Here is a 144,179-nt window from a genome sequence, read left to right as displayed (position 1 = left end):
TGCAAATCAATCTTAGTAAAAAAAAAAAAAATAGTCATCAGGAACTTTCGAGACTGGCCTGTATTTGGGTCCATACATCTTGCCCACAACCTTGACCAAGTTCCCTGTCCATGCTGATGAAAAGCATCCTGATGCTCCCACCACCTTGCTTCACTGTGGGGATGGTGTTCCCACCACTATGTGCCAACGTTTGCCTTGGACCTCCATGGTTGGGGGTTCAAATACCACGTCTGCCCTGTGAATTTGCATATTTTCCCCATGCTTCGAGGTTTTCCCCCGGGTATTCCTGTTTCCTCCCCCATTCCAAAGACATGCGTTGTAGGCTTGTTGGCATTTGAAAAAAAAAAAAAAAAGTCCACAATTCCCTGGGATAGGCCCCAGGCTCCCCTGTGTAGGGTAAGCGGTATGGATAATGGATGGATGGATTTATACAATGCTATTAAAAAAAAAATTAAAAAATCATATTTATTATTAACAAAATCTCACAAGAAGCATATGTTAGTTTATACCTTCCCTGGCTGGTACCTGTGGTCTGAAGAGTGAACTGCATAATGTGTGCAAATTGACAAATGACCAGTTAGTCTAGAAAATGCTAGAAATTTCTCTCACATGGTTAAAATGCAAACAACATTTAAACAATCATTTTTTTTACTGACAGCCAGCTATATACAAAGATCCTAAATGTCTGCAAAGTGTTTTTTTTTTGTTTGTTTGTTTTTCAAAACTGGAACAGTGTGTTTAGATTTCACAAATCCTGTGCATGTGGCCTCAGTTGCACTCAACGCAATTAATAATGAGGGTGTTTTTTTGTTGTTGTTGTTCTCAACAGTCTGGCATGCAGCCTTGGCGATCACTGACATCTCAAGGCCCATAAGCGCAGTGTTCTATAAACACTGGATTAAATCTGCAAACATTATTAGACTGATTAGACAGCCCTTAGAACTAAACTGTGTGTAAGACACCCAAGGCCACTCAATTTATTACAGCAGTAGGAGTTAGCATTTGCTCTAGCAATATGCCTGTTGCAAGATTTATGAGTATAGTTAGCTAAATAGCATCACTGTTTCTAAAGAGCTTTTCAAAGAGCCTAGCCAGACCAGCTTTCACGTCTGCTTTGGCTAAACGCAAACAATAGGGCAGTGTGTTTTCCTAAATGCCTTCTTAATGCCTTCTTAAGTGCAGAGAATAAACAACACATTCAAATATTGTGGGGTAGTGAGGAATCACACACACAATTACACAACCTGATTACCAAAATACTTGCAATTAGAATAGGGTAAAACACTGATAATCAGATTATAGTCACTTTATTATGAATTACACTTAGCTGATTAATTGCTGATGTCTACAGGAGTTTGAAGTTTTTTAAAGGGAGACTTTTTGTTTAAGTTCTATGGAGCTCTTGAAGCATTTCAAATAATGTTTACAACATACTGTGAATGGTCTGCATATTAAATAGGTTATTCTAACATATTATGTTATTTGGCATAATTCTTTGGTCATTTATACTACATGGAAAGAAAGACTTGCTCATTTGTCTTCGGTTTTCAAGTCGGGATATTACTGGTCGTTCATAGTGGCTCGGCAGACAAGCAGGTTCAACACCCTGACTAAGAAAAACAAAGCATACTTCATACTGACTTTGCCAAAACAAACTTCACAGGGAAACAACACACCTCAATATTATTATAGTGCATGCTTCTAAACTGCACCACCTGCTACGCTCTACACATCGACTAAGGTGTGATCTGGAACACGTAGGTACATGAAAACATGAAGATGAAATAACAGGGCAAAGCGGTCATACAACTAAAATAAAAAATGTTGATGTTAGCCAGACTTGAATAATATTTTTGCCAGCAGAAAACCACAAGTCAGAGCCAAAACCCTGCGTGCTACAGCAGAAAGCGTCGTCTGCTACCTTGTATGTTTCCCTTAGTCTGTATTAATGCACTTAACTAGCAAACTAGCTTGATATTCATTATTCATTACTTTTTAACCCTAGTTTACCCTAGGTTTCTGGGCATCCAAGACATTCTGGGCAACACGCTGGAGCTTTTACTTGACTTTCTTCAGTGATGCTCACTGGTCATCACCATACCTAGTGTGCTGTTGAATTAGACATGGAAAGGCATCGGTTCTTCCAGTTTGTCTATTATAACGCCAAAACATAAGGTTACCTGTTTCTCTGCTTCTTCAGCTCTCTGTTCTTTGTCACTTCTTGATCCCATGAGTCAGACCTTGCTGTCCTTCCTCTCCTAATCCTTCAAAGCACAGAAAATCCCTCCAGCATTCTGCAATAGACAGCATTCAAGCTGCCAATGCGGCTACAAAAACAGCTTTTCTCTTTTTTCCTTTACCTCTACACACTGACAGGCCTGAGAAAGGGATACTCACACAAAAATATGTGTGTGTATATAAGTACAAACAAAAATAAATAAAATAAAAACAGTTCCACCCAGATCTCTAATTATTAACGGTTATGAACTCCATTATTTCCAGGAGCACAGTGGTAATTCATATTTAATTCAGAAGTTTGGAAGGCGGGAAATTCGGAAGGAAAAAATTTCAAAAGAATGTTCCAAAGAAAGGAAGTTTGAAAGAAAGTTCGGAAGAAAGGACGTTCGGAAGGAAGAAAGGAATTTCGGAGGAAAGAAGTTTGAAAGAAAGTTCGGAAGAAAGGAAGTTCTGAAGGAAGGAAGAAAGGAATTTCAGAAGGAAGGAAGTTCGGAAGGAAGTAGGAAAGGAATTTCAGAAGGAAGGAAGTTCGGAAGGAAGTAAGAAAGGAATTTCAGAAGGAAGGAAGTTCGGAAGGAAGTAAGAAAGGAATTTCAGAAGGAAGGAAGTTCGGAAGGAACAAAGGAATTTCAGAAGGACGGAAGTTCGGAAGGAACAAAGGAATTTCAGAAGGAAGGAATTTCAGAAGGAAGGAATTTCAGAAGGAAGGAATTTCAGAAGGAAGGAAGTTCTGAAGGAAAGAAGAAAGGAATTTCAGAAGGAAGGAAGGCAATTCGAAAGGAAGGAAGTTCAAAAGGAAGAAAGTTTGAAAGGGAGGAATTATGAGAGTTTATATCCAAATACAGATACTTGGAGCATTAAACAAAGATAGCGTGGTGTTAAACCCCTAATAGAAAAAAAAAAGTAAGACTGAAAGAGAGAAAATAAAAAATTTAAAGAAACACCTTTCCCGTTTAGGCCACACCCCACTTGGTATTATTTTTTATTAACACTAGTATTAGAACTTCCATTAGCCTCATCCGGATTTCACTCAAACCCGAGATCCCTCTCTGTCATATTCCCATTAACTCGCTTATCGATCCCACGCTGCATTAGCGTTCTTTAGTGTGCAGCACAAGGGCCAGCACGATCAATGTGTTCTCCAGTATGAGAGCCATTAAGTGCTAAACACGTGGACGTAGTGTTTGATGGGAAGTGATGGGCTCGTGTGCATATGGCAGATTACTGCTGACGCTCTGCAGATCATTGTTTTGGTGACAGAGAGCAGTTGCTTTAGTCTTGGGCTTTAGACTTACAAGCACTGCTGTGATGTCTGTTTTAATCATTAAAAATAAGTGGTAGTGAATACAAATGCGGGAGGAAGATAGAGTGTGTGAAAATAAGACAGTCAGAGTGTAATAGTCCATCCATTTTCCATACCGCTAATCCTACACAGGGTCACGGAGAGAATAGAGCATATCCCAGGGAACTCTGGGCACACGGCAGGGGACACCCTGGACGGGGATCCAATCCATCACATTCATACACTACCGACAATTTGGAAATGCCAATAAGCCTATAATGCATGTCTTTGGACTGGGGGTTGGAAACTGGAATACCTGGAGGAAACCTCCAAGGCACGGCGAAAACATGCACACAGGGTGGAGGCAGGATTCAAGCCCCCAACCCCAGAGGTACGAGGCAGTTTCAGTAGTCATGTATAGGAGGAATGCCAGCAGATTGAAATTTTGAGCCCTGCTATTGACATTGACACTCACACTTTTTCAGGACGGCTAACAAGCTGCAATTTTTTTTTGTCTTATTATTGTTAATTCCGTCACAAAGTCTCAGCTGCTTTAGAAACTCTTTGTTATGCTCCTAATGCGATTTTTTAACTGTGTACTTCATGTATTTTTTAAATCAGTTACTTGATTTGTGCAGGTTAACCATGTGTCTCTTTTTTTGTTGTTGTTGTTGAAAGTTCTTTGGGGTTTCCTATGGCAATGGAAAACAAAACAATGGGACTACTATTGGTGTGCAACCTCATACTGATACCCCAGGGAAACATGATGTGTTTAAAGGCAACACCAAATTTCCTAAGCACAAACGAACAATAATATAAATCTTTCAAAGAATGACAATTTGTTCGTGTGCATATGCTTATATTTAACACTAACAGAATAAAGATATAGTTTCGCCTATTGAGTGGAAATTATGACTTATCGTATGTAATATTTATTCAACATAGTCACTTGTGCTCATTTTTTGAAGGGTGCTAATAATTCCAGAGGGAACTGTATACCATGATATTGGTATGCTCATGACATATTGTCTAGTCCTAGTGAGAACGTGTGTGTACTGAGGTTGACTGGATGGATAGGAGATTGATTGGTTAGAGATGTTTACATGTCAGGCTGAAATAACAGCATTCTATAAATGATGGACAAGAAGAGAAGGGAATTTAATTTCAGGCTTTGTTTCTGTGTATGTGTGTGAGCATGCATGTGAGTGTGTGCGAGTGTGTGTGTGTGTGTGTGTGTGTGTGTGTGTGGCCACTCACAAATGGAAAATGAGTTGTGGAGAGCGCAAAAGGTGTTACTGCGGATTGATTGTACTTTGCAGGATGGTGCCCTGGCTGGCCTTCACAGCATTTGAGAGCGTTTGAGCGTATGTGTTGAAAATAAATGAAATTTCAGTGCTGGGCATGTGTACGTTTGGAGATGAAATTTTCTTGTGTCTTTATGGTACACAATACAAAGATGTACTAAAAACAGAAATGTTTTTCCTTTGCGTTTTTCAAAAGTTTCGCGTACAGATGACAACGGTGTCGAAACTATCCCCGTTCACACGAATCCGCGAAAACGACTAAAAACGCTGTATTACGCATGCCAGGCCAGTAGTTGGCGATGTCACTTTGTAAAGAAAGACTACACGCCTGCGCACATAAGCATTCACGTCAACGTGTCTGCAATATTGATCCAGGCAAGACTGCCCTATAAACAAATAGAAGTAAACATGGGAGCTGAGGTTTTTCTGGATAAAAAGCACAATAACGTTTACATTTCTCAAATGATTTCAATTTCAAATGATCTATGTGGAGTGCAAAAAAGTTCCGTCTCCAGTTACTTTGAATCTCGATAGTTAGACTTGGAAAATTATTCACTGATATAAGGAGTGAAAACTCATGCTTGTCAAGCATAGATCTGGCTTATTGTTCTTGGTTAATAAACGCTGAGACGTCCCTAACGTAATACAATTTAATGTACATAAAGTTTTTTTCATTGTGGAAATGGATTTTTCTGTCTTCAACCCAATCTTTTAGCGTTTCTTGTGCTCCAGGTCAGCATTCTGTTGCATTCACAAAGCTCCTTCATTTTTAAAATTCATGAAAAAAATCTAAGTAGTACATCTTTAAGTACTAATAATTGACCATCACTGTACCAAAATGGAACAAAATCAGCAAATACAAATCAAATAGCGAGACACTGGCAGTCTGCTTTCTATATGTAATTAGCAATAAAGGGTACAGATATACTCCAAAACAGACAATTACAAAGATGATGATAAGATTTTGAATGCCCCTCGTCGGTGTAGACGGGGGTTAATAATGTGGCGTATGGAACAAATGCGTCTCCGCCGGTTGTAGTAGTGATGCAGTAAATCTACACTTTGGTTGTAGTAGTGATGCAGTAAATCTACACTTTGTCGGTTGTAGTAGTGATGCAGTCAATCTACACTTTGTCGGTTGTAGTAGTGATGCAATAAATCTACACTTTGTCGGTTGTAGTAGTGATGCAGTAAATCTACACTTTGTCGGTTGTAGTAGTGATGCAATAAATCTACACTTTGTCGGTTGTAGTAGTGATGCAGTAAATCTACACTTTGTAGGTTGTAGTAGTGATGCGGTAATTATACACTTTGTTGGTTGTAGTAGTGATGCAGTCAATCTACACTTTGTCGGTTGTAGTAGTGATGCAGTAAATCTACACTTTGTCGGTTGTAGTAGTGATGCAGTAAATCTACACTTTGTAGGTTGTAGTAGTGATGCGGTAATTATACACTTTGTTGGTTGTAGTAGTGATGCAGTCAATCTACACTTTGCTGGAGAAGCGTCAATAAACTCAAAATTTGAGCAGCACAAACAGTCCTGTAGTCCACCATTGTAGTTTGAAATGCCTTGCACGTTGTTTTGAAGTGTACTCGCACACATTCCTATAGACTGATCACGTAATATGCATGCGCATGATGTCATAATTTTCCCAGATTCTCGTTTTTGTATATTTACACGGAGACGATAACGGCATCGTTAAAAAAAGTTTTAAAAGTGTCGTGTAAATGGCCCCTGAGTGGATGTGCAGGCATTTTAGAAATTGTGTTTACAGATCAGGTAGTGCTGTAGGTAGGACTGTCTCTGTGCGTGTGTGTGTGTGTGTGTGTGTTTACATGTCCATCTCCTCGCAGATTACATTTGGATGCTGTAGGAAAGCGGACTTCCCAAGGGACACGTTAATATTTTATAGGCTGAATAAATAAACCAGTCTGAATGCAGGTTGTGAGAGAATGAGAACCTAAATCGAGGAAAAACATGTTTTGGTTTCGGTGAGAAAAAAATATGTTTTTTTCCCCGCTAAATAAATGTTTACCTGATGTTGTTAGGTTTAATGTTACTAGTCCATAATACATGAGAACTGTAAAACCTAAATCCCTTCAGATTTCCAGAGTAAGGCATAAACAACCCTTCCTTTTCCAAGCTAAGATTTTTAACCAAACAATAACAACAATAATAAAACATATATATATATATATATAAAAATTATATTATAATGTTTTTTATATATATAATGACAGAAGTTTGTAAAATTAATTTTAGAGTACTGTTTAATGATTTATTGCCTGTTTCTGATGCATTATCTTCAGCGAGATTGAGATATTTTGAAATATTTTTCCAGTGTTTTATTTGGATGTACTGTTTATGAAAAATGGGATGCGATTTTGTGATTTTGAAAATTAACCAACTTCAAGTTGTTAACTCTGCTTCACTGGCATAGACAGTTTTACTCCCTCGACTCCTGGCGATGGATGGCTGTGATACTGCCGGGATTCAAAATCCCCTTCTCCAGACGAATGATTTTCTATCGCGCAACTCAGAAGCCAAAAAATGAATTATTGTGTCTTTTTGGTTCAAATGGGAGTGCGACAAAGTGTACAGTATGTACATCTACTTTTGTTCCAGCTTTCTTTGGCAGTAACATGATTCATTTTATTTTCTGAACAGTCTTTAGGATATGCCAGATCCCAGTCGATTTTCTACATCCATGCAAAACAATTCTGCCAACTACTATACTGTATGTCTATTGGACGTTTAAGTATCAGGGAAATCTTTTTGTATCCATTGCCTTTTGGATGTAATGAAAATGTCTTCTCTTAACCCCCGAGAGAGCACCTTTTTCACTGCCGTGTTTGCACTCCTTTAAAAATGGATGGGAACCTGTGCAGAGGTGAGATTTGCATGTTTGTCACATCTGAAGCACATTAAGTGTCATTAGAGATTTCCTAAGGGCTTAAGCATGTTTCCACAAGATTTAGTGGCTCCACACTAAATCTTGCTGTTGATATTGAGCAAGGGTTGAATTTTAATGAGATAGCTGAACTACGGATGGATAATATGACAAAAAATAGCATTATACTTGGAGACATTTCTACGCTATATCACAATATACAGGGTTTCTAACAAACTGCCAGCAAAACACAGCAAAAAGCTATGAATTCACTCATACTATTATTTTTGTTTCTACATAAATATTTAATATATCGTATAGTCATATTTGACAGCCTTAGCCAAAATCAAATTAGCTGTTATGTTCATTTTGGCAAGGAAATTCTGTGAAATAGTATATACACATCATGCTAGTGTCAGCTTTGCTAACTATTATTCTCATCATTCATAGCTACTACACAAGTTGTCTTTTGTGTGAGAGAGAAAAAGGAAATCCACTAAAACGTAATTTAGTAGGAGTTCCCCCAACATCCCACATCAATACTAGCTAGCTAGATTTGAGTGTTTGCTTCCAAGTAAAGCTTGCTAGCTAACACAAGAGAACGTTCCCGGACTAAAGCTAGTTAGCCAAGCTGAAGAAATTCTCCACAACAAAGCTCACTAACAAATGTTAAGCAAACTGCTTGTACCATGATTTGCCACAAACTGTCGTGTACTGTAAAAAGTATTTGCCCCCACACTGATTTCTTCTGTTTTTGTGTACATCTCATACTAAAATAGTTTTATATCTTCAAACGAAATACAACATAAAACTAAGGCAAGCTGAGTAAACACACAATACAGTTTTTATTTATTTATTGAAGCAAAAAAAAAAAAAAGGTATCCAACACCTATCCCTGATGTGAAAAACTAAATGCCCCATAAACTTAAAAAATTGTTTGTGCCACCTTTAGTAGCAATAACTGAAACCGAATGCTACCGATAACTGGAGATCAGTCATTCGCTTACTTCTAGGACTAGGACTTGTTTCATAGATTTGGGCAATTTGTAATTACGGGGGCAAATACATTCTCACTCATGCCGAGCTGGTATTAATACATTTTTTTTGCTTCAATAAATAACATTAAACAGAAAATACAGTTTTTAAATGATACTCAGATTGCCTTTGTTTTAACACAGATTTCGTTTTTTAATTTCTGAAACAATTTACTATGATATATACACAGAACCAGAAGGAATCAGTATACTTTTTCACAGCACACTATAAGGTTGCCATAAAATGCAGTTTAATACTGTCTTAGGTGTAATACAAAAATATGGCCAGAGATCTATTTTTCATTTCATTATTTTTCATTTTCATATTTTTCATTTCATTCTATTTTTCAGCATTGCATCCTGTAGCGTGCTGAAATATGAGGACCGAGGCTTCTGTTTCTAGAAGCGGCTTCCGAGAGATGAAGGTCAACATAAGAGTTTGGTTTCAGAGGGTTGAGAATGTGAGGATGAGCGAAAGAGGAAAAACAGACCAAGTGATAAAGGAGCAGAGAAAAACAAGATGGAGAGATATGCAGAAGCCATCGAAAGGTCACATCTACAGGGCTGTACTGAGATGCATCCAAGTTCCAGTGTGCCCGTTGTTATTCTCGCTGACTCAATAATGGAGGTGAACAAGTTGCTGAAACGTTCTATATAAATAAAATGCATAAGTATTGCTATTATAAATAGAAATGGCTGCCCCCTCCTCAGCCTTCTTGCACGCAGTGAATCATCAGAAACAGGCCCAAGAGTGGAGAAATAACCGAGTGAGTCAGCCACAGGGAACAATTTAGCTTCCACTTTAGAAGAACTAGAATGGATTTTAATGCACTTGTTCCCGAGTTCACAACTTCACTTGGTTGGTTTAAGGGCAATGTTTTTAGAATCCTGTCATCTCGCTGTGGTTCCTATATAGCCATTCAACATTCTTGATCATTTTTAAGCCAGCAACTCACTGGACTGTACAGGAACATAGGCCACAACTCCTGTACTGTACTGGGCTGAACAGAAACATAGGCCACACCCCCTTCACTTGGCTTGGCAAACAAAATCCATGCCAATTTCATGGGTCTGGACGGGAACATAGGCCACACCTTCACTGAGCCTGTCAAGCACAAAGACCACACCTTTCTTTTCCTAAGATTTACAGACAGTGAGGCCACGCCTCCTTCACTCAGTTTGACAAACACAAAGGCCACACCTTCCTTCTCCTAAGACTGACTGGCCACACCTCACACAGCAGTTTGTCTCAGTGTTTGAGCTCTGAAAGGTAAGCTCCAAACGGGGTCAAATTTGCATTTGATTAAACTTTAATTTCAGCTGCGAGGCGTAAAAGCGCGAATGTTCTCTCTCCATAGAATAGCAGCGGTTTAGACGGTGAGATGATTTTGCTGTTCATCATCTGTATGCGACTAAACGTGTGAGGGTACGGCAAGGTGAGGAATATGATGACGCTCGCTGGCTGTGTTGAGTCGAAATATGAAGCGCATACGCACACACACACGGACTGCAGTGGATGAGGTTTGTTTTGTGGCGTTAGTTTAAATTTTCGTGTGTTTGTGCAGCAGTTTCAATAGTCAAATATAATTCGAATGATGCTTTGAAAGATATTAGTGATTTTGCCTGAAATGCACATATGTAGTGATTACAGTGTTTGTAAATAATAAAACATAATGGGGCATGACGTACTAGGGAAAAATATATACATCAACCACAAAGTGGCCCTTAGTTTATTATTTTCCAAAAACTATTCCAATTTTCATGCATTAAAGAATGAGATATTGTACATTTTTTATGCATTTATACATCCAACATTATACAAGATTGTGGAATATCCATGAAACGAGTTAGTTCCTGAAACAGTTGTTCCCTCATCATCCTCTCTTTTCCTCTTTCTTGAAGTTAATAAGACAAGGAAAGGAAAATACACATAAACATAAGCTCATCTGTCCTGAAGACTTTCCTGTGGTGGAAAACCTCCTGATTGCGACAATGCGCTGAGACTGGAGACTCCTTCCAAATATCCCAAATAAACGCCTCCTTACGGAAAACTTCACCACTTCAACAATTAGACACATGTTTAAATGCTTTATGTGGTTTGTCCACATATAGTTGTTACTATAGAAATGATAACATATTAGAAGGCACATTAATATACAAATCGTGCTTGAAAGTTTGTGAACCCTTTTCTAGAATTTTCTATATTTCTGCATAAATATGGCCTGAAACATCATTAGATTTTCACACAAGTCCTAAACGTAGAGAAAGAGAACCCGATTAAACAAATCAGACAAAAATAATATACTTGGTCATTTATTTATTGATTTAAATGATCCAAAATTACATATCTGTGAGCTGCAAATATATGTGTACTTTGGTTTTCAGTATCTAGTGTGACCCCTTTGTGCAGCAATAACTGCAACTAAACGTTCCTGGTAACTGTAGAGAAGTCCTGTACATCTAAATAATAAAAGTCGACATCTTCTGACCAATCAGGATCGAGAATTTCAACAGCACGGCGATATAATATAGTATTTATAAAACAGATGTTGAACACTGGATTTTATATCATATTGCTTTTGTCGCCATTTTCACGCTTTTGTTGCTGTCCTTTTAGCGTGACCAACCTGCAATCTTTTTGTCCAACCTGTGCCTCACAAATTAAAACAGATAAAAACAGATTCATCCTTAACGATTCCTCTCTAAGCACTTAACAGCTTGTCCTGTTGCGGGTGACCTCTCAAGGGAAGTAATGAGTTGAGTCGTCAGGGTAAGTGCTAGGTGTGAGAGATACTTAGAGGGCAGGAAAGGAGACGAAGACTAAAAGAGGTACGGAGGCATGGAGACAACCAAGCTGCTAAAAAAAAATCCCCCGCCTCGCTAAAAAAAATCACTCACCGGAGATTAGCGGGTGGCAAAACGCACTTCAGGCGTTGGATTAATGTGGAGAGGCCGAAAGATTTCCCCCAACACCTCCGCTCAGCCCTATCAGTGGATAATCTCGAGGATGACTCGGTGTGATTCAGACATGAGCTCAGCATGCACAAACTACAGTGTGTGTATAAAATATACAAATCTTAGACATCTGAGATTCTGTGAACAAACAGCCATACATAAAAAAAAAAAAAAAAAAAATCTATTTCAAAATATGAAGCATATGAAGGAGCTCTGTAGTGAGGTAAGGCAGCTGCGAGACACCTGACCTTTCTCAACTACTGAGCATCCCGTTCCACATCTTTCTGTTCTACTGCCATGGAAAAAAGAGCGCCGTTTTTTATGCAGGAACAACTTCCTAAATTGTGTTTGAAGGCAGCTTTTCATAGCCCGAGCTGGCTGCTCAACAAAGTTCTTTTCATGCGCTTCCTCGCTCCCTCCTGTTTCACAGGGCTGAGAAAAAGAAATGCTACAGTTCATCTCTTCACTTTGGTCTTACATAAAAGAGTGTGTATGAATCGATGGACCAGTACACTCATAGTCACAAAATGTGGCTTGCTCATACAGTGGGAGTGCAACAGAATCTGAACTGCGTTTTTTTTATTATTATTTATTTATTTTTTTATGTTAGGTTATGTATAGCTTCTAGGTGGTTTCTAGGTGAATTTTGAAGGTATTAGAAATACGTTAATCTGCAGCAAGGACATAAATTAAGAATGCATGGTCAAAGACGACAACTGACCGGCTGCTCAGACAATATGAAAGAGGTTGGAGGGAGAGGCGTGCATCCAGACTGGGGTCCCATGGGACCCAATAGAAGAGTTGCAGGAGTGGGTGGTTCTTACGTTCATAGAGTTATAAAATGGGATATTAAACTGGGAGTTAAAATGGGAGTTACTCTCTGTATGTAGCGTCAGCGCGTGTTCTCCTGTGTCCTTGTGGGTTTCCACCAGGTTCTTTGGTTTCCTCCAACGACTCGAACAATATTGGTTAAATAAATTGTGCATAAAGGAGTGCGTGAGTGAATGAGTATCGCATCCAGGGTGTATTCCTGACTCACACCCAATGTTCCCAGGATAGAATTCAGATCCTTCATGATCCTGGGATAAAGCACTTACTGTAGAAATGATTGAATGGATTGAATTCTGCCCCATACTAGTAAGACCATTCAGGCTAATTTTGCACAGGAAATCCACCCTAATTTAGTCAATGCCCTATTGCTATAAATCTATGTGTAAACGCTATGGAGAAGAGCAACAGAAACGCATTCAGCCTATCATCCACAGATTGCGAGCTTGAATCCCAACAATGCTACAGCCATTGGTGGCTGGGAGTCCAAAGGAGAAAAATTGGCCATACCCTCTCTCCTGTATTGGAGAAACTAGCCAATCATAGGCGTCTCTGAGCTCATGTATGTGGAAGAGGGCAGATAGCGCTTTCCTCTGAGAGTGTTACGCTGCGCTGTGACGCAGACGCGATTGGCTGTCTTCATGTATCTCAGAGGAAGCACATATTAGCTGTTCCCCTCCCTGATTGATAGCTGGCTTATAATACAGGAGAACTGACTGGTGACTGGGAAATGACAAAAATCAAATTAGGGAAAAATGGGTAAAACATTCTATATAACCAAGTTATATATTTCTTGTCAAGGGTATGCAAACTTATGTTCTCCCGGTGCTGCGGGGGTTTCCTCCGGGTGCTCCGGTTTCCTCCCCCAGTCCAAAGACATGCATGGTAGGCTGATTGGCATGTCTAACGTGTCCGTAGTGTACGAATGGGTGTGTGAGTGGGTATGCGATTGTGCCCTGCGATGGACCGGCACCCTGTCCAGGGTGTACCCCGCCTTGTGCCCGATGCTTCCTGGGATAGGCTCCAGGTTCCCCCGCGACCCTGAAAAGGAGTAAGCGGTTGAAGATGGATGGATGGATGGTATGCAAACTTTTGCACTCATCTGTAGCTCTAAACCAAGACATAGAAAAAGTCAAAGACATGGAAAGGGAAGAAGAAGGACTGATTGGAGGGGGAAATGCAGAACAACACTTTCATCAAAATCAACAAAGACTAAATAAAACTAGAGTAAGAACCATGTGATGCATTATTTGCTAATCATTATACTAGTACTGGACTTATTTGCAATACAGCAATAGGCAAATACTGTTGAATCCCGAGGAGTCCCAGACGCTCCAGATGAGAATTTCTGTATCTGTTCTAGTCATGGCACTCGCATGATGCAACAAACTGAAATCATTTTAGTCAAAGTAAAGCAGATTACAAATGCAACGTGTAGCGATATAGTCGGAATATGACATTTTGGCCTTACTTTCAGTCTTAAAGGCAAGATCTAAGCGGTCTTCAGATGCACAGCTGTTTTACAGACACTTTCCACAGGCAGGAATGTTTGATTCGGAACCTGAACCTGTTTACGCCCAGCCCATACAGATCTTAGCCACTGTGGCAAAAAAATAAATAAATCACACACACACGAAAAACGCCCCCTGAAGGAGTTATGTTACTACAGAAATACAGGCCTCTCAGTGAGGTCAGGAGAGTGTGCAGACATCTGTCTCCGTGATTTAATGCTGGAGAGGAGAAAATCCCTATTGTAAATCTCACATAGCGCAAAACAGTGGCGGCATTCAAATTCACACGCAGTCTGTAAACGAAATATCAGGGAAGTGTGTGTGTGTATGTGTGTGTGTGGGGAATAAGAGACAAAACAATCCTGCCAAATCAAGCAGACTGTGTGTGTGTGTGTGTGTGTGTGTGTGTGTGTGTGTGTGTGTGTGTGTGTGTGTACAAACTGCATTTGAATATTCACATTTGAAATTCGACACAAGCAGTGATCTACGGGGTCCAAGCACCCTTCGCAAGCAGCCCCCAGTGGACAGGTCATGCCAAGTTACATAAAGCAAAGAGACCATAGATGAACATACTACAAGTTTCTTTAGAGTAGTTCAGTACTAATCCTGTGAAAATCCTGCTGAAATCCAATTGGCTGATGGCAGACATTGCTAAAATTCTTTATAGAATGATTGTTTTATTATTATTTATTTTGAAATCTAAAGAGTATGTGCCAACCATGTACATCACTTTTAAGGCAGACACTTTTCATATTTATACAAAAACGACAAGTTATGCAATATGTAAAATGATCGACAATCATTTATTCACTACATAAACACAGTACAAGGGTCACGTAGCTAAAAAAATATTGGGAATGTATTTAAGGTCTGCCAAATATTGTTTGCATTTCAGTTATTTAAAACATCATTTGAATATGATTTAGGTATAAGACTGGTGTGAATTTATTTTGCCACATACGTATGTATATGCATAAACATATGTATTGCTAAATAAATAAATAAATAAATAAATAAATAAATAAACACACACACACACACACACACACACAGGGGGGGAAAACTGTGTTTATATGGCAAAACAGTTTCCACATGCTTTTCAGGTGTTCAGGAGTTATGCTACCACATTTATTACTTAATTTAATAGTTGTAACCTTAGAAAGTTTAGGCAATTTGGCAGCTGATATGCTTTCTCTCCCCTAGTAGAGACACTAGCCAATCGTAAGCATCTGTAAGCTCGTGTATGAGGAAGAGGGCAAATAGCGCTATACCCTATTCACAAGCCCTTTTTTCCTATGTCAAGCATTATCTTCCAAAGACGGTCATTAATAAAATCCGAACATGCAAACAGTACAGACTAGTGTCATGCAAAACAATACACGAGCACACGCTCGTACATTTCATGCTATCCCATTTGAATTCTTTGTCCTTTCAAATATCAATCCAGAGGTCCTGGTGGAAACTGAACCTGTGTTCAGCTCAGCAATATGAACATAAGACAGCTGTAAATTCATGCTCGGTTATAGAGAATTCCATAAAATCTGAGCCCAAACATGTGCCCTGCAGACTTTGTCTCTCTCAAAACACCCACACAGAAAAAAACCCCACATACCATGTCTCTAAACAACCACTAAACACTGCAGATCCACTGTTAGATCCTAATTATTCTGTCGGTGTTGCTCACACTCAGCGTGTTTTTACACTTAGCCCAACTGCATGAGAACCCAGGAGCGACTCTGGGCTTGTTGGAGGTTTGTGGGCAATTTTGTGCAATTCAAGCCGATCATTTTTATTTTACTTTGTGTATTATTTATTTAATAAGTGGTGAAGCCTTTCACCTGGCTTGCTTTATATAATATATATATAAATAAATAATCCATCCATCTTCTATACCGCTTTATCCTTTTCAGGGTCACGGGGAACCTGGAGCCTATCCCAGGAAGCCAATCCATTGCAGGGCACACTCACATACACACAAGCTTCAATTTTATTTGCTATTTTTTACCTCGACTATTTTGGCTATCCAGTGCCATCAGTCTGGCCCCGACACATTTTTATCAGAGCACAACTTTCATATCAGAGTTGCCAAATGAAAACTAGAGAGAGAACTTGTGCCAGAGATTTAGGAACAAATCAACAGCTCTAGCCGTTGTGAAAGTGACTGTAAGAGTGAAATCTTAAAAGCGCCCAAACATGTTCAGATACACCCTCATGAAAATTCATTATAGTTTACTATAATAAACTATTTGACAATGTTTATGTTTAAATCCCATTCGATAATTTACTTTAATACTTTAAGATGGTTTACTAAACTCCATGATGCTAGCATAATTCTACTGGGGAATAATTCATAAAACACTCCATCCATCCATCTTCTACCGCTTACTCCTTTTCAGGGTCACGGGGAAACCTGGAGCCTATCCCAGGGAGCATCGGGCACAAGGCGGGGTACACCCTGGACAGGGTGCCAGTCCATCGCAGGGCACAATCACATACACACTCACACACCCATTCATACACTACAGACACTTTGGACATGCCAATCAGCCTACCATGCAAGTCTTTGGACTGGGGGAGAAACTGGAGTACCCGGAGGAAACCCCCACAGCACCGGGAGAACATGCAAACTCGGCACACACAGGGCCACGGTGGGAATCAAACCCCTGACCCTGGAGGTGTGAGGCGAATGTGCTAACCACTAAGACATATATAATATTAGTTACACTGTACATAATTATTTGATTTTTTTCTTTATATTTCTCTTTGTTACTTGTGACAATGGAGAAACAAACGTCTGTGTAAACTAACCTACACTAAATGCCTTGTTGCTTAGAATAAGCAAGTTGTTCCCAAGTTCTTTGTCTTCTTTGTCTTTGCCTAAGGACGTGTGAGCTTTACAATCCTAGCTCCTAGTTACACAAGAATGAAATATTTTCATTGATGGACAATATCTATCTATCTATCTATCTATCTATCTATCTATCTATCTATCTATCTATCTATCTATCTATCTATCTCTCTCACTCTCTCTCACACACACACACACACACACACATACACACACTAAGTGAGTCAGTCTTGGCAACTCCTCCTCTTAGTGAAGGCATTTCTGTTAGAGTCACAGAAGCCTCCTGGGTGAAATGGCAAATTCTAGCCATAAAATCCACACACCCACACAACAAGCAGATAGATCCTGACACAGTGGGCTCTAAAATACAGTGAAAGTTTAAGGACCAGTTGAACCCGTTGGTACACCCTAAAAAAGGAGCATTTAAGAGCCAGTTAAACCTGTTGGCACACCCTCACTTCACTGACCCAATCCTCCAACATCACTGCTCTGTCTACATGCTAAATGATCTCTTGAAGCACAGTGTAGTTGAATTTTCCATTCTGATTGGTCAGATTCATTTTCTATAACAGCAGTTCTGACAATAGTGCAGCTGTAACCTACATCACAGAGTACTTGTTTGAATACATTCTCGTTTCTATAGTAACAGCTTATTCACACGGACTTGTATGGCAGACCATCTACATAATCGTTATCGAATAATAAAGAGATGTGGGGTTTTATTTTTTTTTTGTCTTAACTTATTACTTAGAAACTGGTTTTGTGGACAACATTAAATGCAACTCTAAATGGTTAACAAGTATGACAGTGCTACAGAAGGAACGCAATACTTCAGTGTTTTATTCCTTAAATGTAATTCACTCACTTCCCGTTATTCATCATTGTAAACGGGGAAGCGGTGACTCAGTGGTTATGTGTTAGTGATCACTAGATTGTCATTTCAAATCCCAGCACTACCAGAGATCCACAGTGCTTGAGCAAAAAAACAACTCTGAACGGCTCAACGGTGTCCTTAGATAAGTTTCAACCTGCTATAGCAAAATATACAGAAATACACGACCCCAGTGATCCTGACTCTTCGATACATACAGTAGAAGAGCTTCTAAATGTATTTCCCAGCATGTGGCTAAGCTTTCCTAACCCGCCAAGATGTCAGCCTGTATCCTCTTGTGAAGGTCACTGGAGGCTAACAAGCAGAGAAATGCGAGCTGGTAAATCCAGGCCAGTTTGAAAAGAGCTGGGAAGACACAGAATTTGCTGGCACAAAAAATAAATAATAAATAAATAAATAAATAAATAAATAAAATGCCACAGGAGTGAGGATGTAAACTTGAATGATGGAATGTTTGGGCTTCTCCATGCTCGGTTTGGAGTTAAAAGTTGCTTCCTGGTCTGGACTCTGAACAACGACTGGTTATGGAAGCGGTATGACCGGGAGAATAAGAGTGAATTATTTAATGGCCAAGTCTTCTTGCTATATTTGCTAATAAATTTAGACACAGACCAGGACTTCAAAAATATCCCCGTCTCCAGAATCTACAGTACTCAGCGATCTAAATGAACTCTTAGAAGGTATGTGTTTATATATGGGACATCGCAAACACAAACATACTCGTGTTGCAGAAAACAAGGCAGACTGCTGAACTTCTATATCTGTAACAAGCTAAATCAGTCTCTCGAACTGTAGCACAAAGCCTAAACGTGTATCTCGGGTGTACGGGTGTAGAACCGTATACAGTGTAGTAGCTTTAAAGGGACAAAAATAGAGGCTTTTGGTGGTTGTTGGTAAAATAAATGATAATATACGCTACACTAACTGCTATTACTAGACTTAAATCCCATTTGGCCAAAATCCTGGTCAGGGGGGACTGCAGGATTGAGCTCAAAATCTATGTAGAACTAGTATGAGATTGGTGAAGTTGGAAAAAGATTTAACAAATAGGGAGGAAGGGAATATTTATTCTTTCCCCTGCTGCACATTTTTTTATGTTTATTATTAGGCTTTGTTTATGTGGAGCGTAAAAAAATGTCTTATTAGAATGAGTGCATTAATATAGTTAATATAAACCTGTGATTTGTCTTTCAGCTGGAACTACTGGAACAGCTGCTGTTATAGAAAGGTAACACCTTCTGATCAATCAGAATTGAGAATTCAATAGGTCTCTGGCGTAACCGCAATTGAAGGTAGAATCAGTTTGGTTTTTTTTGTAATATTTGTATAAAATAGGAGAAAAAAGAAATGATGTTGTCCACCAACATTTAACCAATCAGGACGTAGAGATACCTCTACTCACCTGTCAATCATGTTAAAAGAAAACTGAGAAACCCCTTTCTCTTACACAAGCATTCGGACATTCTATTCTACTCACCATACATGCATGTGCACGTGGGTTGGGGGCATGGCTTTAATGGGAAGACTAAAGCCACGTCCACATTAATCCGGATAAAGTTGAAAATCACATAAATTTCTCTACGTCCACACTGAGACGGTGTTTTGGTCCAGCGGAAACGAAGCTTTTCGAGAACTCTCTCCCAAATAGATCACTTTGTTTGTGAAACATTGTTTTTATATTTAAAAACAATGACGTATTTTTAGTCATGGGACCCATTCAACTCACCATATGTAATAAATAAATAAATAAATAAATAAATAAATAAATAAATAAATTTCTCAGACAAGACACTTCAACAGAGGCCATTCAGACCACATGGCAGAACCAGAAGTCAAAAGTGCATTAAATGTTTACATTCAGTGGTCAGGATTGTATTATCCATCCATCCATCCATCCATCCATCCATCCATCCATCCATCCATCCATCCATCCATCTTCTATACAGTTTTATCCTTTTCAGGGTCATGGGGAAACCTGGAGCCTATCCCAGGGAGCATCGGGCACAAGGCGGGGTACACCCTAGACAGGGTGCCAATCCATCGCAGGGCACACAATCACACACACATTCACACACCCATTCATACACTACAGACACTTTAGACACGCCAATCAGCCTACAATGCATGTCTTTAGACTGGGGGAGGAAACCGGTGTACCTGGAGGAAACCCTCGCAGCACAGGGAGAACATGCAAACTCCGCGCGCACACAGGGCCACGACGGGAATCGAACCCCCGACCCTGGAGGTGTGAGGCGAACGAAACAGTAAAAATAAAAAATAAATAAAAATAAAAATAAACTATGCAAGTATGCTACTCATTGACACAATCCAGATAAAACATAAAGCAAAGGGACATGGGAGTGTGTGCTTTTTCAATTCCATGCAGAAATTTTCGAGACAATCCTCTGGAAAGCAAATAAAAGTAAAACCAGAAGAAAATATAAGAAAAGGTCAAAACAGCCTCGAAGAAAAGAGAAAACTTAACTTACCTCATAGCCACTGGACGGTTGTTGTTGTTTTTTTTAAACCAAAGAGAGCATCAACGCTTTCTGTACAGCCTCATATCCAGAGAAGAAAATGTCAAAGATTTGCATTTGCCATATAAAAACCCTCTGGGTGGGGGGTGGGGGTAGCACTTAATGGGTTTTCAATAAATAGCAAACATAAGTTACCATCAAGTCATGAAACAGGCTAATCCCTAAGAGAATTACAGATGTTAAATGAACACTGAATGGCAAATTGCTTTCAAATGCATGCCATGTAAGGCATAAAACACAACAAGGGGGAAAAATAAATAAATAAAGGACACAGTCGTGTGGAAAAGCGTTATTTTCCTACAACATTATGTCCTAAAGTGTTTCATCGTTCTTATTCCACTGAAATTGGCCAATGCTAACAATTTATTTATTTACTAAAGAACACCACATCGTATGTTTTATTCATTTGTTGCTACCTTTAATGTTGTCAAGTCAAGTATTCGCAAACCGAATTACGCCACATATTCAGATCGGTTCCTGCAGTCAAGGAGCGTGATGATGCACGACACTGACAATGAGTGTGATGCACCTTTAAAAATAAATAAATAAAAAGACATCTGGAACAGTTATACCAGTAGGATCATGCCAGATCAGTACACATGACATCATCTCAAGAGGTTAAATGGTGTCATCGAGTACACAAATCTTCACACAAACAAAATAAAGCTCACTTTGCCCAAACAGTGATTAATAGCAGCAAGATCCTTTTATCTGCTGTGCAACTGGCATCTTAATAAAGCACATGTGTTGAATATTCAAACTGGGGCTCTGCATGTTCAGGAGTGCCAACTGGCAGTTACATCTGGAGAGAAAAAAACAACAAAAAAAAACCCACACAAACACACATACACAGACACACACAGGAGTCATGGAGAGCAGCCAAGTAATCCATCAGGTCCCAGAAACAGGTGAAAGGGATTTGGGCTACACCACACACAAACGCACAAATGTACACAAGCACAAAAATTTAGAATGTGAAAAATATGGTCACCTTTTTTTTTCCCCCAAAGAAAATGTCAATTCTATGCAGTCTTGATAAACTAAAGAAGCAGCATAAGCAGGACAAGCAGGAATATCCAGCGTCATTGGATGTGAAATGTGGACTGGAGCATCATGATGAGACCACCCATGCAGTCAGAGGTTCATCGTTAATGGTAAACATGTCTTATGTTAGATATAATAATGCATATCTAAATTACCTTTCTTATAGGAATCATCAGACTGATTACTGGTGGAGAGGAAATACCATACAGAAGAGAGGTGGCAGGATTGATGGCCTGGTGATAATCTCTCCTTAAATGTATATAAGACCAAGGAGATGATTTTTGAGCCTAGGAGGAAGAGGAGGAGGAGGAGGAGGAGGAGGAGGAAGGAGCAGCAACCAATTTGCATCGGTGAGACAGAGGTGGAGAGGGTGAAAATCAGCGAGGATCTCACCTGGTCTATCAATACTCAGCAGCTCCTCAGGAAATCCCAACAGCGACTGTACTTCTAAAGAAGGCTGAGAAAATTTGGCATGGCAACTTTTACAGATGTTCAGTGCGGTATGTACTGTTCAGGATAGGAAAGCTCTCCAGCGTGTGATAAAAAAAAAACAGCACAGTTCATTTGCGGAGTAGCCTTCCCATCACTTCAGGAGATTTACAGCACCAGGGTCATCAGGAGGGCCCACAACATCATCAGGGACAATACACATCCACAACACAACCTCTTCACACTTCTGCCGTCTGGGAGATCTTACAGGAGTGTGAAATCAAGGACAAAAAGACTCACAGTTTTTCAGTTTTCATCCTCAAGCCATTAGACTCCTGAACAATATAATATATTAAACACTAACTACCTCACTCCACATTACCCTCACTAACTGTTACCCTGATTGTTGCACAACATATATATGCATATTTTGTAAATATGTGCAGATTTTTTGTATAATTTACATACATACATACATACATAATTGTATATTTTTGTGTAAGGACAATTGTGTGGTCTAAACCGTGGTGTTTTTACTGTGTACACGACAATAAATCTCATGATTCTTAAAGAAAATAATTCAGTGTTTCCGTAAATATGATAAAAACAACCGTGTGATTTTTAAACAAAACGGCAAATTATTAAAATTACTTCCACCAATCAGCCATGACATTAAAACCACTGACAGGTGAAGTGAATAACATTGATTATCTTGTTTCAGTGGCACCTGTCAAGAGGCGGGATATATTTGGCAATAAGTCAACAGTCAGTTCTCGAAGTCGATGTGCTGGAAGCAGGAAAAATGGGCAAGCGTAAGGATCTGAGTGACTTTGACAAGGGGTAAATTGTGATGGCTAGACGACTGGGTCAGAGCATCTCCAAAAACGAGAGGTCTTGACCTACCGAAAGTGGTCCGAGGAAAGACAACCGATGACCCAGCGACAGGGTCATGGGTGCGCAAGTCTCATTAATGCACGTGGGGAGAAAAGGCTAGGCTCCACAGAAGAGCTACCGTAGCACAAATGGGTGAAAACGTTAATGCTGGCTATAGTGGAAAGGTGTTAGAACACACGGTACATCACAGCTCCCTGCGTATGTGGCTGCGTAGCCGCAGACCGATCAGCGCGCCCATGCTGACTCCTGTCCACTGCTGAGAGTGTCTACAATGGGCACGTGAGCACCAGAACTGGATCATGGAGCAATAGAAGAAGGTGGCCCAGTCTGATGAATCACATTTTCTCTTACATCATGTGGACGGCCATGTGTGTGTGTGTGTGTGTGTTTGTGTGTGCTCGCGCATCGCTTACCAGGGGAAGAGATAATGCAGGAAAATACGCCCTGCTACACTGCAAAAAATGTTCAGGAATGGTTTGAGGAACATGTCAAAGAGCTCAAGGTGTTGACTCGGCCTCCAAATTCCCCAGATCTCAGTGGGATGTTCTGGACAAACAAGTCCGATCCATGGAGGCCCCACCTCACAACTTACAGGACTTAAAGGATCTGCTGTTAACGTTTTGGTTCCAGATACCACATCACAGCTTCAGAGGTCATGTGGAGTCCAGGCCTAGATGGGTCAGAGTTGTTTTGGTGGCACAAGGCGGACCTACACAATATTAGGCAGGTGGTTTTAATGTCATGGCTGATCAGTGTAAATGCTTTAAGTTCTGTATTAAGTTAATTATTCGTGTAAATATGCGGCTAAAACCAACATGTATATTTAACTTACTTTACCGGGTTAAATTTACTATTATTTTGCAAATAATCAAAAAACTAAAGAAAAAAAATTACTCATTATATTTGCATGTGTTCACAGAACTCACAATATTTTCTGTTTTGTGCTTTAAGGCCTAACTATTGTATTATAAAATGTTTTGAACGCTCAAGTGTTTCGGTAAAGTAATGATATCCTTTAGATGACTTGTATTTATTATTTATTTATTTATTTTTACAGAGTTAAGATGCTACTTAAATTTATTGTGATTTTTTTTTTTTTTTTTTTTTTTTTTTTTTAGTGTGGAAATCGTTACCACACTTTTCATGAGCGGATTTCACTGATGTTTTTTTCAGTATTTAAACAATAACCTGTATGACCGGCAGGAACCAACGGGTGTGTCCAAACAAGATCATTGTCTCAGGCTGTCCTTTTATTTGCTTTGACATGTCATCTTTCATGAGCTACGGGCACCAGAAGTAGTTATGACAGAAAACATTAGACAGCACCATTAAGTGAGAAGACCTAAATGTTTTTTTGGGGGGTGGGGGTGGCTTTTGGGGTTGAAATATTTGATAATTCCATCATAACCAAATACAAACAGATGAGCAGATACGAATACAGATACAAACAGGAAGTGCACTATTCGTTGCTTGAAAGGTTCACAGGACATCTGGTTAAGACTAGGTGTGTGCATCAGGACTGGGATCCTGCAGGTTGCAGCAAGAAAGAGGCTTTAACTTCCATACAGGGAGATATGAGTTTCTCAGGACTAATAAAGCCCTTGAACATGTGTGGTTGAATTAAAGCTGAAAGTCTATACACTTCAGTCACATCTTGATTGCTTCGTTTCAAAATCCATCATTTTGAAATAGGCATCATTACGTGTATCGATGTCCAAATATTTTCAGACCTGAGTGTAGGTATTTTGGAGCATTTCACCCAGAGCAAATGAATATAATGATTTTTTTGTGTTGTTTTTAAATAGGAAAATAGGATCTATGGAGTAAGTGTGTGGGGTGGCTTTTTAGCAATTGGTGTGAGACTGGGGCACATGGTGGCTTAGTGGACAGCACGGGGTCGGGGGTTTGATTCCCACCATGGCCCTGTGTGTGCGGAGTTTGCATGTTCTCCGGGTACTCCGGTTTCCTCTCCCAGTCCAAAGACATGCATGGTATGCTAATGGGTGTGTGAATGTGTATGTGATTGTGCCCTGCGATGGATTGACACCCTGTCCAGGGTGTACCCCGCCTTGTGACCGATGCTCCCTGGGATAGGTTCCCCCGTGACCCTGAAGAAGGATAAGCAGTATAGAAGCTGGATGAATTCATGCTTCATCTCTTTTTCCTTCTCATTTTTATTGTTCATATAAATAATTATACAATATCTCAAATTACCATCGTAAACACTATTCTATAAAACTGTGTCACATATATTGTACATAATATCTGTGCAATATCGAAAAAGTTTCACTCTCACTTTTACACACACACACACACACACACACACACACACACACACACACTTATAAAAGCCCTCTTTGTGTAAGCAGAGTAAAGGAAAAACCCAGGTGAGGAACACAAGCCTCCCACAGAACTCGTGAAGAAATCATGAAAAACAACCAAAAGCAGTGAAAACCGACTATGCATTTGCTTCTCTGTGCTGTTGATTTTCTTTGCTCAAACAGATATGTGAGCTGATCTTTAACGAAAAAAAGGAAAGAACGAAAATATGATGGGGAAGGAAAAAAAAGAGAGCATATTAGTGAATAAGAAAATGCGACTGTTGATTCCTTTATGTGCACAGACCTAGAAAAGAACAAAGCCTAATAGCCAGATTGGCACCCTCCATTTTTATCCAAGATACAGCAGGCATAATTACATGACATTATCCTTTATCTTTCAAACACTCTTCTCTCTGCTCTTTTGGGGTGATCTGATATGCTTGAAAGGAACACATCCTTCCCCATGGTGAGCCAAGCGAAGAGACACGCACTTATCGCTTTCCGCAGAAAGAGAAAAAAGACGGTTTCGATTGTGTATCGCATTTCATATAGGGATAAGAGCACCTTCTTCAAGGCAAATCACAGGTTATTAATGCTACTTACCCAAGGACTTGTACGGCAGATGACTGTGTGTCATCCTTTAAATGGAGACTCTTTCGGTAAGCGGATGTTTATTTACCAAATGGAAGGAGTCTCTAGTGTCAGAGCTTTGCAACAGTCAGCGGTATATTTAGCAGAACGATCATATGATTAAACACGTTTACACTTCCTTGTTATACATGTTATATTGAGCAGAATCAGTCCATCGCCACAAGGTTTGGGTTTGTGTCCAAGGAAGCAATATGTTAACAGCAAGGACATCTTATAAAGATAAAAATCTTCACTTTAGGTTTAGCTAGCTAGTGTTTAAAAAAATATCATTTGGGAACAAGTAGTCCAGAGCATCAGACCACCAAGAGACTGACTGTTCAAAAATACAAATAAAAACAAACCGAGAAAGCCGTAAGGAGCAGGTTCTGGTTCAGAGAAAAACATCACTGACGCTAGATCAGCAGTCGACTGAAGTCTCACAAGTCTACCAAGTGAATGGTGAATATAACATTAATAACTTACAATCTACTTGTCACAAGTCACTGCTCTGACCACCCCAATTCAACAAATGGAAATAAATTTCTCCCTAATAATGGAGGCCCGTATTCATATAAATGCAATTCATATCGCAAATCACAACCACAATATGGATCGATATAATTGCAGTGTGTTTTGTTCAAAACATACAGAGTTTAGTATTTACTCCAAACGAAGAGGTGGCTAAATAACAGAATGGAGAGAAGGACAGCGAAAAACATTAAAAGAGAGAAAAGCATTAAGAGAGGAATGAAGGAGGAGGACTGCCAGTTCAGTGGCAGCAGAACGCTCCATTAGCCCGCAGGTCAGAGCAACCTTGTCCTCCCCATTCCGGAGCCAAGTTGGCGGAACTAATCAAATTGGTCATGATCTGTCACATTCATCATCCGCTCCATGATACCGCATGCATGACCTGTGCTTAACGTTCCTGCTCGAAAGAATCTAGCACTTGCACACTTGAAGAAACAGAAACACGAAAAAAAAAAAATACTACTTTTTTTTTTTTTTTTTTTTTAAATCAAGCTCCCAGGCCACACGTCACAACTCGACGACTTCACAGGCACGTTTCGGACAAGTTCCAACAAAGAAGGTGCCAGAGATTAGCAGGAAGAAAAAAAAAAAGAGAAAAAAGAAGAAGAAGAAAAAAAAAAGGAGTTTCACGTCCCAGATCGATTCCTGATGCTGACAGAAGGTCTCAATGTCGAGTGAGTGTGTGTGCGTGCGCGCATGCGTGCGTGCAAGTGCACATTTAAACTCGGGTATGAGCTAAGTCAGTGTGACCCTTTGCAATGTCTAGTGCCAACAAAACGCCGAGTTAAATGGCCTGTACAAACAAACAACTCCGAGGGGTTTTATCAGTGCCACATATATTCCAAGGTCACAAAACTTAATATCACACAGTAAATAAATTTTAGGGCTGCAACTAATGATTGACTTGCAAATACAAAATAAAAAAACCTAAAGAACTCATTTATGACTGTGGGTTCTTATTCTGTCATATACCATCACATAATAAATGAAAAAAATAACGCTTGGAAGAAAGTACCAGAAATGATTGGTTCCTCTGAGACCTACAGTATGTAGACACACACACACACACACACGACTATTTCTGTTTCTTAACAGAATTAAAAATGAAAATGAATGCTGGACAGTGCACACCAAGTGACAACAGCAGCAGACATTGAACACACACGAGAGACAAAATACAAACAACACAACTGACTTGTGAGACACCAATGATCATAATTTACCATTTGCATCAAGATACTATAAATCCGGCCTCTCCTATCTTCACCAGATCATCTGGATTAGCTTTAGGGTTGGGCAATATGCCAATATAATAATGATAATATGACAAATGATGTCATAATACACTTTTCTGAGAGATCATGAATACCGTAATAGGTTTTTATGAAAGACATCGTCCATGTCATTGTGTATGTAATGTTCTTTCTTACATCTCGCTCTGCATCATTATATTCAACTGGCTTCCACAGTGGTGTCATTTGGCCTCTCTAAATCAAGGTGCACGCATGATGCATAGCAAAGCGCATGCCTCTAATTACAATTTGATCCCATGCCATTTCAGCTCGGATATAATCAGCACTGTGCAAATTACATTATTTATATGCAAATGGTGAACTTCCCCATGCCAATCTGGCATCAACACACCAGCGGCTTCACCGAATCTTCCATCCAATATTTTTTCTATTCATATCTGAAGTTTTTTTTTTTTTATTTTATTTTGAAGAGTCGCCAATGAACCGGGACGCCTTCCATAAGGTCCAGGAGTTTTGTTCCATCAGAAGCATTCCTGACTCACCACAATGCCAACGAAATATGGATTATAAAAACAGCAGGGGACACGGACACACACACACACTCACACACACTCACACACACTCACACACACTCACACACACTCACACACACTCACACACACTCACACACACTCACACACACACTCTCTTACTTTCTGCTTCTCACATACACCCACACACAAGCTCATATACATACTAACTAACCAGTGAGCCTAATTCTGTTATGGCCTCAGGCCATTGTGCATCACATCGCTGATTCTCCATGCAGCAGAAATATACAAAAAACACACACAGGCAAGCAAGGCCATTTAAAAGAGCTGCTTTATGGCAAATACAGTTGCAAACACAATTATTCAACAACCATTGCAAATCAGGTTCATTGTCAAAATTTACTTTCAGCTTTTTGCAACGAACAAATCAAACAAAAGCAATTGAAATAGCTCAACATAATGAATGCTTCAAGTGGTTTCCCCACGTTCAACTGAAAATGCAACTTATAATGATTTCTCCAGTTTCAGAATGATTCAACGCCTTCATGGCAAGCATCTTTAGTACTTAGTAGAGCATCCTTTTGTTGTTATGACCTGTTGCAAATGAGATGCATAGCCACACACCAGCTTCCTGAGGAATCTAAGCTCATTCTATATGAACAATGGCCTTCAGTTCAGTAATATTCTTGGCTTTGCGTGCTGCAACCGCTTTCTCCAAATCCTACCAGAGATTTTCTATGCGGTTCAAGTCAGATGACCGTGATGGCTCTGTAGAATCTTCCAGGATTTCTGCAAGCAAGCCTTGGTGGAATTTGAGGTATGCTTGGGATCTCTGTCCTGTTGGAAGGTGCAATGACGCAAAGCTTCAGCTTCTTCACAGACAGCATGACGTTTTCTCCTAGGATTTCCTGATACTTCAATGAATCCGTCTCGCCTTCCACACGCTGCAGGTTTCCAGTGCCAGAGGATGCAAAGCAGCCCCAGAGCATCACCGAGCCTCCACCATGCTTGACTGTGGATAGAGTGTTCTTTCTTCATTCTTCTTCCTCCAGACATAACGTTGATCCATTGTGCCGAAAAGTTCCAGTTTTGTTTCATCGCTCCACAGAACAGAATCCCAAAACTTCTGTGGCTTATTTATATGATTTTGAGCTGACTTTTCTTTTGTTTTTGGGTCAGTGGTTGTGTACGTCTTGGACTTCTGGCATGGAAACCGTCTGCGTTTAGTATGCGCCTGACTATGCTCACTGAAACCTCAGTGTCTGTTGTCACCAAGTCTTGCTGCAGGTCTTTTCTAGTCACTCGAGGGTTTTTCACAACCTGCCTTCTCAGAAAATCTGCTTGCAGCCATTGATAGCTTCCTTTTTCTGCCCCGTCCAGGTATTTCATAAATTTTCTGCCCCTAGCCAGTTCAGGTAATTCATGTGTTCCAGCTCAAGAACACCTGGTGCAACTAATGAAGCCCTTGATTAATTGTATCAGATGTGCTTAAGACAACACCAGTTTTACATATTTGTGCTGTTGTGAGGGATTCTATTCAGCGGGTTGAATCATTTTGAAACTGGAGAAATCATTACAAGTTGCATTTTCAGTTGAATTTGGGGAAACCACTTGAAGCATTCATTGTGCTGAACCATTTCAACTGCTTTTGCTTGATTTGTTCATTGCAAACAGCTGACAGTCAATAAACAGACAATAAACCTGATTTGCAATGGGGGTTGAATCATTTTGATTACAACTGTACTTTACAATTACACATGCAATTTTGTTTACTTCTGGCCAGCAATGCCATGTCCTTCTGTATGTTTGATCAAGTTAGGAATGCGCTAGGAGTGACGGCAGAGGAAGTAATGTAACTTGTTTACAATGACAGCGGGCTACAGAGCTAACAGGTTCGAGTGAGATAAGTGTCTAATCATACACCGTGACTGGCCGTGACACCGTAACGAATCTATTTTGCAGAAAGGTGTCAATTACAACATCAAGTGATGTACACAAGTAAACATGACGTCAGCCAGGACAGAAGGGGTTTAAGAGGAAAGCGTCAAACACAAAAGGACAGATGGATGCCATGAGATCCCTGCAAGGAAACCAACAATAGCTTCAATAATAGTATAGTACATTAGCTTTTTTTTTTTTTTATCCGGGAGACGTTTTTATGCAAAGCAACTAGTGAGATGAGCCAAGCCGGGCACAGAGCTCAGATTAAAAGAGCCGACATCGATGCAAATTTCCTCCAATTAATCAGAAAGAAATGCAACATGCCGTTGTTATAGGAAAAACACAGATTCTGCTAAATGCAAGGGTCGGAGTCAGCGTTAGAACTCAGGAGTGCACTCACAAGTAGAGAGAGAGAGAGAGAGAGAGAGAGAGAGAGAGAGAGAGAGGTTTCAGATCAAGCCATTGAGTATTCTCTTTGAGAAAGGATGAGATGGAAATCAGGTTACACAGGTAGATATAGAAAACGTTTGTATCTAATGTCACTTTACGGGATGTGCTCCAAATCAGTTGTTCTCAAAGTGGGGTCTGAGAAGCATAGCTATGGAGTTAAGCTTTTATTAATTTATTTATTTTATTTATTTTATTAGTCACAGCAGTGGACTGGCGTTTGACTGGAGTCAACTTGAACCCTGTGTGTTCTGTTGGTGAAGGATCTAGGAATAAAAAAAAAACTCGATGGTGCCAATAAATTAGCCAAAATATTATTGTAGACATTTAAACAATCCCTTTTTTTTTTTTTGCTTCAATAAAATAAATAAATAAAAACTGTATTGTGTGCTTACTCAGGTTGACTTTGTTTTATGTTGTATTTCGTTTGAAGACCGAAAACTAATAAGTACGAGATATACACAAAAACAGACGAAATCAGACAAATGCTTTTTCACAGCACTGTACCGACAAACATCACTGTGAAAGACCGCGCAAAACAATTTCATGCAATTGTGCAAAAATGCACCAAAAAAAAAACCTCGGAGATTTTGAAAAGTGCCGCAGCAAAATCGAGCTTTTTTGGACGCGACGATCACAAAAAAAAAATCTCTTCTGCATGGACTGATATTTGATTTGAGAAAATACATCATATAAAATTTCCAAATTTCACCACATGAAGGGTTTTCCCAGGTCACCACACACATATCTCTGGGCATTATAGAGCAAAATAACACACAGGAGTAAGCTTGAGAAATAGCTTTCTGGGTGCATCACTCAAAGTAGCATAAGTCACTAACAAGGCCAAAGTGTCAGCCTCCCATAACTGATCGCTATAGCCATTATAATCCGATCAATCCGTTGGGCAAAAGTTTACATGAATTAACTTTTAAACACGGTTATCTTTGCTTTCGTCTGTGTGTTTGATGAGCACAAGATCTGAAGCTTGGAGCATGAGTATTCATTTGAACAATCACTAAGGCCTGGTTTATTTTCAAGTCATGTCATACTCCACTTCAATGGATACATGATGGTAAGTATTTCTATTCTGCTTTTTCAAAACCATGACTAACTGCAGTGCATCTTATAGATTAGATACGCAAGGCTGCAACACGCAAATAAACCCTCAAGAGTGAATGTTTTACCGCTGTTGTTTTTTTTAGTTTTCATTATTATACCCTGTGGTCATTGTCACCGATCTCACACACTCAGACACCAGATGAGCATAATGAGAGAATTTCATGAATCAAAGAATTCATATGATCCACGAAATCTAAATCGTTTGTCAAAATATCATCAATGTTTAACCATGAATATAGAAGAACCACCAGGGTGGTTTTATTATTACTCTTGCATGACTATATTATTATTATACTAATGCATTATAACTGAAATGTATTCATAATGTTGTCTTTTATTCCTATCTTGCAGGCGTACTAGTATTGCTTAAAAGTGACCAATAAAATTATCTCATTTTGATTACCAGGTGCTCTAGGACTACTTTAAAAAAAAAAAAAAAAAATTTGTTCCTCTGGGGGAAATTCTTTCCTCCAGGTGGATCCTCTTCATCATAGGGCACCATGCACACACACGTTCACACACACTCATTCAGACCTAATTCAGAGTCACCAATCTACCTACCAGCATGTGTTCGGGAATGAGACGAAACTAGAGAACCCAGAGGAAACCCACGAGGACACAAAGCAACCTGAGCACAGGATCAAACCGAGGACCCTGGAGTTCAGGGTTTTATGGAGAATTTTGCAACAGAGCGTTTCCCTATCAGAGTGTAAAAAAAAAAGAGCTTTTCTGTGAAGCAAAAAACGGTACTTTTTCCAAAGAACCACTGAGAAACCTTTTATATCCAAGAGTGTAGGGCTCGTAATATTTGTATTATAACTGAACAAACATTTCAATCTGTTTTTGGCAGAACTGACAGATAAAGAACTGCCAAACGGAGTATAGAAAATCGTTCAAAACCCCAGAGAAAGAATCATGTGATTTTATTCTACATGAAATTTCAGTTTAGGATTTAAAAAAAAAAAAAAAAAAGAAAGAAAAAAAAAAGAAAAAAAAAAAAGGAAATTCTCTGTTTAATTTAACAGACATTCAGTGTCAAATCCGAATTAACATGGCAGGATATTACACCTGCTCAGATGTCTTGCATAAACTCTTCTAATAAAAAGGTACTACAGTGGAAATATTTTTCTCAAATAAGCACTTTTAGTGTAGACATTATATGGCCAAAGGTTTATGGACACCTGACCATTCCACCCATGTGTGATTTTTGAATTACAGTCTAGATTTAGTCCCCCTTTGCTGTATTAAAAACCTCCACTCTTCTGGGAAAACTTTCCACTAGATTTTGGAGCGTGGCTGTGGGGATTTGTGCTCATTCAGCTACAAGAGCACTAGCGAGGTCAGGCACTGACGTTGGGTGAGAATGCCTGGGACGGCGTTCCAGTTCATCCCAAAGGTGTTCATTAGGGTTGAGGTCAGGGTTCTGTGCAGGCCACTCGAGTACCAGGGCAAACCATGTCTTCATGGAGCTCGCTTTGTGCACAGGGGCACTGTTGTGCTGGAACATGTTTGGGCCGCTTAGTTCCAGTGAAGGGGAATTGGAAAGCTACAGAATAAAGACATCCTATACAACCGTGGCAACAGTTTGGGGAAGAACCACATATTGGTGTGATGATCAGGTGTCCACAAGTGTATCTTTTTTACCTGGATTACTTGAAGAGCTAATTATAGTTAAAAGGTCATCCAAATGTGTGCCTAAAAATAATGTCTAAAGGTACACTACATTCACATTACCATGTATACACACTAAAAGGTACAGTATAATACAGTATGCCCTCTTAAAAATAAAGATTCCAGTTAGAACCAAAAAGTTTTTTTTTCCCCCCAGCCTAATGCCATAGGAGAACCCTTTTACGCTGCACAAAGAAACTTTTACTTTCAAGTTCTTTAGAGAACCATCTATTTAAGCTACTGGTGTTTTATAGAACCCAGAAAAGGTTCTTCGCAGCAGTACCAAGAACTATGTTGTCATAAGCTCTCTAAAATCCCTTAGTGAATGCTTTAAGGAACCAAAGTGATGACCGGAGAATCTTTTCCAGTCCTACAAAGAACCTTACAGGGTTCACTTTAACCTGTTAAGTGTTGACACCTTGAAGAAAAAGAAAAAAAAAAATACACTCCTCTGAAGTACCTATAATGAAACATAAAAAACTTCTTTCATCCCCAAAGAAACACACAGCTCAACTCAAGAGCCTAGGCTATATAATAAAAAATGGTTCTTGACAAGAAGAAAGTTCTTCACCATAGGCAGAACTTATGGTGCTGTAAAGAACCTTTGAAGAACCTTTATTTTTATGATGCCAGGAGAACCTTTTCAGTCCCACAAAGAACCTTATGGGGCTCACTTTAAACTGTTAAGGGATGACACCTTGAAGAACCAATAACGAAACATAAACTTCTTTCGTCTCCATAGAACCACACAGCTCAACTCAAGAACCCTATATAAATGGAAAAAAAGGGTTCTTGACAAGAAGAAGGTTCTCTGCAGAACCTATGGTGCTCTAAAGAACCAGCCTTTATTTTTAATAGAGTAGTATCCTGAATTTACCTTTTTTTTTTGGGGGGGGGGGGGGGGGGGGGGGGTGTTTGTGTGTTACAGAATGTACAGATAAACTCACCTCTCCACCGTGTCCATCGAAAATCCCGAAAATAGACGGGTGGCTCCGGTTGACCGGGTCGGTGAGCACGGAGAAGCGGTCCTCCATGTGATCTCGGCGTCCCTGGATGGCGTACACAGCGGCGCCGGGGCTCTTCAGCTCCCAGCTCTTGGAGAACTCCGCCTCGGACAAGTCCAGGCCGAACCGGTCGTGTTGCATGATCTCGGCCACTTTGCCCTTGACCATCTTCACGGCATCGCGGCTCGACTTCACAATGGTCTTCACCTCGTCGGTGTGGAAGAAATAGCTCCATAAAGCCAGGCTCAGGCACAGCAGAAACAACGTCTCCGGTCGTAGTAAGAAATAGCGCATGATCCGGCCCAACAGAGACAGCAGGGTCATCGTATCTCCTATCATTTATCCAAACGCGCACACGCCAAAAAATCTAGATCACTGACCTGCTCGAGCTGTTCACGTGTATACCCTCAGCGCGTCTCAGTCCATCTCTGACCTGCAAACACGCAAGAATCTTTTACACTTTGTTTCTGTTGTTGTTGTTGTTGTTGTTGGCTTAGAAATGGGAGCGCGTCGGGCGCGCATTGGCGCCGGTTCCGCCGGTGTGCAGCCGCAGTCAAGCGCTTTCATTTAAATAGAAATCCGCAATAAAGCGGTGCTCTCTCTTTCCCTATCAGATGTCTTAATAGAATCAGATGATAAGCTCCTTCTCCACACACACACACACACACACACACACACACACAAACACACACACACATATATATATATATATATATATATGTATGTATGTATATATATATATATATATACGCATATATATATATATATACACACACACACACACACACACACACACACACACACACACACACACGCCTTCACTTGCCCAATACACACACACACACACACACGCGCGCGCGCGCCTTCACTTCCCCGATACACACACGAATGTGACGCGCTGTCATAAGAGAGAGGGAACAAAAAAACTCCAGGAGCTTGATATAGGCTAGAGAAGCACAGCTGAGGAGTCAGCCCTCCCTCTGAAGGGGCGGTGATTGTCTTGTTTCTAGCCAATTACAGGAACGCGGGGGCGGGGTTAAGGAAAAAAAGAGGCGGAGCTCAAATTAGGAGCGCTTATATTATGGAAGTGGTCAGAAATGTAATTAACTAGTAAATAAATGAATGAATAAATCAATAAATGTTTTTAAGTGAATAGATGGGGTTTTTAAAAAATAATTCAGTAATATCCATCCATCCATCTTTTATACCGCTTACTCCTTTTCAGGGTCACGGGGAAACCTGGAGCCTATCCCAGGGAGCATCAGGTACAAGGCGGGGTACACCCTGGACAGGGTGCCAATCCATCGCAGGGCACAATCACATACACACTCACATCCATTCATACACTACGGACACTTTGGACATGCCAATCAGCCTACCATGCATGTCTTTAGACTGGGGGAGGAAACCGGAGTACCCAGAGGAAACCCCCGCAGCACAGGGAGAACATGCAAACTCCGCACACACATGGCCACGGTGGGAAATGAACCCCCGACCCTGGAGGTGTGAGGCGAACGTGCTGACCTCTAAAGCCACCGTGCGCCCTAATTCAGTAATATATTTAATCTTACTGTACGTTTGCCTTGCACATCCGGGGTTGGGGGTTCGAAACCCGACTCCGCCCTGCGTGCATGGAGTTTGCATGTTCCCCCCGTGCTTCAGGGGTTTCCTCCGGGTACTCTGGTTTCCTCCCCGAGTCCAAAGACGTGCATTGTAATCTGATTGGCATTTCCAAATTGTCAGTACGATCGTGCCCCAAGTTCCCTGGGATAGGCTCCAGGCTCCCCCGCATATGTATGTATGTATGTATGTATGTATATTCAATTTACATCCAGCAATTAGGAGGGTGTGGTGTGTGTGGTGTTGGTACGAATGAAACACACACAGCCAAACGTGATGGTGTGATTTTTGGGGTGTTTTTTATATAGCTCACACAAAACCTTTCCTGCCAACAGCAACGATGGAGTGGTGTGATGAGACCAGACGAGAACATGAGTTTCTCTTAACACCCCAAAGTTATTTTACAATTATTTTCTAACAGTACACCATGAAGCTTTTTATTCCTCTTATGCCACAGCAATGGAATGTCCATGAGACAAGTTAGTTGGTTTGCACTTATATAGCGCTTTTATTCAAAGCGCTTTACACTGTGTCTTATTCACCCATACACACACACTCACACACCAATGGTAACAGAGCTGCCATGCAAGGCGCTAACTTGCCATCGGGAGCAACTTGGGGTTCAGTGTCTTTCCCAAGGACACTTCGGTATGTGGAGTCACGTGGGCCGGGAATCGATATTATATTAACACATATTATATTGTGGAGCATTCACTATACAAGTCCCTATGAATTAGTTGTTATCTTGAATGCTTATTTAAATTAGCCCAAATCTGCATCTGTGTACTTTTTGGTTCCAGAAAAGGTTGAAAATTTGAAATGAATGAAAATGTGAACAATTATGGATTGCTGCAGACACAGTAGGAACATTAGGAATAATGTATTAGAATGAGCACATATACTGTGTAAACATATCATTCGAATTATAGTGGATACTACTGGTTGAGCAACTGCAAATTACAGCAAATTAATCAACCTGACCAATCAGATTCAACAGCGCTGTTTATTAAGTACAATGAACTGTATCAAAAAGGAAGCACCAAGCACACTAGCATGTCATTGTCACTGCTGTGCCAAGAATGTTCCACCTCCCAAATAATATCTGATCAGTGGTGATGGTCCTATGATGGTCTGTAGGGTAAAGGAAGCTGACGAATTGTGTATAGCAACAGATAAGGCTATATACCTACATAATATAAGTGACATAAATATAGGTGTACCAAATATACTGGCCACCGAGTGTATATACTGTATATAGTAAAAATAAATAAATAACTGTGTTTTAACAGGTGGTAATGGGTGCAAGGCGTTCTGTTGTCAGACGAGTTCAAACTAAATTTAGTTCTAAAGAAAGATTTTCCAGTAATCAAGCTTTTGGTGGTGTAACTGTGAAACAAGGAACTGTGAAATAAGAACCAGAAATAGACCTTGAGGGGGAAAAAAAAGAAAACAATCTTGAATCCTCATTTGAATTAGCCAAAATCTGCACCTGGGTACTCGTCGGGTCCAAACAAACCTCCAAAAACTGATGAAAACGTGATCGGATTGTGCCAAAGAAAAAGGTGTCTTTTTGTGAAAGCTACCAGCATATAGGACTATAATATAACAATATCTAGCCTATTTATCTTGCATTAAAGACTAGTGAGGCTAAGACAAGATAATGTAAAGGATTTGGATAAGGCATTTTGTCTGCTTTGTAGCTATACCTAGGCCTAACCCCCATAGTAGCACTCCTCGTCTTCAACCAGCCCAAGAGAAGCCATGTCACACCCCTCTTCATCTCCCTCCACTGGCTTCCTGTAGCCGCCCATATCAAATTCAAGGCCTTGATGCTCACGTACAAGACCTTGTCTGGAACAGCACCCCTCTACCTGAACTGTCTCCTGAAGGCTTACGTTCCCTCACGCAATCTGCGATCGGTTAACGTCCAACGTTTAGTAGTGCCTACTCATCGTGGCTCAAGGTCCCTTTCCGGAACCTTCACACTAACTGTCTCTCAGTGGTGGAATGAACTTCCAACCTCAATCCGGACCACAGAATCTCTCACCACCTTCAAAAAACACCTTTTCCGTGAGCATGTAACTAACCCCTAAAACACTAACCCCACATTTATCCTTAAAAAATAAATAAATAAACAAACAAACTTACTCTGGCTCTTACACTTCGACTCTGCACACTTTGCTTTTCTAGAACTCAATTAAAGATCTTGTACGGTAGCACTACTTGTATTGTTCTCTGCTTGATATATCGCTTTGCTTGTATTTCCTCATTTGTAAGTCGCTTTGGATAAAAGCGTCTGCTAAATGAATAAATGTAGTATGACGTGCACTTGGCCACAGATTAAAGGCTACAAAAACTATTCAAACAGGTTATGTCTGATATCCTTAATTATTATACTTCAGTTTTACTTATCAGGCAACAAAAAGAAAAGCCCAGAAGACATTTCATCTTTGAAAATTTGGCCCTAAGCCAGAAAAAATGGGATGGCCATTTATGGAAAAGCATTCCAGAGTAATGGGGTGAAGAGTATCAGAGCTGCCTACCCCGCAGGACACAACACATAAATTAATGGTATATATTTCATACTTCCCCTAGCATCTCCAAAGTTATGGGCTAAAATTTAAAAAGCTGCCTTCAAAGGAAGAAAATATTTGCACAAAATCTAGCCTACATAAGTGCAAAGTCACAGCACCTCAGAGATGTGACGTCCATTAACTCGTAGTGTAAACGAGACAGTGAGGGTCAGAAAGGTGTTCCATGAAAGGACATGACGTCTCTGCTAATTAAACACACAACCAGATTCTGGGCTCTGTAACACAGCAGGTGTGCATTCAAATCATTCTGAAATCCTCCATAAATGAAAAGCTGGCCTGAAGAATATAAAAATAAGAACTGAGTGTGAAAATCAAATAATCCCTACCCTTTATACATGCATGCTTCTACTTTCTACATAAGCCTACATTTTTACTGTAAAGCAAGTTAAAGGTGTAATCAGTGATTTTGCTTAATCCATCTACTTTATTTTCTCATCTACAGGCATTTGTGGAAAAATGATGATAGAGTGAATAGTCCACCTTGTTTATGTTCATTGTTCTTCCAACTTTATTTCACGTACACCTTCTCAATCAATACTGATGATATGTTAAGGATGTGTCAGCACAGTGGGATGAAAACATCAGCCCAAAATGAGATCAGATCTATGGGGCGTTTCATTCCGTGTAATCACCTGACTGTCACGCCTGTCCCTGATTGGTGGCATGAAAAAATCAGAAAGAACAAAATCAGCCCAAGATGGCTGTGTTTGGTTCTGTAAAAATCACTAAAATAACCAATCCACTTTAAGACATTCTCACTAGCAAAGAATTTGTTGTGGGTGCCAAAATTTAAACCTTGTTTTATTATATATATATATATATATATATATATATATATATATATATATATATATATATATATATATATATATATATGTATATATATATATTATTTTGAAAGATAAGAGGATGAGTAAAGACCTATCCTTGTCCTGGTTAGGTGTTAGTGGTCAACAGGATTTGTTTTTTTTTCTTATTATTTTCAAATAACATGGCAACACAGACCCCAGAGTTTACAGCAGAGAAGTTACAACAAAAGTGTCCTGACTTGGAAAAAAATAATTAATAATAATAATAATAATAATAATAATAATAATAATAATAATAATTTGAACATATATATATATATATATATAAATTATTATTATTATTATTATATATATCTGACATCTGACTTCTTCACCTTTAAGGATTCCATATATAACCGTCCTGACAGAATGTACCATGGACACCATTAAACTCCGTGACCATAGCCTGCAAATGCACGTCACACTTTCAAATAAATAATCTGAAACATTTTATGAACTCACCTGAACATCCAGGAATAAAATAGAACCCCCCCCCCAAAAGCTATTATTTACTAAATACAGTCAGGCGCGGTTTGGTCCACTCTCTTGGTCTTGTCATGACGTTCTATGATTACGTCACCAACGAGTCATTTAATTTCCTACCCGTTTTTAGACAAATCCCTCCTTCTGCGCTGTGATTGGCTAGATATTAATTTAGCCTCACAGTGCAACCTGCTGATTCGAGAATAAACCGCAAACGCGACCTACTACCCAATCCTGAAGTAGGATACCTGATACTTACAGCCAATCCTAGAGTAGAAGGAGGAGTTTCAATAAAAACGGTTAGGAAAAAAAAACAGTCTTTTGCTGGACATGCTTTTGGGAGAAACATGTGCAGTAACGTCGTGGATCTGAGCTGAAGTGTGTGCCTGGATAAAACCTATTATCATTCGGTAGGAATAAAGAAACCAGATCTTTATTTGTGTGTCACGTGTGTTTGTGTTTACAATTGTACCGGGAATGCAGAAGTAATAGTGACGAAGTTAGTTACCTTAGCTAACTCCAATTAGCTCATTGCAGTTAGCAGTTAGCCTCGAGCTGTGACTGTTAATGAAAATATAAAACTTCAATATCAAACAAATAATCGTCAACAGAAGCAAATCTTGAGTTAATTAATGTTTGTCACTAAAACTGAAAAAAAAGTGTACATTTGTATTTGTCATCGTGTAACGTTGTGTGTTTATGCCACAGCTCTGTTAAATCCTGAATCTGATTGGTCAGAAGGTGTTGAATAAATTTATCCAACAGCAGCTCTGACAGTAGTTCCGGCTGCAAGGCAAATCACACGTTCATAATTTATGCGCCCGCCCTAATAAATTATTGTTTTTGTGGTCACCATTTACACAGGGACTTGTATGGCGGACGGTCAAATAAATGGATTTAAAAAACATATAATCATTGATGGGGTAAAGTTTTCTGTCAGGAGACGTTTATTTAACATTTATGGAAGGAGTCTCCAGTGTCAGTACTTTGTCAGGAAGTTTTCCGACACGGGAAAGTCTTCAGGACGCACAGGTTTACGGTTTCTCGATAACATGACAAGCTGCGTTTTTAACTACAAGCGAAGTTTCTAGCCATTAATAACGTAAGTGATAACCGGTATTAACTTGTTTTGCGGATTTTCAACAACATTAAATATAACTTTTTAAAGAACGACATTCTTTTTTTTCCCCATTTGTTTAAAGTCTCCTTGAAGTGCCTTGAAACACACTGCGTTATTCGATGTGTTGATGTAATTTCCACTGAAGCAGGAAGTCAGGGTGGGACATATCAAGTAGCTCCTCCCCATTTTTAAATAGCCACTAGATTTTAGGCAAGGTGATTTTTATAATATTGTGGGCGGGACACTTTGGATTCTGGCGAGCGTTTGATTGGACAGAAAATCTGATGATCCGCTGAAGTGCAGAATGATGTCATAAAAATTGTTGCACCGTATTGGTAGTAGAGAGAGACTGTACATTGTGAATGCATATATCTTCTAAATGCGAACTTTCTCATCGTTTTGGAGCGCACTAGCTTATAGATAACCTTAAGGCGAACATATTCATACTAAAAGACACAAAACTTCAATTCTGATTTCATGGGGACTTTAATAAATAATAGCTGCCGTGGTAAGAGGAATAAAACACTTCGGGATGTGCTCTTATAGCATGGGAACAGTATTGTTTGCGCTGTAATTGATGAATTATGGTCTCTCCGCAGCTATGGAGTACATGCAAGCTCCAGCATCAAGCAGCCAAGGCAATATGTAAGTATATGACATCAGTTCCATATACATTTTTACAGTTTATTTTATAAACACTTGGTTGGGTGCATTATTATTAGGTGCATCGATCAGCTGTAACATTAAAACCACTGACAGGTGAAGTGAATAACATTGATTATCTCATTACAATGGCATCTGTTAAGAGGTGATATATATGAGGCAGCAAGTGAATCAGTTCTCGAAGTCGATGTGTTGGAAGCAGGAAAAATGGGCAAGCGTAAAGATCTGAGTGACTTCGACAAGGGCCAAATTGTGCTGGCTAGACAACTGGGTCAGAGCATCTCCAAAACGGCAGGTCTTGTGGGGTTTTCCATAGCACACCTTCAGAGGTGGAATCCGTGCCTCGACGGGTCAGAGCTGTTTTGGTTGTGCAAGGGGGATCTACACAATATTTGGCAGGTGGTTGTAATGTAATGGCTGATCAGTGTGTGTGTGTATATATACAATTTCATACAGATAATGTATATTGTTCTTCCATGTTAGGGAAACATCTACTATAGTGGAAGAAAGCATCATAAATGAACGGTTTCCATTACATCTAGTTCATGTTAGACAACACACGGATTTTAAAAAAAAAAGTGCTTTCTTTTCACAGCCTTTGCTGCACATGTGGCATCCCTATTCCCCCGAACCCAGCCAACATGTGCGTGTCCTGCTTGAGGACCCAAGTGGACATCTCCGATGGAATTCCAAAGCAGGTCTCCATCCATTTCTGCAAACAGTGTGAACGGTACTGAAGTCCCTCCTTTAAATTTCAGTCCTTGATCGTTTATGAATCGAGCTAAATTAGCTGCAGGTATTTCATCTTGTAATGTGCATCTTGGCAGATAATTCCCTTTATTGTCTAAACAAATCATTAGTTCATTAGCGATTCCATTGGGCAAGCGAAATCTCCAGTGTGCTGCAAACTCTCGTGTTATGCTCGCCCAGAAGCCCTATTAACTAGACTAAAAAGCACTAGCTCAGATAATTTCACTCAAAAGTATGACAAGGTAATTGTGTGTATTAATACAGACTGTACCCTTGACAAAAAGGCGCATTCACTCGTTCGTCTTGTTATCCGGTTAAATTTCAGCCAGAGGCACGGCGAATATTAAATATTAAACTGTGTATGATGGAGGTCTTTTTTTTGTGCATTTTTTATTTTTTATACATATCAATGCTATGATTGAAACCCTGGCATTTAACAGTCGGAGTTAATAGCTGCTTCCACCTCAGAATATTTCAGCCCGTAATATTTTCACAGTTTATAATCAAATCAGCTCTTTCAGATGACTTACAGTCTCTGTGGCATGTTCCAATAGGTACCTGCAGCCTCCAGCTACGTGGGTTCAGTGTGCTTTAGAGTCCCGCGAGCTGCTCACTCTCTGCCTAAAGAAAATAAAGGGCTTGATGTCTAAGGTAAGGAGTTAACAGGAAGTGTGTCTAGGAGGGTGATTTTGAATCTTTAGTAGTAATTAGTTCAAAATGTGATGTTGATAATATAATGGAATTACCGTTTAGCATTTTTGACACACGTCTGTTTATAGATGAATAGTAAAAATAAAATAAAAAAGTCAGTATTCCGTTATTATCCGCACGTCTGCTTCACTTTCTGCCCTCTTCCAGGTGCGGCTCATCGACGCAGGCTTCGTGTGGACAGAGCCGCATTCCAAAAGGATCAAGTTAAAGCTCACCATTCAGAAAGAGGTGATTTGTCTGGCCGCTATCTGCTCGGAAACACTCTCACCGTGAAAACCTGGCAAATCAGGTCATTATCTGATCTCTGTCTGTAGGTAATGAATGGCGCCATCCTGCAGCAGGTGTTTGTGGTGGATTACATCATTCAGTCGCAGATGTGTGACGACTGCCATCGGGTGGAAGCCAAGGATTACTGGAAGGCCGTCGTGCAAGTTAGACAGAAGGTAAGCTCTCGTTTGATCTTTCCTAGACGAGGAAGCGGGTAGTTTAACATTTTAAGGTTCTGTGTTAGAGACTCGATAGATGAAAGGACAAGGCAGATTTGTGTAAATAGTTTAAAAAGACACTGGTTTGCACCAGCGCTTTGAATAACAACACTAGTGGTATTATTATTGTTTTATTTATTTTTTTTTAATTTAATTATAGTGACTGTAAGGTTAAATCCCAGGGCTTTCAAAGTGTTTTTGAGCAGCAAAAAAAATGTAACCCCCACCTACACAGATATATGATGGGATTCTGTTCTGCCCACCTTTTTACCTTTTACACATTTTGACCAGGAGCTCCGCATTTTAACATTTTAAAGTTCATAAATGAAGTTTTTTTTTTTTCGCCCTGAAAAAATAGCACATGGAATAGGAATCCACACAGGAATCTGAAATGATTGACAGTTGCGTGGGTGTTTTGAACTCTGTGATATTAACCAACACCCCTGGAAGCCCTGCGCCCTTCCCCCTATCTTACATCGGCTTGGCTTTTGCCTCAACTCTACTCATTTTCCAAGTTGAAATATGCGGTCTCGCTTTTCGTCAAGATAACCGAAGAATGTTTGGTGCTCATGCGAGGTAATGTGAAATAAAGTCAACGCTGCTAACATTAGACAAGTATGTTGTAAACATGAGTTAACTCTTATATATTAGGGATGCCATTTTTGATCATTTTCCAATGAAAAAGGAGAGAAAAAAAAAAAAAAAGATTACGTACCCTTATAATGGAGCATGAAGTATAACACTACAAAAAAATTTAGCGGTGATGATAATTAGAAAAGAATTAAAATCAATTACAATGACGTGTACATTTCCGTTAAATCGGTAGAATTGGCATCCCTTTCTTCCTTTTCATCTCCATCTGACTGGCTTTCATATTTGAAGTCAAAACGTTATAACTTTCATTCGCCATGTCCGCTCATGATGTCGCTAACTCTACTGTAGTAACTGTTTCAAACTAGGAAGTAGAGTTTTCCACGGCGAACACAGACGAGCGGAGTGATACACACGGTGAAATGTCCCGGTGCGGTTCTAGGAAATCTAGGCACTCTTGGAACGCCGCTCAGCCAATCAGATTAGTGGTTTAGTACAAGTAACTGTTGTGTAAAAGCTCTATATACATACACTCTAGCTCATGTCAAAAATGATTCCGCAAACTGAAAATGGTAAACGTTTATTAAGCCTTGTCTTACATGCTGGTCTCTCATTAGCATAACAAGCTCTTTGTGCTATTATAAAATCCCTCACATGCACGAAGAACACATTTAGCATCAGTTAAAGCTGTGTGTGTTCCTGTGGCTTCTCTTTATCATTCTTCAGATTGAATGACAGTGGAACAGTGGGAAATGGAGTTAAAGGCTTTTTTTTTTTTTTTTTTTTTAATAAGTAAACTTGAGTAGCTTGAGTTAACACACAACACAGTCATTCCTGACCTGTGTTATTTGTCGAGGACTTGAGAGTGGTGTTCTGTTCATTTTCCGCCGAGGGTAAATATTACGACATCAGGTTTTGCTGTGTGTGATTTAGCAGTTCGATCCACTGGCTTTTTCCTCTAAAGCATAAAATAAAATCTTCGCTTGTACTTTCTCTCACGTCCTGTAACCCGTTTATTCTGTCTGAGAAAATGTCTTGAATCATTTATTTATTTAATCAGTTCATTATTTATATAATATAACATATCTATATACACTCTTTACTTGGGAACACGTGAGAACCTATTGTTAATATGCTATTAATAACATGATTATTATTTATTATATATATATTATAATATTTATATGCATATATTATGACATCACAAAACGCAATATTTGAGTGTGCAATAACATTGAATTATGTATAAATATGACATTAAATTGTATTTTTATTATAATTAGAATTAATACATAACGAATACAACTCCTAATTTATAAATGTAGGCATTTCATTTCTATTAAACATAATTAATGTTATATATTTATGATTAAAGAAATACATTAATGAACATGGTGTATTGTAGTATTCATGATTAAATGTCCCATAGCAATTCAATATTGTAATCTTTATTTGTTTGTTTGTTTGTTAGTTTGTTTAGCGTGAAAGCCCAGTAAACATTCACTTTAAAGAAACTTTGTCTTCTCACATTTATGATCCTAGACAGTCCACAAGAAGACCTTTTACTACTTGGAGCAGTTGATTCTGAAGCACAGGGTGCACCAGAACACACTTCGCATCAAGGAAATCCACGGTACGTCGCTCTTCGATCTCCTCCTCCTCCTCCTCCTGCAACTCCTTTTTCTTCCAGCACATTTTTTCATCGCTTCCTGATACAGAAGACGGTTCTGCCAGACGCGCGATCACGGCAGGCAGTGATTAAAAGTCAGGCTGTTAGTCACGATGGCATTTTTAGCACATTGGAAAGCACCCTGAAATTTCATCTGTGAGGCTTGGTGTTAATAATCAAGAGCTTAATGCTGGAGCTCGGGTCATGCCTGTGAAAATGGATTCAGAGCTTTGAACGCTTGACATGTGGTGGCCAGATTGGACACCCATCCATCTGGCCTGTTTTACTGGAGAATGCTGCGTGTGCTTTTATTGTTGGACATTCTGTCTTCTTTTTTTTTTTTTTTAATTCTCTCTTTCATTTGATCATTTCTAGAGGGCATTGACTTCTACTACAGCTCCAAGCAGCATGCCCAAAAGATGGTGGATTTCCTACAGTGTACGGTTCCATGCAGGTATGAAGGCTGGACTTTATGGTTCATCCACATGTGCATTTAATTTTCACGTCGAGCTACGTAATAAAACCCACTTTTAACCTGCTCGTTTTGTTGATCATTTTCTCGCTGCTGCATTTTGTTGACCCGACGAATTTTCATCTCTGTCCCAAAGATCAAAGTCCTCGCAGCGTCTCATCTCTCATGATGTTCACTCGAACTCGTACAACTACAAAAGCACCTTCTCTATAGAGATCGTGCCCATCTGTAAGGTAATACGTCATAAAACAACCTTATCTGTGGAACAAAAAAAATGGGAGGCGGGGTGAATGGAGGAAATAATAATGATTAAGCAACATGGAATAATCAGCCACACCGTCATTCTTAATGCTTGATCACAGTTTTATTTGTCACCTATCTAGTATCTAGTAGTAGCTTATTGTCCAGTGATCTGCTTGTGTGTTAAAATATTATATTATTATTATAACGTTTTCTTATTATAGTCCCGTCTTCCCTTTGCATTTATTTACTGTTTAAATTGCATTTCTTATTGCGTTTTAGTTGATGTAAGTGTATTACAACACTGCTGTAAAGCTTATTACATAAATGGCATGAACTACACAAAAATGTTCACCATAGGCCTGTTTCACAAAGCTGGTTTCGGTGGCTACGCGGGTCCGTTCGGGTTTAGTTTGAACAAACTCTCAGTTTTTTTCGGTCTCAACAAGGCGGATTGTTTTTAAAGGGGTTTCATCGTCATGGTAACTTACACTACACTCAGAGCAGGTTTTATTCTAGGTTAGAAAACTCAAACCCAACTTGGACCAATCAGCCGCGAGCAAGGTGATGTAAATCTGACGCATCGGCGTTAATCCTTTTCCCGATGACCTGTACAAAAGATATCGATTTTTCAGCAGATAGTATAGTTTATCTCTGCCGGCTTCTCGAACCGTACGTTAGAAATCTGACACGCAGAAGCCACGCTCTCACTGTACGACAAACTGTACGTCTTGCTTCTTTCCCAGTAGTACATATTTTCGTTATTAGTGGCGTTATTCCTGTCCTGATATATTTTCACAAATGGATATTTATTTTATTAATATTTAATTTAACGATGTACTTCTATATTAAATGAAATGACATGAAATATATTGGTTATATATGCCGAGTTTGTCATTGTGAGCGTATAAAAGTAAACCTTTCCCGAGCTTTGCAGCCGCAGCAGTGGTGATTTTTTGCGCTTAGTGCAGGTTTAAATTCCACATATTTCCACGTAATAATTTCTTGCTTATCAACCAGAAGTACGTGCACCAGCTTTTCTTCATCCTGAACGCTATTGGCTGTTTGCTGCAAACGTCTGGCTCTTGCATGCACGCTGAGAAAACCTTGATTCAGGGTTAAAACCTTGGTCGACGGAGAAAGGGTGATGCGCGGTGTCATGAAGCCTGTTAACCCGGGTTGGATCAGTTTGGTTTTGTCAGCTCAAAAACGTACTCTGAAACTCTGAGTTTGTTCAACTTGCTTCGTGAAACAGGCCTCACGTATGTATTCCACACAAGCTGGCCTAAGAAAAGTCTTGTTGTGATTGCTGTTTTATGTGTTATTATTTGTATAATGCTTAAAATTGGATTGAATGAGTAAAAAAACAGTGTGTGTGTGCTGGCATGTGTTATTTCTGATCAGAAAGGAATATCAGCAGAGAGTGTGCGTGTACAGGCTGATCATGTTATTGGATGCACACGGTGGTTCCTTCCTGAGGTTATTTTTATTATTGATTTGATACGAATTAATCTCTCTCTCTCGCTCTCTCTCCCTCTCTCTCAGGACAACGTGGTGTGTCTGTCTCCTCGTCTGGCCCAAAGCTTGGGAAACCTGGGCCAGGTGTGTGTATGCATCCAGGTGACCAGCACCGTGCACCTCATTGACCCGAAAACACTGCAGCGTGAGTATGACTCTTAAACATTTAAACACTTTCCCCTTCCTGATCTGCTCGGCATATAATTACACAGACTGTCTTGAGGCACGAATTGATTTATGCCTTTCCCCTTTTATATTTGATGTTTATATTAAAGGGGCTGTTTGTACTTCTTAGAGCCGTCTGCTAGTTGCAATTGCAACAAAAACATTAACAATCCGTTCCTTTTATCGCACCTGACCCCACTCCTTCTGTTCAACTATTTATGAATCGTTATTTATAAGATGCAGGTGCCGAAGAGGTCTGTTCAAACTGGATCCGAGCTCATTTCAGGGCCAGAAAAAGGTGAAATCGTACAGGTACAAGGTCAAGTGTTTCGGTTAATGTTCACGTCATACAATGAGAAGGTGATCTCCATGACCGTGGCATAGATGTTGGTGCTAGAAGAGCTGGTTTGAGCATTTCAGAAACTGCTGATTTTATGGGATTTTCACACACAACAGTCTCTGGTGCAAAAAAAAAAAAAAAAAAAACTCCAAAAAACTTTCCTTTTTTATTCCCCCGTCATCTGATAACTCACTTTTGGTGCTTATCTTTCCTTTGTGCTATTGGGTTACAGTGGCAGAGATCGACGCAAACACGTACTGGCGTCACCCGTTTAACAGCCTCCTTAATCCGCGCCAGCTGGAGGAGTTCATCGTCATGGACGCCGATATCATCAGGGACCAGCGATTAGGAGCAGGAGCTGGCCTGAGATCCAACCGGGTAAGACATACAATTCTAGAATTGTTTTAAGATGACGGGTAAGGAAACATCCTGAAACGAGACCCGAATAGAGAAGGAACAAAAGCGTTATTTGCTCTGACATGGACGTGAAATGCAAATCAATAAGCTGTTTGCTGTATTCCTCAAGAAAACAATCCGATATGAATTATAATATTCATTCAAACCACTCAGCCTGCTGTTTTCTCCACTTCTGCACGTTTTAATTTTCGTTTCTCAGCAGGTTTTAAAGGGCACAAAAGCAATTCATTCTTAATATCCCATTTTCATTGGGTTTCATGAAGCATTCGGTATTGCATTAAAGCAGCATTTGGGCGATAAATGGCGCGTGTGTGTGTGTGTGTGTGTGTGTGTGTGTGTGTGTTTTTTTTAATTATTATTTATTTTTATTTTTTAACAGCACACCTTGGCTGAAGTGTGGGTTCAGAAGACCAGTGAGATGAACACCAGTCAGCAATATCACTGCCGCACCCACCTGGGCCACCTGCTCAACATCGGAGACCTGGTGCTGGGGTATGAGCTGATAGCATAATCCCTGTACATTTATGACACAGTGTGTAAGGAATAATCCACAAGGAGGCATTGCTGTTACAGGAAAATAATCAACAACAAGGCGGTGCGATCGATGTGGCCCGACACTAAGCAGTGTGTTTCGTTGATTATTTTCCTAGAACATCACGTCCCAAAAGTGTTTTATTTCTTCTATCCCACAACAATTTGGCAATGATTATAATGTTTTACTTATTAACGAACAACACCATACTTTTTATCCATTTATAGTTCGCTTTACTGTTGTGGAAAGCATGCCTTTATTGTACGTGTATAATACGAATACAAATAAGAATACCTTTGCGTGTCCGCGATACAAGTTAGTTCAAGTTAGTCACCTTCTCCAATCATAAATCATAAGTTTCGTAAATGATTCGGAACATAAAGCAATGTGTGTAAGCTCTGCGAAAGGAGAACCTGGACTGCCCTTATTCTGCTCGAGCACACCGCACTATATCTCATGTCATTTTTATTACTTCGCATTCATAAAATAAAACCGTGTTTGGTTCAGTGGAAGAGAATGCTGATAAAGCTGTGCTAAACTGAATGCTGATAAGCTTCTAATTATATCATGGCTGCAGTTGAGATGGGGTTTATTTATTTATTTATTTATTTTTTAAATTGCATAAGTTCCCTGTCCAGGTTTCAGTATCCTAATGTGCATCATACTTAGAGTGGGTGTATTTATTTATTACAAAATAATAATAATAATGATGATGGTTTTGTACTGATGTCAGCTGTTCTATTTTTGCATTATACGTTTGGTAAACACATTTATGTAAAGACGCTTATAAGTGAGGGAAGATGCAGTCCATCTAACTGATCATAACTACATTGAGGTTTAAGGGCAGTCCTGACATTTGAACACAAAATCGTGTTATCGCTAGTGGAGTGAATTCCTCTCTCTGGACAAAGAATTTCGTTGGTTTTGGTCAAAATGAGTGTTTTCTGATTGTAATATATTTGGAGACGTCAACTTTAAGAAAAAAATCAGATTATTTTATCAAAATGATATGGAAATGTTTGTCAGTCTGCCTAAAGATGTCTAAGAGCTTGCTAGAAAAATGGACACAAGCCCTAATCAGTTCATTTCGTAAGCAGATACCAGCTGTCAATGTCCGCAACGCTCCCATGCTGCAGTCAGAATAAAACCTTTAAATGCCAGAAAGTGTCATATCACCATGTGAAGTGTTTTCCAAGGCTGCTACACATATCTCGTTTGTTTGTTTTCTTGCTTTCCAGCTACGACTTCGCCAACTCGAACCTCAACGACGAGTTTCTGAACAAGATGAATCCTCACCATGTGCCTGACGTGGTAAGCATTGGATCAATTCCTTTTAATGGTCTGGGGAGGATAGAAACAGGTTATGGCTCATTTGTAAGTTTAAGCTGTACTGCCCCCTACTGATGAGCTCCACTACTACAGCTAGTGGAGCTAGTGGGAATAACCTGAGAATGAGAAAAGAACCTCTGCTACACACATGCAATCGGATCAAACTCTACTGGAAGACAACATTGGATTTTGTGTTGAAGGAATAATGTCCGTTCTTGTTTGTTTAGGTTCTGATTAAGAAGAGCTACGACAGGACAAAGAGAATAAAGCGCAGGAACTGGAAGCTGAAGGAGCTGCATAGGGACAGAGAAGGCACGGACACGGATGATGAAAGGTATGAAAAAAATGTCTGCCAAATGTATAGGTGCATTAACGAGACATGCCGACCTTCCGTTCAGATTAAAGTGACGAGTTTAGACGACACCCCCCCCCCCCCCCCCCCCCCCCCGCCCCCCCCCCCCCCCCATATATATTGATTTAAGTGAAAAAGGAAATTTAGAGGGTGGAAAAAAACCCAACAAACTGTGATGTTACAGGTAGGTGGATTTTACCGATACCATTAACTAAGTCAGGCGGTATTTACCTGCTGAACGAAACATACTGTTTGATACTGAACGAAAGATAACACTCAAAGTAAAATATTGTTGAACTTTATTTACAAAAATTAACAGTACTGACTGTACCATGAAAATGTACTGTAATAAAAAAATGAAATAAATATTAATATATATTAACTATTAATTAATTAATTAATATTAAAGTAAATAAAAGATATGCATCCAAACTGAACCAAAGAGTAACACTTTTATAACACAGTAACACAAGTAAAAATAGACATCCAAAGTTAATCAAAAAACACTTCAGATAACATCACAATATTTGTCCGCGCTAGGTTTTATTTCGCCACTAGAAGCCGCTCTCGTACTGTTGTTGATAATGACAGCGGACCTTTCTCTGCCGTTAAGCAATGGATCCAACTGGGAAACGCTATCGGTGTGGATTTTTGCCCATAACAGTTTCAGCAATCGGTTATCGGTGCCAGTTAATCAGAAAAAACGATCAGTCTGTCAACCTCTAGTTACAGGATAGGGTCTCGGGAGATCTGAGGGAAAAGTGGTCTCAGTCTGCTTTCAAGTGAACGCTAGAGCGGTTTGATTGCAGCAGGAAAGTGATTAGACTCTGAATTGACCCGACTGCAGGATGTGAACCAGACATGCCAAGTGTGTTTTGACAGCCATGAGATGCAAACTGCACCAAAGAATAGAGCGGTAACACTGCGGAAATGTCATGTGTTCTGGATATTTGGACTCGGAAAGAAAATTCCGGATGTGATGCAAAATATTATAAATCACTTATTTATATAATGTTTATATAATGTATGCAGTGTTCTTCATGCTTGGTTGATTTTTGTGATTTCTTCCAGCAATTGGTATAGATTTGTTTACCTCTTTTATTTATTTATTTATTTATTTATTTATTTTTTAGTTTTGTGGGTACATTTTCAGCCCTACATGCCCCTCGGCCTCAGTTTTTGTTTGTGTGCTTTTTTCCTTGTCTATTTACGCGCATTTTATCCAAAAGTGTCCGTTTTGATTCAGACTCGTCAAACAGACCGATAGATGTGAAAGCATCCTTACTTTTTAAATAATTGATTTCATAAAATAGTCAAGACATGCCTGACATCACTGAAGAGCTGGATATTGAATTTGTTGTCAGATAATCATGGAATGTTTTTGGCTACTTTACCCTCCAGTGCAAAGCAAAAGATGGCCAAAGCCAAACGTGCCTTGGGGGAAAAAATGGAAGCTTGCAAACCGAAGCTTGTTTATTGGGTGGTAAATGAACCTCACTAAGCGTGAATCATTTTGCAGGCAATACCAAGACTTCTTGGAGGATCTTGAGGAGGACGAAGCACTGCGTAAGAACGTCAACATCTTCAAAGGTGAGGAGGCAATACTACTTTCGGTACATTGAACAGTACATTCACACGCTTAATATATATGCTCATTACAACCCTATGCATTTCCAGACATCTCCAAGATTCCTGTGGAGAGCGACACGGATGACGAGGGCATACCAAGGATCTCACTGGCAGAGATGATGGAGGACCTGAGTCTCAGCGATGCCACCGGAGGAGAAGGGGCGGACATGATGACTGATTAGATTAGCATAATAAACGCATATTTAAAAAAAAAAAAAAAAAAAAAACACCAGCAGTGAGGCAGAACGGCTGTGGCAGTCCAGGGGGAATCCTGTACATGTTTGTTTTCCTTTGTGCTTCAGTGCACCTCCTGAAAGGCTCGATCATTAGCACAAGTTGTACTTGGGAACACACAAATGATGCAGTGCAGGATTCCCTCCAGATTGCTATAATTGGAAGCTACTGGTGTGTTCTTTGGAATTCATGGTTTATCCAATAAAAGGCTTCATTTTTTTTTTCCACAATAATTTTATAATAATCTCATACTATTGAAATATTACAAAGAGTGCGTGTGTATTCTGGCAACGGACGCTCCGAGGTTGTGTGCGGTGTGGTGTGGTGAGGTGATGTTAAATACTTCATCACAAATAACAAATAAAAAAGATCCTGACTAATGAATCCCTCATTTGTGTATTTAAAATGTTTTTATTATTATTTTTAAATATATAACATGATCTTGACATGAGGTTAGCTGTTAGGGTCGAGAAGTGTACATGTTTGAAGAGCCAATGCTGCTTAAGTGTTATGATAGTCCACTCTTACATCAGCTTTTAACATCAGCTTTTGTTTTAATGTCTTAATTCCTATACTTGAACATAAGGGGTGAAATAAAAAAACAAAAAACAAGCCGGATTATGAGGCATAAAAATGTCTCCATGGGCCTCTGGAGGTCAGCTTGCGATGTTTATTAGCATTGTTTCTTCTGCAAACATGCATCAGTTTTATTTAGCTTTTAAAGATTATATTTCTAGACCTATAGTGGTGTCAATTTCAAGATACCTTTGCAATATTGTCATACCGCAATATTCTGTATTGTACAACAGATATAATTAGTTTCTCTACTTCAAGAGAAACTTCTACTTTTGTTTATATTTTTAAGGCCGTCACATTGGTTCCGTTCAGCTCTGCATCTTAGGCTGGGTTTGTTCTTTGACGAGTGTTGATGAGCATACCTGGCAAGCTGCACCGTTTACATTACCTTAGTACATGTGTAAATTAAAAGCTCTGACCAATAGGGGGCAGGTCAGAACCACAACACTTATCAGCACCAGAATGCCTTGAGCCGAACACATCGTCTGATCATATTGGCTACCATGCATGGCTTTGGTGCATTGCCTCACATACTGCCTACAGTGTTTACACTGGTACTGCACCGTGTTTGCTTTATGTTAAATTTTTTGGACGTGCACAATCGTCCAAAAAATAAATAAAATAAATGCATTTAGTCGGGTTACGGAGAAGCCGGAAAGAATCTTTTGTGCTGAAGGCTTTCCACATGGCAGTAAACTTAGTTAAGGATTTACCTCTGATTTTTACCTGAGAGACTTGACTTCCATAAATGTTAAACATCTTACAAAAAGCTTCATATCATCCATCCATTTTCTGTACCAATTATCCCACACAGTGTTGCGGGGGAGCCTGGAGCCTTTCCCAGGGAACTTGGGGCACAAGGCAGGGGACACCCTCGACGGGGTGCCAACTCATCGCAGATCACAATCGCACAAACGTTCACACACTACGGACAATTTAGAAACTCCGAACAGCCTACGAAGCACGTCTTTGGACTAGGGGAGGAAACTGGAGTACCCGCAGGAAACCCCCGAAGGTGTGGGGTGAACATGCTAATCACTAAGCCATATAAAATAATTCCTGTGCCAGTTGTTGCTACAGAAACAATAACGTATTAGAACAAGCGCAATAATATAAACCATGCAGCCAGAACTCCAGTCGGAGCTTTATTGTTCTAGAAAATGAATCAACACCTGACCAGTCAAACAGAGCAGCCCCAAGTGGAGAACGGTTCAGGATGTGCTTAGTTTAGAACCGTGTGCTGCTTGTGCTCTGTGATGATTTGCATTTAACCGCTAAAGATGTCTCAAATTACATAGATAAAGTCTACATGTATTAAATCCACCAAAATATAGAAATGAGAGCACACAATTAATACAGGTAACACCAAGCGTCCTAGCATGCAGATGCTCTTGTGGCCTACAGGTGGCGGCAGAAAGCTGTTTATATTGCAGATTCTATCCTTTCCTGTAATGATCAAATATGCATACCTTTATACATCAGCCTGCATGACAAATACATTACCACTGACAGCTGAGCATGACAAATAATATTCACACGTTTCCTTTAGGCTAGCTATTAATCAAACTGCCAAATGGGTTACATTTCAATCAGGCTGCAGTCATCAGAACAAATCAGCTTTCTGTGTATTCTTTATTAGATTGTCTCTTTACAAAAGATGTTGCTTTATGGCTTAAAACCTATTTTTGACATGGTCCAAATATCAGGTCTGATATGATCAAATTCCTGTTAGTAAGAAACTAGTGCTGAAATGAAATATGGAGGGAAGAGATACTGTATAGGATCTAAAAGTGTACACGTGTAGAAGTCTGAGACGGTGATTTGGTGCCAAGCAGATTGAATGTCAGTTCAAAAAAAGTGTAATCTGGTCAGATCCAATAGAGTTGAGTGCAAATGTACAAACAAACGTACATTTGTATTCGGAAACACGGCAGCATCCTAAAATACCGTACGAGGCAATAAATAACCAAACGTGCCCAAAAGAAGCCCAAGTTCTGCCATGATTTTTCCTTATTATGTCCAGACCTGATTTGAAGAAGTATGAAATCTGAGTTCGAATTGTTATGTCTGGAACAACAGTGAATATTTATTAAATATCATTAATATCACTGTTAATGCATTAATTAAGATACGTTATTTGACCATTTTGTTGGAATATATTACAATATTATCTTCTCTATGTTATCCTACGGGATAAACTTGCATCGTTCCACTTTATATATTGCATTAAACCATAAAGTCATCTAGTTGTTGTCTCTTTTTCAAAGCCAAAGTTGTGTTGCTTTGGTAGGGAAATTTACTGTCATCTTCGGAAAATGAGTAACTTCCTGATTTCCTGTTGTGCTGATGTTGACAAGTTTAATCCAAAGCAAATAAGCATAAAGAATGGAGATGTGTCTGTACTCATGGCACCTTGATCCCATATGTTCTGAGTGTGTAGTGTTGAGTCTAGAACCAAAATTAGACCATAATTCCTCTCAGTGTGTGTCTGTATAGCTGTGTTCTCTGTTGCTGGATTATTACTTTCCATAGGTGATTGATGACCAGCATTCTTTGCTGTTATATACTTACATATAATTACATTGCAGTCTAATGCAAGTTAGAACTTGACATAAATTGCTGTATTATTTATAGTTTGCCTGACTAATCCATGACTAGTACTTATACAATTCCTAAGTACTAGCTCTTATTCCAACCCTTTGGCTTTCAGTTCTTCCTATAAATAATTCGCATTATTTTCTCGACAGTTAACGGAAACATGATCTTGTGGCACTGGCATCAATGTCACCTCCTCCCAAAGTGCTTTAACTCTAACTGTACTCCAAGTTTTTGACTGGCTTCTGCCTTGCTGACGAGACAAATAAAGGCACGCTGGCTAAATGAATAAATGTAAAACCAGATGAGTTTAAAAGAAATAAAGCTACTCAATATCTGAAGTCAGTGGCAAGATGTTCATTTGGAGCCTGTGACACACTGAAGGCGAGCTAGATTGAGGTGTTGCACTACAACAAGTAATTTGTCAGCTAGGCATAAAAAAAGGGGCCGATAGGGAGGTGTGGAGCGTTATTGTGACACTCTCAGATTTCTTCAAGAAGAAGGACTGTGTTTTGGGAACGTGATCCCCTCCCCCTTTATTTGAAACCCAACCCACTTGGGAAAGTGACCACAGGGTCCCTCTGAAACACAACGAAACAATGACCCCTAATTCTCTCTCTCTTCTCCATATCTACTCTCCCCCCCCCCCCCCTCCCCCAGTCACCCCCCCCCCCCCCCATCTTTAGAGTACTTAATTTTGGGCATGAACCTTGTGACTTGCTCTCGGGGTGATGACAGATAAGCTCAAAAGCGCAAAAGGACTGTTGTGTCCTGCTCACATAGCCAAAGTGTACAAGTGTGCTGGGATCAGCAGCTTTATTTACACACAGTAAAATCCCTAGTGTTGCATTAACACCCAGAGTGTTCATTTGTGACCAATTTGACTATTTAGACTCTACAGTGTAAATTCAACACTGGGTGTTAAATCAACACTGGGGATTTCAGCAAGTCAAATGACTGAAACTATTTTAACCAACAGAAATTGACTTTACAAACCAAACAACTGACAATGTTCATATTGAGGCTGGTTGGTAATGCCTCTCTCTCTCTCTCTCTCTCTCTCTCTCTCTCTCTCTCTCTCTCTCTCTCTCTCGCTGTCTCTCTCTCTCTCAGTGCAAGTATTACATACCTATCCCAGGAACATCCCAGGTCAGCATAGGGCAAGAATGACACCCTAGATGGAATGCCAGTCCATCACTCAAAACTATACACACACACACACACACTCACTCACTTTCACACCTAGTGGCAGTTTATCTTAGCTACGTCCAATCAATGCGAAAATGTGAAACTCTGCACAGACAGTAACCTGAGCTTGGCGTTCAGCATTTGGCAAATTACATTATCCAAGTGCTTTATGGACTTTGTTGAAAACAAAGCCTCACACTAGTACCAAAAGACCAGGGTCTATGAATACTATTAAGCTAAAACTTTGTTAGAAGGTATATAGCCTGAGAGTGAGTATTCAATTTAAAAAAAAAAATAAAAAACTAAGTTCACTGCAGCTTTATTATTCAAATATGTTTAGTGAATTGGTGTGTCTTCAATCCTTGTATAAAGACAACCATGTGACTCAGCCATTCCTTCAGTCATTCATTCCATCACCATCAGGAGGGGACAGGTCTGTTTTGGTCTTTGTAGGCAAGCATCAGTATTTTAAATTGATACAGGCATCTGCAGTATGTGGAGTAGCACAGAGGCTCAGTTACTTAGTTACTCAGGTTTGTGTGAACAAACGTGGAAGGAAATTGCAAGATACTTCTAAAGGAAAAACCTAGTTAGGTTAGCAGCATGAGAAGAGGATAATTCAGAGCTCTAGTTCTTCACCAAGGTCAAGGCTTCTGGTCTGTTTACATCCGTTTACAGCCTGTCAGCCTATAGAGACATTGCAAGTTTGCACTTTATAAACGAACATGACTTTGACTTCACAATTAAAAGCTTGTACAATTTTGTAAGTACGAGGTACATCCAAAAGAGCATGAGTCTCGTTCCTGTCAAGTTTTCTTCCTCATTAACTTGCCACTATGGCCTCTGGCTTGCTCGTTAGGCATATAAACGTACATATGTATTTCTGTAAAGCTGCTATGTGATAAGGTTTATTAAAATTTCACTCAAAACTGCTATATAAGTAAGATTTCACTGAATCGAAATTGTACATCGGTATCACTTACCAAATAAAACTTTGACAGATTTGACATTGACATTTGTAACTTTCACCTCCTTTAACCGACTGTAACCTTTCACCGTGTTTACGTACTGCAGGAACAGATTTTACCAACCAACCAAAGTTAATATCTGGGCAGGTCTGTGTTTGCACCTCCGTGTATTTGATTCTTGAGTTTAAGGCTATTGTTGTAATGTGCTGGAGTTTACCCAGGGCGTGATGGATGTCAAGGATATTACAGTGCTGCTGGAGACGCATATCAGATGGCGATTCAGGGGGCCTTTAACCTATTGTGTTTAAACTATTATCTATTAACACATTGTTATTTAAACTTGATTTGCCAGTAGGACATGTTCTTTCTCTCCTCCCATCCATCATTCTTTTTTCTAGAATATGATTACACTAGAGTAAATTTCAAACCACGTTAAATCTGATCTATACGCCGATCTCAATAACATTACCCTTGGCTATGATTGTCTTCACCCCTTTGAAATATTATACATATTAAATGATAAACATTGTGCAAAGAGTCAACAATAAGAGAAATATTTTGAGATTCATGACGATTTAAACAATCCTTTCTTCTTTCTAATCTATAAAGTGTACAAAAACAAAGGGCAAAGGCCAAATCCAACTTGTCACATTTAAAAAAAAAAAACAAACAAACTTCTAACTTGCAAATGTTGACAGACCAAATTGAATTGAATTTTAAATGTTCAGATTGCATAGAATATATTATGTAAATAACTGTTTCTCCAACAGTACCATTATTCAAACTATGCTACTATAGCAATTGAATTAAAAGTCATTGTAGTTTACCTTGTAGATGAAATTCAGGGTTTGAAACATATCTATACTAAGACCTATTTCAATACAGGACCAGGAAGTATTCCTGGCTCATGCCTAGTTAGATGCATGAACATCTATCTCTTTTGCGTTTGCATTTCTAAAACCACACATCATGATGTACAATGAAACCAGATACACCTTTGGGCTTTGATGTAGTGCTATTCATCTGTCTGTCAACTTTACTACACACTGCAGCACTGCTTAAAGGCCGTGAGACTACTTTTACCCATTACCATACGTTACGCTTACATTATGTGCTTGTACGTTGTTGTTATTATTATAGATTATAAACACATTTTCCAATAATTTTACTGCTGTCAGGTATCTGCATTGGATGAGCATGTGCAGGTGTAACCACAGTATTTGTCTAAACGGGATGTAATTCAACTAAAGCCACAAACCATCGGTGGTTGTGTGACTGTTTTGGGTGTATTTGTTTGGTCAGCATTTGAAGTGCAGAGTTTTTCCATTGATATACAGGCTTTTACAAGAATGGTAAAGATCACTCCAGCATGGCGAATGAGGTAAAAGTGAAATAAACAGCTAGCCATGGTCATCATGATGAGTCGTCACCGTGGCATTTTTACAAGCAGCTTTACTTTGTTTTGGTGCCTGTAATATTTCAGTTGAGCCGAAGTAGGCGCGTTAGGAAACATGATCCCAGCCACGACTGTTAGAGAATGGTTGTATTGTGTTCCTGAGAAAAAGCCAAGCCTGGATGCATAGTTATAGACAATACCAAGGACAACCCAATATAGCGTACCTTGAAAATCCATTGTAATCTGGCCATTTGTTTCTCTGACTGCAAAAATGTAAAGCATACACTTTTCCTCAAACAGTGTTTTTTTTTTTTGAGATTCTTATATAATTTTTTTTTACGTAAGGTTTCAAAGAATGAGCCGAATAAGATAGCTCTACTTCCTTATGTTCCTCATTGCCAGGGTGGTACTGATACTGACACATTTTTTGTTTTCATGTGCTTTATTGGCATGACAAACAATTGCACATTTGTATTGCCAAAGCAAGTACAAGAGAAGGGTAGTGTAAACACAAGAGAAATAAAATAACTAAAGTACAAAAGTACAATATGTCCAAATTACGAACAAAATAAATGTACTATATATAGAATAATTGAAAAAAAAGATAAAAGGTATACAATTACAGGATAAATGTGAATTTACTAATACAAGTAAGAAAAAATATCAAACAATAATAATAAATAAAGAAGAGCAATCATAACAATGACAGGAAACACAAGAGCGAGGCAGATCACTCACTGTATCTAATATTGTGGCAGGCCAAGACATATTGTGCTGTTAATATACAGCAGTCTTTATCTTCTCCTAGTAGGAGGGGGAGTTTCTCACTGTTTGACAGATTGTCGAATGTTTGTAACTCAGCATCTCCCAATCTGTGGTAATACCCTGAGGGGTAATCACCAATTGTAAGGGCAAATCTTTGGTGAAATTCTAGTACATGCGCATCCTCTCCCTGCAGCTACTTCAAATCGTCACGTATGCTATTAGCAGGTTATTATCCTATGTTTGGTGTGTGTTTCATTTTGGGGAAGGATTTTTTTCGGATTTGTGTGTATTTTGTGGGATCTGTTAGGAACTGCAGCTCTGTCTCTGACTGTGTTTTGGTTGTAGGCACAACTTTTCTTCCTGTGGGAGCCATGTTTTCCTGTTTCTATTGAAAGGGCATGTCCACTGAGTCTGTACCTGTTCAACGTGCTTGGGAACCCCAGGGTTGGGGGTTCGATTCCCACCGTGGCCCTGTGTGTACGGAGTTTGCATGTTCTATCTGTGCTGCGGGGGTTTCCTCCAGGTACTCCAGTTTCCTCCCCCAGTCCAAAGACATGCAGGGTAGGCTGATTGGCGTGTCTAAAGTGTCTGTAGTGTATGAATGGGTGTGTGAATGTGTATGTGATTGACACCCTGTCCAGGGTGTACCCTGCCTTGTTCCCAATGATCCTGAAAAGGATAAGCAGTATAGAAGATGGATGGATGTACTCTGTTGTTGTGTTTGGTTTTGGAATCAGTAGGTGATGTAGTTTTGTTTCATTTGTTGTTCTGGTCAACAACAAATGAAACAAGTGTGGTGGGGGTTAGTAGGTGTTGGTGATCCTTCAGGATGTTAGAGGTTCGGACCAGCTGAGAGAGGGGGCTGTTTGCTTCGATCAGTTCTTGGTATTGCAGGGCTTTGTAATGATATAATGAGTCTTTATTGGTCACATATACATTACATCACAGTGAAATTCTTTTCGTCGCATATCCCCCAGCATGTCAGGAAGCTGGGGTCAGAGCACAGGGTCAGCCATGATACAGCACCCCTGGAGCAGAGAGGGTTAAGGGCCTTGCTCAAGGGCCCAACAGTGGCAGCTTGGCAGTGCTGGGGCTTGAACCCCCGACTTTCCAATCAGTAACCCAGAGCCTTAACCACCAAGCCACCACTGCCCCCATATGATTGGGGGGGTCACTGAGTTTGAGGTGTTTCCAGAATTTGAGTGCCCATTTCTGTATTTTTATAATTAATGGATATTTGCCTAATTCTAACCTGGATGCGTTGTTTGTTGTGTGGCGATGTACTTGTGGAATATTTTTACAGAATTCTGTATGCAGGGTTTCAACTGGATGTTTTTCAATTGAATCAAATTTCGATTTGGCGAATTCTTGATTTGTTAACGGACCCCACACCTCACTGCTATAGACGGCAGTCGGTTCATTTACAAATTCTAATATTTTCAGACGAATTCTAACAGGAATCTCTAAAGGACATGGACAATGTCTCTAAAGGACAATCTCTAAAACGCCCTGTGGGCTTTATCTCTCAGTTCATTCACTGCAGAGTTGAAGTTGCCTTTGGATATGATTTTCAGTCCTAGATAATTATAGTGTAATGAGTGAGTTATGTGGTTATTTCCTAATGTGAATGTTTTTTGTGTTCCCTGGGATCTGGATCTTTTCTGAAAGCTCAAGATTTTAGTATTTTTGAGCTTTACTGCCACATTCAATAAGTTTATAAAATAATCCTTGGTGCTTGGTGTATTTTTTTAATTAGAGTATGTAAGGTGTAGATGTGGTCAGATGTGCTATACTTTGGTAAGAATCCAATTTGACTTCTACTCAGGACATGGTGTGTTGTAAGGAATTCTAAAAGTGTATTTAATTACTACCAGATAACTTGAACTATTAAGTTACTACAGAAATACAAGAACACAGAGAACTCTTTGTCGAGGTATGTAACGTTGTTTATGAAATTGTGGCTCTATGACTGAGTGGAAGACGGCCAGGGAGGAATCTTCCTGTACAAATAGCAATGTTGTCAGGCTCATCATCTTTCCCATTCTCATCTTTCCATATGACGTATACTACTGTATATACTATATTCTATTTGGAATGAACAAATAATGAGTTCTAAACAGATATAAATACAGATATAAACAGGAGGTGCACTATTCTTCTTCTTCTTCTTCTTCTTCTTCTTTGCCACGAAGGTGAAGGGCATATGGTTGAGACTAGAGGTATGCATGCTGGTGTTGATAAAGATGTCACAAGACAGCATTATTTCCTGCTGTGCTGTATTAAATACGCTAGAAGATGTTAAGGAAAGGAGCAGTGAAAACGTCTTAAATATTTCTATGCTATACAATTAATGGTTCTCAAAGTGGGCTTTAGGGACAACTAGGAGTTTGTTACACATAACCAGGGGGTCCAAGATGGTTTTTGTTTGTTGATTTGTTTTTTTCTTTGTTTGTTAAAAGAAATCACAGTTACTATATTTATTCTTGAGGTTTTATAGTTATTTGCCTGTTTGATTGGACTCTTGAATGGAATGGATTTAATCCAAACCTTAAAGCAAGTAGACCTATATAACAATTCAACTTAGACCTAATGTTGTTGGAATGTTCAGGAATAAAAAGGGCCGATCCTCTTAACAAATATATTTTCCCCTGCTAAACAAATACACTGCCACTCCTACCATTAAATATAATCCTCCTTTAAAAAAGTGAAGTTGTAATAATTATCAAAACAATAATTATTGGGTGTTATGATTATTGAAAAAAAAAAATTTTCATGCTACATCTCATCAAATACCACACTATTCCGATATAGCCATTATATTTTTTAACCATTATACTTTTCAGTATCCATCAGTGTTGATGGTTTTTCTGAATTTAGCATGAGAAATACCATGACTGAACGCTGTCCTCTTGTGTGGACCACTGTTGTCTTTTAACACACATTGTAAAGCAGATTATATCGTGTTTGTCTTCAGGAAGCTGTAAAGAAAGCGGTAAGCTAACAGATTCACAAGGCAGGTCCTCGAGGCACCTTTAACACAGAGCTGGTGAAACTGGTTTGGACACTCCACTTTATTTATTGTTCATTTTAAAGTACTTTTATCATTACGTCCGGACTGTTTTACATGCTGACTGAGCACTGTACGTTGTGAGACTAATATGGACAATTTATCAAAGACCCCATATTTCCAACATATTTACATGTAGTGTTTATGGTCCTTTTCTTGTGTTGAGTTTGGGTTGTGTTTTGAAAGTGTATCAGCTCTTCATTTCCTCATTACAGATTAAAATCTGGCAGAAAACCTTATGTACACAATAAATGATCCTTTACTCCAAACGTATTTGATCAGTCAGTGTTTGCACACTAAAGTTCATGGACCATATATTTTTCATAAATACATGCTCATAAACACTGTAAATATCTGCTTCAGAGGGATCAGGTTTTTCCAGAGATGTCACACAAACTCAGTGTTGTGGTTTACGACACAGTGTAACTTACAATCTTAAAATGTTAGAATGTTATGAGACAGTCATTTTGGACAACACAGCTCTACTTTGAACCGAAATGTGTCCATTTGGATTATTGTGACTATGTAAATCATAGGTGACACTAAAGGGACAAAAAAGATCTCAGGTTCTAAGAGTCAGGATCATTGGTTAGTTTTCTTTTTTGATGATGGTGGTGGAGAGCGCTGTCTAACATGTCCCGTTAAGATCTGCTGACTCTGAAGGCCATATCATATAAAGATTTAAATCTTATTTTCATACTCATTAAACCCTTCAACGAGCTGTGGATGTGGATGCGGCAGAGTCAACCTGGAAGAAGCCACTCCCATCAGAATAAAAACGTTTCATCATGGGATCCAAGCTGATCATCAAAAGAACTTTGTACTCATTTGCAGTGACTATTCACTCTAAGAGGTCAAGTGGAACCAAACCATGTCAAGCACAATGCCTCCTGTAGCATAACAGAGTCACAGTTTTTTTCCCTTTAATTTGTCACCTGTTTGTATTTATAATGGGTGAGGTCAACTTCCATTACATTACCGCTGTAGCTCCAGGACAAAAAGAAAGAAGGAAATGTCATCCAACAACCCCAACATGTATTTGCTGATGGAGTATATTTAGGGTTAGGAGAACGTTGTGCAAACGTTGCTTGTTGTCTGAAATTTTATGTTAGGTTAAAACACAAATCCCTTGAGGGAACATAAACATTACCTAGAGCTTCAAGATGACTGATGATCGATGCGGAATTTTCAATACTTCAGAATTTCACAATAAACATATGTTTCTACAACAGGGGGGTTCTAGGAGAAACACTTTCTAAGTAGAACCACTTTCTCAAGCATTCCACTGGGGACCTTACTGATGGAAACAAGGTTCTGCCAAACACTCCAGTCAAAAGTGGCACCCTTAAAGGTTATTTGATTTGTCTTATATCCTATGTTGATTATATAGAGTTTGTAACACTGCAGTTCTGAAGCATGTTGGTATACAGGATATGCAAAAACCAGTAAGTATATCTTGTAAAATTACTTTATTTGTGAAAAATCAACTTTGTGTAATAAAAAAAAGGAACATTCACTGACGAAATCTATCATGTCCGTATACATAGCAGAATCTATGAAATGTCCTATAAAATGGCATGACATCTGTGACTCTATATTCTATATATAGTCTCCAGAAATAAAACACAATATGATTTCCAAATTAAACATTCATAAAATACGTGTATGGCATAAAGAGCACGCAAAAGTGTACAAAACGGTTGCTTACTGACATTGTAACCAGCCAAGTATTCAGTATTCCAGTATTCTGTAGATAAATATATATATATATATATATATATATATATATATATATATATAGATAGATAGATAGATAGATACATCATATATAAACAGACAAAATAACGACGCATAAATGAAGGGTGTGTGTCGATTGGTCGAGGTGATAATAATCCTTCAATCTAAATGTGAATGCATGCACTGTTCGGTACAGGACGGAAGACAGTTTGTTGAGCCAAGAAGCTTTCTTTGCATACCAGGTCACTCGAGTGTAGTTTATAAAACTTCAGGTGTCATGCTTGAACAATAAGAGATTATATCACAAGGAAGAAGTTCAACTATTGCTCAGGTGGATTTAACTTACCAGGAGTCATACACGATGATCAATATTACATCAGCTAACATTATTTTTGCACTCAGAGCAGCCTCATTGCATAGGGAATGTGAATACAAACAGGAATTCAAATAAGATTGACATGTTTGTAAAGAAACGGACATCTACGAGAGGAAGTAATGCACACTTTGTCTCGCAGGCATATTGCAGAAATGTATAATGGGTAAAACCAATGGCGAAGCAGCCACATGCAAACGATCATAAGTGACGGATTGGTCCTGTCATGCAAAACATGAGCACTCATTCAGGGTCCGTCCGACACCATCATGTCACATAGGAAAGGAGAAGACAGTTTGGACATGGCTTTTCATGTTGCATTTTTTTCTTTTATCACTCCTGAATCTTCCTGAGAAAAGAGACGAAAAACTCTAAAACAAGAAAAAGAAAAAAAAAAACTCCATTTCCCCGTCAGTTTTTTAGTTCATAAGCGCTACAGTACTCTCTGGCTGTTCCCCGCACAGTCCTGAGAAGAACTCCAGTGCCAGGCGCACGTGGATGGGCACGAAGACATAGGAAGTGTAGACCACCATGGCCACCACGGTGAAGAGCACCGTATTGAAGATAGACTTCTCCCATGGTTCCAGGACGTAGATGCCTGTGATGAGGAGATACTGGTAGTACAGCCAGCCCATGTATTCTCGCATGTTCTTCACATCCATGCTTCTGAATTTGTCCTTCCCAGATGCTGGTTGGCACTGGAGAGCATGATGATGAAAACGAGACAAAACACAACAGGCTTCATGTTACAGAAGTGTTGCAAAGGTGTTTGTCTAGAACATTCCCCCCGTTTTTTCCCATAAGGGCTTCTATTACATATTTCCTAGGCTGAAACTTTCCTAAGCTATAGCCTTAATTTCCCACGGGGGCACGGAGAAAAAGGGAGATAAACAAAATCAGCCAGCTCTGAAACATGGAAAGAAGTTTTCAAGCACATGGGTTCATCAATGTTTACATAATACAACTCTGTAAATATGTTTAAATGTGTTTCTGCAAGGAATATGAGCACAGTATTAAAGAGAAAGAGAATGTGAGAGAGAGAGAGAGAGAGAGAGAGAGAGAGAGAGAGAGAGAAAGAGAGAGAGAGTGAAAGAGAGAGACTCTGAGATGGGATTCTCAAAGGCAATTAGCGGTGTAACTCAGCATCTCCCAATCTGTGGTAATACCCTGAGGGGTAATCACCAATTGTAAGGGCAAATCTTTGGTGAAATTCTAGTACATGCGCATCCTCTCCCTGCAGCTACTTCAAATCGTCACGTATGCTATTAGCAGGTTATTATCCTACCATGCTGCAAGCCTGAAAGACTCCTGACTCAAGGCTCTTATCAGATCTCTCTCCACTTGCTGACTGCTAACACTAAAGGCACTTGAGACATGAGGGAAAACCATTTACCATGTACCATCTTGCACCGTGAGCACAATGGTACAAAATCTCTTGCTTTGATCAGATAGATGGTTGACACCACAGTTCCAGTGAGCTGAAAACTCACCCTTCCTTCCAGTCAACTAAGGAGTAGTGGAATGGTCCATTTCATAATTCTTGCCCAAATTATAGAGCCGCTCGATGAAACCATCAGCCGACGTGTTTAACAAGTCAATTAGTCATTTGTGTTAATCATTAGTTTAGAGTCAAGGGCAGGTGTCACAGTTCACCTGCGTCAACTGGAGACAGTCGGAGACAAACAGCATAAACAAACCTATAACCGCTAGAACATTCCTCAACAGTCCAGATGACAAGCACTTAGGAAATACACATTCCATTCAACGACAGACACGCTTTTGTGATTTAGTGCAAGATTTAATAAGACATTTAATATATCTGTATTGGTATCAGTACCATGGATGCTACTTTATTAATCAGGTAATCTATCAGTTAATCTATCTATCTATCTATAAAAGCATCTATAAAAGACATCATAGACATCATTTTTTGATGATAATAAAGAAAAACTGAAAATAAAGTTAGGATTCACAATAAACAGAATAAACAGATTAACAGATACAATAAACAGATAGAAAGACAAGTTGTGATGATCACTCACCTCTGCGAGTCCTTCACCCATTAACACACGCACACACGCGCGCGCGCACGCACACACACACACACACACACACACATAGCCTAGTGGATAAAGTTGATCGCGGGACACTGCTTTGTCCATACGCAAAGCTGCTCCACCGGTCTGGGAATGTCAGGTGCACACACACACACACGCGCACACGGCTTTTCTACTTTAGATCAGACACCACACCCACCCCGACCTTTTTTCCCTTTTCACTCTCACCTGTGTATACTGAGTGACTGCGCGCGTGAGCGTGCGTGCGTGATTGCGTGGGCGGCTGATTTACGGTCCGTGAAGCTGAGACGTACGGAGACTCATTTGCGCAGAAACACGTCCCAAAGGCAATCAGCAGCGACAATGCAGGGGTTGTGCTTTCTTTTACATCGCTCCCCGTTCTCCACTTTGGCGCAGAGACTCTGCCCTTCCTCCGGTCATGATGCAGCACGGCGCGTGACGTCATCGGGACAGTGCAACCGACGAGCACGCGATCCGAGCCGTTAAACCCGACGCCTCTCGCGATGCGCAAAAGAGGCTTCTCTCTGTCTGTCTGTCTCTCTCTCTCTCTCTCTGTCTCTCTCTCTCTCTCTCTCTCTCTCTCCTGACATGCAGCGGTCAAGAGATTAGCGTGCTCTGTAGTATTTCTGTGGCTATCAATGAAGAAAAACCCATTTGCTTCAGCCAATTCTGGCCACCGGGAGCACCGGGAGATTTCAGTCTCATCTGTAAATACTGTAGCTAATCAATACAAGTATTAACCACAGTTTCACTACTAACAAACGTTAGCACTATTACTGTCAACACTCAGAATATGCTACAGGACAGCATTATCTACTGTATAGTTATAATATTGAGTAATTTAGCAGACAAATATCCAACGTGCATTTAGGGAGCCTTAAATGTAAATGTTGAAATTACAAATACAGCTAGGGCAAACAACAGCAGCAAGAATAACAAACCAAAAAAACACTTTTCCAAGCTGTGAGTCATAAAAAACAACATCATGTTTAATATTAGGCCGTTAGAACATTCGCTTCACACCTCCAGGATGGGGGTTCGATTCCCGCCGCTGCCCTGTGTGTGCGGAGTTTGCATGTTCTCCCAGTGTTGTGGGGGTTTTCTCTGGGTACTCCAGTTTACTCCCCAAGTCCAAAGACATGCATGGTAGGCTGATTGGCATGTCCAAAATGTTCAGAGTATGCATGGGTGTATGAATGTGTGTGTGATTGCCCCGTTCGATGGATTGGCATCCTATCCAGGGTGTACCCAGGCTTGTGCCGGATGCTGCCTGGGATAGTCTCCAGGTTCACCGCGACTCTGTAAGATAAGCGGTATAGAAAATGGATAGATGGATGGATGGATGAAGTACTTAGTATTCCGCTAACAGATATTTAAGCAATTTAGAAAATTATGCCTGCCCATATATGTGTGTGTGTGTGGGGGGGGGGGACCTTATTTCTCCTATTTTTCACAATAAGGTGGAGAGAGTTAACCCGGCACTAGCTTTGGTGCAGTGGTCACATTTCAGGTTCAACCTGAGATGAAATTAAATGTGCTTTAATATATTTGTATGAAATATAGTATGGTTAAATCTCAGGTATTTTAAGTATTTTTTAAAATACCCGAGTATTTAAGATAAAAAAAAAAAAACCCACATTGCCCTAATGTGATGCTTTAATTTGAACTAAAAGACATTTAGAGTCAGGTTAAAAAGTTGTCATTTTCCAGCAATGTGGAGACAGTTCTGTTCATAGCAGTAGACCTGGTAAAGAAGTGACAGGTACATGAAAAATGGCCTACAATTGATAGCCTGCTCATTATCCTGATACATACAGGGATTACGGATAAAGAAAAATAACTAAATACAAAAATACAAACACAAACAACAACATTCAACAACAAAATTCATTATTTGTCAGCAGATCTTTAAAACATTAAAAAACTGAAAAATGCTGCTTTCATAAGTATTCAACCCCTTCAGACTACATGATAGAACCACCGTTTACTGCAATTACAGCTTTAAGTCTGTTGGGGTAAGTTCCAACCAGCTTTGCACACTATTTGGGAGTGATTTTCATCTATTCTCCCTGGCAGATTTGCTCCAGGTTCTTCAGATTGCTGGATGTTGTTTGTTAAATGCAACTTTTGAAGAGTACCATAGATTCTCACTTGGCTTCAGATCTGGACTTTGACATGGCCACTATAGAACGTTCCATGTTTTGTTTTTAACCCCTCCACCAATGCCCTGGTCTTGTGTTTGGAACCATTGTCCTGCTGAAGGTGAAGTTTCTGCCACACTCTAGTTATAGGTAATATCTCCCTGTATTTTGCTCCATCCATACTCTATTCAATTATGAGATGAAGCCCATGTTCTGAGGATGAAAAGTGCCTCCAGACCACCATCATATTTCAATGCAGGATCAGTGTTGAACCTTGCCCAAATACAGTATCTCAATCTTGGTCTCATCGCACCAAAAACAAAACAAAACCACATCTTCACTAAACCACCTGTGCTTTTATATGGCACTTCTTGAGCAGTGCGTTCTTTTTTAGCCACCCTCCCATAGAGTCCACAATTATGCAGAGCTCTTGAAATGGTTGTCTGGTGCACCTTCACTCCACTCTCATGGAATTTCACCCTGTGCACACTGTAAATCAACAGAATGACTGTTGGCCTCACTGTGGCTACCCTGACCAGTCTCTGTCTTGTAATTGAGCTGAGTTTTGAGGGATGGCCTTGCCTAGGTGCTGCTTGGGTGGTGTGATGTAATGGTCTGCAGGGACAGTTTCATCTTGGGCCACTAGAGGGCACCTTGATTGTCTGGTGTAGAACTTCTTTTTCTGTTGTCTCCCTCATTTCCTGTCTCAACCATGCTCACCTGTTTGTCATTGTTCTTAATTAGTTGTTCTATTTAAGTTCCTTGAGCAGTTCGTTCAGGTTGTGTTTCTGTTTGTGCTTGTATTTCACTTGCATTTGTTATAGTTTGAACTATTCAGAGTTAATTTTGATAGTTTAAGTTTGTCTATCCTTGTTTTTTTTTCTTTCTCCTTTTTTCTTTCTTTCTAGTTTTAGCTGGTTTCTGGTTGTCCTGCTATTCTGCTTTGTTTCTCCCTGTATCTGTTTCCCTGGGGTTTTTGTTCTCTAAATAAAGAAGTTCTGCATGTTCATCCACCTCCATGGACTTGCCTCATGCTTACAAGGATGTCCTCTTGGATATAATTTTACACCCTATTCCTAAGTTGTGAAATTCTGCTACCATATCTTTAACTTCCATAAAATGCTCCTTAGTCTTCATTTACACTCTTTTCAGACTGACATTCTCTTCAACTGAGGTAATTTTTGTTCAGAAAATGGAAGCTGTTTAATGTTTCTCATGTGATAGACAATTAGAAGTAAATGATGTCCTGCTTAAGACAATATCTTTATATGGAGCTTCTGGAACCTGTGGGTTGAATACTTATAATTACCAATAATTAATTTTGACTCAATTCATTGTGAGAAGATGAGTTTGCAATAAAAAAAAGTACTGATGGAAGGAAAATATGTGTTTATCACTTGTTATTTAGACAAACCTGTTCAATTCCAGAAAAGTCGAATACTTTTACAAGTCACTGTACAGTATAAAGACGCAGGGTCATACCATTCCTACCTTATCTTTACCTGCAGTAAATACAAGAGCTACATTCCTATGAGGTAGTCCTGTTTCTGCAACTGTTTATTATGCTGTGGGAACAGTTTATTAATATAGCTTCAAGGCAAATATTTGAAAGCCTTAGCTTTTTAATGTAGCCATAGTGATCAAGAGATATGAAACTCATAGCTGTGGCATTTGTTGCCATGCTTTATTAAACAACCTGAATGTCACCTCAGCAGCTTTATTGTGTGCTGTATCTGCCATACATAGAATATGGTTATGATTTTTAGCAAACCTGTTCATGTTATCAAGAATCATTCTAACCAATGATTAGAAAATTATAGCTAATTGTATAGAATTGAGAGCCTTCTCAACTCAATTTATATGTTGCTGGTTGTGCTGTCGCATTGTCTCTTAGGTGTGTGAATATAGGGTAAGTGCACAGGTAAAGGTAGAGTTTACAGGAAACACTGTTAAATATTGTTCACACTCACTGTGTAGATCCGTTTACAGTGCTCGTCAAATTCCATGATTTGCCACCGGAACATTGGTTTGCTGATGCCATTCATGTTTCAAGTAGATGCACTGGATTTAGCACTTAAATTGGATGATCAGAGTGCTGGCTCTTATTGGGCAATGAAAGGCAAGATGTGGAAAAGTATAACGTTCAAAATGTATAGAATATCAATAGACTGTAATGTAAAAAACTTCGGCGTGGCTCCTGCAGCATACCAAGAGATAAACTAAGACCCATGGCTGGAACATGTATTAAACCTGCAGTGACTATGGAGAAACACGAACATTAGCCTTAGCCTAAAACAGGTACAGGGATATGACAGAGATGAAAGTAAGCAACAGATATGTCAATGGTATCCATTGACCAGTTTCTTTCAGAACTTTATAGTATGCACTGTCTATTCAGACAGTGACTCTATCCATACACCTTTTTTTCTTTGTGTCCACCTTAACAGCTATGAATGAGTACCCTGAGAGCTACTTAAAGGCACAGGGTACACTAGGGTTTATATCAGAGGCTGAGCAAGGAGTAAAAACAGAAGTGAGTAGGAACAGAAACGAAAGAGGTACAGTACATAGGTTAAGCCTGGGATTGGGACTAGAGCAATTACTAGACTACAATTTCTTCTGCCGTCACACTGATTTCTTTTGTTCTTATTTTAAAATACATGTGTGTATACCCTGCTCTCACATGAATTCAATCTTCACTTGTGTAGAGATTGGGTGCACTTGCATACCTTTTTTGAGCTCAGCTTTCTTGCTCTCATATTTTCCGTGCAAAGATCACTGCCAAGATCTGCAACCAGTTAGAATAGGTTACCGGCATTGGCCAGTAAAATAGCACCTGAGCTGAGGTAAGTGAAAGGCAACATGACACCTCTTCTGACTGAAAGCTACATGATGACCCTTCTTCTTGGTGGGGCACTGTGGGGCATTCAGTGTTTCTTTCCAAAAGTTAGGCTCCCAGATCACTTATTAGTGTGATAAAAATATTTGCCTTTTCAGAAAGGGTTCTTCTTACCAGATGTCCCAAATTTTGTCCGGATCTCCAACATAAGATCACTATAAAAACGCACAGCCAACAGCTTTTGAGCTGCCAGCTCCACTTACCAAAGGACAAATCTGCTGGATCCTGTGACAAAGTCTGAAAGAGGACTGTAAATGTAAAACTTGAAATCCATGAGGCAAAAACAAGAAAAGAACCAAAGGGTAGAAACAGAGTAAACGGAGCAGTGGATGAGCTGATCTTACAATGCATGGACTCTGGATATAATATACTAATGGGGAAACAGAAACAAGGTTAAAATAAAAAGCTAAAGAAAAACTCCACAGAAGAAGGAAGCGTCAGATTGAAATGATAGTAGGCAAAAACAGGATACAGAGCATGATGAAACAGACCTAATAGGGTACATGAGGGATGTTATGAATTAGTTTTTCGTTTTGGAAATGAAAATGGGAAAACATGGAAACAGCTTTAAACTTTGTCCCCCCCCAAATACAATTGTTTAAAAAAGTCAACTATTGACTCCTTTTTAAATGTTTCTACTTGTTTCACCACAAAAAGTCTAGAACTCAACTCTATTAGCACGGTGAGCTTTAATCTTTCTACTCGCTAAACAATAACTGTTGCTACATATCCAGGTCATTCAAGATAATTTATTCATTTTAACCCCTAAGATAAATAACTGATGAAAAACAAGTAGTATTTATTCTCTTCAAACAAACAAACAAACAAACAAACATCTCAATTTGCATAGAATTGAAACGCAATGTAAGTGGACCTACATTGACAGTCAAAATCTATGGAATGTGTAAGTGGCAAAGTTTTTTTGTTTGTTTGTTTTTGTTTTTTTTGGTTGCGATTCTATAGCCCTGGAATAAAATACATTGATATCTTCTTTATGATAAGATGCTTGTACCTTGGACAGCAATGAATTAATGCCGGACCAGTATGTTTTATTATTATAAAAAAGAAAAAATAGGAAAGTAGGTGGTTTAGAGTGGTAAAGTGACGCTTTATACTGACAGTCATTGTAACCTTATCTTTAGGTTAGGTCTGCCGTTATATTCACAGTGATGAATTTGAAAGCACTCAAGTGATCAGATTGAATTTAAGCAGCTTTACAGAAACATATAAACACAGGATACAGATTTTAAGTGTGTGAATTTATCCCTATTGAGCGAGCCGGTGTAGACGGAGGCGAGGAAAAACTCCCTAAGATGATTTCAGGAGCTATGAAGCAGCAGTGCTGCTGCTGTTCCAGTCAGCTTATAAATAGCCCTCGTGGGCAGGATTGAGGCAACAGGCAATCAGTTTTTACTTAAAGAAACCTGTAATACCCATAGCTTCCTCAACCCCAAGGCATACCAGCAGAGGACAGGAGTGTTGGATTATAGGTGTAATACTACAGAGTCTCTAGAGTTTTTCATCCTAATGTCTATCCAGTAATTCTGTGCTATATGAATGATTACACAAAATTTTTTTTATGGACATCTAAGAGCAGTTGCTGAATTCCAACAATATGAGTTCATAACTACAAATGTTACCATATAACGGTCTTTATAAATATAAGATGAAGTCTTACCCAAGCTATTCTTATGAACTTTCCAGCACTGGTGCAAAACAGTAAACGTTTAACCTTTACTTACACCTTTCTGAAGTTTTTGTGGGCTCCATTAACGATCAAGTGGAAACTGACTATTGGCTTTCTGTTGTACATTTCGCTTTAGCACTTATCCTTTACACTCTTCAGGGAATTTAGAGAATATAAAATGCAGGGAGAATGCAGGGACAGCGACGGCTGTTCAGATCTCCCAAACTACAGGTAGGAACATATTTTAATGCTGTGACAATCATCATTTACGCCTTACCCCAGTAAACTTTATGCTGTAGTTTTGATGATTAGATGATTATACTGTATATACAGTATATATACTGTATATATAACTTATACACATACTGTATAAGTTATACATCAGCAATGTGACAGCCGACAGTTACAATGATCTTACAGTGGTGAAGGTGAGCATTGGATATAAAAAACACAGTCTTTGGTATTAGTGTAAAGTGGCTATTGATGGTGACCTTTACCTCTATATGCACCTGTAATTGTCTCTTCTTTGTTTTAACCAGCAACCTAATACATTTTATTGTGCCTGGAATAATAGGATAATGAAAGGTACTTAAAGGCATAACAAATAGACAGATAGTGTGGTATTATGGGGTCTATTCATTTCCACATAGCTAGTAATTGAGTCAGTGCCATTGTATTTCAACAGTTACGAAACAAACAATAGACAAGAACATGACAGTATTAAGAGGAAACTTTATGGCAAAACACAATACATTAAACAGGCACATGGTGGTTAGCACGTTTGCCTCATACCTCCAGGGTTGGGGGTTCAATTCCCACCATGGCCCTGTGTGTGTGGAATTTGCATGTTCTCCCTGTGCTGCGGGGGTTTCCTCTGGGTATTCTGGTTTCCTCCCCCAGTCCAAAAACGTGTCCGTAATGTATGAATGGGTGTGTGTGAGTGTGTCCTGCGATTGGCACCCTGTCCAGGGTGTACCCTGCCTTGTGCCCGATGCTCCCTAGGATAGGCTCCAGGTTTCCCTGTGACCCTGAAGGAAGGATAAGTGTCGTAGAAGATGGATGGACAATACATTAATCCAAAACACAGCATTGAAATGAGACAGAATACATGATACAACATTTTTATCAATGTTACCAGAAATATAATATTAAACAATGCTGCATTTATGGAAGCAATCAGTAATAACATTGTGCCATAAAATATACAAAAATGTTACATTTAAAGGTTGTTTACTTTAAAAATGCTTCATATCTTCATATCAGGTTTTCAACATGACAGATGTGTGCCAAAAGGATGATAAATGACGGACATGTAGACTTCCTGTGAATGATTTGAGGATCACTTCATCTGAGGATTCGTCAAATTTAAGTTTAATGTACACTGTCATAAAATATAGTTCTTACTGTTTTCATAAATTAAGCATTTTTATGTTTTAAAGATTGCTGCGTTCTCCTTTAATGCTGCAACTTTCTCCTTTAATGTTATCATGTTGTTCCTGAAAGCTGTCCTGTTCTTATCTTTTGTTTGTTTTGGAGATACTGTTGCGCTTTATGCCGGCAAGGTGGGTAGCGTTGCCCTCTGTAGTATAGGGTCCCCGGTGTGAGACTGATCTCTGCTTACTGTTTGTGTAAAGTTTCCCATGTTCTCCCCATGTCCGAGTGAGTTTCCTCCAGGTTCTCCGGTTTCCTTCCACCTCCCAAAACCATGCTGGTAGGTGCTGTCTATGTATATTACCCGTAGATATGAATGAGTGTGTGAATGTGTGTGTGCACAATGCCCTGCGTTTGACTGGTGTCCCATTCAGGGTATATTCCCATCTCACACCCAGTGTTCCCAGGGTAAGCTCCGAGACCCAGGATTAAGCAGTTATAAAGATAAATGAATGAATGTTGTGTTGTAACTCTCTGAGCTCCTGTACTTTTGACACTGAACAATAGAACCACTGGATTACTCAAAAATCTGTTTTACAGACCTTAAACCAAACACATGATCTTTCTAAAAATTGTTCCTAATGTCCTAACGAGGACAGGATATAAATTTTTTCCTGCGTTGCCAAAGTCTAACCAATATCCCCCTCTAGTGGGTAAAGAAGTATTGGTAAAACTTTACAACAATAGTACATGAATCACTAATACTACCTCAATTAATACTTATATGAACTAATGATGAGTTAAGGTATGTACTAATCACGAACTAATAAAGAACTAATCTTATATGAATTCATGTTAGTGTGTGTTCATGTACATGTTAGTACATATTTGTTAGTTAATATATTAATTAACACGTAGGGGTAAACTAAATAAAACACTGGTTTTAAATGCTAATAGATAATAGCCTCTGCTAAATGAGTACATGCTACTGTATTAATGTCACCCATGTGGGTAAAGGAGCAGTGCCCTGGAGCCTATAGCCACCCAGAGCACGTATTAGAGAAATGGATGGAGAATGATGCAGAATGGGTTGAGATGAAATTATTGGTGTTTATTATTAGTGCATCTTTCTTTGTTTGATAAGGAGGATCAGGGTAAATAATGAAAGTAATCCAGTATCATCCAATGATGTTTGTGTACACAGCTGCATATGGCAAATCATATAAACATTTTGAAATTATGCATGTTTAAGGAATATTCTAAATTAAAGTTCTTATAGAGCATGTTTGATTTAGAAGGATATAGAAGTGTTTCACGGCAAGATCGTTCTTTATCACCTCTAGAAATAATCTTAAAGTAGAGTCAAGACAGATTTATTATTATTATTATTATTATTATTATTATTATTATTATTATTATTATTATTATTATTGATTCATCTCCGTATTTGGAGGATGGCGCAACAGTGAATAATAGTGAAATACGAATTTGTTTTGTCTTTAATTAGATTTCAGACACACAAATTGCATGATAAAAATCAGTCTCGAATTCTCGTATAAGCTTTTCCCTTTTAATACATTATACATTAGAGGAGAGATGGATGGATGGAGGGAAAGAGAGAGAGAGAGAGAGAGAGAGAGAGAGAGAGAGAGAGAGAGAGAGAGAGGGGAGGATAAGCAGGTGAATGAAGTGCACAGTGCTCTGAGGGCCTGGGTCAGGTTTCTGGGTCACTCTCGGCAACAACACTTTGTTCAGATTCAGTCTGGGTGACTGCAGAGCACTGGGCCAGAACCAACATAGTCCACCCACTTCTGGGAAGTGTGTGTGTGTGTGTGACTAAGGAAAAAGAGGAAAAGTGGGCGACACTCCTCCTTTGGCAGGTATAGCTTTATATCCAGTGCAAGAATCCTGATTAGAACATTTCCTCTCTCAGTTCCTGCCTTTAATCAGATGGAAATAGCTGGACTCACAGGAAAATAAGGCAGCACGATCTTGACATCCGGTAAATAGTTTTTCTAGATGCTTCTGAGTAATAGATCATTTCTGGAGACTATTACTGAGATTTAGACTAGATTGTATAATGTAAGATGTCAAATGGATAATGAAATGATATGCTAGTTGTTTCGGAAACACAGTGTTGAAATTTGAATATTGGCCATATTTTATATTTATGCTTAACACTTATGGAAATAAATTATTCCAGTGCATGATGTTATTTATTAAAGAACAACAAACCAGCATTACTATGATGCTAGGATATAACCAAAGACGGACACCTTCATCTTAGAGCAAGGTTCCTAGGTCATTTAAAATAAGTTTATTTATTTATTTATTTTTTCACAGATCTGTTTTCTTTTTGAACTAAAATCTACAAATTTGCTACATAGTGTATAGTAATAAATTACTGACAATGTTTTAAAGTTAATGTAGCTGTGCATGAGCTGTATATTACTTGTATCTTGGTTGTATCTGGTATGCTGTATATGTGTTACATTTTTCATCTATATCAATACATCCTGCCAACACAGTGTTGTCTGGCACACTTTAAGGAAGATCAATATATATTATATAGATAAACATCTTTTTACACAACTTAGATCATTCAAACTATATTTTTATATGGATCTGTTTCTTCTTGAAATGAACAAGCTGGTTATATAATATTATTATATTATATTATATTATATTATATATACATATATATAACATGTATATAACTCTAACACAGTCATATCGGATATATGTTTTTAAAGCTTCTCAAATAAGGATGAAAATCAGACAGCATGGAGAGCCTGAGAAACAGAATGAGGTAGATGAAAAAGATAAAGAAATAGAATGAGGCTTTTTAGGCAATGGTTCAACAGCTACTCCTTTCTTTACAGGGTCATAGTGAACCCCATTAAGGGCTTACCACTCGAGCACAGCCTGAGCTGTTACTCTACCAGAGGCTAAACACACCTTGGGCTCGGATGGCAGAAATGCCCTCCCTTTACAAAAGGGGAAAGGGGGGCACATATGCAGACATATGCTCAGTGCACCTACACCTAGAGCACAATTCTTGTGCAAGTTTAAATATCAGTCAAAGACTTTTAGTCAAAATGATTTCTTCTTGTCAGCTTAGCTGGGTTGATGGGGCTGTGTTGTGAGATAGGCTCTTACCTGTCTCACCCTATCTCTTCTCAAGGCTCGAGGGGTGCAGAGGTATGGGGGTGGCATGGGGACAAGATGAGAGCCTTCGCTAAGTGAAAGCGTTGAGTGGAAGGGAAGTAAACTAAGCACTATGGTTGAGGCTGTTGAATAGTGGAGTGATACCAACAGGTCAGTGTGGAGTAATACCCTCCGGAAGGACTCTTCAGTATCAGTACCTCTTATGCTATGCTTCTGATGTATATCGTTGAAAAGGGAACAGCTAGCATGCAATCTGTTAATTGATCAGTCAGTTTCAAGAGAGTATGCCAAGTAATATATGGTTTAAAAATTTTTGAATGGCTGTATTTTTAGTGTGTTTGTGTGTGTGTGGTCTGTGGAATTTTCTCCTTTCTCAATATGGTCTTCATTCATTTTACCTGAACAGATGCTTCATTAGATAAGCTCTTTCCTCTGTTTTTTTTTTTTTTTTTTTTTTTTTAAAAACAGCTCAGGTTTAGGCTATGGTGAGATTATCAGTGCTCTTTTGGGCAAAAGCTTTTTTGGAGTAACACCAAATAGCTTGGAATAAAACTCTGATTCCCCGAGCTAACACATGGGGTGAATCTGAGACCCAAAACACAGAGAAGAAATAGCCAAGAGTTAAAATTAGACCTCAGGTGACTTTGTAGGTGTACAATTACTGACTGTTTCCATCTGTTGCTGTGCATGTGCACACCAACTCCAGTGCTTCAGTGTGAAGGTACCGTTATAGAACCACTGCTGAACAGATATTAATGGGTGGACCTTTCTCAGCATTCCCAGCACAGCAGTGGCATTGAGGTGTTAAAAATTCCCAGTTATATACTATTCCCTCTGACACTTGTACTAGCAATATACACACTTATGCCATAGGTTATTGTATACCTACATGATGCATCTATGTGCTGGCATGCTGGTATATTAAAGGAAATTTAATGTTGTTTAAAGGAAAACGTGTTGGACCACTACAAGCCACCAGAACAGTTTCAGTGCACCTTACCATAAATTCTACAAGTCTCTGGAACTGTAATGTAGTGATGAACACCATTCGTCCAAAAGATATTCCTTCAGTCGGTGTTTTGAGAATGCTGGTAGAGAGTGCTCTCTAACACTTCCAAAATCCTTCACAGGTGGTCAACTAAGTTGAGATCTGGTCACTGCCAAGGTCATAGCATATGACTTACATAATTTTTAAACCAATCGGTGATCCCACATCCACAGTGTGTGTGTGTGTGTGTGTGTGTGTACATATATATATATATATATATATATATATGGACAATGGAGCATCCAATGCAATTGCAAAGTGAAACAGCATAAATATTCATCCTGCTTCAGTAACATGACATTGTTGCTGCTGAGTGCCCAAACCTTTAGCTTTGCTGCTTTAACCCTAAAGCTTGGCAGCAGTTCATTCATTAGGGTTTGGTAAAAGTGCTAAAGAAATTCTTCCCATATTGAATGACTAGTCTCATTGCCCTAAATCCAGCTGGCAAGCTGCGTCTTTTTTCGTGTTGTTTTTTCTTTTCTTTTCTTTTTTGGCTGTCTACTAGATGGAGTGATTCATGAGGGTGCAGTATCCCATGTCACAAAAGCACGACACACATGAGAGGTAAAGAATCTTGGCCACTGTAGCAAGGTTTTGCATCGCCCAGTCTTGGAGCATTAGGATTAGAGAGTCCGTATTATCACCTCCTTATTAGGGGATATACAATATCATTAATCAAAGCTATAATCTCAGATCTCTCTGGACTAACTCAACAAGCAATTTACAAAAAAGACCAAAACCCATACACAAAAAAAACTAATATAGTACTACAAGGCTGTATCCTGGACCAATATCCCTGTTGTTAGTGAGTAAATACAGACTGTAGGTTTTCGTTGTCAATATAACACATTATACTTTTTTATTTTCTTTCAACCAGGCAAAAAATGTAAAAATGATTTTAACATCAGATATCAATGTTATCATGTCTACGAATATGTTTGTATTTCAGAATTTGCATCTTCTACTGCATAATAAATTGTTGCCTGAATAAAAATTTAAACATAAACATAAACATTCCTGAGTTTAAATATAGAACAAGTAATCATAAAGAAATATTTGGTTTTATTATTAAGGACAAAGCACACATCTGACATTTCTTAAACATCTTGAGATGTAATATGCAGTACTTTAATGCTCTGCACTTCATCACAGGTGACAGACCATTCAACACTGTTGAATTAATCGAATTTGTGTCAATAGATATAGAGCCCTTTATAGAGCCCTTTATTGTTCAGAGATTTTGGCAGCTAAGAACCATTAACTAGCCAAAGAACCATTCAGCAATCATTTTTAGTAAATTATTTAACTATAAGTTGGTCATCTCTCAAAATCTCCTATAGATCGGAGAAACACTATTGAGTTGTTAGGCATATAAAATACATAATTCTCAGATAATTCTCAAATTTCTTCTTTATTTGCAGATCCACAATGACTGAACTCTGTCTTCAATCAATCTTTCTGGCAGTGACTGTACTGCTTTTGTCACCCATGAGTGATGCCATTAAGATAACCCCACGGCCTAAGTACCAATACACCAAGAAGCCTCCTCGAGAGTTGGCCCACACTACTGCGTATGTTGGAAAATCCACAGCCACATCAAGGATAGTGGACTATACCAAGGCAAAAGACCGTGTTTCTTCTGTTATCACAGAGAGTACCACTGTCCCAGCTAATGCATATGTAGGTTACCACCCAGACACCACAGTGGCACCCAACAGTGTGCAGGATAACTACACTCTGGACTATACAGAATGTTACCTCAACTTCTGCGAGTGCTGTCCTCCAGAACGTGGACCTGCTGGACCAAATGGTGAGATGGGGCCTCCAGGTTAGTGGATATATATTGTGTTTCCACTGTGTTTCCAGTTTATTAGATACTTGTCTCATTGGATTTCGCTTGAGAGTTTTATATGTTTAACATGCTTTCAACTTGGCTAAGAATCACATACTATCATAATATAAGGCAGTTTACCTGACTTGGTCAACCACATCTATGCAGTATTGTTTTGAAGAAAACGTCTAATTAATTTTAAAGATAATGGGAGTATATCTTGCTCTGAAAAGCTCGTTATGTCATTGTGTTCGTTGTGTGACATACAGAAGTATCAGATTTCAGCTTTTTAGGTTCCAATGTTTGTGGCGAAACAGATATAACAAAGATATCAGATGCTCCGTGAGATGTAAGTGGAGCATATACATCGATCAGCCATAACATCAATACTACCAGCCTAATATTGTCTAGATCCCCCCCGTGCCACCAAAACAGCTCTGACCCCTCGAGGTATGGACTCCACAAGACCTCTGAAGGTGTGCTGTGGTATCTGGCACAAAGACAGCAGCAGATTCAGCAGATCCAAGTGCTGTAAGTTGTAAGAGGTTGGGCCTCTATGTATCGGACTTGTTTGTCCAGCACATCCCACGGATGGTCGATCGAATTGAACTCTGTGGAATTTGGAGGCCAAGTCTAATTGGGGCAGCTGTGGCTCAGGTGGTAGAGCAGGTTGTCCGCTAATCGTAGGGTTGGCGGGTTGATTCCCGGCCCATGTGACTCCACATATCGAAGTGTCCTTTGGTAAGACACTGAACCCCAAGTTTCTCCCGATGGCAAGTTAGTGCCTTGCATGGCAGCTCTGCTACCATTGGTGTATGGGTGAATGAGACACAGTGTAAAGAGCTTTGGATAAAAGTGCTATATAAGTCAACAAATTGAACTCTTTCTCATGTTCCTCAAATCATTCCTGAACAATTTTTTGCAGTGTTGCAGGATGCATTATCCTGCTGAAAGGGGCCACTGCTATTAGAGAATACCGTTGCCATGAAAGGGTGTACATGGTCTGTGACAATGTTTAGGTAGGTGATACGCATCAAAGTAACAGCCACATGAATGCCAGGACCCGAGGTTTTTCAGCAGAATATTGCCCAGAGTGTCCAACTGTGTCCCTCAACTTACTTTCTTCCCAAATGAATCCTTGTGCCATCTCCACCTCGTGCCCATTGAAGGAGCTTTCAGCAGTGGACAGTGGTCAGCATGGGCACTCTGACCAGTCTGTGGCTGTGCAGCCCCATACGCAGCAAGCTGTGATATTCTGCATGTTCAGACACCTTTCTATCATAGCCAGCATTAACCTTTTCAGTAATTTGTGCTGAAATAACTCTTCTGCGGGATTGGACCAGATGGGCTAGCCTTCATTCCCCATGCGCATCAATGAGCCCTGGGTGCCCATGACCCTGTTGCCGGTTCACCGGTTGTCCTTCCTTGGACAATTTTTGGCAGGGACTAACCAATGCATATCGGGAACACCCCCCAAGACCTACCGTTTTGGAGATGCTCTGACCCAGTCATCTAGCCAGCACAATTTGGCCCTTTTCAAAGACACTCAGATCCTTATGCTTGCCCATTTTTCCTGCTTCCAGCACAATAACTTCGAGACTGACTGTTCACTTGTTGTCAAATATATCCCACCCTTGACAGATGGCATTGTAACATGATAATCAATGTTATTCACTTCAACCTGTCAGTGGTTTTAATGTTATATCTGATCAGTGTTTGTGATATATATTATATGTGATTTACTTCAAACTTGAGCTAGGGTAATCTGTTTGATGTGTAGGACCTCCTGGTCGAAAAGGGGACCCGGGAATCAAAGGGGCTCTAGGACCAATAGGCCCAACTGGGATGCCAGGATTGAAGGGTGACAAAGGTGAGAATCATAAAAGACAGGTGAAATAATAAAATTTTGCAACTGCAGATGAGCTGTAACAAACCTGTAGCACAATAACGGTAATGATATATTAGAACATATACATGTTCTCATTTGCAATGCTTTAGGAGAAAAGGGTGAGAAAGGAAGCAGTGGATTTGCAGGCTCTCCAGGCAATACAGGGAAGGCTGGACAGAAAGGTATATGCCCTACATTAATCTAACAATAAGATGTACAACATACTTATTATCACGAGACATAGTGTATTACTTGCATTTTTAACTTTATACAGGTGATACCGGACTTAAAGGTGAAAAAGGTGCAGGTGGTATGCCTGGACTCAAAGGTGCTAAAGGTGACAAAGGAGAGCCTAGTGAAAATGTAACTAAAGGTGACAGAGGTGAGGCAGGAAAAGACGGCCTACCCGGACCACCAGGCATGATTGGAGACAAGGGCGAAAAGGGTGAAAGGGGAGAATGCGGACTGCTGGGAGAGAGAGGACAAAAAGGAGAACCAGGCGAACCTGGGCCCCCGGGTATGAGGGGCGATCCTGGCTCTTCAGGGCAACATGGAATGCATGGAAACCCTGGCATACCTGGAGAACGTGGTGAACCTGGGAGCCCAGGCATCAAGGGGGAGCCAGGACCAAGAGGTCTTGAAGGAGCTCCAGGTTTAAGAGGTCTAAGGGGACCAAAAGGTGAGAGGGGTCTTCCGGGAAAGCGTGGTGACCGTGGTCTTCAAGGTATAAAAGGGACAGCGGGTGACACTGTGGGGCATTTGCGCTCTGCCTTCAGTGTAGGTCTCTACCCAAGCAAGTCATTTCCACCCTCAGGCTTCCCAGTGCGCTTCGACAAGATATTCTACAATGGAGAAAACCATTACGATGTCGCCACTAGCAAGTTCAACTGTACTTACCCAGGGGTTTATGTATTCTCTTACCAGATAACTGTGAGAAACAAGCCTTTGCGTGCGTCACTGGTTGTGAATGGAGTGCGTAAGTTGCGTTCACGGGACGCACTTCAGGGCCAGGACATTGACCAGGCCTCCAGTCTGGTCCTTTTGAAGCTTGCTGCTGGAGCCCAAGTGTGGGTGGAGACCCTAAGAGATTGGAATGGTGCCTATTCCAGCAGCGAGGATGACAGCACCTTTTCAGGGTTTTTGCTGTATCCTGACTGACATCAAAAACAAACCAGGTATTGCACTGAAATCCACATAACCATCATCTGTGAGATTGAGATACAGATTCAAGAAATGTGCTCGGGACTATTTTTTTAAATTCCATTCCTGCCCACACTTGAGGGAATTCTGACCAGTCCCTTCCACCCGCACAGACCCTCTTGACCCATCCTGCCATTTTTTTTGTCTCTACCTACCCGTGATATTTTCTAATGAATGTAATTGGTTCTGGTTCTCAAAATATAAGCAAAATTAGTACTTTAAACCATATATAAAATAACTAGGATGCAGCAGTTACTATGGATGAATGAATAAATGCTGGAAGTTCATTGTACAGTGCGCAAACCACTGCATCCAACATTAAAGAATGTGGTCATTCTTCCTACCACAATCTTCATATCTGAATGCCTGCTCCTGATCTCAGGAAAGTTAAAAAAAAAAGCCTACTCCTATGACACGTTTTTTTTTTTTGTGTCCGGCGGGATCCCAGTCCTGATGCATACCCCTGAAACACTGTCTACTTAACCGTGTATCCGTTCGACATTCCCTACTACATCTTCTGTTCCTGTATTTTTATTTCAGATTCCTGTTATTTTTAGTCAGATGTGACTCCCTATCTTACCACCAACTTACAATACCCATAATCATTTTTGTGACTTTATTATTATTCTTTTTTAATTATGGAAAAAAATATTAATTCCTTTTATTTTTATTTTTATTTTTTTCCTTTCTATAAATCTCTAATATTTTTGTCTTAAGCAACTAAGCCTTGATAAACACCATACAATATAACCAATATGTCCATGTTTAGGCAATCTATGTATTATGTTCTGCATTAATTAGAACATTCAGAAGCTAGTTAGCCTACAAATATATACATTCATGCTATATTCCCCCATATGTGAAACAGTAACATTTGCTTTGAAATTTGTTTGACCAGCGTCCTATAAAGTCAGTGATCACCATCATCTTTACGTCACCAGTGATGTATTTCTTATTATAATTTTTCCCCTTTAATAGCCCATGTTATAAAGTCTAGAATCATGTGTTCCATGTGTTTATTGATAGATTGTAAAAAAACAAAAAAAACATTTATTACACATAGTTTCCAAAGTAAAATAGTATTGCATTTTAAGATTTAAATAAGCCAATCATGCATATGTATTCAAATCAAATAGGAAAACTGTTATTTAAGGATATATCTCTGTTCTTGTAAAATGAAATAAAAGGTATAAAAGTTTCTCAGATTCAAAATATAATTTGCATCATCAATCCAGTATATAACATACATTTAAAGGTCAGAATTGTGATCACATGGATGGGAGAAAGGCAGAAAACAGTGAACAATGCAAGAGTATTCTAAAATAGTGAAGAACTTGGATGATAGCTGAATAGCTGTGTTGCTTTGTGCATTCCAGGGCTGGAGCATTGGTACACTGGCTCTATTGGTAGCCAAAAGAAAAAAAAGAAAAGAAAAAAAGATACACTGTAAAAAAAATTTAAATAAAAAATGGAACATGACAGCATTTTAGTTTTATATTCTATGACATTATTATAGATTACCATAAAAAAGAAGTCATTTATTTTTTATGCACAGCTCCCAATCAGGGCTAATCAAAGCATTTTGAATGAGCTTGTACTACTTTCCTTACAGTGTGTACTTACAATGGATATAATAATCAAAATTATTATGTCTTGAAGACCTACACTAGAATAATGATGTGTGTTAGATATTAAATAAATGTACTGCGACTAAAAATCCAAAAAACCTCTTACCTCAGAAACTTACATCCCAAGGTCTACAGGTTCAGAGGAGGCAGGACCTTCAGGTTTACCTGGTTACTCCACCGCTCCACATTCAGAGCCCTTATACGGACTTTGCAGGTGTAGTTTCCGGTATGATTTATGTTCACCTCTGAGATGGCGTATGTGTCTCTGGCAGAAGCAGGTCCTAGCCTGTTGCCATTTTTTAAGTAGAAGTATTCTATATTCAGGTCTTGTTCTCTAGCATTTACTTTGGTAATACATCTGAATTCCACTTTGTTCCCACTCCTTACTCTACCCCGACCTCCGACAATCGTCATCGTGGGAGTTTCCAATATATCTGGGGTCAAACAGGGAAGAGAAGTTCTGTTATGTTATCGATTGGATGTTGATAACAGTGTATGAATGCTGCGCGAGTTAGCATGCACGATCATGCTTTCATCCGATCATCCATCACTTCTAGCTTCCCCACCGTCTTAACAACTTTGTCACTTGGACTCAGACCTTACCGACATAAAACATCTGTGCTACGGTTTTCTATGGGGCAGTTAAAGTGTATTATTTGATGGAGGATTTTTGTTTAGCTAGGAATCCATTAGTTTAATTTGTCTTACCTAATACAGTCACATAAGAAGGCAGAGACTGGGAAGACTGATATTCCATGTTCTTAATCCATGTGGCCCTGCATGAGTAAATGGCAGCATCCTCAAGCGTGAGTTTGGTGAACACCACATCTGTGCCTTTCTGCTTATTGAACTCCACCCCATCCTTGTAGAAGATCACATTTGACAGGAGGGGGTCATCACGGACACGGCAGGTCAGAGTCATGTTTTCCTCAATAATTAATGGCTCAAATGGGGTTTGTAGGAGAACCCAACCACCTAGAGGAGAGTATAAATAATACTATATATAGAGTATCTCACAAAAGTGAATACACCCCTCACATTTTTGTAAATATTTGATTATATCTTTTCATGTGCCAACACTGAAGAAATGACACTTTGCTACAATGTAAAGTAGTGAGTGTACAGCTTGTGTAACAGTGTAAATTTGCTGTCGCCTCAAAATAACTCAACACACAGACATTAATGTCTAAACCGCTGGCAACAAAGTGAGTACACCCCTAAGTGAAAATGTACAAATTGGGCCCAGAGTGTCAATATTTTGTGTGGCCAGCATTATTTTCCAGCACTGCCTTAACCCTCTTGGGCATGGAGTTCACCAGAGCTTCACAGGTTTCCACTGGAGTCCTCTGCTACTCCTCCATGACGACATCACGGAGCTGGTGGATTTTGGAGTCCTTGTGCTCCTCCACCTTCCTTTTGAGGATGCTCCACAGATGCTCAATAGGGTTTAGGTCTGGAGACATGCTTGGCCAGTCCATCACCTTCACCCTCAGCTTCTTTAGCAAGGCATTGGTTATCTTGGAGGTGTGTTTGGGGTCGTTATCATGCTGGAATACTGCCCTGCGGCCCAGTCTCTGCTTCGAACTGCAGCTCCCGAGTGCCGGCAGCACTCATGCAGCCCCAGACCATGACACTTCCACCACCATGCTTGACTGTAGGAAAGACACACTTATCTGTGTATTCCTCACCTGGTTGCCACCAAACACGCTTGACATCATCTGAACCAAATAAATTTATCTTGGTCTCATCAGACCACAGGACATGGTTCCAGTAATCCATGTCCTTAGTCTGCTTGTCTTCAGCAAACAGTTTGTGGGCTTTTTGTGCATCACGTTTAGAAGAGGCTTCCTTCTGGGACGACAGCCATGCAGACCAATTTGATGCGGTGTGCAGCGTATGGTCTGAACACTGACAGGCTGACCCCCCACCCCTTCAACCTCTGCAGCAATGCTGGCAGCACTCATACGTCTATTTCACAAAGACAACCTCTGGATATGACGCTGAGCACGTGCACTCAACTTCTTTGGTCGACCATGGCGAGGCCTGTTCTGAGTAGAACCTGTCCTGTTAAACCGCTGTATGGTCTTGGCCACTGAGCTGCAGCTCAGTGTCAGGGTCTTGGCAATCTTCTTATAGCCTAGGCCATCTTTATGTAGAGCAACAATTATTTTTTTTCAGATCCTCAGAGAGTTCTTTGCCATGAGGTGGCATGTTGAACTTCCAGTGACCAGTATGAGGAAGTGTGAGAGCGATGATGCCAAATTTAACACACCTGCTCCCCATTCACACCTGAGACCTTGTAACACTAACAAGTCACATGACACCAGGAGGGAAAATGGCTAACTGGGCCCAATTTGGACATTTTCACTTAGGGGTGTACTCGCTTTTGTTGCCAGCGGTTTAGACATTAATGTCTGTGTGTTGAGTTATTTTGAGGGGACAGCAAATTTACACTGTTACACAAGCTGTACACTCACTACCTTACATTGTAAATGCACACACACACAAATACATTCTTGTTAAATAGTTTGATTATTAAATTACATAACATTTAGTTCAAAAACATTTACCATCAACATGTATTTTAAGAGGATCGCTTGGAATTGATGGCACTATATAGGGCCAAGCTTTTATCGTCTTCAATCCTTTACAGGTATAGTTTCCACTTTGCAGGACTTGTGCCTTGTTTAAACTGTACACTTCTGTGGCGCTCAAGAGTTCACCATCATGGAACCACTCATACGTCCAGTTGGATGAAGGGTCATCTGGGACACTGCAAGTCATCTGCACATCTTCCCCTGAGAACAGCCGCGGCTTTCCCAAACTCACTGTGGCTTTGGCTTTCACTGGGGGTGGTGTGGGATCTATATCTACAGTACATGTGTAAATTAAACAAATTATCCCGTGAGGTCCGAAAGGTTTGCCAAGCATATTGGTTACTAGCATCTACAGCAAAATGTAACACATTTTGGTTAACAAATTAACCAAAACGTAATTTCCACTCTTTTACAAAATCGATTCCTCTTTTTGAACATTAAGTATGTAGCCAGCACTTAAATTCCTTTAAGCAGTTCCAATGACCGTTAGTAACTACTGTACTGTATTTACATGCCATAATACATACCATCCATCCTGACACATGCAAGCAATGTTATAAAAACTGCATAAAGAAAGAAAAAAAAATGGATCAGATTCAATATAAACCTCAAAATACCGCCATGATACGCATAGCTTCTTAATATTTGCACGCACTCACCGATGAAGATGTGGAAAAAGTGCATGGTGGTTGCATTGCCTTTGGTTCTGTGGTTCGTTTAAAACGGACTAGCTCTTTACATTCTGAAAGAGATCCAGAAACTCCCCCTTTTATGCTTCAATTGCACAAAAAAACAGGAAATTATCTCTTCCTTTACCGTAACGGAAAAAAAAGTCGGCTTCAGCAAAAAACACACTGTCACTTGCACAATCAGAGTGAAAGAATCGCTGGAAATGTCCGCTCAACATATTAAAAGAGAACTAAGCAAAACAACAAAACACAATTTATTCCTTCAATCATTCTCAGGCTTTAATTCTCAGTTTTTGGATTTTAAAAAAAAGTTTCACTGCATAAATAAGCTTTTGCAGTGAACTGCCAAACCTGCACATGGGCATAACCTAATAATGTTGCAGTAATATATGCAGTAGATGCATGTGGCAAAAATGTCTTGCAAATGACGATTTATTTTTAAGATACATACATAAATACATACAGAGTTCTGATGCACTCTACAGCGATCCATAATATACATCCATGCCCTTTAGCTACAGTTAGGTCATATATTATCAAGCATTTTGGCTCATAGACCTCAAGCATACTCTGAACAAACACTAGAGGAGGCATTCGGTGTTCATCTTATCCAGAATGTTACAAATACATCGATCTTAATAACGGAGGTTTGCGTCAGACAGCATCGGTATTGTGACTGGTATTAAAAATGACTGCTCTTTATCTCATACGCAGAATAGGCAAGATTTAGTCGTTTTTTTAAACGTCAAATCAGGAAAATTCAAGCCATTGCTACTGAATTTATTGGGCTACTAATTTCAGCAAATCCTCGTTAGTGGTCCAGGAAAAAAACAAAACAAAAGAAAAACAGAATCACTGTTTAACATCGCATTGTTTTTGACTGGTATCCTGAATGCTGCACTTAAACTATAGTGTCTATTGAAGCAAGAAATACATGCGCTTTAGGGATGAGCTGGTGTTACGGAATTAAACCTGTTCACAGTGCATCATCAACTTTATAATTATAACACAATGCACAGTATGTGCATGTTGGACAAGTTGGATTAAAATGACATAATGCTAAAATTATTATTCACACGGCTTGAAAGTTTATAATCCACCGAATAAATTGACTGCAAACCCACAATATCAATTAAATATTCTAAAAATAAATAACACGTAGTCCGTGGACAAGATAAAATCCTACATGAATTCAATCCGCTGTGCAGAAGAGGAAGGTATAAACCTGAATAATACTTAAATTCTAGATACTCGGATTTTTCGCATTAATAAAAAGGAACAATAAATGCATTTTGACTTGGCTTAGCTATGTGAAGCTGGTTTAGATACAGTTCCTTTCAACTGAATTTCCTTACAGCAAACAATGGGTAAGACCAAGGAATACCGAGGAATTTAAGTGCATAAATATAGCTACCTTAAGACAGTGAAAGTTACCATGGCAGAAAGGATGAGTGAGAGAGTCGGCCAACACTCATTCAATGAGCTGTGACTGCACACTGATTTCATGTTAATAATAATAAATAGTCAAATGGTCCAGAATAACCTGCTCACTTGCCTTCCAGACATTGAATCGAACTGAAGCCATGTTTACTACGCAAATATTGTATGTTGCCTTATTAGAAACTTTTAATATTCCATAGATACAGTGTCCTCCACTCATATTGGCATGCTTGGTTAATATGAGCAAAGAAGGCTGTGAAAAAGTGTCTTCATTGTTTAACCTTTTGATATTTTGTTCAGAAAAATACAATGCGCTCATGGATATCAAACAATTGCAAACACAACACAGGTTTATGCAAAAAACAAAACAAAAAAAACTTTGTTAAATATAGGTGTGAAACAATTATTGGTGCCCTTTTAGTCAATATTTTGTGCTACCTCCCTTTGCAAAGATAACTGAGTCTCTGAGTCTTTGCTCTGATGAGGTTGGAGAATACATGGCAAGGGATCGGAGACCATTCGTCCATACTGAATCTCTCCAGATGCTTCAAATTTCGAGCTCCACGCTGGTTGACTCTCCTCTTCAGTTCATTCCACAGGTTTTCTATGGGGTTCAAGTCAGGGGATTGGGATAGACATGGCAGGACCTTGGTTTTGTGGTCAGTCGATTGTGATGTATTTTTTGGTGTTGATTTGTGATGTATGTTTTGGATCACTGTCCTGCTGGAAGATCCAACCACGGCCCATTTTAAGCTTTCTGGCAATCAGGTTTTCATTAAATTTTTTTTTTTTTGATAAACCTGTGTTGTGTTTGCAATTGTTTGATATCCATGAGAGCAGAGTTTTTGTAAACAAAATATCAAAATGTTAAAGGATAAAGACAATTTTTCACAGCGTTCTTTGCTCATATTTACCAAGGGTGCCAATATCAGTGGAGGGCACTGTACATGTTTCTTCAGTAATTGTAAAAATGTACATAACAAACAGATTTTCTTTCTTTTTTTTGTTTTTTTTTAAACATTTTTCTTATTTTTTTTTTTTAATTCTAGAGTTCATGAACTGCAGTGGAGCTTTCTTCTTGTCACCATGCAGCCTGCTACCTTTACAGGGGCAATTTATCATTTTTAAAGCTCGTAGCTGCCTGCCTGAATAAATTAAATGAACCTTTTCAGAGTGTCAGGGGGCGGAGCTAATTTCGGGGGGTGGGGGGGGCAAAAAAAAAGAAAACAAAAAGAAAAAAAAGAGCCATAGTGAACTAAATAGATCTGTTAAAAGGCAATTTTGTGAATCAATTTTTTTTCCTAAAGTATAACTCAAATGATATGTCTATATGTTTACAGTAACGCTTTTAATTATTACAAACTGCACTTTTAACTTTTACAATTATTTTGCTTCACGTTGCTCATGCCTGTCAAACATAGTGACAGAAAGTTAGCTAGCCAATGGAAAACCTCGTGTGCTGTCACTCTAGAGTGTTGGCTAACTCGATCATAAAATATGAAGTTTTACCGGAAACCTAAATGCTGAGAGTGTTGAGCTCAGCTGTAACAGAATAAACATGTGCAAATCCCTTTCCCCAAATAACGGAAAGATAAGGAGACAGATTGCTGATTAAGTGAGGACGCCATCTCCCACTTGGTATCAGCTTGCAGTCAGTAGGGCCCACACACAGGAGCATGTTAAATACCAACAGTCAATTACAGAGGAACTCAGTGGGTGGTGCGATCTGGTACAGAGCTACCCAGCAAAAACCTGCGGCTGTAGAGGAGGTGGTAGCCCCTCACTGTCTACATTGTCCGAGTCGATCGCAGAGGTGGACGGAGTGCAAGAGTCCAGGTGAAGCCCATCCAGGACATCCTGAACAGAGGCCTCCACTCCATCTCCCCAGTCGATGAGGTCGTTCTCCGGCCTGTCCGCTCTGGGGCCACTACGTGATGAAGAGGATGAGGAAAAAGAGATTCCAGGGGCCTGTGGCCTGTCAGGGGACGCCTGGTCAGACATGTAGAGTTCAAATTCCTCTGGACTCAGGTTTAGAGACTGAGCATCCAGCTTCTCTATGAAAGCTATGGCACAGCACTAAATGAGAACCAACACAGATAGAGAGATAGACATTCAGTCAGGCACTGTTTAACATGTTTCTCATGGGCACGTCTTGAACTTACAAACCAATTACCGTAATAACGTTTATATTAGAGTATTGTAAATAGTGCTCAAAACGTACACCCACACCAAAATAAAGGCGATATGTATTTGAGATACCAAAAAGTGACCCCAAAATTCATTTTTATTAAAATGCTATTATAATAGAACTAGGGATACGTCACATGCCAATCTCGCTTCCTTTTCCCGTTTACAGTGTTCCTGTTGAAATATTAGCGAGCAGAGTTTAAGTTAAAGGCGCACCAGGTTGGTGAAGTAATATCCATCCTCGCCGCTCATGAGGCGCCTGGGGTTGCAGAAGCGGGTGATGTACTGGATGTTGGACTGCAGCCGGGGCGGGTTGGCCTTCAGCACCACATAGATGAGCGCCGGGAGGAAGTCGTCAGCCGACGCGGCCTCTCTCTTGCTGCGCTTAATTGCGCTGAAGATGTGCTTACTGCACCTGGTGACGTAACCCAGCTTATCCCTGGGCACACGCTTGGAGTCCATCTCAATTACATCTATAGCAAGGAGCATTAAAAAGCCGTGATTAGTGGGGCTTTGTATGGATCATCCCAAAACAAAGTGAGAAAGATCATCAAGAAACAGAACATCTAATCATATCACCATACACCCACACCTACAGAATAACCACACTAAAGAATGTTCATGGGGAAAAACAAAACAAAACGATGGAAACAGTGAGTTTGCTTTAAGTAAGAGTAAGCAATCTAAAACCCAAAACAGCTGACATGTTAACTCTTAACTGATAACATGAACTAATGCGTTTTGTGAAAACTTCCACAACTTTAAACGTAACTAAAAATGGACAAGTGTGGTTGTTCTTTAATAGGTATACAACTGCTTTGCATTGTGATGTAAGAGAAATAAAATACTTCATGGTGGTTAAAGTAACTCTACTTTGGAACAGACTGCATCACACCATTCCATCAACAATGGATACCTTACCAGTAATGGCCTTATCCAGACTGTCTGACACTGCAGGGATCTCCTCTTTTAGTGGAGCGCACAGCATCTGAACCGTAACCCAGTGCAAAGCCCTAAACATACACACATGCTTTTAATTAGACTCTCAACTAAAATACACAATGAAGGAAAATGACAATTAGTAGATTTGCTGACGAAATAAGTGTGTGACTGGCCACTGGTGTCCTCTAATGTCCCACCTGATTCTCTTCTGGATGGCCAAGTCTTTGACCTCATCGTCTGCGGATTCAGGACAGAAGGCCTGCTCATACAACTGCAGCGTTATGTACTTCTCCACTTCATCCATTATTACCTCGATTCGCTCTGGACTCCCTGTCACACACACACACACACACCCAACAACACACAACACATGAACAATCCCATTCATAATCATCTGATCTATAAACCCTTTAATAACGTTTGGCATTAATGCTATGTTTTAACTTTGTATTCTCAGTACCTTTGTAGACAGTGTGTAATCGGTCCGACAGGTTCTGGTAAAAGTCTTGCACAGATTCTGAGAGATCCTCCGCACCAAGATCCTGAAAGAAATGTCAGAGAAACACACGCATGTCAACTAGCAAGCAGATATCAGGCATTTCATTCAAACTGCACCAGACTAAAGTGTTAACTGTAAATGTACACGAAATAACTTGAATATAGTACCCATGATACACTGTAGCAACAATGATGATAACCAAATACGAATACATCTTTGGAACAAGCAGATAATGTGTTCTAAACAGATATGAATAGAGATACAAATAGGAGTCTTTTTCTTCCATGTTACATTTGGCTGAGATTAGAGGTGTGCTTCAGAACCAAAAAAAAAGGTCGCAAGATATGAAGCTTGCTGCACAACCATGTGGTATTGCATGTTGCATTTACATTGTTCATTCATTCATTCATGCTTAATAGCTGCCTGGTCAGGGTCACAGTGACTTAATATTAGACTACTATTTTGTTTATATTTTGGGAAGTAGACCCAACTAAGCTCATTAGAAAATACTGCTGGCAGGTATGAACACAATTCTACATATTTGTTAATTAAAAAAAAATAAAATCTAAATAAATAAATAAACAAACACCTGTTTTAGACCACACCCACTTTGGGTTTAAATCCAAATGCAGATACGGATATTTGGAGCACTAAGCAGATACAGATGCAGATTGTTGCATTGAGTTACACCGCTAATAAACAGAATTCGCCTCCTTTAAAAAAAAGAAAAAAAAAAGCTGAATACAATTTAAGTACCTTCTTGTAAGCTACACTGTGACAGAAAGAATGGCACTGTTTAAAAATATCCCGTCCAGGCTTTTGCACGGTCTTCAGGAAATCGATGAATTGTCTTGTGGCTTGGTCTGGTTCTACAACAGGCTGCTGGCTGATGGAGGTGGTGGGAGCTGGCTGGCTGGGAACATTAACATCTGATGGGGGGAAAAAAAAAAAAAAACCCCAAGGAGTTCATCATATATTGTATTACCCCTTACCGCTTAATACCACCAAAGCACGTTAGACAATAATACATCAACAAGCAGGCACTCTTTTAACGTTCTGAAAGCACCTATGGGTGTAAGCTACCAAAATAATGATGGTACATTACGTATCTGGGTTAAAAAAAATACAAATATTTTATTGAATATTGATGTTGTCAGTATAGAATGCCAGCAACTGTCATTTCCTTATATGAGGGCCATTTAATAAACGCTTTATAGAAAAAAAAAATAAATAAATAATAATAATAAATATATATATATATATATATATATATATATATATATATATATATATATATATATATATATATATATATATATATATATATAAAAAACATGTCCAATGATGCCACACGCCTTTTCGAGGCTTTTTATTTTTTAAACACAACAGGAAATAAAGTGTCATTCAACTAAAACGGCAAAGAATGCTGACAGTGCAGGGGCATGAACTTCTGTATGTATGCACACACACACACACACACACACACACACACACACACACACACACACACACACACACACACACACACACACACACCCTTTCCCTTACAGCTCTTGAACAGATAAGCAAAACACACGTCCAGATTAGATTTATCTTTCCAGTAGGAATGCTGTTGTGGAAACTTTATCATCACTTCAACAACACTAACAAAGCACCACTCTGTACGTAACACTGTTGCACACTACTGACTGATAACACACATGATCGAGCATGAACATATCCGACACCCAACCCCCGTCCCCCAAGACAGAGAGGGTCAATGAAGACATTTAAATACTACGACACCACAATTCGTCTACTGCATTAATGCTGCAAAGACAAATCACAGGTTTATTATTAACGCACTTGGTCTAATATGTGCTTAGTTTCTATAGTAACTGCTCATACACAGGGACTTACATATAGGCGCGGTACATAATCTACAGTGCTGTGAAAAAGTATTTACCCTCATCCTGATTTCTTCTGTTTTTGTGTGTGTCATACTAAAGATATTTCAGAAATGAAAACAAAATTGAAGATAAAGCAAAGGCAATTAACGTGAACGTTAAATGATAATATTATTTATTGAAGCAAAAAAAAAAAAAAAAAAAAAAGTTATCCAATAACAACTGGAACTGTGTGGAAATGTATTTGCCTCCATCGTTACTAATTCCCCAAATCGATGAAACTGCATTTATAATGGGGTTCAGCTGGACTAGACTTGCTTGTATTTCCTCATTTGTAAGTCGCTTTGGATTCAAATCACTGCAAGTCTAATAATAATAATAATAATAATAATAATAATAATAATTATAATAGTACATGGTTTCTTAAAATATTGTCACAGATTCTCCGTTTTGCAGTTCTCATGGCAAAAAGCACAACAGCGGGTTTATGTCCTGTCACTGGTTTGCTATCCAGCTGTGTTCAGCTGTTTTGTGTTAGTTTTTGATTAGTTCTGCTGGGTCAGAATTCAATGTCTCAGTGTACTTTCTGGTTTTGAATAACGCCTGTTTCTCTCATTTTTGAGAACAGATTATGCTTGTTTTGTGTCGCTTGCCTGTGTTTTGACCGCTCCTAAGGATACAGATTACGATCTTTGGATTTTCCCTTAATACATGCCAAGCATCCTCACCTGTAGCTTCTCTAATTCGCCCGTGTATTACAAACCTGCTGTTATTCAACAAAGAAAAATATAATCATTAACATAGTGAAGAAACTCTTCAAGACAGAGGACTCTGCGCTTTGTGGTTTCTCTTTATTTTTTTTTAAAAATATATTTTTGTCTTATTAGCTTCAAGACAAAGTTAGGGAATGATTGCTAATGGCTGCTCTAAAATAACAGATGACAGGAACTAACTTGTTTCCACTTCTAACTTAAAATGTAACTACCAATAGGCCTAGATAAAATTAACAATGTGATATTCTTTATTAAATAAAAATACTAGGGCTGAAAATTGCTGTGGTAGAAGAGAAACAACACATGTTAGGATGTGCTGCTAGTAGAGAACAATCATTGATATTTATTTTCCTTTAATAGCATACTCCCAAGTGTTTTATTCCTTACACAATAGAGTCATGAACACATTTATAAAAGATACATATAGATAATAGTACCAGCGTAATGAGGGCCCTTATTCTTATGTGTGAGGATTCTGGCATCAGCATTTTAAATGCATTGTACAGAAGTATTAGAGCTCTTGAGTCAGACAGATAAGGCAGAATTACAGTAATCCAATCTAATGGACACAAAAGCATGTCAACCCTCTCATGATCACAAGCGGACAGAACGCCACAATCCCTTAAAGACGATACAGTGAGCTGTTTTACAGACATTACTCATGTGCTTTTTACTCAAGGTGCGGTCAAAAAATGACTCACAGATTCTTCAAATTTAGAGAGACAACATCTTCATTTCATGCCTCATCTGGAATAACCAGAACGTCCATCTTATATTCGTCTAATCAAAAAATTTTGTAATGTTAACAGATTATCTCTTCGAAAAAAACAACACCACAGACTTACCTCTCCCTAGGGTCGTCTTTGCAAGTGTGGAGAAAAATTTCTTTCCTGCGGGGACAGTGAGTGGTTTTTGACTATTCCTTTTCTCTTCTGGTTTGCTCAGCTGGGTGGACGAGTTCCCTGACTGCGCCCCCGCGTTGCTGCCTGCATAGGTTGCCTCTTCTTCTCTTTGTAGTCTGGTTGACAAAAAAAACAAACAAACACAAGAACAACAACAAGAATAAAACAATATACACAAGAAGTCACGCATAACATAAAACTACAATACAAAAAAACAACGTGTGTGACGAGTATGAGGCTGTACAATATCCACCTTATATAAATGTGATAAATGTGGCTAGGTGTTTTTTTTTTATGACAAATGCACATATCTTCAATCCATTTCCCCTTATTTATCTCCCCAATTTGTTCACCTGCCAAATCCCCCCCACCAGCCAGTCAGCTCTCCCCTGTCAGCTACCAATCAGGGAGGGTGAAAGCTAAGACATGCTTCCTCCAAGAAACGTGAAGCCAACCAGCTGTATCTTTATGAACTGCTTGGAAGAAAACGCTTGGAAGAAAACACTATCTACCCTCTTCCAAATACATGGGCTCACAGGCACCCATGATTGGTCAGTGTCACTGTGACTGACAGGTGAGAGAGAGTTAGTAAGCCATCCTGCCTACCCAGAGAGTAGGGCCAATTTTGGTCTCTCGTCCCCTGGTCACAGACAGCTGCATCATTGTCGGGCTTTGAACTCGATAAGGATAATGACATGAAGGCATTCCTTGTTTGACCCTCTCCTTTCCTCAGCCACATTTAATCTCACCTCTCTGCTAGCGCGTGGTCCTCCTCAATCTGCTTGGCTCGATCTTTCTGGTTCACCTCACGCCAACATTTGGAGCAGAAACCTCCCCAGGCTGAGTTACCAAAAAAACCGCAGCCTTTCTTGCAGAGCAGGGCTGCCTGATCCACGTAGATTCCTCGCCGTTCAGTTTTTGAACTCATTCTTCTTTGTACACCTGCGTTGGGAAAAACCAGACTACAGTAAGCTTTGGCAGGAAGCAATGTAATAGATAGATCATCAATAGATCATCATAATAAATGATCATATAATGATACTATAAGACGCAAATGTAATCAACGCAATCGTAATTAAGCGTTATTATAAAAAGTGAACAGCCATCAAGTCCATTTCTGTATATTACAATGGCTCACAATATTGCACAGTATCAGGATTTCGATTCGAAAGATTCGATTCATAGAGTCAATCCGGAGTCGGTTGAAAGATTCAGAGTCAATTCTACCCAGTGAAACCGATTCGGCTCACACATGAAATAATGTGAGAGTAATAGAGAACGGTGGCTGTCTAAAAAGCTTTCACGTATACCAGAAGCATCTGCAATCTTGTAGGATTTGCATCGAAAATGAGTAAAAACATAGCTTGTTTGTGTGGTATCGACTCCGGAGATTATCAACACCAAGAAACTGAAATCGAACAAGCTAACAGAATACAATACACAATAGAATAGAATAGAAAACACAATAGAATAGAATACGCAATAGAATACAATAACAATACACACGGTATAAAAATGATAACTTTTCGTGTAGACAAAAAGAATTTACACGAGCTAATGCTACATATCGTTGACATTAGCCGCATCCCAAATACTTCCCTATTGGACAGGTAGTGCACTAACTAGGCTGAGTGGAGGAGTGATGACAGCACGGCCTGTGTAGTAGTGTATACGTAGTAAGCGTTCATTTGGAATTCAGCCTCTTGACAGATTCAGAACAACAACTTTAAGCGTTACTGATGACAACATATACATATTGCTAGCTAATTCTATCAAAGTTTTACTTGGATAATCAGTATGGTTTAAAGAAGGTCAGCGGACCAATAGATAAACAGTTAACATTTGCTCAGAAACACATCATTATGTTTTCCTCTCTTCTTCTTCGTCTATCAGCGGACACTCGCTAGCCAGGAAACAACCCAGCTCACCGCTATTAGGTGGAATAAACTAATAATAAACAAATATACAAGCCGACACCACAAACAGGCTTAACATTAATTAGTTAACATCTTGTAATTACCGGACACACCAAACGCTGTCAATCAATTTTTCTCCACACTCATAAAATTATAAAGATCGCCTGAAAGTCAGCCAAGACTGTCAACACAGCTGTTTCCATTTCCTGTGCGCCACTCAACACAGCCTGTCAAAATAAAAGTCGACCATGTACATTGGCTGTGTCCGAAATGGTATAGTACAGGGGTTCCCAAACTTTTCCAGGGCAAGGCCCCCCAAAGGGCATTAAAATTTGACGGACGCCCCCCTTTTGCAAGATGTCTTTAAAACACATTAAAAATACAGACTTCTGAATATCCTTTTTTTATTATTTTATTTTATTTATTAACAATTACATCTTACATCACATTAGGAATTACAACAATAGGAATATATATATATATATATATATATATATATATATATATATATATATATATATATATATATATATATATATATATATATATATCATGCATTTGTTTATTTTTCATACCAATTTGTTGAGGCCCTCCGGGCGCCCCCTGGCGGCCCCCACGTTAAAAACCACTGTTATAGTATACAAACTATTAATACCAAACCCCACTTATAATATAGTAGCCAGTACGTTCATTCATTCTTTCATTCATTCTTTCATTCATTCGTTCGTTCATATTTAGTAAGTGCTTCACCCTAGTCAGGGTCACAGGGTATATGTGATAATAAGGAGTCCAATTTTGAAGAGAAAAAAACCCCACTACTATTGGTTCAGAAAATCGCCGCCATTTTATTTTCAGCCCCTCATACTGCGGACTTGAGCGTGTGACGTCACGACCGCACTACGGAACGCCGCTGGTGACTAAGCTCAGAAAGCGCGGACTGAGTGAAACGGGAATTATTTGAGGTAAACAAGGACAAACTGTCGTTTTGGTGGCATTTTTAACAGCGTAAAATATTTCTGTATGGCCGGTGGCTGTTACAAAACATATTCGTGTTGTTTTATAGCGTGCAAACTCATGTGTTTTGGAGGTCGCAAATCGTGGCCTTTTTGGGCCTCTGTGCTGCCGTCGTTTTCTGAGCCTGACAACCCGTAATCCCCGCCTCTGGCGCTTCCTATTGGTTAGTGACCCCCTGTTCAGCCTTCCTATTGGACAGATTACACGCCGTTCATGCGTTTGTATCAATAGGAAGTGTGTTTGCGCTGAAATCCGTTGCGTTTTACATAAACGCTCCGGTTGTGTCAGGGTTTGTTGTGTTAAATTGGCGATTTTGATCTAATAACATGATAAATAGTAAAAATAAAAATAAAAAAGAAGCTGGATGTTTAAATCGGGTCTATCTTGGCGTTGTAGCAATGGTAGGCTTGGCTGTTTAGGCGGGATGGGTGTATTTTAAACACTGCTGTTAAATCATTCCTTCTATGTGCATGATTAATATTTCTAATTAAACAACAACATATATATAAAAAATACACACACACACACACAAACTGCATGAACAACTTCTGAATGTTTGTTGTGTTTCAAAAGTATGTGGACACCTGACTATTACACCCGTATGTGGATCTAACCCAAACTGTTGCCACAAAGTTGGAAGCATACAATTGTATAGGTTGTCTTAGTACGCTGTAGCGTTACAATTTCCCTTCACAGGAACTAAAAGGCTCAAACCTGTTCCAGCATGACAATGCCCCTGTGTAAAAAGTGAGCTCTATGAAGACATGGTTTGCCAAAGTTGGGGTGGAAGAACTCGAGTGGCCTGCACCTCAACCCCACTGAACACCTTTTGGGATGAACTGGACTGCCAACTTCACCCCAGACCCCCTCACCCAACATCATCGTCTGACCTCACTCTTGTATAATGAATGGACACAAATCCCCACAGACATGCTCCAAAAGCTATTGGAAAGCCTTCCCAGAAGAGTGGGGGGATATTATAACCGCAAAGGGGGACTAAATCTGCAAGGGGATGTACAAAAAGCACGAGTGTTATAGTCAGGTGTCCACAAACTTCTAGCTTTATAGTGTGATATAGTATATGTGATCTATACTTTATACAACCTATACATTTTCACCTCAGTTTCCTTTACTATAATTCTTACTTTCATTAAAATCTGGAGAACCAATTGTGTACAGTATGTGTCCAGACTTTCGACAAGTGAACACTCGTAATAACTTCAAACAGTACACACTGTATAGTTCAGTCTGTGGTAGTTTTTGACATGAGTTGTGATGACACAACTCCAGAAGAGTTGTAAAAATCATAAGAGCTTTATATAAGAAATGAAACACTTTCAGACATGCTGTTATTAGAGCATTAGAGTGTGATGGGGCCTTTACCACCCAGAAGCGGATTGTATTCCATTACCAGTACGTCGCATAGTGTTTTATCCTTCTTCCACCACAGCAATTTGCGAATGATTACAATTAAAAAAAAATAATAAGTTAAAGAATGTCTCATACTTTATCTGTTTTTAGTTACATTTAATCTTGTGGAACATCTGTGAACATTAGTTCCTGTTATCACTTGATTTACGGCAACCATTTTCTCACCAGCTTCCTTTTTAATCACTGGAATTTAATAAGACACGAAATGCAGCATTACGTTACATGGAATTGGGAAAGCACAAACTGTGTATTATTAGTCTTAGACTATTTTGTAGCATCTGCCATAGAATCCCTGTGAATTAGCCATTAATACAGACACGATAATGTATTAGAACGAGCGCAGTAAAATAAACCTCTGATTTTAATTATAGCCAGCACTACTTTCAGAGCTACTGTTATGTAAGGAATATACATAATGGGGGTGTGCTTTCATAGGAAAATAATCAACGACAGGGTGGTGTAATGCAGCCCGAAGTGAAGCAGAGTTACTGATACCACCCCAAATTAGATTTATTTTCTAACAGCAGCATATCTCAAAAGGTTTTTTATCCCTATTATACCACAGCAATTTAGCAATGGTTACAATTTATTTTCTATGGCACAAAGTCCTCTGTCCTGAAAACTCCTGTAGCAGAAAACTTAAAGTTACAAAGTGCTCAGAAAACTGTTTTCTACGTTTTCTGTTAAACGTAGACACAACATATTATTATTATTAATAAAATAATGCAAATGAAAAATGCATCTTTTTTTAAAAATTGTTTTGTAACAACAGCAGCAGCAACAACAATTAGAATAGTAATAGCAATAATGTGTTAAGTTAATGACATTTCTGTTATAATTGTTAGAATGTGTGCCAAGCGGAGAAACTGGATTTTACACATAGTATTAAAATTTTAAATGTCATATGAAATGCATTATCCAAGACCCATATTAGCATCTAACCTTAAGCTAAATTTTTTTTGTACAGATTTTTTTTTTTTACTATACACATACATACATACATTCATTATATGTAAGCATTTTTCTAATGCGAGTTTGATAATTCAACACTAGATGGCAGCAAACCTAAACCTAAAAAAATTAAACTCTCCCCACCATCACAAGCATGAATTCTGTTTCATTGTATTACCTGTTTGCCGATTTATATTTGTCCAGAATTACTTGTGTATTGATTAATTTTTAACCTCTCTCACAGCTGCTTTGTGAAATGGTTAATTAAAGGTGAAGAAATGGATTGTCCGAAGAGGAAGTTACGATCAGGGAAGGAGACGTGCGAGGAGCGGCCTGAGAATAAAGACGAACGAGCTCTCCCTGATTGCGCTGTAGATAATGGTGAAAATGAAGGAACTTCGAGTCAGTGTGAACGCGCGCACACAGCTTCTGTAGCCTCTTCAGAGGAGAATAATGGCCGTGCGTGTCGTGAGTGTGACTTTGTGGCTAAAACTCCTACTGCTCTGAAAATCCACTGCAGGAGGAAACACAATAGCTTGCATGCCGAGGCGATGGGAACGACAGATGCAGAGGAAACACGCACAGTTGAAAATGTTGCAGAGGAGTTGCCTGCTAAAGACCAAGTGAAATCTACAGTTCCCCCAATAGACCAGCTCAGCACTGACGCACCCCCTATAGACCAGCTCAGCGCTAATGAACTCCCTATAGACCAGCTCAGCTCTGGTGTACCTCCTATAGACCAGCTCAGCACTAATGAACTCCCTATAGACCACCTCAGCACTGATACACTCCCTATAGACCAGCTCTGCACTGGTGTACCCCCTATAGACCAGCTTGGCTCTGATGTACCCCCTGTAGACCAGCTCAACACTGGTGTACCCCCTGTAGACCACCTCGGCACTGGTGTACCCCCTGTAGACCAGCTCAACACTGGTGTACCCTCTGTAGACCAGCTCAACACTGGTGTACTCTCTGTAGACCAGCTCAGCTCTGATGAACCCCCTGTAGACCAGCTCGGCTCTGATGAACCCCCTGTAGACCAGCTCGGCTCTGATGAACCCCCTGTAGACCAGCTCGGCTCTGATGTACCCCCTGTAGACCATCTCGGCTCTGATGTACCCCCTGTAGACCAGCTCGGCTCTGGTGTACCCCCTGTAGACCAGCTCGGCTCTGGAGCACAGCGTTTTGAGCGTCTGTACTGCAGGTGCTGCAGTTTTTACACCTGCACAGCAGAGGAGATGAGCGCACACTTGAGCGATGAGTCCCACCGAAACTTGGCGCTGGAGAAAAACATTGGCCCGCTGTTTGAGCAGTGTGTTGAAAAAGTGCTTGTCATTCTATCAGACGAACAAAAACGTAGAGACGGGGAGAGTGAACATGATGAGGGCATCAGTGAGGACATCAGTGAGGATGTTCGTGAGACAGAATCAGCTGAACACACTTTAGCAGAGTTATTGGAGGCTAATGCTCCACACAAACGGAAACGCGGAAGGCCCAAGTCGTCTCAGGTAATGAGCTGCAGTCACTGTGGCCTCGTGGCCTCCAATCCCACAAACCTCAGCGTGCACATCCGCCGCAAACACAGCCGTCTGTACAGTTTCCACTGCAAACTGTGCAACTACTCCTGCGTGACCAAAGGTGACATGGACCGGCACTGCGAAACCAAAAAGCACATTAAACGAGTGCAGAGCGATGGCAACGGACAGGAGGCAGTCATCATGCTAAATGCTGAACAGCCAGCTCATAGCGGCGAGGCAGGGCCAACCGAGAAATCGCACAATGCCCCGAATGCCACACAGGAGGAAACACCAAATGATGCAGATACTGCAGGAGAGACGGAGGGAACGGGAAGTGATGTTCCCTGTAAAAAGCCCAAGTACGACTCGGCTTACTCATGCGATCATTGTTACTTTGTTGCGCATTCTGCACTTTCGCTGGCCCTGCACGTACGCCGCAAACACACGCGGGATTTCGAGTTTGTGTGTCTGGCATGCAGTTATTACGCAGTGACCCGCAGAGAGATGTCACGCCACACTGCGACCGAGAAACACAAACTCAAACGCCAGAGATACCTACAGAAACGGCACAACACACACCAACATGACAACACGGTGGATAAACACAACGAGAACACCAGCCAACTTGCTGAAAACACGAACCGACAATCAGACAGCACAGACAACAATATAGAAAACGCACACCAAAATCCTGACAACTTGCACCAACACACTGAGACCAAACCGCAACTCTGTGACAACACGCAGCAAAACAACAAAACCTTGCACCAGAACATTGATCCGGAACCAGAACCAGACTCTGGTGGTAACGACGATCTGAATAACGATGCAGGAAATGCAGCAGCAGCAGTAAAAGGAAGTGCAGGTGAGAAAGAGCTGAATATTAACCCAGAGATGAAGTCCAGTGAAGATACAAATGGCCCTCAAGACTCATTAGAATTCCCTGATCCATCAAATACTGAGGAGGGTGAGGAGGAATACAACAACAACAACGATGATGATGATGATGATTATAATAATGACGATGAAGAAGAAGACGAAGAAGAGGAGGACGTGTGTGACACGACTGCTGAAAGTCCCTCTAGTGAGAAGCGTGTGTTCAGAGCAACTGCGTTTGACGAGTGCGTCTTTTCCTTGAAAGCGCCGACAGACGGACCGTGCGACGAAGATGACGGAGAGTCGTATAAATCCCTCCATCAAGCCTCAAAAATGCTAAAAATGTCAGAGGGCCATGAAGTGAGCACGCGGGTCCGGTGTGATGACTGCGGGTTTTTGGCGGAGGGGCTCAGCGGACTGAACGTCCACATCACGATGAAACACTCATCGAAGGAGAAGCACTTTCACTGTCTGCTATGTGGGAAGTCCTTCCACTCGGACAGCAGCCTGCAGCAACACCTAAGCAGCTCGGCACACTTGCGGACGGAGCGCGGCAGTGTGGACGAACGGCCTGACGGAGGCGCTGCCTTCCGGTGTGTGCGCTGTAACGAGCCCTGCAACTCGGAGCAAGAACTTTTCGTTCACATCAAAGAGAAACACGAGGAGCTGCTGCGTGAGGTGAATAAGTATGTAATGGAGGACACGGAACAGATCAACCGCGAAAGAGAGGAGAACCCTGGAAACGTTTGTAAATACTGTGGCAAGGTGTGCAAGAGCAGCAACTCCATGGCCTTCCTCGCACATGTCCGCACACACACAGGTACACACTCTGTCTCCTTCTACACTAACAATAACACCTAATAAGGACAGTGAACTACACAAGCACACAGTATACAGTAATAATAATGTGTTATGTACAGAATGGTGGTGCAGCAGGTAGCATTGCCACCACTTGGCTCCAGGATCCCCAGTTCGATTCTGTCTGGAGTTTTGCATTTGTCTGGGTTTCCTCCGGGTTGTCCGGTTTCCTCCCACTGTCCAAAAACATGGCGGTCGGGTGAATTGGCCGTGCTAGATTGCCACCTAGGTGTGAATAAGTGTATGAATGTGTGTGCATGGTGCTCTGCAATAGACTGGTGTCCCATCCAGGGTGTACTCCAGCCTCGCACCCGCTGTTCCCAGGATAGGCTCCGGATCCATTGTGACCCTGACCAGGATAAAGTGGTTACTGTGGTTATATGGTTAAATAAATAAATCTAAAAGATCTAAATCTCTGAGCACACCTTTCCACGTTTTCTGATCTGTATATGCTTTTTGTAGGTTCAAAGCCATTTATGTGTAAGATCTGTAATTTTGCAACGGCGCAACTCGGAGACGCCAGAAATCACGTAAAGAGACACCTCGGCATGAGAGAGTACAAATGTCACCTCTGTGGGTGAGTCTGCATATTTTCATAATTAATTATTAGTTTAACTGAAAGAGATCGTTTCACTTTTTTAAATTAGGTACAAACTTAATAATAATCAGACTTTATAGATCTGACTGGTTTAGGTCACAGAGGCACTGAGGGGTGTTTTTGTAGAGTAACTTGTAGTTTGTCTAACTACATCTTCTTGCACAGCACTGCTGAGCTTGTCTTAACACACACATTATTGCTTTAATAAAAGCCTACTGCTCAATTAACCCAGGTTCATTTGGGCTGTAATGTGTGTATTTGTGTGTCATACTGTGGTATTAGTCTTCCTTTTTAAGTGCCCTCAATGGACGAGTGAAAACATTTTTAAAACCAAAACACTGAGTTTTTATCGATGTGAGATAAACATAATGAATGCCAACTTACTGACTCAGGAGAACACACACCAAACACACATATACAGTGTTGCTTGAAAGTTTGCGAACCCTTCAGAATGATCTATATACAGTGAGAGAAATAAGTATTGGATGCGTCAACATTTTTTTCCAGTAAATATATTTCCAATGAGGCATTTCACATGAAATTTTCACCAGACTTTGGTATTTACTCTAGAAATCCACAGGTATAAAGAAATCCAAACATTAAAGTCCATCAATAAAGTTATGTGTAATAAACAGGAATGACGGTTATTGCTGCACGGGATGGGGCACACCAGATACTGAAAGCAAAGGTTCACATACGTTTGCAACCCACCGATATGTCATTTTGGATCATTTTCCTCAATAAATAAATGACCAAGTATATTATTTTGTTTCTCATTTGTTAAATTGGGTTCTCTTCATCTACTTGTAGGACTAGTGTGATGATGTTTAGATGGAATGTATGCAGAAATGTAGAAAATTAAAACTTTCAAGCACCACTGTACATTTATACTTTCTCACACACTCTGTTGTTGTTGTAGGTGGGCTTTTGTTATGAAGAAACATCTGAACACACACTTGCTGGGAAAACATGGACTAGGCCAGCCAAAAGAGAGGTAACACACACACACACACACACACACACACACACACACACACACACACACACACACACACACACAATCTCTCCCTCTGCAGTCAGTCTCAATGGTCACTGTGTGTATAGTGATGTGGGTAATGTAGTCCTGTAGAGGATGTACACAGTGTATACATTATCTGGTTAAATGTAACAAAAGTATCCCCCCAACTATGGAAAGACACATACGTGGTTCTTAGTAGACTTGGTAGACTGCAAGAAGCTTATTCTACTTTTCCTGGGAGCCTAGTGTATAAGCTCTGGGAAGCCTAGTGGGAGCCTAGTGTATAAGCCCAGGAAGCATTTTCTTGGGTTGGCGGTTAATCCAACCCTTTTCAGTGCCTCCAGCACTTTCTAGAGAAGGTGCACGTCTATGAATGCACAGCATAATCTAGGTACAGTATGTGGTAGAGTACCAGTGACAGGCTTAAAGAAGGATGTCCATGAACCATTGGAAACTCACATACCCGTTTGGAGACCAAAAAGAAGGGCTCGATACCACCTTAGACCTCTGGAGATGCTGAAGATGATCTTTGACTCTGCTTTTGGGGCCAGGGGTAACTGCCAACACGACCTAACCAGATCAATTATTAAGAATTACTTAGAGCTTGCAAGGCATCAGACAAACTTGTCAACTCTGGACATCAAGTAGGTGTCAGACTCTGACACCTAATTCAGCTCACGAAAAAGTTGTTGCAGGACTGGAGAAATCCAGGAGTGGGAAGTGAAGAGATGACTCCGATACCTTGTTCAGCACCCCAATGTTGTTCCAGGAGTGGGGGGATCACTCCAACACCTCGTTCAACACCCAAAAGTATTTGCAGGAGTGGAGAGATCTATCTGGCTTTGACATTATGACCATAGGTTGAACCACATTTTCTTGTATACTCTTGGTGGCTTCCTTAAATGCCAGTACCTCAGGGTAGTCAGTGCTGTAATTGAAGATCACCAAGATTCATCGATGTTCCTGCACTGAAGTGACAGTGGTCCATGCAGATCCCTGCTGCGGTGTTCAAGGGGAACCTTGGTGATGTAGTGGGATCACAAAGGGAAACAGCTCTTGACTTATAGGGTATTGTTACATTGCAGCACTGACATACCACAATTTTGGACCATTTGTGGAACCAATCCCATAGTCCTGCAAGGGTCCACCAGTGTTTGCTGTACCAGATACATCAGTGTCTGTCTTGGAGCTGGGTATCACCAGTAGGTTAGTTGATGCCATTCAAAGCACAAGAAGAACAATAAGTCCTCTGTTGGGAGAGGACGTTGTGTCTATAAGAGATCCCTCTCCACTACAACCTGTATTGTTTGAGGCTGTCATTAACTTGCTGTTCCCATGCAAATACCTCTTTAGCTTGTATCTTTTGGAATGGATTGATGTAGGATTAAGGGGCTCTGGTCTCTCAGGTTTGGGATGAACCTCGTCTCCTCCATTGTCCTCAGCCAGAAGTACTGGCCAGGCCCGTAGTTGGTAGGGTAGCCTCCTCATGCTCCTTCAGATGTCCTCCTGCAGATTGTCCAGACACATTGGTGTTGCCATGAATTCATGTGACCAAGTAGGTGAATTCAGACCCAGGCAGTGTTGAAGGGTCTGAGCTAGTGTGACAGCCGTGTCTGAGTCTACGAATACTTGAACCAGCTTTCACAGAGCAGGTCGGTCCTGTCCCACAGTGTGTTATCAACAAATGGCAACTGGAACAGTGGTACTTCCCTTCTGTCACAGGCTGAATGTTAACTACAGATTCAGAAATAATGGAGTAAGGGAGAGTGTGGGAGCAGGAACTCTGCTTTGTGAGAGAGAGAGAGAGAGAGAGAGAGAGAGAGAGATGGATTACAACCAAAAAGCATCACATACTTTCATCCCTGCAATCCATCTATCCATCACCCGAAACCGATGGATGTTTTTACACCACTAAGGAGACGTGTGTATGTTTGTGTTTGACAATTTTTTTCAGAGACACAATAAATAAATTCTGAAATATGACAGAAATGAATCCTAATTATAATCCTGACCCTTAATGCAAGGTATCATGGGAGCTGAGAAATCATCACACACTAATGATTTCACATTAATAACCGTTTTTTTTTTATTATAAACTGTGTTTATTACATTGTGATTATTGCTCAAATTAAACATAGCGAGCATTAATTGGCTGCATATTCAGCAGTGTATGAGTTTGTGTGTGTATAATATTAAGATCATTACTCTTTGTTGCTTTGTTATATGGCCATATCAGTACTGTTGACCCAACAGCACTTTCCATGGAGAGAGACCACTGTCTCTCTGTGCAGTCAGTCTCAATGGTCACTGTATGTAGCACTCTGGTACTTGATATAATTTTACTATATTACTGTTGTGTTTGATGATTTATTTGTGTGCGTGTGTGTGTGTGTGTGTGTGTGTGTGTGTGTGTGTATAGGAAGTATGATTGTGAATTGTGTGAGCGGAGTTTTAGTGAGAAGTGGGCCCTTAATAACCACATGAAGCTTCACACTGGAGACAAACCCTTTAAGTGCCCTTGGTCATCTTGTCACTATGCCTTTCTCACACACTCGGCCATGAAGGACCATTACAGGACGCACACAGGTAAACACGCACACAGGTAAACACACACACACACACACACACACACACATCCTTCCTGCATCTTCCATCTTACACTGTGTGTGCAAACTCAATGAGAAGAAGAAAAATTTCTATATTGTTAAGGGGTGGAGTTGAAGGGATCTGTGCGGGGGTGTAGTGGGGGATGTTGGTATCGAACATGAGGCTAATTTCTTAGGGGGGTATTTTTAATTTGTGGAGGGTGTGGTTAACATAATAATAAATTTATACCGATCAGACATAACATTAAACCACTGGCAGGTGAAGTGAATAACCTTGATTATCTTGTTACAATGGCACCTGTAACCACATAACCACAAGGGGTGGGATATATTAGGTAGCAAGTGAACAGTCAATGTTTTGGAAGCAGGACAAATGTTCAAGCGTAAGGATCTGAGTGACTTTGACAAGGGCCAAATTGTGATGGCTAGACGACTGGGTAGTACCTACCAAAAATGGTCGAAGGTAGGAGAACCGGTGAACCGGAGACAGGTTCAGGGTCTCACATCATGTGGACGGCCAGGTGCGTGTGCATCACTTCACTGGGAAAAAGATGACACCAGGATGCACTATGGGAAGTAGACTAGCCTGCAGAGGAAGTGTGATGCTCTGGGCAACATTCTGCTGGGAAACCTTAGGTCCTGGCATTCATGTGGATGTCACTTTGATACGTACCACCTACCTAAACATTGTCACAGACCAAGCACACCCCTTCATGGCAACGGTATTCCCTAATAGCAGTGGTCTTTTTCATCAGGATAATGTGTCCTGCTACACTGCAAAAATTGTTCAAGAATGGTTTGATAACAAAGAGTTCAAGGTGGTGACTCGGCCTCCACATTCCCCAGATCTCAATCCGATCGAGCATCTGTGGGATGTTCTGGACAAACAAGTCCGATCCATGGAGGCCCCACCTCGCACCCTACAGGACTTAAAGGATCTGCTGCTAATGTCTTGGTGCCAGATACCACATCACACCTTCAGAGGTCTTGAGCAGTCCATACCTCATTGGGTCAGAGCTGTTTTAGTGGCACAAGGCGGACCTACTCGATATTAGGCAGGTGGTTTTAATGTTCTGGCTGATCAGTGTGCATGAGTTAATCAGTGGCTAATTGTGAAGGCGTGGTTAATGTATCGGAGGGTGTGGTTAATATACAAGGTTGTTGTTAACGAGTGTAGATTATGGCTGAGCTATGGGGGGGGTGTTTCTTCTTTTTTGTTTGGAGTGGTTTGTATGTAAGGTTCGTTGTTAATCTGTCTCTTTTTAAGGTGAAAAGTCATTTCTGTGTGATCTCTGTGGTTTTGCTGGTGGAACTCGACATGCTCTCACTAAACACCGGCGCCAACACACAGGTAACACACACACACACCTAAACATGTTCTTTCATACATATACAACTGTGTGACTAATCTTTCTCTGTGTGTGTGTGTGTGTGTGTGTGTGTGTGTGTGTGTGTGTGTGTGTGTAGGCGAGCGTCCATTCCGTTGTGATCTCTGCAGTTTTGCCTCCACAACTCAGTCTCATTTGACCCGTCACAAACGCGTTCACACAGGAGAGAAGCCATACCGCTGCCCCTGGTGTGACTACAGGTAACACCCTATATATACCCTAATCCCTACACCCTACTCCCTACTCCCTGCACCCTTACCTTCCGTCTCTGTCCCTCAGGTCAAACTGTGCAGAGAATATCCGTAAGCACATCCTCCACACGGGGAAACATGAGGGTGTGATGATGTACAACTGCCCTCGTTGTGATTTCTGCACCAATTCACCATCCGAGTTCCGTAACCACCTTAAGGATAAACACCGCGACATTGAGAACCCTGACCTCGCTTACCTTCACGCAGGTAGCACAGTCCACTCCACTCCACTCCATTCCACACACTCCATCCCTCTGTCACTGGCTGTTTATTTATCCACCTACTTCCTCTTTGCACTTGTTTACCTTTCCCTTCATTCATCTGTCCATCTCTCTCTGAAAATGGTTCATTATGAATGAGCTGGTTTTGTGTGTGTGTGTGTGTGTGTGTGTGTGTGTGTGTGTGTGTTTGAGTTTATGGAGCATTTGATTCTCAGTGCGTGCACACACACACACACACTATGCATAAAATCTGATACACGCAGGAGGAAAAATTAGAGAGAATGAAAACCCTGTTGTGTTTGAGGCTCCTGTGCGTGTGTGTGTGTGTGTGTGTGTGTGTGTGTGTGTGTGTATGCTGTCACTCTGGTTGATTGACAGCTGTGAATCCTCTGGGTGCGTGTTTGTCATTCTGTGTTGATGTTTGTATCTTAAACTCTGTCGCTCTGTGTGAATGACAGCTGTCAGTGCTGCACTGTATGCAGCCGAGTCTGCCTTCGCACACAAACATTTTCATACATAAAATAGAAGTTGACAGAGACAGACAGAAATTGAGACTTTTCTTTCCCAGGTATTGGAGTGAACTCCCCTGACTTTCTTCACACACAGACCGAAGACTTGTTTCAGTTCTGAGAGAATTTTTTTTTTTTAATATGAATACAGTAGTATGAGTAGAATTTAAATATATGGTGCATGGGTTTCCTATAGAGAGCTGGATTTAATATTCTGTGTTCGTGTGTCCAGGAATTGTATCAAAGTCGTTCGAGTGTCGGCTGAAAGGTCAGGGGTCGTCGTTCGTGGAGGCCGACGCCCCCTTCACACCAGAAGAGGGCCGTTTAGGAGCCGAAACACTGCAGCAGGTCATCATCATCCAGGGATACAGAGAGGAGGCGGAGCTACAGGGCACAGAGATGGAGGAGGCGGAGCTGGAGGAATCGGCAGCTGCGACTCTGCAAACGCTGGCCATGTCGTCTGTCAACGGTGAGCTGCTTCAGGTTACGCAGGACGGATGCATTATTCCCTACACACACAAAAACTACGTCCTGGTGGAGTCGTCAGGCTCATTGGAGAGGGTAGAGCAAACATCGCATGAAACCAATCAGGACAGGGCTACAGCGCCCTCTACAGCGCTAGACGCTCTGCTGTGCGCAGTGTCCGAGATCGACCAGCAGGACGGTGCCGCTCAGCAGGACGTCAGAACCACAACTGAACAACAAGCACACGCCCAGGGGGAAGGCCAGGAGGCAGTGCAAGTTTACGGAGAGGTTGTACAGGTGTTGGGCCACGCCCATGATGAAGTCCTGCAGTTTGCTGCCAGCCAGCTGATGATGAGAGAAGGGCTAACACAAGTGATTGTAAACGACGAGGGAACGCATTACATCGTAACAGAGGTGTCTGACAGCGCCGAATATGCACAGGGTGAGGGGGCGGAGTCTGGACAGGAGGTAGGGCTTGTGGACGATGCAGGAAACCAGACCAGTGAGGCTCCAGTCACATATGAACCAGTCAGCCTTAAACAACAAGCTCAGGAATGATTGTGGCAGGGCTGAAGAGTTTAGCCCCACCTCTTTTTCAATGCAACACTTCTGGCTCCACCCAATTATTTACATAACTAAAAGTACAGCTGCTGAACCTGCTGTTGTGTGATGTAGGAGGTTATATGATGATGATGATGATGATGATGATGATGATTTATTATGAAAATTAATATTGTTTCAGAGGAATGTCTGATCAGTGTAGTTGTACATAGATGTTTTCCTATCTAAAGCATGAAGTATCTAAAAATGCCAACACATAAATGTAACATTTAAGCTGATTGGGGCTGAGGGTGGGTCGAGGGAGACAGAGGGTGGGGCCAGATTGAAAGGGGCCAAGTGGATACAGTCAGTGAGCCAAGGGGGTGGAGCCAGATGCCAAAGCACTGAGGAGGCTGGGCTAAAACACAAACCAGTGAACTATAGATTTGTGTTTTGTTAAAATTAAGATTAGACTTGCATTCAAGTACAATCAGCTTTGTGAGGAGCATGATCCAATTTAAATAGTTCAAATCAGAAGAGTAACACACATCTCTCTCTCTCTCACACACACACACACACAAACTTCATGTTGAAACTCTTCTATAGATCAGATTCAGATTTTCCTGATGTTTTTGAAATGCCTGATAGCGAGTGGTTAAAAGAAATGTGCGTTTGTTCATTTGACTGAATTTCAATACTCATGATGTTGATACAACGATAAATAAATAATGCGTGTGTGGTTTCACTTCTGTTTTTGAGTGTGTCACATTGAAACACACTGACAAAATGTTGGGAAAGTTGAATAGCAGCTCTCGTTACAACAGCTGGCCAATCAGCGCACACTACGTATATTCACATACACACTAACATCCATCCATTTTCTGTACCGCTTATCCCAAACAGGGTCACAGGGGAGCCTGGAGCCTATCCCAGGGGACTCGGCAGTCCCTCGAGGGTTTTGTGATTTTCCACAGATTTGGGCCAAGATGCATCATGTGACGTACATTCAACCAAAGCCCACTTTGATTCATGTGCATGTGTGTTTTCAGCAAAAAAGGACAAAAAAACTTGCATCGTAAATTCGGAAGAAACCCGCAGCAAAACCAAACAGTTTTGGCTGCAACAATCACAAGGAAACTCGGTACAAGGCCGGGGACTCCCTGGACCAACCCATCACAGGGCACAATCACTCACCCATTCACACACTACGGTCAATTTGGAGATGCCAATCAGCCTACATGTCTTTGGACTGCAGGAGGAGACCGGAGTACCCGAAGGAAAACCCGAAGCACGGGGAGAACATGCAAATTCCGTGCACACATGTTGGAGGCGGGAATCGAACCCCCAACCCCAGAGGTGCGAGGCGAACATACTAACTACACACTAACAATACAATCCTTACCTGATTTTCATATTTAATCAGATTACTCAACAGCATAATGTAAACAGCACACTATAGTATCTTGTGGGATTAATCCCTTAACTCCTGAAATCTGATAAAGCCACCTAGCATCTATTCCAAAATCCAGGATATTCAGTGCATACACACGTTTAATCTGAATCAGGTCAATCAAATTTTTATTCAAAAATTTGTCAAAAGAACGCTTTCCACTCAGTAAAAGGGCCAGATGAACCAATCGACATACGGCATGACACTAGAATGACTGACACGGCAGTGTAGGTGTTTTGAACTCTCCGATATTAACACCCCCTGGAAGCCACGCCCCTTCCCTCATCGTTTTTGAATAATGTTCTGGCCAGTGATCTTGCTTCTACTCGATTTTCCTGCTTGAGCGATACACTGACGTTTCTGTCTCACTTTCCGTGCAACATCTACGCAACATAACCAAGTACCCAATTGAGGGATGTACCAAAAAAACTTTCATCCGAAAATGGTTTTCGGAAAAAAATCCTACCGCAAAGTGTCAAATCAACCAATAGAAAACGTTTAAGAATGTAATTAATAGAACATGTTCAAGCGTTTTGAGCAACAGTGAAAAATGTGGGCCTCGTGGCACCATTTCGAGCGTTCTACAGTACAAGGGCTTTGTAAAAGCCTGTTACGTTTTATTTTATTACTTTACATTTGTCTTACATCAGTTTACATCACTCCACATTTAAAATCCTGTTTTAACCCCCAACCAGCATTTACATCACTCAAACCAAACACTAATGACATCAACACACCGCAAAGGTTACATCATCATTCAGACATTCATCAGCATTAGCGCACACACACACACACACACACACACACACACACCCACGACAGACAGAGACAGCCATCCTGAATGGCTTTAGATGACTCTCTTAGGACTAATTACGGTTCTCAATACTCTATAACACTGAGACTGTGAATGTGTGTGTCCCTCTAATCACCAGTGTCATTAACCCTTTACTTTCACAGCTTAGAATCACCATGACGACGAGAGAGACATCAAAGTCCCTGCGTCCCAAACCGAAAAAAAAAGAGAGAGAGAATAAAGTGTTTGTGTGGGTGGGGTGTTCAGGGTTTCACCTTCTCAATTAGAGACACAGTTCTAATTAATGATGTCTTTACTGTAATGTCCCTGTGAGAACCAACTGGTGCAGTCAGACGTCTCATTAGCATAAATCATGAATATTCATGCTTCTCATGAAGACCACCTTCATTGCATTACATTTACACTCACCCTCTCCATCCACACTGTATTTTTTTCTGTCGCTCTCACTTCCGTCTCTCTGTCTCTGTATGTCTAACTCTCTACAGATGTATAGTAAGTGTTTAAAGGGCTTAAGTCTTAACAATTAAAGCTGTAACCCTGTTCACTTAATGCAGTAAGTCTTCTGCCTCTCGCTCTCTCTCTCTGGAGACAGTGTGTGTTCTGTCTTCACTGGTGTGTGTTAATTTAACGAGATGAACACTTACTCTGTTCACTAATGAGAAGGAGTTACAAACCTACTTCAGCTGTCTCACTGTCTTAATACACCTGTCTCACTCTCTGTACCAGTGAGGCTACATCGTATGGCTACCGTAACACACATTATTGCACATAATATTTGCACATGGTAAATTAGATAGATGTTTTTTTTTAATTATTATTGATCCCCAAAAACATTTGGGAAGAAATATACTGTCATGTGAAAAAATAAGTACACCCCATGGAAATAATTATTGTTTTTTTTTTTTTGTTTTTTTTACATATTTGGACAAGCAAACATTTGGTCCTCTTTGAAACAGTGAAAACTATTAATAAAGTTGATGCACTCTATCAAATGACATAAAATTGTTATAACAATTCGTTATAAATTTCATAATTTAAATTAGCAAAAAAAAAACAAAAAAAAAAAAAAACACATCGGTCAAATAGAAAAAAGTAAGTACACCGCTACATTGATCACACTTATCTTGAAACTGAAAGACTATTGCGTGGAAGAGTGGGAAAAATTCCAGCAAGCCGATGTCAGACACTGGTGAACAATTATGCGAAACACCTACAAGATGTTATTCCTGCTAAATATTAACAGCATTGCGTAGGCGGGTTTCTACTTGCGCAGGTGCTAGACAGATTTAGACAAAACACACAGCGTACAAAAATAAGTCTTTTCAAAATATAGAAAATACATGTGTCAGCTATAAGAAAGGATGGTGGTTTATCAGCTTATTCAAAGAGGTAATTAAATGAATACATTCATCATAGGTATTTGATAGCACAGAGACACACAAACAGAAACTATAACCCAGTATTCCCCTTATCTAAGGTGTCTTAATAGCAGTTCATAATATGAGAGTACATGATATGAGAAGAGAATTCCCTTCAGGGGGCAATACTAGCTTCTGAAGCCAAGGGTGTGCTTACTTTTTCCAAAGAAGAATATCACATCTATTGATATTTCTGTTGAATAAATGATTGAAAATCTAATTTTCCTTGTGAGTTTGTTCAAGTATATTAATCAACTTATCAACTTCATTAATAGGCACTGTTTCAAAGATGATCAAATGTTTGCTTGTCCAAATCTGTCACAAAAAAAAAAGCCAACAATTTCCATGGGGTGTACTTATTTTTTTCCACATGACTGTAGTATCAAATGCATTAAAAAAAATAATAAAAAATCAGTCTAATTTAATCTCTGCACTTCTACTAATTAAAAACTGAGATTCTGTAAGAAATGTGTGAGAGATAAGCTGCAGGATAAACACAGCTTGTGTCCAATGTCACGAGCAGAAAAAAAAAATAGCAATGACAAGCGTTTCTCCTTCAAACGATAACTTATTTTTTTTACACTACACTTTATTTAGAGGTTAAAGTTCAACAATGACACCATCCCGTTAATAACATATAAATAATATAATAATTAACGGTGCAGAGCAAGTCAGGGTTTTTATGTAAATCATTTCCTTTTCGGTGGAAGAACGAATTTCTGTGTTTGTGTGTGGCTCAGAAGGAGGCGCTTCTGTCAGTAGGGGGGAGAGGACAGGACAGGACAAGACAAGAAGTGCATGCACACACACACAAACTTTTTCAACGTCCTAATTTTTGTTTGTTTGTTTGTTTGTTGACCTTGCTCGGTCACATGACCTTTAAAAAATCTCAGATCGGAGAAAAAAGAAAAAGGAGAAACTGTGACAGCAAGGTGAAATTAAACTGGTTTCATTACAATGTGTGTGTGTGTGTGTGTGTGTGTGTGTGTGAGAGAGAGAGAGAGAGAGAGAGAGAGAGAGAGAGACACACACACAGAGACAGAGAAAGCTCCCCCCTTCTGAGATCTGACACGTCACACTATGCCTCCTTCTGCTACCTGTCCACCTTTAACCATCAAACACACACACACACTCACACACACACACACACACACACACACACACACACACACACACACACACACACAGTAAATCTCTAGTTCCTTATCTTCTCGTCTGTGATAAACCCATATTTTCCCAATAGTCTTTGATCTTGTTGAGTTCACACTGTATTTGTGGGTTTTTTTAGGAAAACTATTTGAATTGGCAAAATGTCAGTTGGACAAAATATTTTGTTCTGCACGGTCTTTCACAGTGATGTTTGTTGGTAAATGAGACCTTTTAGCTGTACTCTCGTTCGACACACGTGATTCGAAAAGGGTTTTAGCTGAACGCGCGTTTTGTTGACGTCACTTAACACGTCTTGGCCCACATCCACAGAAAATCTGCGGTAATTAAAGAAAAATTCAAAGCGCCTCCAAATATTCTGGAGTTTGCTTGATTTTGTGTTCATTTCTGTGCTCATAAAAATGCAAAATCCCAGAAGGACTGCCTAACCGTTTGTAATAACTTTTTACAATATCATTCTCTTCAGTGTTTTTTTTTTTTTTTTTTTTTTTTAAACTAGCAAATAGTTTATGTCTTCCTCGAAAAAACGAATCGTTTAGTGGTGTCTGTTTCCCTGCTGGAAATTAGCACACAGAGGATCTTAAACACCGTGCAAGTTCCAAGATCAGTCATAATACAGCCTTCAAGATCCTGAAGCTAATGGCCAGAGAAGTGTCTAAAACATCCCAGACCCTCTGTGGCACGTGGGCTGAGAATACAGTAGACTAGTGCTTTCATTATGAAATCTTGGAACTCTGTATTTTCTGATATGTTTTACTACATCCTGTTTCAGAATGTTCTCACAAACTGTTTTTCACCCAAATTGGTCTCTTGCTAATTCCCACCCACCAGCTAGCTCTCCCCATCACACGACAGCTACCAACCCACGAGGGTGAAGACTAGCATGAAGGAGTCCTCCAAACCTGCTGCTCATCCCACGTCACAGTAAGACTGCTATGCACGGCTACGATGTTACCCGAACGCCTGTCAGAATGTCAAAGCTCCGCCCCTTATGTTGAGCTAAGTGTAAAAAACAACAACAACAACACAGCTGGTTTACTTTACAGGTTTACCTCCTGTTCCTAAAATGAGATGGAAATCCATCAGCACAGGTGTGTGTTCAATGTAGATTACTTAACTGCGAGTTCTTGCCACAATGCATTATGGGATATGTGCTGTGAACCACCCTCTCGCTACTATGTACTGAAACCGAAGACCCAATTAAACGTGTGTGGGTGTGTGCTGTTTGGCGTGTGTAGGAGCTCTAACATTAATTGGTGTGTGAAGGTGCGGTAATGTGAGCATACTCTGAAACCCAGAGAGACACACACACACACACAGCTGCTAATTGCAGGGAGACACACAGTAACAACTTCATTAACACACTGTAGCATCTTAGAGCTTTGAAACACAGTGATCTGTACAGATATAAATATCAACCTGTCATGGATTATTCTATTAAAAAATACTGAACATAATAATCTAGAACGATGAGTGGTTATGAATGGCGCGTTTTTCCTCTTTCTGTGTGTACTCGTGGCATTTCAGGTCCCGCCATGATGTCGTTGTCCTTGGAATTTTATCGGCCACGAATTTCCCAATTCCAATTTTATTTCTACGACGAGTTTAACATTAGGTGTCGTCACAGAACGGAGCAGCTTCACACCTATCCTGATCCAGACATCAGAAACCGAGACTCGGAAAGTATTCGGCTGCATGAAAAAAGCAAGCTTTGAAGACATTATATTATATACACTCACCTGCCATCCAATTGTCCAATTAGCCATTCGTGTGGCAGCAGCGCAGTGCATACGATCATGCAGATACGGGTCAAGAGCTTCAGTTAATGTTCACGCCAAACATCAAAATTAGGAATAAATGGGAATCTGAGCGACTTTGACCATGGCTTGGGTGTAGGTGCCAGATGTGTTGGGTTGAGTATTAGAGAATCTCCTGATCTCCTGGGATTTTCACATGCAACAATCTCTAGAGTCGAGAACAGTGGGCGAAATTTCTTTGTTGATGAGAGAAATCAGAGGAGGCTGGTTTGAGCTGAGATAAAGGCTACAATAATAAGCACACTTTACAACCGTGGTGAGCAGAAAAGCATCTCAGGTCTCAGGATGCACAACATGTCGATGTTTGAGGGGCTACAACAATGGAAGACCACATCAGGTTCCACTCCTGTCATCCAAGATCAGGAATCTGATGCAATCATGGGCAAATGTTCAGTGAAACTGGACAGCTGAAGATTAGAAACACCTCTCTTGGTCTTTTTATCAGGTTACTAATTATTTGCTTCTTGTGGTTGACGTCTCCAGTGCGCACATTGGCTTAGTGGTCAGCACGTTCACCTCACACCTCACACGGGGGTTCGATTCCCACCGTGGCCCTGGTGTGCGGAGTTTGCATGTTCTCCCCATGCTGTTGGGGTTTCCTCCGGGTACTCCGGTTTCCTCCCCCAGTCCAAAGACATGCATGGTAGGCTGATTGGCATGTCTAAAGTGTCCATAGTGTAGGAATGGGTGTGTGAGTGTGTATGTATGTGATTGTTCCCTGCAATGGACCGGCACCCTGTCCAGGGTGTACCCCGCCTTGTGCCCGATGCTCCCTGGGATAGGCTCCAGGTTCCCTATGACCCTGAAAAGGATAAGTCGTATAGAAGATGGATGGATGGTTGACGCCCCCCTCCAAAAAAAAGAAAGTAAGACAGATAGATAGATGGATCGATGTAGGAAAAAAAGAGACAAGGCGCACTGAATAAGGTTGGGAGTTCATGCAAGGATCAGCAGTAAAGCTAATGTGGAGCAAATTACAATTTGTAACACAGCAGGCGTTTAAAAAGAGGTAATAATGGCCTGTGTGGTCTCTGGGTAGCCCGGAGCGTCGGGAGGGTGGAGGGCACACACAGCTGCCTCACATGTGCACTAGTAATTACCTATCCTATTAGGGAAGCCTCGTGTAAGTTTAGATTTAGCATTAATCTATCCTCACTCGTCAGGAAATGAAATATAGTGTTAATATAAACTAAAATGCAGCATACTGCATAATGAGAATATAAATTCTGTGTCCTTGAACTATTACAATTCAGTGTGTGTTTGTTTATTAGAGCGTCGAGTGTGAGGCTTTTTACCTGCTGAAATCTCACCTGAGCTAGTGTGTGACACCTGCAGCAGGAAACATGTGACAACAAGTCAAGACACACACACACACACACTTTCCAGACTGAGCGATGAAAAACAACAGACAAACAAGCGCAAACCTGGAAAATTAAAGTTACTAAAATGAAGGATACCTGTAACACATTGTGGGGGGTGGGGTGGGGTGTCATATTTCCAACATTGGGTTTTCCTTTAATTATTTATCAAAGGCTGCATCTTTGACGAATTATTTCTTTTATTTCACACAATGATGACGTTCCATCATCTTAACATCATATCAACATAATGTAATTTCTGTATCTGCAGTAAAATCGACTATATAACTCACAGCACTGGTTCAGCACTAATGAGCAGTATTTTGTGTAAATATTTACACACTAAGGTGTCTCTGTGGTCTCTTATGAATTGTTTTAATTTTGTTTCAAGGTGCTACGATGCGGTTATAAATCGATTCTTTATGCGTCTTGATTTCCACAGGCTACACTATTTATTTTTCTATTATACTCCATTCTGCTTTCAAAACACTTTCTGTTATTGTTACATCACTCATTGTCATTTTAAAAAAAAAATAAATAAATAAATTTAGACATTCAAAGGGGGGAAAAATGAATTGTTTAAAATTCTATGTTCAGTCTGGACCGGCATAAAAGTGCGAGCTTATTAATATTCAAATTACTAAAGTAATTGAAATACAAATGCAATAAAAATAATAAATAAATAAACATTGTGCAGCCCTAACCTAAAAAGAATTCATTCATTCAGTAATCTATGGTTGATCCAAAGCTTATCCTGGGAACGCTGTGTGTAAGGTCTAGGGGAAATTTACTGTAGTCAATCCACCTCTCAGTATGTTTCTGGGAGGTGGGAGGAAACTGGAGGACCTGGAGGAAACCCACACGGAACCGGTTAGAACATGCGAAACTCCACATAAACAGTAAGCTCAGGATCAAACCAGGGATGCCACTGTGCCACCAAGCCATATGGAAAAATATAACTATGATGTTCCTTCTCAGCTTCTTGAACACAACGCTTCATTAGGAATGATCGATCGAGTGCTTGAAGATTCACGTCGGATAAATCATTTTAATTTGTTTTTCTTTATGTTGACTACACGAGTGAACTTGAATGATGGAATTCCTAAAAAGAGGAATTCCTATGAATCAGAGGATTAAATCAGTATTACAACCAGTCCATCCAGGATTTTGCGATCGCAGAAACGAACAAGCAAACTCATTTCGATGAGCTTGCAATGTTTCAAAATTACTGCTAATTTTCCGGAGATTTGGGCCAAGACGCGTCATGTGATATCATCACAATTCGCATTCAGTCGAAGCCCTCTTCGTTTCAGGTGCATCAAACATGAGTACAGCTAACAGGTCTCTCTAATCACCAAACATGACTACGAAAGACCGTGCAAAGACAGGTGCCAGATGTTTATTGGTGATCAAGTGCATTTTAAGTGATTGATGCTATTGAATTGTGCAACAAATGACCAGGGACATTTAAAACATACTTCATTTACAAGCTCTTTATTAATAAACATAGATTACAATTTGCTGTTCATTAGATTAATCAGGCTTTTTCTGATATATAGCAAAATAAGACGTATTTTGGACACAACATATGTTCATTGAAAAAAGCTGTTATTGATTTGATCTATCAGTTTACGCTCTCCTCAGATGTCGGGAGGACTAAGCTCCACCACCACTTTGCCTTGGTTCTTTCCGGCGTACATATAATCTATTGCTCTGTACACTGACTCCAGTCCTATAAATCTCCCTCCCTTGTCCAGCTGTCCATCATCGATGACGCACAAAAGCTTCCCTTCCTCTTGCATCTGCATTGCTTTCTGCATACACGCCGTATACTCTGACATGAAGTGAGGCAGGAAGAAGCCCCTCACGCTGGCTGATTTCTGCAGGAGTTTGGCAGGAAGTGTGGCTCCTTTGACAGGCTGCAGGCCTGATTCGCTCTGATAACCTGAGATGAAGCCCACCACCAGCAGGCGGCCATGTTGGGCCAGATTGTTAACGGCCAGGTCAAACACGGCGCCCCCTACTGACTCATACACCACATCCACACCTTTAGGATACTCCCTGCGTAACGTTGAGGCCAAGTCCTCTTCCTTGTAGTTGATTGGCCGATCACAGCCGATGCTCTTCAGAAACTCCACCTTCTCACAGGAGGAGCATGTGCCTACCACATGGCACCCAGCCATCTTGGCAAACTGGACGGCAAAGTGTCCGGTTCCTCCGGCGGCAGCCGTCACCAACACTGTTTCCCCCTGTTTAAGTTCCCCGAGACGCTGCAGGGCGATGGACGCAGTTGCTCCGCTCACAAGCAACGCTAACGCTTCTGGCTGCGACTCCTTTAACGGAATCACATTTTTCACAGGTACGGGTGTGTATTCGGCAAATGCGCCTTCGTTGAAATACGCCACCTTGTCGCCCACTGTAAAATGGGAACTGGCACTTAAACCCAATGCCACCACTTCTCCTACACCCTCAAACCCTACTGGGAATGGAGGGGTCACTGAGGGGTTGTAACGGCCAGCTGAGTAGTTAATGTCAGATGCGTTTATGCCAACGTATCTAAAGAGAGAAGAGTAAGAAACCATGAGTTATATATTGCAGCCCTTTTTAACAAATGATATATGATGCAGTACTAATGTGACTTATAGACTTTGTTCAGACTGGTGCTTCATATTGTACACTACTGTGAATATATCTTAATATTTATACTGTTAATAAATCTTTTAGCTAAATAAAATGTACTCATCTTCAACTTCAGCCTGGTCAGGTGGATCTAGAGATATTCCCAGGAACACTGGGTGGGAATACGAGATGGGAATACGCATGCATTCACACCTAAGGGAGCAATTTAGAGTCACGAATCCATCTACCGCCATGTTTTTGAGAGAGGAAATGGGAGAACCCCGAAGAAATCCATGAAAACAAAGGGAGTACATGTGAAACGCCATATAGGCTGTAACCTGAGAGCAGGATTGCTATGTTACTATGGCAACCAGTAGTAGGAACGCCTACTGGCGACTTCATAGCACAGCGACTGGTGACTGTGTATAAACGTACCTTTGGATGTCATTAAAGCTAGTACAGTCCAAACAAACAAATCAGATTTTCTCACTTTTTACAGAGCCCTCCACTAATATTGGCACCCTTGGTAAATATGAGCAAAGAAGGCTGTGAAAAAATGTCCCTGTTGTTTAATCTTTTGTTAAAAAATTTCACAAAAATACTCTGCTCTCATGGATATCAAGCAATTGCACACATAACACAGGTTTATCAAAAAAAACCTTTATATTTAAATTATATTCCCACTGATATTTTAAATATTTTAGTACACCTGGGTGACTTAGAACAGGAAATTATTCAACCATGACTTCCTGTTTCACAGGGGTATAAATATGAGGTAACACATAGGCCAAATTCCCTTCGTCATTCATAACAATGGGTAAGACCAAGGAATATATCTGTGATGTGCAGCAAAAGGTTGTTGAGCTTCACAAAATGGGAAGTGGCTATAAGAAAGTAGCACAAGCATAGAAAATACCCATTTCCACCATCAGGGCAATAATTAAGAAGTTCCAGTCAACTGGAAATGTTATGTAATGAAATGTTATGAATCAACCTGGAAGAGGACGTGTGTCTATATCGTCTCAATGCACTGTGAAGAGGATGGTTCGAGTTGCCAAAAAATCTACGAGGATCACAGCTGGAGAATTGCAGAAGTTAGTTGGGTCTTGGGGTCAGGAAGTCTCCAAAACTACAATACAAGGTCACCTACATCACCACAAGTAGTTTGGAAGGGTTTCAAGAAAAAAGCCTCTACTCTCATCCAAAAAACAAATTCAAGCGTCTTCAGTTTGCCAGACACTACTGGAACTTCAAATGGGATCGGGTTCTATGGTCAGATGAACCCAAAATAGAGATTTTTTGGCAATAAACACCAGAGGTGATTTTTGGCACACACATAGTGATAGCCATGGATAGCCATAGTGATAGCCATGGAAAAGTTCCTCATGCCCACGGTTAAATATGGTGGTGGCTCTTTAATGTTTTGTGGCTGTTTTTCTGCCAGAGGACCTGGACATTTTGTTAGGATACATGGCATCATGGACTCTATCAAATATCAACAGATATTAAATGAAGACCTGACTGCCTCTGCCAGAAAGCTTCAAATGGGCCGGGGTTGGATCTTCCAGCAGGACAATGATCCAAAACATACATCACAAATCAACACCAAAACATATATCACAATCGACTGACCACAAAATCATGGTCCTGCCATGTCCATCCCAGTCCCCTGAGTTGAACCCCATAGAAAACCTGTGGGGTGAACCGAAGAGGAGAGTCCACCAGTGTGGACCTTGAAATGTGAAGGATCTGGAGAGATTCTTTATGGAGGAACGGTCTCAGATCCCTTGGCATGAATTCTCCAACCTCATCAGGCATTATAGGAGAAGAGCTGTTATCTTGGCAAAGGGAGGTAGGACAATTTTTATTTATATATATATATATATATATATATATATATATATATATATATATATATATATAGAGAGAGAGAGAGAGAGAGAGAGAGAGAGAGAGAGAGAAACCTGTTTTGTTTGCAATTGTTTGATATCCATGACAGCAAAGTATTTTTGTGAATTTAAAAAAAAAAAAAAGATCAAAAGGTTAAACAATAAAGATAATTTTTCACAGCCTTCTTTGCTCATATATACCAAAGGTGCCGATATTACAGGAAGGCACTGCATTTCGGGTGTTGACTCAAAAATAAATCACATGATTTATTTCTGAAATAAATAAATTTACCCTGCTGTTATTTGTTAGTTCAGGATCCTCCTGAGTCACTGAAATGAAATTAAATAAAACCATCACAAGTTTCCAGAGTGTCTCTAATAGACAGGAGGAACTTCCAGCACACTAAACACCAATTTAAGGGAGGAAACATTGAAGTGTATTATTATGACGCAGGGCTGTACAGTGATTTAGAGTCCCTGGTTCGATCCTGACTGAAGGTTACTGTCTGTGTAGAGTTCTCTACATGTTCTCCCAGTGTCTGTGTGGGTTACATTTGGATCATCCAGTTTCCTGCCACCTCCCAAAAATATGCCAGAAGGCTGATGGGGTATGATAAAGTGTGTAAACAAATGTGTGTGTGTGTGTGTGTGTGTGTGTGTGTGTGTGTGTGTGTGTACACGGTGTCCTGTTTAGGGTGTGTTCATGTCTCATACCCAGTGTTCCTGGAATAGGTTCCGGATTCACAGCAACCCTGACCAGCATAAAGACGTTAATGAAGTTGTATGAATTAATGTTTTGAAAGAAAATTCCAGTCAAAACATTTTTTTTTAAAGCAAGCTGTTAGTTCTGGTCCTGCGTATTTGAATTTCCAGGAATTCTGTGACTTGTGTATTTGTTTGTTTACTTTATGTGCAGGTGCTAACATGCTAAGCTGTCTGAAACCCAGTGAACTGACCGGTTCCGGATGAGCAGCTCGCGGTCTCTCGGCGTCGGAACCGGACATGTCTGCACGAAAACAGCTTCACGGAAGTTGGGGCTCCGCTTCGTTACCATCATCTTCTTCATACTGCTCGGTATTGACGAGCGTTTATCATCCATAAAGTGATGTGAATAGGACATGTCGATAATAAAACGCTTTTGAAAACGCGTCTGAAAAACCCAGCGACACCTGGGCACAGATTTACACATCAGCCTAACAGACATGTTTACACCACGGGCAAACGAAACAAGTTTTCCAGTCCCAAAATAATGGATAAGGTCACGTCCAAAATCGAACACTAGCTCACTAAATAGTACACTATTGACAACAATACAACACCCTGCTGCTACCAGACTCGAATATCCGGTTTGGGACGGAACCGCAGGGACTGCACTAACTTTATTATCCTCTGTTAGCCTGGCTAGCTTACTCTGCTAGCTCGTATCAGCTTGTCGAGCATTTAATTACACGCCAAACGTATCAGAAGCACCAAATTATTCGTTTTTGTCGTTTTGACTAGCCTATTTTTCATTAAACCCAGAGTTTAAGCTGTATTTTTTTGCTCTTATCTTTAGCAGGTCACTGTGCTGTAATTCTTAACTAGCTCACTTCCTCTTCCTGTCATTCTGCTTCCCTTTGGGATACAACTAATCAACCTATGGAAAAATGCTTAGGAAATAATTGAAATTGTCCATAAATGAATTTATAATTCAATTATAATGCATATTATGTAGTATTCAGGTATATGAGCTTTTGTAAAAATGTTAAGAATGTCCAAGAAGAATGGTCAGAATTAGCTGATATATGGGAAAGGTTGAGTGTAGGTAATACTCCTACTGTCCCTCAATTTGACTTAAAATATAAATCCCACCCATTTTATACTGGGTCACGAGGAACCTGGAGCCTATCCCACAAGGTGCAAAGGGCACAAGGTGGTGGACAGGGTGCCAATACAGCGCAAGCACAATCATATACACATTCACACACTACCGACTCTTTGGACATGCCAATCAGCCTACAATGCATGTCTTTGGACTTGAGGAGGAAACCGGAGTACCCAGAGGAAACCCCTTGCACACACAGGGCAGCGGCAGGAATCAACCCCCAACCCTGGTGGTGTGAGGAAAACGTGCTAACCACTAAGCCACTGTGCGCTCCAATACAAATCCCAAAAACTGCAAAAAATTAAATTCACTACTCTCGTCTACCAAGAATTTTTTGAGTTGTGACACATCTGCATAGACAAAGACGACTTCCTCCAAGAAATTTTTAAAGATATTTTACAACTGTGGATTTCCTAAGGAAGTCATAGAAGATGCCATGGCATGTGTTACCCCAGATGCACTGACCTATAAATAATCCACTGCTAAGAACATTCACCTGGTGCTCACTTATCATCCTATGTAGCAATGGCTACAATTATATGTATAAAAAAAATCCTTTATAAACCTCCAGGATGATCCCAAGCTTGTTCCTCTTTTTAGTGAACCTCCTACCTTCTACAGATGGAACAACCATCTGAAACACCAAAGACACATGAAATAAATGATCTTTCAGTTAAAAGTACAGTACACAATCATGTAACCAGTGCCTAAATTGGATTGGAGTGCAGAAAAGAGCAGCTCTGAGGCTTTGGCTCAGAGCAAGAAAAACAGCAAGAAGTGCTGTACTCCAGTATAATTTCTTGGAAAAATAAGTGATAAAATGTCATAATGATAATTGCGATAAGCCTAACCTTAATTTAAAGACTTTTATTATATTGTATCATGTATCAGAAAAAATGTTGATATTATTTTGATGACAACATTTTTTTAAAAGCCTGAGGTCCAGCCATTCAGTCGAACCCCTAGGACAAAAACAGATAGAGGTAAATTGTTAACAATGTTAAAAATTCATATAATAAGTTGACCGGTAGTATTAAAGTGATTGCACAGCGGCAGAACTAAGGGGTGGCCTGGGGTGGCCATGGCTACTCCTGAAATACCCCATTTAGCTCAGTTACACTTTTGGTGAATGAGTGCTATTCATTTCATGATAACTTTCAGTATGCGATTAATGGGAAATGGCCCTGTCATTTTGTTTTCATATGTTGCTAGAAAAAATTAATGTCAGGCATCTAGCATCCATCTTGTAACAGCTCCCCCTCTTGTCACTAAAGGGTCCCATGGAGCAAACTTGTGAAGGCTGGCAACAGATGCGTTTCAGGCAAAAATATTGCATACTGGGCAGTGAATCCATCAGATCAGTGCATCTTGATGGGTCTTGATGTCACAGGGATACAAAATTCAATTTGGCCTCCAACCCCCAACCTCCACATTGAAGGTGGTCTATTTGGCCATCAGTTTTTTCTTCTGAGACATCCAAGATCTTGGAAAGGTTTGGCAAGGTACAAGTGTATCTCTTTCCGATGCCAAGTCAACACATTGCTGATTGTGGTTCTCAGCTGTCTCCACCATCTACTACTTGTCCTCCTCTACCACTGGTTCTTCCCACATTACACAGAATTCTGCAGCTAGGCCACAGAGTTCTGCTTGTGATCCTGAAATGGCTGGTAAGACCTCGGTTTCCCAAGCAGAGCTGTTGTCCCATATGGCTGGAGAAATTATGCACAGGTCATCTGTGCTTGTAGATTTGAATATTGAACTGAAGGCTGGACCATAGCAGTCCAAGAAACATTCCAACACAAGAGTCCCGAGTAGACAGGCTTAGTATGCTAAGGTGGAAGCTATTCTGTGAATGGTGTGCATATCATTGACTGGTGCATTGCCCAATTCCCAAAATGCTACCTTTCATAAATGTATGGCAGCTTTTCTCAACAGTGTGAGTTGCCTTCATCCACCACAATTTCACATGAGCCCACCATGGGCTCTCTGTCTTTTGTTGGAGTCCATTAAGACCCTGCTTTACGAGCCTATGCAAGCTGACAAATTGGCATGGATGTCTCTCTTAAAAGTGTCTCTCTTTTTTTGCTAATAATCACTTCAACTAAAAAAAGTATGACAACTGTACGTTCTGCTGCTAAGCTCACCTTGTGTCTGGTGGTCAGAAGACTTTGAAGCGACTTTGTGGTTGGACCCAGGATTTCTGCCCAAGGTCATATCACCCAATGTTGTACATCAACAGATTTACCTTGCAGTGTTCCATAAAACGCCAGCCTGCAGAGCATTCCTTGTTGTGCCCTATGGTACTCTTTAAACTGGAAGGTGGCCATCCATTCCTCAGACCAACTGTTCATCTGTCACCGAGGGACTCTCTTGGTGGACATGACTACCAAGCCCCTACTCTGACATGTCTCCTGATGGACATTACTCAAAGACATGCTGCTTCAGGAAGTCTGCACTGCTAAGTTATCCAGGTGATTCTTACTGCCCCTGTTAGTTAGGAGTGCTAAACTGGAATGCTAATGACATCTGTAAATATGGTTCTGTATACCTCCAGCTAACTGCTAGGGTTCCTTGTAATTCATAGCACCAACCTGGCAATAAGCTTCCACTAAAAGATACCTGTATGATAATGATATTTATTACAAATACTGCATCGCATGTCACACTGCAGTGTTAACGGATTTGGTGGCCAGGTGTTTTTTTTTTCTCTTGTTGTTGTAATATACAAACTGCAGACTTCTAAAAATTTAATTCATGCATGCTTTAATACAATTTTATAAAAACATAACAACCTGCAAAAATAATGTTTCAAAGCAAGCAGGTTGACTTATAACCCAACAGCCTACATTTAAAACAAATTATCCATCTGTGGCCAATTAGCCAGTGTAAATATAGAAATATATATGTGTGTAAATATAAATATGCAAGCAGTAGGAGGAGTGTAACTGAGGGAAAGGCTCGAGGTCTGTGTGTGTGTGTGTGTGTGTGTGTGTGTGCACGTGTGTACTAGAGCCATTAGCGCGGATTCCACATACACACACACTCACACCCACACACACACACACATACATGCGCACAGTTGGATTTCTGTACCGTATTTAACACTCTTTCTGTTTGTATTTTAAAATATCGGAAATGTGCAATATTGATATATTGGGACACACTTCCAGCGGCTTTTAAAGGACCAGCGGATTAAACAAACAACAACAACAACAAAAAACCTCAGAAAGTTTTTGCCCCCTTTTTTCTGGTTGGTGGTGGAGTTGTTTCCTCATTTTTTCTCAGTTTTTTCTGCATTGATGATGATGATGTTGAAGAGGAGGATGACTCTTTATCAGTCTGGCATGATGCTGTGTGAGATTTCCGTGTGTTTAACCGCTGACTGAGTCTGGATGAGTAACAAACCGCACGCAAACCGCACGCACCGCGCGTTACGCACCGCAGAGTGAACTTTACCGGAGTTTGATTTATGTTTGTTTGTTTGTTTGTACTTGTTATTGCTGCTCCGACTGAAAGAGAGAAACGGTTTGTGTGTGTGTGTGTGTGTGTGTGTGTGTGTGTGTGTTCGTGTCGTGATTCCTGCACAAGAAGATCAGCACAGACAGAAGGATGGCGAGGAGAAAACAGAGAGAACCCAGGAAATCTGCAGGTACAGGAACATCACATATACATTAGAGAGATGGTCCTCATGAGCATGCACTGTAGGCTAGTATATACACCACTTCAAAAATATATCTAAAACAAAACAAGAAAATAAAACAGCTGTGCGTGGTATTTTGAACAAGATATTGCAGTGTGATGTAATATTTAGATTAGAAAACTATCTGCGTAATCAAAGTGCATTACAGTAGCCGAGACTCAGAAAGAAGCAGCATGGATACATATATAAGTGAGACATATAGTGTTAACAACTTGGCTATGAATTTGACTTGTGCTGGAAGTGCTGGAAGTTTCTTAGCTGTAGTTGTGTTTGCAAAATTGATTGATTTGCATTATTGTGTCATGCATTTTTCTTTTTAGATATTGAAAATAAAGTGCACTTTTTCTTTTCTAGGCATGATTTTTGCACCAAGTAAAGACTTGTATGAAATTGAGTATTTTTAAGTTGGTGATAAAAAACCTCCCAAAACAAACAAACAACAAAAACATTTCCAAGCAAGCAAAGTCTGAAGCAACATGCAATACAAGTTAATACGGACTAGATTTGCTTTTAGATTCTTTTTAATTTCCATATTGAAGTCTTTTTTGTGTGTTTGTTGAAACTTCTGGACAGTTATTCTTTTCGGCTGTTCAGCTTTCTTTAATGGACTCACGCAGAAGATCTGAATGATCTGCAAAACTTTTGCAGGAGAAAAAAAAAAAAGACAACAACAACAACTACAACAACAAAACGCATGGTCCTTTCATTATAGTGTATGCTTTAAAACCTGTAAAACATGACACTTCTGTAAAGATACTTCTACAGAATCCATGATCGGGTATACAGTGATGAAAAAGGTTATGATTCGGTAAACACTCCTATAAAACATGATGTCCAGGTCGTTACAGTGCTATTGGTACCATCATTTCAACAGTACGATTCAACCTGATTTACAAAATGTATAGTATGTTAAAAATGTGAACGAATGAAGGTAATGTAGTTGGATTTCTTTTCATTTTATACAAATAAAGTTGTAAGAAAAGCATTAACAGTAACCCAGATTTACATTAATGTTGACCGTACTGGATCATTGAGTAAATGCACGTTTTACAAAAGCTGCTTTTGGGTGGATACGCTTTTTCAGGGATTCATTAAAATTTTATTTTAGCAGTTGTTGTGACAGAGCGGCTTTACACTAATTTGGATCCAGACTCATAATGAGTGCGCCGAAGACGACTGTGATGAGAGGAAACTACCAAAGAAGGTTAGGAAGGGAGGACCTGATGCTCCTCTGCTCGACCCTGGATAGTTGTAACGCAGTAGAAAAAGGACAGGCACAGAATACTAGACAGCTAACACACCAAAGTGATGATTATTTAACTTAGGGGTGTGTTTCTGGTTTCAGAACTGGGAGAAGAATTGATGTCATGATTGACTGCTATTGTTATAATTGTTATAGTTATTATCCGCTTATTATTGTAATAACCCTAATTGACTGGTCACTGAAATTGAATGGGTAGCAATGATGCTAAAATTTAGTTTGTGAGCTTGTTCTTCGTTAACTGCACAGAAAAAACACACACACACACACACACACACATTGGAGTTGTTTGCAATTGCACGCATTAGGTAGAAAAACTTCCCATATGAACACACTCTTCGATCAGCTTTTTTTTTTTCCGTATTAGGCGACCATATTAGTTCAGTTGAAATGAAATGTTAATATTGATTTTTTTTTTTTTAAATCACGTGTAGCACTGGATGTGTAATTTCTTTGAAACCGAGTCTCGATTAGCTACACACAGTGTGCAGGGAAGATCTAATCGAACAGAAAAGGAAGACAATTCCAGATTTCATGAAGTGGGCCTCGCTCCCGGTCCTGTGTGTGTCTTAAATTAATCGGAAATATACGTTCCAGAATATAGCAGTCTTTTAGATACACCTGTAAAGTGCTAACATTTGGAGAGAATGCGCCTATTTATGCAGAGAAATCTGCAGATAGACTACAGCGTACTCCGCTGGTGTCTCTCATTAAACATTTCAAACACAGTAATGTTTATTCTTCTTCTTGAATGCAGCCAAATATGAGCTAGGTTGGCTAAGTATATCCAGGATGGTATGTGATTATTATTATTATTATTATTATTATTATTATTATTATTGTTGTCGTTGTTGCTGTTGTTGTTCTTCTAATATCACTGTTAAATACTGTTGTTATAGATGTTGCAGTTATAATTACATAATTATTGCAATAACCCAAATTGACTGGTCACGTCAGTTGAACCCGTTTTAAATGATGTTAAAATTTAGTTGATGAAATTGTTGGTGTAGTTTATTTTCTCTGAACCGAATCTCCAAAAACAATCCTAAACCATTTCTAATTCAAGTGGAACGTGGCTTCAGTAAAACCAAGAAGCAACGCTAAGAAAACCGCTGTTGATATGACGCAAAATGTTTCAACATCTTTTTTTTTTTGCACTCTTGGCTTGTGTGGATGAAATGCTTAGCAACATAAAGCTGTAATTTCTCCAGTAAAATTCCTAACGTATTTAATATTTAATATTCTGGCGAAAATAATCTGACATTCGGTCATGACTGGGGGACTGTGAAATTTTTGTTCCTGCAAAACATTGAGAACCCTTGCGCTAAAGAACTTCATTATGTAACATCAGAATCAGGTTTGTTTTTTTCTTCTAGAGAATAGTGAGTGGAGGTTAGGTAGGATGGTTAGGAGGAGGAAGTGTACATGATGAAAAGCTGTACATTAGAAGGCACTGTCTTAGATAGTGTGTGTAGAAACGACGATTATAAAGTTCTACATCATTAATACATTTAGCTGAAAGGAGACGACAAAGATCAAACTGGAATTTTTATTTGCAGTAGATCCGCTAAGGTTCTAAGACCAGAAAGTTCCATTTGAATTCCAGGACAGGATTTTAATAATAATAATAATAATAATAATAATAATAATAATTATTATTATTATTATTATAATGTTAAGATATTGGTAGCGTATTAATTGATTTACTTATTATTTACATTAGATTTATTATTGCATTTGGGTTGTGTGTGTGTGTGTGTGTGTGTGTGTGTGTGAATGTAAATGAGAGGGAAAATGAGCATTTAGCATTAGGCGTTGAGGCAGAACCCTACATTAACGGAAACATCTGTGGCTGCTGCTGCTTGCGCTACACATTTACAAGACAGAAAGAGAGAGCTCTGTGTGTGTGTGTGTGTGTGTGTGTGTGTGTGTGTGTGTATGTGTGTGTGTTTTTGTGTGTGTATCACTAAGATCCCATGCATTCTGCATTACGTGTTTTTAATCACTGTTGCTGCATGTGAACTGTCTTTGTTTATTGTCTCTCTATCTAGGCCTCGCTCTGTCCCTTTGTCTCTTTGGTGTTCTCTGTCTCACTGTTTGTCCCCCTCTCTCTCTCTCTCTCTCTCTCTCTCTCTCTCTCTCTCTCTGCCTTTGGTGTTTTTTGACTTGGGAAAATGATATCTGAATGCAAATCCCCTCACACAATAATACCAACACTCTGATGGTATTAAAAGTGCGTACTCGGCCTGTGTGTGTGTGTGTGTGTGTGTGTGTGTGTGTGTGTGTGTGTGTGTGTGTGTGTGTGTGCGTATCTGTTTTTACAGTTGTGGCTGTCGCTTTCATGTGTAATCAGAGATGAAAAGATTTCTCGATGGAGAGACGGAGGGATTAAACATGTACATGACATGGCTGACTTTTCCTGAAGTGGATTTGAATGGGTTTAGGTGGACTTTGAACGAGTTTAGACAGAGTTTACAGATTTTGATTGATTTACGCTCTGTGCTTGGAATTAGATGTGCCTAGGCTTGGGTTAGTATGTTTCGTGATGAGTAGGGATGTGTTTGGTTTGGTTTCGGCTTAATTTTGAATGGGTTTCGATATGTTTAGGCTGGATTTGGATTTGTTTAGACATGTTTATGGGTGAATTTGAATGGCTTTGTATAGGATTGAATGCTGGGTTTGGTTGATCCGAAACACCAAGCTGGCATCCAATTACTTATTTTATGTCATTAATGCGAGTGATGTTGACTAGAACGGCTCAAATCATCTACGCTAAAATACTGCTGTGGGTTCGCTGCCTCCGTAATTTCTCTTGGATTTGGATGGACTTAGAAATTCAAACAGGACGCCACTTAAGGAGCTTGTTAGGGACAGAGTAATTGGTGTGTGTGTGTGTGTGTGTGTGTGTGTGTGTATCTCAGCTGGAGTGTGTTCCTCTGGGTTTGGAGGTGAAATAATACCCATCTCTTTCCACGGTGATGTAACACTCAACATCATAAAACACACACATAACTCTCACATAATTCTACATCTCAGAGGAGTTTCATCCACACTTTCATCATCACACTGAGGTTATGTATTCACAACCATAATATGTCTCTCTCCTTTCATTTGTCGTTCTCTCTGGCTGGCTGTCTCACTCATCCTCTTGTGCTTCTCTTTAGATTGTCCTCATGACTGTTTTTTTATTTCTAGCGATAAGATTAAAAGAGTAATAAAGAAATGACATAAATCATCAGTGCTGATATAGTTTAATGGAAGACATTAAATTTTACTTAGACAGCATTGTGTGTGTGTGTGAGCGAGAGAGAGAGAGCATTATGTATCTGTGATGTGACAGATGCTGTTGGACCACTGCAGATGGCTCTGTTTCCGTCATCACCTTGAACTGTATTTATTACACACAGTGTGTGCTCGTTTAAACAGCATACTCCGTTATCTTAAATATGATGTAAGCGATTATCAGCTTCCAAGAAATCCAATAAAGATACCTGAATTTTAGCCCAATAATCGTGTCTGTGTAAACGTAACTAGGTTAAAAAAACAGAACTGTGTGCAGTTTGCAATCATAAGAATTCCTAAAGCCATATTTACCAGTGAATCAACTCATGGCTCGCAAGCACCTTGAGTCCGTTTTCGAGGCGTACTTAACAGTTTCATCAGCACATCTGTTTCATCAGGAGAGACTGATGCTAGGACACACACATACATATCATCATAGAGGCAAGGAGTACAGGGAACAACACATCCCATTTCTGCCTGTTTTTCGCTTTCTAAACATCATTTTTTTCATTTGTTTGTGTATGTGGATTAAGCACCAGAAGCAATGGTCATTGATTATGCATGCATATTAGTGGTGAGAGCGTGTGCTAATTATGTTTCCGCTTATTGCACTTGTCAAGTCTCAGGATATTATATATGAGGTTATTTTATAGGCAACAATATGAATGTAGCGAAAATTAATGAAACAGTTGATTACATACCTTAAAGCTACAGGAAAATACAAAGGAATAGCTTTAGTACATCTTGTTCAGTAGGACTGATTTCGCTGTCTCTATCTCTCTGTTTCTCAGCTTATCTTCCACTGGTCGAGATTGAAGCAGCCACTTTCGAAGACAAGCAACTTCAACATGACAGTCTCGCGTTGGACGGGCATGGACGATACGTATTCAGTGAGAAAGAGGAAGAGGATGCAAAAGAGTCGCTGAGATTCCAATACTCCCCTAACAGTAATGGCACCAACCCAGATACTGGCTATCTATCCCCACTCAGTGACACCAGTGATCAGATCCCTGATTTTAAGAGCATTTCTTCGAAAGAAGGACACGAAGAGGAAGAAGCACAGAGCAGCTCGGACAACAGCGTTCTGGATAACCTAGCTCGGACAAAAGCCATCTGTGAGAATCTGATCTCTGATGCCGCTTGGTCCAGTGTTGTGATGAATATCAAGAAAAGCAGGTCAACTACATCCAGTGCAGCTAGCATGATGAATACCAGTGGCAATTACATAATTAACAGACCAAGCAATCACAATCAAACAATCCTTAACGGAAAGGCAGAAAGCAGTTCAAATGGCTGTACAGTTAATAATTGCAACATTAAGGCTTCGAACGGTGCCGGTATAGTTTACGACTGGCATCAGGCTGCTGTAGCCAAAACACTCCAACAAACTCATCACCACTTATCACAAGAGCCAAGCCTGTTCAGCACAGTGCAGCTGTACCGGCAAAATCACAAACTCTACGGCTCCGTTTTGACTGGTGCTAGCAAGTTCAAGTGCAGGGACTGCAGTGCTGCATACGATACACTAGTAGGTCTTACAGTTCACATGAACGATACTGGTCATTACCATGATGACAACCAAGAGAAAGAAGAGGAGAATAATGGCAAACACTGGTCGAAGCCGCGCAAGCGTTCATTGTTGGAGATGGAGGGCAAAGAGGATGCCCAGAAAGTACTGAAATGCATGTTCTGCGGCCACTCCTTTGATTCTTTACAGGACTTGAGTGTCCACATGATTAAGACTAAGCATTACCAAAAAGTGCCTCTTAAAGAGCCTGTGCCAGCCTCGGCCACCAAACTGGTGCCATCAGCCAAAAAAAGATTCCTTCATGATTCCCTAATTTCCCCTTGCTCCCCAAAGTCATGTTCCAGCAGAGTGGCCTCAGTGGTTCAGATGAAGGGCACTGTTAATCCTTACGTTACACCAAACAACCGCTATGGCTACCAGAACGGTGCAAGCTACACTTGGCAGTTTGAGGAACGCAAAGCGCAAATTCTCAAGTGCATGGAGTGTGGGAGCTCCCATGATACACTGCAGCAACTCACAGCCCACATGATGGTCACAGGTCACTTCCTGAAGGTCACAAACACTGCACTGAAGAAGGGAAAGCAGCTAGTGTTTGATCAAAGTATGGAGGAAAACATACAGTCAATTCCATTACCTCCTACAACTGCTATTCTAAAACTCAGGTCAGTGTCCCCTGCACTGTCTTCTGGTTCAGAGGCCAAGAAGGAGATAGAGGAGGTTAGTGAGCCTGTAGAGAAAAAAATCAAGGAGGAGATGGAAGAGGTCGGTATGGATTCCACATCATACAAGTACCTTAGAGAGGAAGACCTTGAGGAGACTGCTAAAGGAGGGATGGACATTCTGAAGTCTCTGGAGAGCACAGTGTCCAGTGCCATCAATAAGGCTCAGACAGGTACGCCCACCTGGGGAGGATACTCCAGCATCCACGCCGCTTATCAACTTCAGGGAGCTGCAAAGTCATCTATACTTCCTCCAGTGGTTCAAAGTGTGCAGGCAGTCATCAACAGCAACTTTCAATCACTCGAATCTGATCCTGGATCACTAATTTATATAACCCCCAGACAGTCATTGCCCTTGTCCCTCAGGAACAATGTATCTACCATGGAGGAGCTGCTGGACAAGGTCTCAGGAAAGTCCCTGCTAAAGGAAGAGAGGGAAGAAAGGATGGGGAGTGCAGATGCAGCCAAATCAACATCACCATTACTGAGAGAAAACAAAGTTAGTGTTGATACAAAGGCAAATGGAGGTATGTGTAAACTGGAACCTATGGAGATGTTAGTAGAAACCCAGAGTAAGAACCATAGTTTAGAATTAGGCAAAGCACCCATCGATAATGACCACAGTTTAGGGATGTTTAATGATGATTCATTTGAGAGGCCTTTTATCAGCCCTCTTAATTCACTACAGTTAGTTGTGAACACACACCTTCCCAAAGCCTCCAAGGTGGTCAGCTCATCCTCTGATCCACTCTCAGTGTTATACAAGATCAGCAACAGGGTGGTAGACAAAACTGCCCACCATTCAGCATCTGAAAAGCAATATGGGGTGCCTGACACAGATTTCTACAAGGACAGTGACCAGCCTATAGATCTGAGAAAATGCAAAAGCAGTACTGGCAGCATCAATAAAGAAAGCGTTATCAACACCAACAGCCTCAAGGTAATAAACAACAAATCTAATGGAAGCCGGCCTCATCACCCAGGCTTACCTCTCTCAGATCCTCTAAACCAACGGGAAAATGCCCTCATGGACATCTCAGACATGGTAAAGAGCCTCACTAGCCAGCTCACTCCCAAGTCCTCCACTCCACCATGCCTTTTAGCAAAATCTGACACGGATGGAAGTTCATGCGAGGATCCACTGGAGAACTTTTCTCCCGTGCAGAAGCAAAACGGTCGTCAGTCCAACTGGAACCCTCAGCACCTTCTCATTCTTCAGGCTGAGTTTGCTTCAAGCCTGAGACAGACACCAGAAGGTTGCTACATCGTAACAGACCTCTGTCCTCATGAACGTGTGAAAATCTGCAAGTTCACAGGTCTCTTAATGACCACTGTCTCACACTGGCTTGCTAATGTGAAGTACCAGCTGCGTAGGACAGGAGGGACCAAGTTTCTGAAGAACCTGGACTCCAGGAATCCATTGTTTCTTTGTGGAGAGTGTGATTCAAAATTCAGGACTCCTTCCGCTTACGTTAACCATCTGGAGTCTCACCTCGGCTTTAGCCTCAAGGAAATGTCCAAGATGTCTCCGAGGTGAATCCCGGAAAAAAAGAAACACGTCTGACTCGTAGAGTCATCAGATCATCTGTTATTTCTTACCCTACGTTCACACTAGTGAGTGACAAAGTAATAGATGACCACTGCATGACTCAACACTTCAAACTATATTTGAATTAATATTTTCTCAATTTTATGCAAATTAGTTATGATGCAGTAATGGGCGAATCCAAAGGCATGCCTCGACAAAATTCATCGCACTAATCCGACCGATCCGTATACTTTGACTACTACCATTTCCTCTCAGAAGATTTACAGGCCACGCCCACAAGCCAAACTGGGAGAAATATCAGTGGCTTGTTACTTGCTAGTGTGAACGCAGGGATAATGTTTCGGAAGATGCGCAGGGATGTTGTTGCACTTTTTCTCCATCATCCAGGTGATTTCGAAGTGTCAAGTGATACTGAAATAAAAAGATTTGAAGACGTTTCTGCGCTCAGTCCCAGTCAGGTGACCCACTAGCACTACATACTTCCTGCACTAAGCCATCGTAGCGGAAATGAAATTTACTTTCAGTTCTAAAACTGCTGTATCTCATTTGTTTGTATTCTCTTAACGTTTCGCTTTTTAACTCAATGTTAAATGTATTTATATTCTATTTGTCTGATCGGTGCATGTGATGGTTGACTACTGAGTTAATGAAAGCAAAATTTGGGCAATGTTTAAATAGAATTTAAAAAAAAAAACATGAAATAGTATGTCACGTTCGATCTACTTTTGTAGCGGGCATTTTGAAAAGAATTGAATACACATTCATACAAATTCTCCAGAAAGCGTTTGTTGATCTTTTGCTTGTTTGTGTCTTAAATTTGAGTGAAAAATTCGCAGCCCCACACACGCTTTTACAGGAAAAAAAGAAGTGAAAATAAATTTAATAATAATGAAGTGTGTGTTGGTTTTCAGACATGGTGGGGTATACGTAGGATGAATGGCCACATTTTGATTTTACTGCAATGGCTTCATAGTTGCATTGTAGTTCCAAATACTCAAGAGCATTGTGTGTGGGGAGTGTGTGTTTCAATCCACAATGATGTTGTACAAAACAGAAGCTTTACTCTGAATTAGATACACTGGACACAACTTGGTAGAGAATGTATTTGCATAAATATCATAAATATGATGTGTGTGTGTGTGTGTTTATCCCTTTGTAAGGGCACCACCCCCTATCCAGCAGGTACAGACAGGGCTGTCCGTCTCTCTTCTCCTGCACGAGACACTCAGGATGCACTCTGCCTGTGACACACACACACACACACACACACGCGGTGGGGCTGATGGGGCGGGGGTGGGGTGGCTGGCTACAGGACGCGCACACACGCATCGTTAGCACGAACCGAGACGCGGCGGTTCTGTGACACGTGTCATGGCCAGCACAACAACCTGACATGGCGCGCATAATTTAAACACAATCTGCATGCAGGAGGGCTTGATCTGCAAGCGTGGCCCAGACCCACGGCCTGTCAGGAGGCGTGTGTGTGTATGTGGTGCCACATCCATGCCACCGTGACAGAGAGACACCGATGCGTGCGTGATGCTCACACTTGTCATGTCCACTGAGACGAAACACACAGCGAAGTGAAGAAGCTCGGTTTCCTGCATAGAGGCCACACTCGTCACTTCTCTTAATCTTTACGTTGTGTGTGTGTGTGTTTAGTGTTCCAATGTGGCTCATTTGCATAAATTCTGCATAAAATTCTAATTACATCATATAATCGTAGGCAGCACCGTGGCATAGCAGGTAGCATTGCTGCCTCACAGCTCCAGGGTCCTGGTTTTGATCCTGAGCTCACGTTTCTCTCCGTGTCCGTGTGGGTTTCCTCCTGATTCTCTGGTTTTCTCCCACCTCCTGGTAGGTGGATTGTTGACCATAATTTGCCCCTAAAAGTGAACGAGGATACAAGTATGTACAGATTGGTGTCTCATCCAGGGTGTATTTCGACCTTCTACTCAGCATTCTAGAGATTCCTGCTTAGAAGTTGGACTTCCCTGTCTCATACAAGGATGCAAAGTGGAATGGTTCTTCAGGTAGGACTACTTCGGGTGTGCATTGGATTGTCCATCCATCCATCCATCCATTTTCCATACCACTTATACTACACAGGTGAGCCTGGAGCCTATCCCAGGGAACTCGAGGCACAAGGGGGGGTACAATCACACACCCATTCACACACTACGGACAATTTGGAAATGCCAACAAGGCATGTCTTTGGATGGATGGAGGAAACCGGAGTGCCCAGAGGAAACCCCCAAAACACGTGGAGAACATGCAAACTCTGCACAGACGGGGTGAAGGCGAGATTCAAACCCCCAATCCCGGAGGTGCGAATCAAACGTCGTAACCATTACTACGCCACCATGCCCGCACCCGTATTCAGATCATTCTCATGGCTGGATCGCAAGGTTGCGATGGACTTTAACAGGAAACATGGCGAGCACATCACACGCGACACTGTTACCAAAGTTATTAACAAATTCAAAAAGGATGGAAGTGTTGCTAAACCACCGAGAAGTGGACGTCCACGAACAACCACTGACGAAGACACAACCGAGGTGGTGCTGGCAAACATAGTCCCCTATGTATAGAGATTTTTGGGACACCCTGGGCTCAAATATAAAGTTACCAAACACTCAGGTTGGTCATGCTGTTAGAGGAAAAATGACGTTTTTATTCCTCTTACACTGCTGCAAGTTGCAAGATTATGTTATTTTGTCCACTTAAGAATGACGTGCCATACTCGGCGACTTTTTGAGCCGTGCTGTTATAGAAAATTAATGAACACATTCATTTTCTATAACAGATTTGAGAAGCCAGCAGCACTGCGCTGTTCTTTAATGTCAAATAACATTTCTCCAGTGCTTAACAGTGACTGAGAGCAGCACATTTTCATTTCCTATTAGAATAATACTTTCCCCCTGGTCACGCTCCCTGATCTCCCTCATGTGATCGTTCATTACCTCACACCGCTTCTTACCCCAGCGCTCTCAACATACCTGCCACAATGTGATCCACACACACTCACACGCTCACACACACACACACTGTCATCATAGCATCCTCCTGTGCATCTGTGCTGTCAGTGATTTATTTACACTGTCAAACTGCTCACACAGCACACCACACTCAATGCTTAAAAAGAGCACTGTGTGTGTGTGTGTCTATATTGG

At 40.3% G+C, this 144,179-nt stretch overlaps 9 protein-coding genes and 1 long non-coding RNA gene across 14 annotated transcripts in view; 5 read left to right on the top strand and 5 right to left on the bottom strand.

Annotated features, from left to right (window-relative positions):
- ppm1lb (protein phosphatase, Mg2+/Mn2+ dependent, 1Lb) overlaps window positions 1-39,748 on the bottom strand; it is an 87,983-nt gene extending 48,235 nt beyond the window's left edge. Inside the window, exons 1-2 of the mRNA XM_017495739.3 lie at window positions 39,656-39,748; window positions 34,075-34,564 (exon numbers count right to left, since the gene is read on the bottom strand). Of these exons, the coding sequence (XP_017351228.1) occupies window positions 34,075-34,470 (396 nt within the window). The 5' untranslated portion in view covers window positions 34,471-34,564; window positions 39,656-39,748. The remainder of the gene's footprint in view (window positions 1-34,074; window positions 34,565-39,655) is intronic.
- A 221-nt stretch (window positions 39,749-39,969) lies between these two features.
- Window positions 39,970-53,277, top strand: nmd3 (NMD3 ribosome export adaptor). The gene is made up of 16 exons (XM_017495738.3): window positions 39,970-40,086; window positions 41,396-41,441; window positions 42,055-42,189; window positions 42,764-42,860; window positions 43,068-43,148; window positions 43,235-43,363; window positions 45,539-45,629; window positions 46,041-46,119; window positions 46,274-46,370; window positions 47,923-48,040; window positions 48,633-48,778; window positions 49,197-49,309; window positions 50,588-50,660; window positions 50,906-51,012; window positions 52,550-52,620; window positions 52,708-53,277. The coding sequence occupies exons 2-16, from the start codon at window positions 41,398-41,400 to the stop codon at window positions 52,839-52,841; spliced, it is 1,515 nt and encodes a 504-aa protein (XP_017351227.1). The 5' UTR covers window positions 39,970-40,086; window positions 41,396-41,397; the 3' UTR covers window positions 52,842-53,277.
- Window positions 53,278-64,904: 11,627 nt separating this feature from the next.
- Window positions 64,905-68,037, bottom strand: sptssb (serine palmitoyltransferase, small subunit B). 2 transcript variants are annotated; one of them, XM_017495737.3, is made up of 2 exons: window positions 67,844-68,037; window positions 64,905-66,256 (listed from the first exon to the last, which is right to left on the bottom strand). In XM_017495737.3, the coding sequence occupies exon 2, from the start codon at window positions 66,218-66,220 to the stop codon at window positions 65,978-65,980; it is 243 nt and encodes an 80-aa protein (XP_017351226.1). In that variant the 5' UTR covers window positions 66,221-66,256; window positions 67,844-68,037; the 3' UTR covers window positions 64,905-65,977. The 2 variants fall into 2 exon arrangements, with proteins under 2 accessions (XP_017351226.1, XP_017351225.1); XM_017495736.3 differs by lacking the exon at window positions 67,844-68,037 and adding an exon at window positions 67,601-67,813.
- A 9,477-nt stretch (window positions 68,038-77,514) lies between these two features.
- On the top strand, window positions 77,515-86,267 carry otol1b (otolin 1b). The gene is made up of 5 exons (XM_047162472.2): window positions 77,515-77,736; window positions 81,372-81,778; window positions 83,562-83,651; window positions 83,780-83,851; window positions 83,944-86,267. Exons 2-5 carry the CDS (start codon window positions 81,379-81,381, stop codon window positions 84,825-84,827), a joined length of 1,446 nt encoding a protein of 481 aa, XP_047018428.1. The 5' UTR covers window positions 77,515-77,736; window positions 81,372-81,378; the 3' UTR covers window positions 84,828-86,267.
- On the bottom strand, window positions 85,869-89,812 carry LOC100304698 (FcRI). Of its 2 annotated transcripts, NM_001200221.1 has the most exon segments (6): window positions 85,869-86,269; window positions 86,604-86,931; window positions 87,206-87,472; window positions 89,068-89,367; window positions 89,622-89,657; window positions 89,754-89,811. In NM_001200221.1, coding segments are annotated over 5 exon segments (933 nt in total). In that variant the 5' UTR covers window positions 89,779-89,811; the 3' UTR covers window positions 85,869-86,269; window positions 86,604-86,626.
- A 275-nt stretch (window positions 89,813-90,087) lies between these two features.
- On the bottom strand, window positions 90,088-100,544 carry rabgef1l (RAB guanine nucleotide exchange factor (GEF) 1, like). Its single transcript, XM_017496222.3, has 9 exons — window positions 100,433-100,544; window positions 99,162-99,354; window positions 98,356-98,528; window positions 95,608-95,780; window positions 94,813-94,894; window positions 94,550-94,682; window positions 94,332-94,423; window positions 93,627-93,883; window positions 90,088-93,299 (listed from the first exon to the last, which is right to left on the bottom strand). Exons 2-9 carry the CDS (start codon window positions 99,338-99,340, stop codon window positions 92,961-92,963), a joined length of 1,428 nt encoding a protein of 475 aa, XP_017351711.1. The 5' UTR covers window positions 99,341-99,354; window positions 100,433-100,544; the 3' UTR covers window positions 90,088-92,960.
- Window positions 100,545-101,193: 649 nt separating this feature from the next.
- On the top strand, window positions 101,194-115,316 carry znf407 (zinc finger protein 407). 3 transcript variants are annotated; one of them, XM_017496236.3, is made up of 9 exons: window positions 101,194-101,290; window positions 103,969-106,937; window positions 107,438-107,552; window positions 108,493-108,567; window positions 111,011-111,177; window positions 112,465-112,548; window positions 112,665-112,785; window positions 112,865-113,043; window positions 113,799-115,316. In XM_017496236.3, exons 2-9 carry the CDS (start codon window positions 104,003-104,005, stop codon window positions 114,587-114,589), a joined length of 4,467 nt encoding a protein of 1,488 aa, XP_017351725.2. In that variant the 5' UTR covers window positions 101,194-101,290; window positions 103,969-104,002; the 3' UTR covers window positions 114,590-115,316. The 3 variants fall into 3 exon arrangements, with proteins under 3 accessions (XP_017351725.2, XP_017351727.2, XP_017351726.2); XM_017496238.3 differs by lacking the exon at window positions 101,194-101,290 and adding an exon at window positions 101,330-101,505; XM_017496237.3 differs by lacking the exon at window positions 101,194-101,290 and adding an exon at window positions 101,540-101,743.
- Window positions 115,317-124,073: 8,757 nt separating this feature from the next.
- LOC108280877 (prostaglandin reductase-3) lies at window positions 124,074-129,212 on the bottom strand. The gene is made up of 2 exons (XM_017496359.3): window positions 128,060-129,212; window positions 124,074-125,151 (listed from the first exon to the last, which is right to left on the bottom strand). Exons 1-2 carry the CDS (start codon window positions 128,305-128,307, stop codon window positions 124,236-124,238), a joined length of 1,164 nt encoding a protein of 387 aa, XP_017351848.1. The 5' UTR covers window positions 128,308-129,212; the 3' UTR covers window positions 124,074-124,235.
- LOC128628811 (uncharacterized) lies at window positions 127,718-128,320 on the top strand. Its single transcript, XR_008393056.1, has 2 exons — window positions 127,718-127,884; window positions 128,020-128,320. It is a non-coding gene; the product is annotated as an uncharacterized LOC128628811 (long non-coding RNA).
- A 123-nt stretch (window positions 129,213-129,335) lies between the features above and the next one.
- Window positions 129,336-142,093, top strand: LOC108280876 (teashirt homolog 1). Its single transcript, XM_017496358.3, has 2 exons — window positions 129,336-132,616; window positions 138,002-142,093. The coding sequence occupies exons 1-2, from the start codon at window positions 132,577-132,579 to the stop codon at window positions 140,992-140,994; spliced, it is 3,033 nt and encodes a 1,010-aa protein (XP_017351847.1). The 5' UTR covers window positions 129,336-132,576; the 3' UTR covers window positions 140,995-142,093.
- The last annotated feature ends 2,086 nt before the right edge of the window (window positions 142,094-144,179 follow it).

Source organism: Ictalurus punctatus, chromosome 20, assembly GCF_001660625.3.
Source record: "Ictalurus punctatus breed USDA103 chromosome 20, Coco_2.0, whole genome shotgun sequence".
Lineage (NCBI taxonomy): Eukaryota > Metazoa > Chordata > Actinopteri > Siluriformes > Ictaluridae > Ictalurus > Ictalurus punctatus.
The sequence above is the reverse complement of the archived record's forward strand: the minus strand, read 5'-3'. Positions and strand labels throughout refer to the sequence as shown.

Coding starts and splice junctions, on each gene's coding strand:
- nmd3 (XM_017495738.3), top strand. CDS start 41,398: ATGGAGTACATGCAAGCTCCAGCATCAAGCAGCCAAGGCAATAT. Junction 48,041..48,632: donor TGACCCGAAAACACTGCAGC/GTGAGTATGACT, acceptor ATTGGGTTACAG/TGGCAGAGATCGACGCAAAC. Junction 48,779..49,196: donor CTGGCCTGAGATCCAACCGG/GTAAGACATACA, acceptor ATTTTTTAACAG/CACACCTTGGCTGAAGTGTG.
- sptssb (XM_017495736.3), bottom strand. CDS start 67,720: ATGGACAAAGCAGTGTCCCGCGATCAACTTTATCCACTAGGCTATGTG. Junction 66,257..67,600: donor TGGGTGAAGGACTCGCAGAG/GTGAGTGATCAT, acceptor CATGCTCTCCAG/TGCCAACCAGCATCTGGGAA.
- otol1b (XM_047162472.2), top strand. CDS start 81,379: ATGACTGAACTCTGTCTTCAATCAATCTTTCTGGCAGTGACTGTACTG. Junction 81,779..83,561: donor TGGTGAGATGGGGCCTCCAG/GTTAGTGGATAT, acceptor TTTGATGTGTAG/GACCTCCTGGTCGAAAAGGG. Junction 83,652..83,779: donor AGGATTGAAGGGTGACAAAG/GTGAGAATCATA, acceptor GCAATGCTTTAG/GAGAAAAGGGTGAGAAAGGA.
- LOC100304698 (XM_017494942.3), bottom strand. CDS start 89,778: ATGCACTTTTTCCACATCTTCATCG. Junction 89,368..89,753: donor CTTTTTCCACATCTTCATCG/GTGAGTGCGTGC, acceptor CATGTACTGTAG/ATATAGATCCCACACCACCC. Junction 87,473..89,067: donor TCTTAAAATACATGTTGATG/GTAAATGTTTTT, acceptor ACTCTCCTCTAG/GTGGTTGGGTTCTCCTACAA.
- rabgef1l (XM_017496222.3), bottom strand. CDS start 99,340: ATGAGTTCAAAAACTGAACGGCGAGGAATCTACGTGGATCAGGCAGCC. Junction 94,895..95,607: donor ACAGTGTAGCTTACAAGAAG/GTACTTAAATTG, acceptor CATTTCTTTCAG/GATCTTGGTGCGGAGGATCT. Junction 93,884..94,331: donor TCTGGATAAGGCCATTACTG/GTAAGGTATCCA, acceptor TCCTTGCTATAG/ATGTAATTGAGATGGACTCC.
- znf407 (XM_017496236.3), top strand. CDS start 104,003: ATGGATTGTCCGAAGAGGAAGTTACGATCAGGGAAGGAGACGTGCGAG. Junction 107,553..108,492: donor TACAAATGTCACCTCTGTGG/GTGAGTCTGCAT, acceptor TTGTTGTTGTAG/GTGGGCTTTTGTTATGAAGA. Junction 112,549..112,664: donor ACACCGGCGCCAACACACAG/GTAACACACACA, acceptor GTGTGTGTGTAG/GCGAGCGTCCATTCCGTTGT.
- LOC108280877 (XM_017496359.3), bottom strand. CDS start 128,307: ATGTCTGTTAGGCTGATGTGTAAATCTGTGCCCAGGTGTCGCTGGGTT. Junction 125,152..128,059: donor GAGCTGCTCATCCGGAACCG/GTCAGTTCACTG, acceptor TTCTCTCTTTAG/ATACGTTGGCATAAACGCAT.
- LOC108280876 (XM_017496358.3), top strand. CDS start 132,577: ATGGCGAGGAGAAAACAGAGAGAACCCAGGAAATCTGCAG. Junction 132,617..138,001: donor AGAACCCAGGAAATCTGCAG/GTACAGGAACAT, acceptor TCTGTTTCTCAG/CTTATCTTCCACTGGTCGAG.